This window comes from Lontra canadensis, unplaced genomic scaffold (assembly GCF_010015895.1).
Source record: "Lontra canadensis isolate GAN:19392208 unplaced genomic scaffold, GSC_riverotter_1.0 scaffold135, whole genome shotgun sequence".
Classification (NCBI taxonomy): domain Eukaryota; kingdom Metazoa; phylum Chordata; class Mammalia; order Carnivora; family Mustelidae; genus Lontra; species Lontra canadensis.
Genome location: NW_022631129.1, coordinates 31,307 through 175,485, shown reverse-complemented (window position 1 = coordinate 175,485; position 144,179 = coordinate 31,307). Strand labels below are relative to the sequence as shown.

Below are 144,179 nucleotides of genomic sequence, written 5' to 3'. Positions count from 1 at the left end.
TACAGATGGCCAAGAGACACACCACTCAACATTTGGGAAAATCAAACGCAAATCAAAACTACAATGAAATATCACCTCACACCTGTTAGAATGACTAAAATGAAAAACACAAGAAACAAATGTTGGTAAGAATGTGGAGAAAAAAGAACCCATGTGCACTGTTGCTGGGCATCAAACTGGTGCAGCCAATCTGGAAAACAATAAACACACTCCTCAAAAACAGAATTACCCTATGATCCAGTAATCCCACTACTGGGTATTCTTCACTGGTATTCTTCGCTGGGTATACTTCACTACAATGAAGAGCAAAACACTACTTTGAAAAGATGGATGCACCCCTATGTTTATTGCAGCATTATTTTCAATAGCTAAATTATGGAAGCAACTCAAGCGTTTGTCAATAGATAAATAGATAAAAAAGATGATATATATATATATATATAGAGAGAGAGAGAGAGCTATATATATGTGTGTGTGTGTGTATATATATATATATATATGATGCAATATTATTCAGCCATTAAAGAAAAGAATGAAATCTTGCCATTTACAACAACATGGATGGATCTATAATACTAACTGAAATATGTCAGTTAGAGAAAGACAAATACCATATGATTTCACCCATGTATCGAATTTAAGAAACAAAATAAATGAAAAAAGAAAAAACAAGACAAACCAAAAAAAAGACTCTTAACTACAAACAAACTGCTGGTTGCCAGAGGAGAAGTGGGTGGAGGGATGGGCGAAACAGATGAAGGAGATTAAGAGTACACTTAACTTGATGAGCAGTGAATAATGTACAGAATTGCTGAATCACTATATTATACACCTAAAACTAATATAACACTGTATGCTAACTACACTGAATGCCAACTATACCAGAATTAAAATAAAATTTAAAACAAGAAAGAAAAATATATTTAAGAATAGATTTAACCAAGAGGTGAAAGATTTGTACACTAAAAATACAAAACACTGCTGAAAGTAATTAAAGACACAAATGAATATATTTCACATCCCTGGACTGGAAGACCTAATATTGCTAAGATGACAACATAACTCAAAGCTGTCTACAGATCTGATGTGATGTCTTTCAAAATTCCAACAGTATTTTTTGCAAAGCTAGAAAATCACACCCCAAATTAATACGGAATTGCAAGGTACCCAGAATAGCCAAAAGAATCTTGAAAAAGAACAACAAAGTTATAGGTATCACACTTACTGAATTCAAAACTTACTATAAAGCAACAGTAAACAAAAAATGTGGTACTGGCATAAAGACTGACACACTGACTGATGACACAGAACAGAGAGCCCAGAAATAAACCCTTGTTTATAAGTCAGTGATTTTCAACAAGGGTGTCAAGATCATTGCATGGGAAAAGGACAGTCTTTTTAACAATTAGTGCTGGGAGGGGCGCCTGGGTGGCTCAGTGGGTTAAAGCCTCTGCTTTTAGCTCGGGTCATGATCTCGGGGTCCTGGGATCAAGCCCCACATCGGGCTCTCTGCTCAGCAGGGAGCCTGCTTCCCCCTCTCTCTCTGCCTGCTTCTCTGCCTACTTGTGATCTCTGTCTGTCAAATAAATAAACAAAATCTTAAAAAAAAAAATAGTGCTGGGAAAACTGGATATATGCATGCTAAGAATTAAACTGGGCCATTAGCTTACACTATCTATAAAAGTTAACTCAAATAAACAACAAGCTAAATTAAACATAAGAGGTAAAACTATAAAACTCTTGTAAGGAAATATATAGGAAAAGCTTCATGACACTGGATTTGGGAACAATTTCTTGAATACGTCACCAAAACACCGGCAACATAGAAAAACTAGACGTGAAAATTAAAAACGAGCACACCCACCCAAGGATGATGTCAATGAGTGAAAAGACAACTTGCAGAATGGGAGAAAATATCTGCAAATCATATATTTGATGAGAGATTGGTATCCAAAATACATAAAGAATTCCTCTAACTCAACAGCAAAAAGACAAACAACATGATTAAAAAGTGTACAATGGACTTCAAACAGAATATCTTTCTCCAAAGATATATGAATGGCAAATATGTACAGGAAAAGATGCTCAACATTACTAATCATTAGGAAAATGCAAATCAAACCCAGAATGAGATACCATTTCACACCCATCAGGATGGCTTTATCAAAACCAAAAAAACCAACAAACCAGAAAAAAGTGTTGGTAAGGATGTGAAGAAATTGGAACCCCTGTACATTGTTGGGAATGTTGGTGCAGCTGCTGTGGAAAACAGTATGTCAATTCCTAAAACAAAAACAAAAAACAAAAACTAAACACAGCATTACCATATGATCCAGCAATTCCACTTCTGGGTATCTACCCAAAAGAATTGAAAACAGCATCTGAAAGAGGTATTTGTACACCCATGTTCATAGTAGCATTCTACAGTAGCAAAAGGTGGGAACAACCCAAATGTCCATCAACAGATGACTGAACAAAGAAAATACAGTATATACATACAATGGAATATTATTTGACCTTAAAAAGGGATTAAATTCCGATACATGATACAAATGGATGACCATACCAAATGGTCATACCAAATGACATACCAAATGAAATAAGCCAGGAACAAAAGGACAAATAATGTACAACTGCATTTTTATATATGGCTTTAATAGTCAAGTTCATAGAAAGTAGAATGGTAGTTGCCAGGTGCTGGGGAAATACACGAATGGAGATTTTTTTTTAATGGGCCAGAATTTCAGTTTGGGATGATGAAAAAGTTCTGGAGATGAATAGTGGTGATGGTTGCACAACAATGTAAATGTACTTAATTCTCCTAAACTGTACACTTGCAATGGTTAATATGGTAAATGTTAACATTTTTCTTAGTAAAATAAAATCAGGTAGAGTGAGTCCTCTAATTTATTTTTGTTTTTAAACATTTTTAAAGCTATTCTAGTTTATTTCCCCCTTCATATAAAGTGTAAAACCAGCTTTTTTTTTTTTTTTAATTTACTTGACAGAGATTACAAGTGGGCAGAGAGGCAGGCAGAGAGAGAGGGGAGGAAGCAGGTTCCTCGCCGAGCAGAGAACCTGATGTGGGGCTTGATCCCAGGACCCTGGGACCATGACCTGAGCCGAAGGCAGAGGCTTTAATCCACTGAGCCACCCAGGTGCCCCAGCTTGTCTTTTATTTATAAAAACATCCTGTTGAGGTTTCTTTTAAAAAAATTAAACATAGGGGTACCTGGGTGGCTCAGTCAGTTGAGTGTTCAACTCTTGATTTCAGCTCAGGTCCTGATCTCATGGGTCACAAGATTAAGCCCAGCATAGGGCTCTGCATTCAGCAAAGGGTCTGCTTGAGACTCTCTCTCCCTCTGCCCTTCCCCGCCTCGTGTGTTCTCTCTTTCTCTCAAGTAAATAAGTAAATCTTTAAAAGAATTTTTTAAATTAAATTTTCTTATGACCCTGCAATAACACTACTAGGTTTCTACCTAAAAGAAAATAAAACATATATCCATAAAAAGACTTGCACATGGGTCTTTACAGCAGCATTGTTCCTAACAGGCAAAAAAGTGAAAACAACCAATAGTTCATCATCTGGCAAATGGATAAAGAAAAGGTGATATATCCATACAATGGAATATAATGTACCAAAAAGGAATGAATTACATGCTACAACAGAAATGAACTCCAAAAATGGTATTTTCAGTGAAAGAAGCCACACATAAAGACTACAAATTGTATACTTTCCTTTATGTTAAATGGTCAGAAAAGGCAGAAGACAGAAAATAAATTAGTGATTAGCTAGTAGGGTTAGAAATGGGGATTACCTTTTGGGTCATGTGGAATCTTACTGGGCTAAAAAGTACGTTCTAAAACTGGTTATGGTGATGGCTGTACAACCCTGTAAATCTACCGTAAATCCCTGCATGACTCAAATAGTTGAATTATGTACGTTATACCTCAAAAAGGAGTTTAAAAATATCTCTTTGCTGAGATATTGATTAGAATTATGTTAAATATAGAGATCAATTTGGAGAGAACTGACATCTTTACTATGATGAGTGTTCCAAACCCTGACTTCTCTATTTATTTATATCACCTTTGTTTTCATTCATCAGCGTTCTGTCGTTTTCAGAACATAGATCCTGTGGTTTTAGATTTATATCTAAGTATTTGATTTTTTTGAAGCTACTGAAAATGGTATTTTAAAGTTTCGCCTTCTAATCATACATTGCTAGTATGTAGAGTGACTGACGTGTTGACTTTGTTTTTGTGATCTTACTAATCTCACTTACTAGTCCTAATAGCATTTTCATAAATGCCTTGGATTTTTATGTAGATTATCACGTTGTCTGCAAATAAGAGTTTCATTTCCCCTGCCAACTTGCATGCCTTTTTTTTTCTCTGTCCTTATTGAAGTGGCTAAAATAAAATTCTTAAATTATGTAGGTGTTATTAATCCATACTATCCCATGACTGCTAAGAGACGGTTAAATTTTAGTAGCAAAAACAATAAAAATAGCTTCAACGGGTTACTTAATACTTCACCTTTATAAAATACATTTTTCTAGTATAGAAACTTCAGAAAACATAGCACTAATAATAACTGTTCCTTCTACAGTATTTTCCTATATTGTCTCATTTGATCTTCATGAGAATCTAAGAGGTACTTTTCCCATGTTACCAAAGAAGGAAAATGTTGTCAAGGTAGGCCAAGAAATGTGCCCATGTGACCTCAGATAATCACACTGGAGCAGACAGAATCAACAATCAAAGCAGAAGACTTGCCAGGACCCAATCTGATCTCACCTGCTCAAGTCTCTGTCTTCTAGGCATTGAGCTGATCTCTCTGTAAGGCAGTGCTAGCGCAACGCAAACCAAAAGCCAGAACACAGTCACAGAGTGAGAACAACAGGGGAGTGGAGAGGCAAATGCTTCTGGAGTGGTACCTGAGCAAGCACCGTGCCTTAAAAGAATCACAGGTGATTCAGTAAGTGTGTGAGGGTCAGATCGTAGATTATAACATTTGGGCCAAGGTATATTGGGCAGATTCTTTCTAATTTTTAAACTGAAGTATGTGAGTCAGGTGATTGGATTCAAAGTCTGGCTCTGCTACTTATCAGGCATATAATCTTGGACATATACTCCATTTCTCTTTGTCAATTTCCTCACCCAATAACTGCACCTACCTTTGATGGTTGTGAGAATAATTAGTATGTAAAGTACTTAGAACAAGAATTAGCAACAATGCCTGTTTCTGTAACTAAAGTTTTATTAAAACACAGCCACGCTCTCATCACATATTGTCTATGCTGCTTTGATGTTACAACAGTAGAATGAGGTAGTTGTAATAAAGACCATATGGCCCCAAAAGGCACAAATATTCTTCATCTGGACCTTTACAGGAAAAATAGCGCTGGCTTAGAACAATGCTGGAGCATAGGTGCTCAAGAAATGTTAGCTATTATTTTAACCCAAACTCACTTCCAGAATAGTAGGCTTGAGTATGTACACAAAGCTATAAACAAAAGCACTGACTATGGTGGTGACAAACATGAAAGAACAACGTCAAATAACAAGAGGCTGATTAAATAAATATACCCACACCATGGAACACTATACAACCGTTAAAAAGAATGAAGGAGGGGCGCCTGGGTGGCTCAGTGGATTGAGCATCTGCCTTCGGCTCAGACCATGATCTTGGGTCCTGGGATCCCTGCTCAGTAGGGAGTCTGCTTCTCCCTCTCCCTCTGCCCCTCCACCTGCTCATGCACATGTGAGCTCTCTTGCTCACTCTCTTTCAAATAAATAAAATCTTTAAAAAAAAAAAAAAAAGAGTGAAGAAAAATCTGTGTATACATACCGCATATGCCAACACGAAAGGATCTCCAAGATCTTAAAATGAGCCAAAATCATTAGGTGGAAAGGTATGATGATATATGCAATATAATCTCATTATGTTACTAAAGGACACACAAAAAACTAAAAACTACATGTATGCACAGAAAAGGCTATATAGTACCACAGAAGTACTGAAGGAATTTCACTTTTAATATACATGGTTCTGTGCTTTTCTATTTTTTAATAAATGGGCATTTTATAATTTTTCTCATGACCTAAAAATACTATTTGAGGGGCACCTGGATGGCTCAGTCAGTGGATCGACAGCCTCTTGGTTTCCCCTCTGGCGGTGATCTCCGGTAGTGGGATCCAGCCAACCAGGGGCTCTGGGTTGGTGGGAGTAGGCTTGAGATTTCCTCCCTCTTCTCCTACCCCCACTCACATAGGAAGGCCTGCTCTCTCTCTCTCTTTCTAAGAAATAGATAAATCTTTAAAGAAATATATTATTTCAATCTCTCAGGTTGTATCCTAAATGTATACTTATCAAAACTTTAAGTCTTTACCCTCAGGGACAAACTAGAAAATAGATTAATCTCAAATGCTTTACGGTAAACAAACTAAGCCACACTCAAAGGCCACATATTCTGGAAAAAGCAAAATGTAGGAGTGGAAAACAACTCAGATGTTGCCAAGAGTTGTGAAAGTGGAGAGGGGCTGCTTACAAAGAGACAGCTGAAGGAATTTTGGGGGTGACAGAACTGTTCTGTATCTTTTTTTTTTTTTTTCTGTTCTGTATCTTGATTGTGATGGGAGTCCTATGACCGTGTATTTGTCAAAACTCGTGATCATACACCGAAAAACAAACTTTACTACATGTAAATTTAAAAAGAAGTCCAAATAAACACACATACAAAAAAAACAACAGAAAATTTTTCTTTGAGCGACCTATCAGCATAGGAACATACATGTTAACACAGGAAATGTTTTCCACCATAATTCTGTTTGCCTCTGTCACGGAGATGATGCTGCAGGGGAAGAAGGCAGCAGGGAATCAAAATATTAGCACCAAATTCCTACTGAATTCTTACAAATGCATACTTGCTGTGGTCCAAGTTTAAATAATAGTGACTTCTTTTCAGCTTTGTGCCTGCACATTGACACTTCACATGGAAAACCACTATGACATTCAAGGGATAAGGAACAGCAAAGGTGGGACTCTCAGTGGTAGAGGCACCCCAGCGCACAGCAATCAGAAACTGCCGCCTCTGGCTGCTGAACCTGGAGAAGATTTTCTGGCACAATCTCTAAGCTACTCTGAGTTAGTGACGGAGTGTCAAGCACAGCAATCTGATATATGGCACCAGGTACCACTGCTGCTTCAATCACGAATCATTTAAGGAATAGTATTAGAAAAAGGCCAAGAAATTCCCCTGGGCTCAAGAAGCAGCAAAAACTGTCCAATGCAGCACACAGTACCCTCTACTACCAGAAAAGAAACACTCCAAAGTCTCAGTTACCCACAGAAGCGCAGATCATCCAGCCCTGGGTTTCATAAGCAATTGCTATCTGTACTGTTCAGACATAACACTAGTGGACATGGTCTGGACGCCACTCCCAGCTTAAAAAACACTCCTTAAACCCCATTTCCAAATTACTCTCACCATTTTTCTCACACCCACAACGTGCTGCAAACTAAACGCACGCATTTCAGGCTTAAAATACACAATTCAGTATGGCTGTGCGAACAGCGCTGCCCACGTTAACAATCCTGGCGCCTTAACAAAGCCCAAAACTCATCTCCAAGAATCTGTAAAATGGTTTCGCTTGGCCAGAGTCTCCCTCCTTTCCTCAGAGATGGGCACAAAGAAGCAAAAACTGGTTCGGGTCTAGTCGCACGGTATCAGTCCAAGCTGTCTGCGCCTTACTTTCCAACAATAACTACAAAACACCAAGATACATACCCTCCCCACTGGAGCTCTGCCACGTGCCAGGGGCTACGGATGCGGGAAGCCCGGAGCAGGGGCCGGGGGCGCGGGGTCAGGGGTCAAGGGTCGAAAGGCTTTGGGGCAGGGAATGTGAGGGTGTCCACCCGCGCACAGACCGGGATGCGCTGCAACTGGGGGTTCGGAGGCTCGGAAACTGGCGTGCCGGGGCCGGGGCGATTCCCGGGAGGCCGCGCCGGCTGGGAGGCCGCGCCGCGGAGAACCAAGTCCTGGCCGCCCGCGGGGCCGGAGTGCGGCCCCTTTGCCATAATGCCCGATTGGGTTCCAGGGTCCGCCCGTACCCCACAGGAGTTGCAGGGCTGGGCAGGGCCAGCAGCCTTCCTCACCTGGGTCGGGGCGGCGGTGGCTCCGGGGTCCCAGTCAGGCTCTGGGAGTTTCCTGGCTGAGTGAGTCACTCGGGCGGGCCGGGAATGCGCCAGGAAACACCCGGCCTCCTCCCCTTCCTCCCGGGGCGGGGGCTCTCCCGGCTCGGCCTCTTCCTCCTGGCGCTCCTCCCTCCGCGCTCCGGCCGCGGCCTGGCTGCGCCCTCCTTTGCCGGGTGCGCTCTCCACAGCCCCGCAGATCCTGACCGGCAGCGCACGCCTTATGCCTATCCGCTGTAAGCAGGCGACGGAGAAGCCCTGGCCGTGCTCTCCTCTGGCTGCCTAAGATGCTCTCTGGGGAGATCTCGGAGAGCCACCTGCCGGCTTAGACGACCTCAGCTCTGCGAAGGACTGCTGGGCAGCACTGCTGTGGGACTCCCCCCAGGGCAGCCGCTGGGCTCGTGGAGGAAAAGGGGCGGAGATCTGCACCCTGCACCGGGTCTCTACCGGATCAGGGCTGTGGGTGGATGGGCTGCTGAAGAGGCGTGGCGGGAGCCGGGGGCGGGGGTCGAGCACCCAGCGCGCTCCCACCCGGCGCCACTGCCAGGTAGGAGGTGCGCACACCTGCGCTTCGCAGGCCGTAGTGTGGTAGGTGATGAGGTACTGGGTGCGACAGGTACATACCGCCAGATCTCAGCCAACTAGGAGAATATGACTTCGACGGGCCCCTGCAGTGATCCCATCTGTACAACGCCATCTCTCTCTGAGCCAGGGGTAAACCCGCGTGCAGACCTGTGGGAATGGCTGACAGAAGAAAACTTGATTTGAACAAGTCCCCCAGAACAATCCTGAGACAGGTCAATTCAGTGACAAATTATATGAAAACAGTGAATGGAGTAAGCTTGTCACAAGCATGGTTACGAGAAAAATTACCCTAAACTCCGCACCGACCACCACCTATCCACTTCCCCTTCACCCACCCACTGGCATTCTGGTTCTAATGAAGAACAATAATGATGGGCATCAAGTATTCTAATCTGGCCACTAGACTATGAAAACCACAAGAGGTTTGCTTACTTCCGTCTGTCCTCTGGATAATGCAAAATGTCACAGCGAATGGATCCTGACTAGACCAGAATCTACCGGTTGTCTAAATATTCAGAGAACATTTTTTTTAAGAAGTTCCTGGAGGTCCCTGACACTCCTACAAAGCATGCGTTTTGAGTGACTTTCTGGTTCCCAGCCCACACATTTTCAGTCAGATGACTGTTTCTCTTTGCCCAGGGCTGAGCCTCAACGTTAGGTTCCAAAGGGTTTTGTTTTGTTTTATTTTGTTTTACACTGCAGGTGAAGTGATAGAATACAAATTCATGGTGTATTGTGATATTTTAAAAATATTGTAATTCCTAAAACAACTAATAAAAAAAATAAGAGGCACAGCTAAAAATCCAAGAGAAGAAATAAAATAGAATGCTGAAATATACTCAATCCAAAGAAGGCAGCAAAGAAGCAAAAAGCACATAGGATAAGCAGTAACAAATAGCAAGCTGTTAGGTTTAAATCCAACCATATTAGCAATTATATTAAATATACATAGACTAAACATTCCAATTAAAAATAAATTGTCACGTTGAATAAAACAAATCCCAATTATATGCTATTTAAAAGAGACATACTTTTGAGGTGCGGATGGGGTTGGGGAGATTCTGTAGGTTAAGCAGGTAAGGGTCTGCCTTCGGCTCAGGTGGTGATCCCCAGGTCCTGGGATCCAGCCTTAACTGGACTCCCGCTCAGCGGGGTCTGCTTCTCCTTCTCCATCTCCCTCTGCCCCTGGCCTCACTCATCGTGCTCTCTCTCAAAAAGTCAAATAAAATCTTAAAAAAAAAGAGAGAGATGCTTTATAAGGACACAAAGAAATTGACATTAAAAAGATGGAAAACAGGGGCACCTGGGTGGCTCATTGGGTTAAGCCTCTGCCTTCAGCTCAGGTCATGATCTCAGGGTCCTGGAATCGAGTACCCCATTGGGCTCTCTGCTCGGCAGGGAGCCTGCTTCCTCCTCCTTCTCTCTCTCTCTCTCTCTCTGCCTACTTATGATCTCTGTCTGTCAAATAAATAAATAAAATCTTTAAAAAAAAAAAGATGGAGGGGTGCCTGTGTGGCTCAGTGGGTTAGAGCCTCTGCCTTCGGCTCAGGTCATGATCCCAGGATCCTGGGATAGAGCCCTGCATCGGGCTGTCTGCTCAGCAGGAAGCCTGCTTCGTCCTCTCTCTCTGCCTCCCTCTTTGCCTACTTGTGATCTCTGTCTGTCAAATAAATAAATAAAATCTTAAAAAATAATAAAAAATAAAAATAAAAAAAGATGGAAAACAATATACCATTTACATAATAATCATAAGAAAGTTGGAGTGACTCTATTAATATCAAAGACTTCAAGACAAAGTGTCACCAGAAATAAAAAGGACAGGGGCTCCTGGGTGGTGCAGTAGGTTAAGTGTCACACTCTTGGTTTCAGCTCTGGTTCTGTTTTCACAGTTGTGAGATGGAGTTCCCTACCCAGGGCTCCCCCTCCAGCCCCCCACCTTGGCTTGGCAGGGACCCTGTATTGGGCTCTGCACTCAAGTGAGGAGTTTGTTTAAAGGACTCTCTCTCCCTCTCCCTCTGCACCTCCCTACCTGCACTCTCTCTCTCTCTCTCTAATAAATCAATCTTTAAAAAAAGAAATTAAAAGGGACATTTGATAAAGATAAACAGATCAACTAATTAAAAAACTTTTAAGTATGTGTACACAAAATAAGCTGCGGAATGCTTGGGAAAAAGAATCAAAAGAAGTGCATAGTCATAATTAGAGATCCTAATCCTCTTTTAGTAATTGATAGAACAGGCAGACACAAAAATAAGTAATGATACAGAAAAATTTAAGAAACAATTAACTGGAGTGCCTGGCTGGCTCAGTTGAAAGAGCTATGGCACTCTTGATCTTGGGGTTGTGAGTTTGAGCCCCACATTGGGGGCAGAGATTACTTAAATAAAAAAATATTTTTTTAAATAAATAAAATAAAAAACAATTGATCTATTTGACCCAAATAGTATCCTCACAAAACAGAATACAGAATACATTGTATTTAATAAAAGATGTTCAAAACCTTTATACTGAATCTTCAAGATATTAGTAAGAAGAATCAAAGTTTTCAAATATGTACATAACAGTCATAAAATGTACCATAAGCTAGGAAGTAAAACAAATCTCAACAGATTTCAAAGGGTTGAAATCATATAGTACCTTCTCTGACCACGATAGAATTAAACTAGAAAGCAATAATAAAAGCACAACTTTGCAAATGCTCCAATATTATAGAATAAAATAATGTACCTCTAAATAACCTTTTGATAAAAGGAGAAATCAAAATGGAAAATTTTAAATATGCTGAATTAATAACGAAAAAGCAACATCCACATTTGCAAGATGCATCTAAATGAATGCTCAGAGGGAAAGTTTATATGAAATGCGTATATTATAAAACAGGAAAGGGCTAAAATCAATTATCTAAACTTCCACCTCAAAAACATTAGGGAAAAAAAAGCAAATGAAATCCAAAGAAAAAAGAAGTGAAAGAAACAATAGAGTTAAGGACAAGTATCAGTGAACTAGAAAACAGATGATCGAACAAAAAAGCTGCCTTTTAAAAAAGTTATAGAGGGGCTCTTGGCTAGCTCAGGCAGTGGAGTATGCAACTCTTAATCTTGGGGTCATGGGTTCAAGCCCCACATTGGGCATAAAGCTTACTTTAAAAAAAATTAATAGAGTTGTTATATCCTAGTAAAACTGATTTTAGAAAAACATAAATTACCAACTGCAAAAATAAAAAGGGAGACACCAGTGATTTTTTATCAAATAAAAGGATGTTAAAAAGAATTGTACGAAAAACTTCATGGCAGTAAATTTAAAAATTCAAAAGAAACATAAATTTCTTAGAAACATGACTTTCCAAACCGATGAAAGAAAAAAAAAAAGGTAGAAAATCTGAATAGTTCCATATTGGTAGGAGAAAATAATTGAATGTGTAATATAAAACCTTCCTTCAAAGAAAATCTCTATTTAGATTCACTGGTGAATTCTATAAAATGTCCAATGAAGACACAATACCAGTTTTATAAAACCACAGTAATTAAAAGTGTGGTCTGGAATAAGGATGTACAAATAGATTAATGGAGAAGAATAGTGAGAAATAAATTGTGCTATAAACTGAATCTTTTGTCCCCCCAAATTCATATATTTTTTAAATTTGTAAGTAACTTCTACACCCAATGTTGGGTTTGGACTCAAAATGCTGAGATCAAGAGTTGCATGCTCTACCACCTGAGCCAGGCGGATGCCCCTCAAAATTCCTATCTTGAAATTTATGTTGGTTGCTTTGAAAGTTGATTAGGTCGTGATGGTCGAGCCTTCATGAATAGGATTTGTGTCCTTAGAAAAGAGATCCCAAAGAGTTCCTTCATCTCTTCCACTTATGTGAGGTTACAGGTCTATGAGCCAAGAAGTAGGCTCTTAACAGACACTGTATCTGCCAGCACCTTGATCTTGGGCTTACAAGCCTTCTGAACTTTGAGAAATAAAATTCTGTTGTTTATTAGCCACCCAGTCTACGATATTCTGTTATAGCAGCCCAAATGGACAAAGACAAGCCCTCCTGCATGGTCAGTTGATACTCTGTAAAGTTGCTAAAATAATTCGATGAAAGGAGAAATAGAAAGGGTCTTTTAAAAAAAAAAAGTGGTTCTAAATAATGCCATAAGCATGTGGAAAAAACCCAAAGCTTCTCCTTTCACACACCATCTATAGAAATTAGCTCAATACAGGGGCACCTGGGTGGCTCAGTGGGTTGAGCCTCTGCCTTCGGCTCAGGTGGTGATCTCAGGGTCTTGGGATTGAGCCCCACATTGGGCTCTGCATCCAGCTCTCTGTTCAGCGGGAAGCCTGCTTCCCCCCCCTCTCTCTGCCTGCCTCTCTGCCTACTTGTGATCTCTCTGTCAAATAAATAAATAAAATCTTAAAAAAAAAATTAACTCAATATGGACATAGACCTAAATGTGAAACCTCAAGATATAAAGCTTCCAGAAGAAAACATAACAGCATAATTTCATAATCTTAGAGTAGATGTAGCTAAAACTTCTTAAGACAAAAAAAGTACTAACCTTTTTAGTCAATATTTTTTAAAAAAATGATAAATTGATTCTATCAAAATTATAAAACCTCTTATCAAAAACAGTGTTATATATTTTTCCTAATTTATGTATATATGTGCATGTGTGTTTATGTATTTATATTTACATATAAAGGAAAGAATGATCCAAGTTTTATTTTATTTACACACACACACACACACACACACACATACACTATGGTATAGTAATTCTATTTTTATGTATTTACCCAAGAGAAATGAAAATTTACCTCTACACAAAGATTTGTACATGAACATTCTTATGATAGTGAACATTCATGATAGTGAAAACTAGATACAACTCAAAGTACATAACTGGGAAAAATGGATAAATAAATTGTGCTATATTCAGACAATGGAGTATTACTAATTAATTAAAAGGAGAAAATGACTGGTCCAAGTTTTATCACAAAATGGATGAATCTCAAAATTATTACATAATTTTACCACATAGAAAAGATAAATATTGGTTGGTGTGAGCAAGATGGCAGAATAGGAAACCCTAGGCCCTTGTTCTTCCACAGAAATACCGAGTAAACATCATACTGACCAAAGTAGCTTTGTGAGTATTCTATAAACCAGTTAAGAACCCACAGCAACATAGGGCACCTGGGTGTCTGACTCTTGATCTCAGCTCAGGTCTTGATCTCAGGGTCATGAGTGAATTCAAGCCCCCTGTTGGGGTCCACAATGAATAGAGAGCCTACTTAAAGAAAAAAAAAAGCGGGGGGTGGGGGTGGGGAGTGCACATGTCACCTGGGTGGCTTAGTCAGCTTAGCATCTGAATCTTAATTTCTGCTCAGGTCATGATCTCAGGGTTATGAGATCCAGCCCCACCTTGGGCTCTACACTGGGATCAGAGTCTGCTTAACATTCTCTCTCTCCCTCTCCTTCTGCCCTTCTCACCCCTCTCGCTGTCTCTCTCTAAAGAAGAAGAAGAAGAAGAGGAAGAAGGAGGAGGAGGAGGAGGAAGAGGAGGAGGAGGAGAAGAAGACGAAGAAGACGAAGAAGAAAAGAAGAAGAAGAAGAAGAAGAAGAAGAAGAAGAAGAAGGAGGAGGAGGAGGAGGAGAAGAATCTGTAGCAATGAACAAATACACAATCAAGAAAAAGTTGCACTCAAAATATTCTAAACAAAAATTTCATCGCATTTTTGATCACCCTTGCTGACTCCCTCCCTGGCATAGATTTAAGAGGAAGTTGCTTAATTTCTGGTCCCTCCCTAAGGGTGAAAGGAAAAAAGTGGGAGTTGTCTACAATGTTATGACTCGTCTGGGGGATGTTGGGGGAACTGGTTTTTGTCTCGCCTGTCTCAGAGTGGTGACAGAAATGGTGGATTAGTTTGGATATCAGGTTGGAGGCTGATGAAAGACAAGACTCCCTCCTTTCCTTTCTGAGTCTCCCAGACACTCTGTCTCTATCTGCACTCCCTCTATATTTTCAGTAAACTCCACTTTTACCTCCTGCTAGCTCACGTTTGATTTCCATATGTGTAGGCCTGATGACTGGTCCTGCAGGACTCTCTCTGGGACCCTGGAGCCAGCCTGCCAGCATCGCCACTACATCATATACATGTTTAAACAAAAATTACAAGCATACTAACAGGCAAAAAACACAGTTTAAAGTGGTAGAGCAAGCAAAAGAACCAGACTCACATATGGCAGGGATGTTGGAATTATCAGAGTATGATTTTTAAAAACTATTATTAAAACGCTAAGGACATATTGTCCAAGTATTCTATTTCCTTATTTGGTAAAAAATCATTTGACCACTTATCTGAGGGTTTCTTTGTGAGATTTCTATTCTATTTCATTGGTCTATATGTCTGTCTTTGTGCCAGTACCACATTGTTATGATTACTGTATGTTATGATCATTATAACTTTGTAGTAAGTTTTTTAAAAATCAATCTGACCTAAAAATCACATACAGAACACTACTCAACAACAGCAGAATACACATTTTTCTTAAGTGCATAAGGAACATTCACCATAATAGACCAGATGTTAGGCTACAAAATAAGTCTTCAGAAAATTTAAAAGACTGCAATCATACAAAACATCTTTTTTCATTATGATGAAACTAGAAATCAACACCAGAAGGAGCTCTCTGCTCTGTTCAATACATAGTGGCATCTTCGGGTGCAATGCCAGCCATGTCCCTGACACATGATAGTGAAGGTTGGAGTAAAAGAATTTGGCCATATTGGGCACCTGTTTACCAGGGCTGCATTTAAGTCTGGCAAAGTGGACCACTGATGATCCCTTCATTGACCTCAACTACATGGTCTTCATGTTCCAGTATGAGTCCACCCACTGCAAATTCAACAGCATGATTAAGACTGAGAATGGGAAACTTATTGTCAATGAAAACCCCATCTCCATCTTCCATGAATGAGATCCTGCCAACATCAAATAGGGTGATGCTGGTGCTGAGTATGTTGTGGAGTCTCTTCACCACCATGGAGAAGGCTGGGGCTCTCTTGATGGGTAGGGCCAAGAGGGTCATCATCTCTGCCCTTTCTGCTTAGGTCCCTATGTTTGTGATGGGCGTGAACCATAAGTATGACCACTTATTCAAGATTATCCACAATGTCTCCTGCACCATCAACTATTTGGCCTTTCTGGCCATGGTCATTCATGACAACTTTGGTCTCATGGAGGGACTGATGACCACAGTCCATGCCAACACTGCCACCCAGAAGACCATGGATGGCCCCTCTGGGAAGCTGTGGCATGATGGCTGAGGGCCTGTACAGAAAACCATCTCTGCTTCTACTGGCACTGCCAAAGTTATAGACAAGGTCATCCCTGAAATGAATGAGAAGCTTAATGTCATGGCCTTCAATGTCCCCATAACCAATGCATCAGTCATGGATCTGACCTGCTTCCTAGAGAAAGCTGCCAAATATGATGATATCAAGAAAGTGGTGAAGCAGGCATCAGAGGGTCCCTTCAAGGGCATTCTGGGCTACACTGAAGACCAAGGTGTCTCCTGCAACTTCAACAGTGACACCCACTCTTCCACTTTCAATGCCAGGGCTGGCATTGCTCTCAATGACCACTGTGACAATGAATTTGGCTACATCAAATGAATGGTAGACCTTACAGTCCACATGACCTCTAAAGAATAAGAGTGCCCTGGACCACTTGCTCCACCCAGAGCAAGAGGAAGAGAGAGGTCCTCAGCTGCTGGAGAGTCTTGTCCCCAATTCATCCCCCAACATCCTGAGAATCTCCCCAGCCCTACACAGTTTCCATCCTAGACCCTCTGAAGAAGGGGAGGGACTTGGGGAGCTCTACCTTGTCATGTACTATCAATACTATCAATATAAAGTATATTGTACCAAGCCCTCCCTCCAAAAAAAATAGCAGAAGGAAAATGGAAAAATCCACAAATATATGAAAATAAAAAATACACTCAAATACCAATGAAGAAATCAGAAGAGAAATTAGAGAGGCACCTGGGTGGTACAATTTGTTGGGCATCCAACTCTTGGTTTCAGCTCAGGTCATGAAATCAGGGTCCTAGGATTGAACCCTGGGTTGGGCTCTACACTCAGGGCAGAGTTTGCTTGAGATTCTCTCTCCCTCTCCCTCTCCCTCTGCCCTCCCACTCCTACTCTCTCTCTCTAAAATAAATAAATGAATCTTTAAAAAAAAAGAGAAATTATGGGGCACCTGGCTGGCTCAGTGGTTTAAAGCCTCTGCCTTCGGCTCAGGTCATGATCCCAGGGTCCTGGGATAGAGCCCCACATCAGGCTTTCTGCTCATCAGGGAGCCTGCTTCCTCCTCTCTCTCTGCCTGCCTCTCTGCCCGCTTGTGATCTCTGTCTGTCAAATAAATAAATAAAATCTTTTTAAAAAATAAAAAATTAAAAAAAGAGAAATTAGAAAATATCTTGAAACAAATGAAAATGAAAACACATCATACCAAAACTTGTAAGAAAGAGTTCCCATTTCAGGAATAGAATCTAGCGATTCATCACCCACATATAACACCCATTGCTCACCCCCAAAAGTGCCTTCCTTGAAACTCATAACCCATTTAGCTCATCGCCCCACCTGCCACCCCTCCAGCAACCCGCAGTTTGTCCTCTTAACCATAGTCTCCTTGATTTGCCTTCATCTCTGTTTTTATCTTATTTTACTTTTCCTTCTCTTCCCTTATGTTCATCTGTTTTGTTTCTTAAATTCCACATATGAGTGACATCATCTGACAACAGTCTTTCTCTGACTGACTTATTTCATTTAGCGTAATACCCTCTAGTTCCATCCACATTGTTTCAACTAGCAAGATTTAATTCTTTTGGTGACTAAGTAATATTCAGTTTATATATATATACATACCACATTTTCTTTATCTAGTTATCTGTCAATGGACATCTGGGCTTTCTATATTTTGGCTACTGTGGACTTTGCAGTTATAAATATTGGGGTGCATGTGCCCCTTTGAATCACTATATTTGTACCTTTTGGATAAATACCAAGTAGTGCAGTTGCTGGGTCATAGGGTAGTTCGATTTTTAATGTTATGAGGGAGCTCCAAACTGTTTTCCAGAGTGACTGAGCCAGTTTATATCCCGCCAACAGTATGAGTGTTCCCCTTTCTCCACCTTCTAGCTAATGTCTGCTGTTTCCTGAGTTGTTGATATTATCTATTCAGACTGGTGTGAGGTGATATCTCATTGTGGTTTTGATTTGTATTTCCCTGATGCTGAGTGATGTTGAGCAATCTTCATGTGTCTGTTAGTCATTTGTATGTCTTCTCTGGAGAAATGTGTTTTCATGTCTTCTGCCCATTTCTTGACTGGATTTTTTTCTTTGTTTTTTGGATGTTCAGGTTGATAAGTTCTATATATATATATATGTATGTGTATATACATTATATATATATATATACATATATATATATATATATATATATATATGTATATATATATATATAATACTAGCCCTTTATCTGACAAGACATTTGTGTGCTCGCTTCGGCAGTACATATACTAAAATTGGAACGATACAGAGATTAGCAAGACGTTTGCAAATATATTCTCATATTCTGTAGGTTGCCTTTTAGTTTTGTTGGCTGTTTCTTTGTTATGCAGAAGCTTTTTATCTTGATAAAGTCCCAATAGTTCATTTTTGCTGTTGTTTCTCTTGCCTTTGGAGATGTGTCTAGAAAGAAGTTGCTGTGGCCGAGGTCAAAGAGGTTATTGTCTGTGTTCTCTTCTAGGATTTTGATGGATTCCTGTCTCACAGGACAGGAAGGCCTTTCATCCATTTTGAGTCTTTTTTTGTTTATGGTGTAAAGACAGTGGTCCAGTTTCATTCTACCTGTGGCTGTCCAGTTTTCCCAATAATATTTGTTGAAGAGACTGTCTTTTTTGCATTGGATATTCATTCTTACTTTCTCAAAGAGTAGTTGACCATACAGTTGAGGGTCCATTTCTGGATTCTCTGTTCTGTTCCATTGATCTATGTGTCTGTTTTTATGCCAGTACCATACTGTCTTGATGACTACAGCTTTGAAATGTAGCTTAAAGTCCAGAATTGTGATGCCTCCAGCTTTGATTTTCTTTTTTGACTTTCCTTTGGCTATTTGGAGTCTTTCATGGTTCCATACAAATTTTAGCATCAGTTGTTCCAGCTCTGTGAAAAATGGTGATGATATTTTGGTAAGAATTGCATTAAATGTGTAGATTGCTTTGGGTAGTATAGACATTTTAACAATGTTTGTTCTTCCAATCCATGAACATGGAATGCTTTTCATATTTTTCTTTGTGTCCTCTTCAATTCCTTTCATAAGTGTTCTATAGTTGTCAGAGTATGGATCTTTACCTCTTTAGTTAGGATTATTCCTAGTTATCATTTTGTTTTTGGTGTAATTGCAAATAGGATCAATTCCTTGATTAGTCTTTCTGATGCTTCATTGTTGGCGTGTAGAAATGCAACAGACTTCTGTGTGTTGATTTTATATCCTGAAACTTTGCTGAATTCCTCTATCAGTTCTAGCAATTTTGGGGTGGAGTCTTTTGGGTTTTCTACAAAGAGTATCATGTCATCTGCAAAGAGTGGAAGTTTGACTTCTTTGCTGATTGGATGCCTTTTATTTATTTTTGTTGTCTGATTGCTGAGCCTAGGACTTCTAGTACTATGTTGAATAGCAGTGGTGAGAGTAGACATCCCTGTTGTGTTCCTTACCTTAGGGGAAAAGCTCTCATTTCCCCCCCTTGAGGATGATACTAGCTGTGGGCTTTTCATATATGGCTTTTATGGTATTGAGGTATGTTCCTTCTATCCCTACACAGCAGAGAGTTTTTATCAAGAATAGAGCTGTGTTTTATCCAATGCTTTTTCTGCATCTACTGAGAAGACCATATGTTTCTTGTCTTTTCTTTTATTAATGTGCTGTATCACATTGTTTGATTTGTGGATGTTGAACCAACCTTGCACCCCAGGAATAAATCTGACTTGGTCATGGTGAATAATCTTTTTAATGTACTGTTGGATCTTATATCTCCCGAGAGGGTTTCTCTAATATCTTCCATGCCTTTTTCGAGCCCGGCTAGAACCTTGAGAATCGTCATTCTGAACTCTAGATCTGACATATTACCAATGTCTGTATTGATTAGGTCCCTAGCCTTTGGTACTGCCTCTTGTTCTTTTTTTTGTGGTGAATTTTTCCGCCTTGTCATTTTATACAGATAAGGGTATATGAAGGAACAAGTAAAATACTAAAAGGGTGGCAACAACCCCAGGAAAATATGCTTTAGCCAAATCAGAAGAGATCCCAAATCGTGAGGGGTGGGGGGGAAGGGGATATAAAGAGGTTCAGAAAGAAAAAAAAAAAGAAAAAAAAAGAAAAAAGAAACAAATAAAAAAAGAAAACCAATAATGAAAAAATATAAAACGGAAAAAAAATATATATATTAGATAAACTAGTTAAAAAACGTTAAAAAAGAAAAGGGTAAAAGTTAAAAAAAATTAGGAGAAGAAGAGAAAAAAAATTGAAAAAGAAAAACAATTAAATTAACTGCAAGGCTAAAGAATCATGGGGAGAAAGCCACGAGATCCGTGCTTTGCTTTCTCCTCCTCTGGAATTCCGCTGTTCTCCTTGGTATTGAAACTGCACTCCTTGGTAGGTGAACTTGGTCCCGGGTGGGTTTCTTGTTGATCTTCTGGGGGAGGGGCCTGTTGTAGTGATTCTCAAGTGTCTTTGCCCCAGGCGGAGTTGCACCACTCTTACCAGGGGCCGGGCTGAGTAATCTGCTCGGGTTTGCTTTCGGGAGCTTTTGTTCCCTGAGCGCTTTCCGTAGAGTTCCGGAGGACGGGAATGAGGATGGCGGCCTCCCAGTCTCCGGCCTGGAAGAGCCGAGAGTCTGGGGCCCCACTCCTCAGTGCGCCCTCAGAGAACAGCGCCCAATTGCTCCTGTCACCCTGGCCTCTGGCCGCGCTCCGAGCTGACCGAGCCTGCGAGCGGTTCAAGGTAAACCCGAGCTTAGAGCTCACTCCTTGGCTTTGTCTCTGTAGCCAGCTTCCCCGTTCTAATACCTGTAAGCTCTGCAACACTCAGACACCCCCGATTCTTCTGTGACCCTGCGGGACCTGAGGCCACGCTGACCCCGCGTGCGCTTCACCCTGGTTAAGCCTCTGGAGCAATGTCCCTCAGCGGAACAGACTTTTAAATTATAAAAGTCCTGGTTTTCTGCTCCGTTGCTCCGCCGCTTGCCGGGAGCCGGCCCCTCCCCCCGCCATCTATCTTCCCGTTGCTTTGGATTCACGTCTCGGCCAGTCCTACCTTTCAGAAAGTGGTTGATTTTCTGTTTCTAGAATTGCTGTTCTTCTTCTCTTCGATCTCCCGTTGGATTTGTAGGTGTTTGAAATCTTTAGATAAGCTATCTAGCTGATCTCCCTTTACCTGAAGTAGTCTCAGCCTGCTACTTCTCCGCCATCTTGACTCCTCCACCCTGTACTGTTGGATCTTATTAGCTAGTATCTTCGTGAAAATTTTTCCATCCATCTTCATCAGAGATTTGGTCTGTAATTCTCCTTTTTGGTGAGGGTCTTTTTCTGGTTTGGGAATCAAGGTAATTCTGGCTTCATAGAATGAGTTTGGAGGTTTTCCTTCCATTTCTATTTTTTGAGACAGTTTCAGAAGATTAAGTATGAATTCTTCTTTAAATGTTTGATAGAATTCTATTAGCAGGTCGTCTGGCCCTGGATTCTTGTTTGTTGGGAGATTTTTGATTACTTATTCAATGTCTTTGCTGATTATGGGTCTGCTCAGGTTTTCTATTTCTTCCTGTGTCAGTTTTGGTAGTTTATGTTTCTAGGAATGCCTCCATTTCTTCCAAATTGCCTAATTTGTTGCCAATATAATTGCTCATAATATTCTCTTATAATTGTTTGTGTTTCTTTGGTATTGGCTCTGATCTCTCCTTTTTCATTCATGATTTTATTGTTTTGGGTGCTTTCTCTTTTCTTTTGGACAAATCTGGCTAGGGGTTTATCAATCTTACTAATTTTTTCAAAGAGCCAGATTCTAATTTCAGTGCTGTTCCATTTTTTTTTTATTTCTGTCATTGATTCATGTTCTAATCTTTATTATTTCCCTTCTTCTGCTGGATTTTGGCTTTATTTGCTATTCCTCTTCCACCTCCTTTAGATCTAAGGTTAGATTGTGTATTTGAGGTTTTTCTTGTTTCTTGAGAAAGGGCTATATTGTTATGTACTTCCCTCTTAGGACCACCATTGCTGCATCCAAAGGTTCTAAACTGTCGTGTTTTCACTTTCATGTATTTTTTTTAAGATTTTATTTATTTCTTTCACAGACACAGATCACAAGCAGGCAGAGAGGCAGGCAGAGAGAGAGGGGGAAGGAGGCTCCCCACTGAGCAGAGAGCCCAACGGGGGGCTCGATCCCAGGACCCTAAGACCACGACCCGAGCCCAAGGCAGAGGCCCAACCCACTGAGCTGCCCAGGCTCCCCTCATTTTCATGTATTTTTTAAATTATTCTTTAAGTTCCTGGTTGACCCATTCATTCCTTAGTAGGATGCTCTTTAACCTCCGTGTATTTGTGTTCCTTCCAAATTTTCTCCTGTAATTGAGTTCAAGTTTTAAAGTGTTGTAGTTTGAATACACATGGAATAATTTCAATCTTTTGGTACCAGCTGAGACCTGACTTGTAGCCCAGTATATTATCTCTTCTGAAAGATGTTCCATGTGCACTTGAGAAGAATGTATATTCTGTTGCTTTAGGAGGAAATGTTCTAAATATGACTGTAAAGTCCATCTGGTCCTTTGTGTCATTCAAAGATCTTGTTTCTTCATTGATCTGCTAGGATGATCTGTCGATTGTTGTGAGTGGTGTATTAAAGTGCCCTACTATTGTATTATTATCAATGTGTTTCTTTAATTTGGTTATTAATTGGTTTATATAATTAGCTGCTCCCTAGTTAGAAGCATAAATATTTATAACTTAGATTTTCTTGTTGGATAGAGCCCTTTATTGTGATATAATGTCCTTTTTATCTCTTATTACAGTCTTTGGTTTAAAAGCTAATTTATCTGAGATAAAGATTGCTATTCCAGATTCTTTTGATGTCCATTAGCATGATAAATAGTTCTCCATCCCCCCACTTTCAATCTGGAGGTGTCTTTGGGTATAAAATAAGTCTCTTATAGATAGCATATTTATGGGTCTTTTTAAAAAATCCATTCTGATATCTTATGTCTTTTGATTGGAGCATTTAGCCCATTTGCATTCAGAGTAATTATTGAAAGTTATGAATTTAGTGCTGTTGTATTGCCTATAAAGTCACTGTTCCTGTAGATTGTCTCTGTTCCTTTCTGGTCTATGTTACCTTTGGGCTCTCTCTTCATTCAAAGGATCCTCTTTAATATTTCTTGCAGGACTGGTTTGATGTTCACAAATTCCTTTAGTTTTTGTTTCTCTGAGAAACTCTTTATTTCTCCTTCTATTCTGAATGGCAGCCTTGCTGGATAAAGTGTTCTTGGCAACATATTTTTCCCATTTAGCACCTTCAATATATCATTCCAGTCCTTTATGGATTACCAGGTCTCTGTGGACAGGTCTGTCACCAGCCCTAGTGTCTACCCTTGTAGGTTAAAGACCTCTCATCCTCAGCTTCTTTCAGGATTTTCAGGATTTATTATATGTCAAGGGGTTGACCTATTTTTTATTGATTTTAAGGTGTAGGTGTTCCCTCTGCTTCATGGATTTGAATGCTGTTGTTTCCTTCCCAAGATTAGGGAAGTTCTCAGCTATAATTTGTTCAAATAAACCTCTGGCCCTCCCTCTCTTCATTTTCTGAGACTCTTATTATCTGGATATTATTTTGCTTTATGGAATCACTGACTTCTTGAAGCCTCCCTTTGTGATCCAGTAGTTGTTTTTCTCTCTTCTTTTCAGCTTTTTAAACTTCCATTACTTTATCTTCTTATCACTGATTCCTCTTCTACCTCATTTTACTTGCTGTTAAAGCCTCTATTATTGACTGCATCTCAGAAATAGTTTTTTTTAAATTAATTTATTTTATTTTCAGCATAACAGTGTTCCTTGTTTTTGCACCACACCCAGTGCTCCATGCAATCCGTGCCCTCTCTAATACCCACCACCTGGTTCCCCCAACCTCCCACCCCCCTCTGCTTCAAACCCCTCAGATTGTTTTTCAGAGTCCATAGTCTCTCATGGTTCACCTCCCCTTCCAATTTCCCCCAACTCCCTTCTCCTCTCTAACTCTCCTTGTTCTCCATGCCATTTGTTATGCTCCACAAATAAGTGAAACCATATGATACTTGACTCTCTCTGCTTGACTTATTTCACTCAGCATAATCTCTTCCAGTCCTATCCATGTTGCTACAAAAGTTGGGTATTCATCCTTTCTGATGGAGGCATAATACTCCATAGTGTATATGGACCACATATTCCTTATCCATTCAGAAATAGTTTTAATTTCAGCCTGATTATATTTTAGTTCTTTTGTTTCTACAGGAAGGGATTATCTAGTGTCTTCTATGCTTTTTTCAAGCCCAGCCAGTATCATCTTCATAATCATTGTTTTAAATTCCAGTTCAGACACGTTACTTATTTCCATATTGATTAAATCCCCGGCAGAGAATACTACCTCCTGTTCTTTCTTTTGCAGTGATCATATGTGGAATTTAGGAAACAAAATAGATGAACACAGGGAAAGGGAAGAAAAAATAAAATAAGATGAAATGGAGAGGGTAACAAACCATAAGAGATTCTTAACTATAGGAAACATACTGAGGGTTACTGTAGGGGAGGTGGGTGGGAGGAAGGTATAATCTGGTGGTGGGCATTAAAGAGGGCACTTGAAGTAATGAGGATGGCTTTTATGCACCTGATGAATCACTAAATTCTACCTCTGGAACTGATAATACAGTGCATGTTATTTCAAATTGAATTTAAATAAAAAAATTAAAAACCAGCTAAATTGAGGAACCAGCAAAGGACTTGAATAAATATTCTCCAAAGAAGATATGCAAATGCCTAATAAGCACAGGAAAAGATGTTCAACATCACTAATTATTAGAGAACTGCAAATCAAAACAACAATGAAATTATACCTCACCCACATTAAGATGGTTACTAGGAGCGAAATAACCACCCTCCCACACTGCCACCAAAAAACAGAAAATAGCCATTGTTGATGTGGATGTGGAAAAATTGGAACCCTTATGTGTCACAAGTGGGAATGTAAAATGGTGCAGATGCTATAAAAACAGTATGCTCTCTCCTCAAAAAAATGAAACATAGAATCACCATATGATCTAGCAATTTAATTTCTGGGTATATATGTAAAACAACTGAAAATAGGGTCTCAAAGGGCTATTTGTACAACCATATTTATATTAGCTTTTTTTCACTATGGTCAAAAAGTGGAAATAATCCAACTATCCACCAACAACTGAAGGGATAAACAAAATGTGATATATACATACCAGGAAATGATACTCAGTCTTAAAAAGAAATGAAATTCTGATACATGCTATGTGGATGAACCCTGATCATAATTTTTTAAAAGATTTTATTTGATAGAAAGAGTGAGAGCACAAGCAGGGGGAGTGAGAGGCAGAGGAAGAAGTGGCTCCCCACTGAGCAAGGATCCAAATGCAGTACTCAGTCCCAGGACCCTGGGATCATGACTCAAGCTGAAGGCAGATGCTCAACTGACTGAGCCACTGAGACATCCCCTTGATCATAATTTTTAAAAAATAACATAAAAATCCTCAATTAAATACTAGCAAATGGAATTCCACAAAATACAAAAAAAGTTTTACACCATAATGTGTACATATGTGTACATACGTACAATGGGATTTATCCTAGGAAATCAGTTATTTAAACATATAAAAATTAACCTCATTATCAATAGATTAATAACAAAAATCACACAATCAACTCAATGATACAGAAAAAGCATTTGATCAAACCCAGTAACCTTTCATGATAAAAACATTTAACAAACTATGAATGGAAGTGAACTTCTGCAACATGAGGAAAGGCATCTATAGACATCCCACACACAGACTGGATATTTTTCCTGTAAGATTACTTCCACTGAACATTGTACTTAAATTCTACCTAAGACAATTAGAAAAAAATGAAAAGTATCTGTACTGGAAAAGAAAAAGTAAAAACTATCTCTACTAGCAAACGACATAATTTTGTGTGTAGAAAATTTTAAGAGTCCTCTAAAAAACTACAAGAACCAATAAATGAGTTTAGCAAGGTTGCAAGATACAAGATCAGTATCTAAAAATTAATTGCATTTGTATGTACTTGCAATGAACAATCTGGGAAGGAAATAAAACAATTCCATTCACAATAATATCAAGATGAATAAAATTCTTAGGAGTAAATGTAACCAAGGAGGTTAAAGACTTGTATACTGAAAACTATAAAATGTTGAGGAAAGGAATTAAAAATAATGTAAGTAAATTCTATTAAGGCAGCTGCTCCAAGATGATGATAGAACCATTTAAATCCATGAGCATGGGCCCATTGGTGCATTTTTTTTCCTAAGTGAGTTCATTGATCAGAAAGAATGTTGTGTCTAAAACCATAAAGACAGATAAGTGTGTTTATTGTGGAAAACTTTGGAAACCAGAAAACATTTTCCTCATTGCAATGTTTCTATAACAACTTTCTCCATCCTCTCCTTCTATTTCTCTTGGCCAGACCTGTCTCAAACTGACTCTTGTATATTTCTGTCATGCAAGCACTCAACTCAAACATTCATAAAACTATTTTCACCTCTGCCTCCCAGCCTCCATATTTGCTAAGCCACATTTATCACCATCTCATGGAGGGGTACCACTCTTCATCCAGTTGCTTAAACCATAAAATGAAGACTCATTCTCCTTTTTCATTTAAATGAAGACTCATTCTTTACTCCTCCCCCTCATCCTCCATTTGTAATCAAATTCAGCTTGGATTTGAATCTAGTTTATTGGTTTAGATAAAAGAACAGTTGTGAGGTAAGTCCTGATGAAGATCATTGGTGCCTCTCAGGGCAACTATCTCAGTGAGGACTATTACAGTAAAGAAGCACTAACATCCTCAGGCAGTGGCTGAAAGGCTGTTTGTATTGTCAAAGAAGATTCAGCAGACTTTAAAAGTTTGATATCCCCAGCTTCATTTGGGATCATCCCATATGGCCCCACTCTAATTTTTAGGACCCCATCCTTCCCAATCAATTCCCTAACTTTAACATGAGACCCTGTGAAGTTAGGAGTTTGAATTATATTTTAATTCAGCTACTCATTAAAGATGGTAGGTTCGATTTTCAGAAATCTTGGGCTTGCGGGGTATAAGATTTCTTTCAGGGCAGGTATAGAAGCTTTTAGGTCCTTTATACAGACCTTTGGCTGGAAGTTTGAGGCTTTCAACTCTGTTTTTTTATTCCTGTTTACTTAACATACAGTGTTATATTAGTTTCAGGTGTACACTATAATGATTCAACAATTCCATACGTTACTCAGTGCTCATCATGGTAAGTGTACTCTTAAACCCCTTCACCTATTTCATCCATCTAGTAACCATCAGTTTGTTCTCTACAGTTAAGAGTCTGTTTTTTTTTTATTTGCCATTCTCTCTATTTTGTCCCCTTTGTAGTTTGTTTTGTTTCCTCCTCCTCCTCCTCCTCCTCCTTCTTCTTCTTCTTCTTCTTCTTCTTCTTCTTCTTCTTCTTTTTTTATAGAGGGAGAGAGCAAGCACAAACAGTGGTGGAGGGGAGGGGCAGAGGGAGAGGGAAAGAGAGAATCTTAAACACATTCCATGGCTCAGTAAAAAATGCTGAGATCATGACCTGGGGCAAAATCATGAGTCAGAGGCTTAACTGACTGAGCCATCTAGGTTTTCCTCAGTTGTTTTATTTCTTAAATCCCACATATGAGTGAAATCATATGGTGTTTGTCTTTTTCTGACTGACATATTACACTTAGCATTATACCCTCTAGATCCATCTATGTTGTTGTAAATGGTAAGATTTCATTCATTTTTATGGCTAATATATATAAATATATGTATATTATATCATTCATATATATATATATATATATATATATATATATATATATATGAAACGTGAGCTGAAGATAGACATTCAACTGCCTGAGCCACCCAGAGAATTTATTCATAAGATTCTATTTCTCTGGAGCCATGCTTAGTATCAAAATGTGTATCAATCAGAATTCAACCAAAGAGGAAGGAACACTAGGAGATATACATGTGCATATGTAACACTTACATTAAAAGATTTATTACAAGGAACTTGCCTACTTAATTGTGCAGACTGGAGCTAAGCAAGTCCAAAATGTGTAGGGCAGGCCTTTAAGAGGGGAAGTTTGTGGGCAGCCAGGAATTCTAAGGCATGGACCAATGCTGTTGTTCACATACTATCAGAAAAGGATGATCACAAGCAGTATGGAACCCTACAGACATGAGCTAAATTTGGCATTCACAAGTAATCAGGAAAGGAAGAACCAGCTAAGAGAGAACAACTATAGACCAAGCTGTTGTTCATAGTCTAGTTCAGACATAGGGGAAGGGAAGGAAAAATAAAATAAGATGAAATCAGAGAGGGAGACAAACCATAAAAGACTCTTAACTATAGGAAACAAACTGAGGGTTGCTTCCTTTATAAAGGAAGACATGATGCAATGACCACTGGGTGTTATATGCAACTGAAGAATCTGAAATTAACAATACACTATATGTTAATTAAATTTTACATAAAAATTTTTTTAAAAGAGTCTAATTCATAGAACTTCGAAGCCTTCTTTTACTGTGCTTCCACTGATTGATAATTAGTTGACTTATAGCCAACTAATTGGGAACTTAATCACATCTGGAAAATTATTTTCATGCATCAAAACTGATCATAGTAATATTAGCAGAATTGGGTCCCATGGATTCAGCAGCAGTAGATATGAGGCTGGACCCAAAACTGAAAAGCACAGGCAAGGCTTTATTGGGTCAACAACTACAGATAAGGGGAGACACAGTTACAACAAAGATGTCAGACTAACTCTTCCAAAAATAGGGAAAGTTTTCAAGGGACTGAGGTGGGGAAAGGAGTGATGTATAAGCATGTAAGGATATGGAATACAGGAAATTGGGGGTGGAGTTGCAATTGACACAACATTCTTCTTCATACATTATATGTTTCATTTGCATGTTAAGTCTCCACCTCTGGGTATGATTTTTAACATTAAAATGAGGAGAAAAGTCAATAAAAGGTCATATTCCCTGTAATTGCACTACTGGGTATTTACCCCAAAGATATAGACGTAGTGAACAGAAGAGCCACCTGTACCCCAATGTTCATAGCAGCAATGGCCACAGTTGCCAAAACTGTGGAAAGAGCCAAGATGCCCTTCAACAGACGAATGGATAAAGAAGATATGGTCCATGTATACAATGGAGTATTATGCCTCCATCAGAAAGGATGAATACCCAACTTTTCTATCAACATGGATGGGACTGGAGGAGATTATGCTGAGTGGAATAAGTGAAGCAGAGAGTCAATTATCATAGGGTTTCACTTATTTGTGGAGCATAAGGAATAACACAAAGGACATTGGGAGATGGAGAGGAGAAGTGAGTTGGGGAAAATCGGAGGGGGAGATGAAGCATGAGTGACTGTGGACTCTGAGAAACTAACAGGGTTTTGGAGAGGAGCGGGGCGGGGGGTTGGGAAGGCCTGGTGGTGGGTATTAAGGAGGGCATATGTTGCATGGAGCACTGGGTGTGGTACATAAACAATGAATCCTGGAACACTGAAAAAATAAAATAAAATTAAAACATAAAATAAAAGGTCATATTTTATGACAATCCTGTCTCAGGCTTGCTTCTTGGTTCCTGCTCTCTGCTCTGCAAGAAAAGCAGTAGCAGCCAACAGGGAGTGTCCTGGGTGTATAGGGGCTTGTTCTCAAGGTCCCTGACTATCTCACTACTGTTGTCAAAGTCTTTATTTCTTCATTCCAATCTCCATAACTGGAATAATCACCTACTTGAAGTTTCTGTCTCTCTTTTTCATTAATTCTGCGTACCACTCCCAGATTAAACTTTCAAATCTACAATTTTTTAAGTGAAATGAAATTCACACAACATAAAATTGACCATTTTAAAAGAAATGATTTGGGGGCATCTAGGTGGCTCAGTGGGTTGAAGCCTCTGCCTTTGGTTCAGGTCATGGCCCCAGGATCCTGGGATTGAGCCCCGCATCGGGCTCTCTGCTCGGCGGGGAGCCTGCTTCCTCCTCTCTCTCTGCCTGCCTTTCTGCCTACTTATGATCTCTGTCCGTCAAATAAACAAATAGAATCTTCAAAAAAAAAAAAAAAGGAATGATTTGTAGCATTTAGTACATACACAATGTTGTACAACCACCTCCTTTATCTAGTTCCAGAATCTTTCATGATCCTAAAAGGGACCCCCACTCCAATTAAGGATGCTACCTTTCCTCTAGTCTGGCATCCACCAATCATTTCTGAGCCTGCAACTTCCCTAGGTTTGCATGCTTACTTTCTAATTTTTCCTATATATGCAGTTGTTTTTGATTGTCCTAGTCTTTTTTTTAAAGAGAGGGAGGGAGATAAAGAGAGGAGGGGGAAGGCTAGAGGAAGAGGGAGAGAGAGAGAATCTCAAACAGGCTCCGTGCCTAGCATGGGGCCCAACTTGTGGCTGCATCTCACAACTCTGAGATCATGACCTGAGCCAATATCAAGAGATGGATGTTTAACTGACTGAGCCACCCAGGTCCCCCTGAGTGTCCTACCTACTCTTTAATGTCTGGCTCCTGAAAGGGGAAAAGGTGAAAAATGAAGGGTGGGGATAAAGAAAGGATTATATATCATGAAAATCATTTAAGACAGAAGGGAAAGGGCTTTCAACAAGCATTGGCTGCCCACGTCTTTGCATCTTGTGATCAGAAGCACAATACGCAATAAGAGCACAGATTCTGATATTTGGAGGACAGGGTCATTTTTTGCCCATCCTGGCTCCTGTAAATGCCATGCAAGCTGCTCTTGGAATACATGCACAGCTGCCTGCCATGTTGCTTGGGTGGAGAGTGGTAGGTACTATTGTGCTAAGAGCTAAAATGGACTTAAATTAACTGCAAGTTACTGTCCCAGTCTTTCCCCTGGATGTTGCAAGTAACAGACCCCAGAGTTCTAAAATAGTTTTATCAGATTCTGCCAGAGCAATTGCTAGGTGTGGAGACCGATTTCTGGTCCTTCCCACTCTGCCAACTTCCCTAATTCATAAACATTTGAAGTACACTTAAAGTAATTACTGAGAAGAAGTACTTATGACATTTTGTTATTTGCTATCTTGTATGTCTTATATCTTTTGTATTCCTCATTTCCTCCATTACTGCCTTATTTGGTGTTTAATTGGCTTTGTGTGTACTGTTTTAATTAACTTCTCATTTATTTTATGGGTGTTTTTAAAGATATTTTCTTTCTGATTACCATGGAGTTAAAATAACATTATAAGTTTATAACAATCTAGTTTGAATCAATACAAACTTAGCTTCAATAGCATACAAAAACTCTGCTCCTATAGAGTTTTGTTCCCTCCCATCATGTAATCACAAATTACATCTCTTTATATTTCTTGCCCATTCCCATAGATTTATAATTATTCTCTTATGGATTTGTTTTATTTTATGTAATTAATTAATTTCTAGCTTTTGAGATATAATTGACAAATAAAAATTTAAAATATATTGGAGGATATAATGTGATAAAATTTTTTAAGGATTTATTTGTCAGAGAGAGTGCACAAGCAGGGGAAGTAGCAGGCAGAAGGAGAAACAGCAAGGTATCCCATGTAGGACTCTCTCCCAGAACCTTGGGATCATGAACTGACCTGAAGGCGGATGCTTAACTGACTGAGACACCCAGGTGTCCCTACAATGTGATAGTTTGATACACACATACATTGTGAAATGACTACCACAATTAACCTGGTTAATATATACATCACTTAACATAGTTATCTTTTTTTCTAATAAGCACATTTAAGATTTACTGTTCTAAAGCATGCATTTTTTAAACAATCAAGTAGGAAGTAAAAGAAGGAGTTATAAACCAAAATACAATTATAGGGACACACACACACACACACACACACACATTTTTTATTTATTTGAATGTCTTTAATTTATTATCTAATGTCTTTTTTTTAAGTTTCAGAGATAGAGTTTAGTAGTCCATCAGTTGCATTTAATACCCAATGCTCATTACATCAAGTGCCCTTCTTAATGCCCATCACCCAGTTACGCCGTCCCTACACCCACCTTCCCTCCAAGAACTCTGTTTTGTTTCCTATAGTTAAAGAGTCTCTTATGATTTGTCTTACTCTCTGATTTTGTCTTATTTTATTTTTCCCTCCTTTTCTCTATGATCCTCTGTTTTGTTTCTTAAATTCCACATATGAGTGAAATTATCTGATATTTGTCTTTCTCTGACTGACTTATTTTGCTTAGCATAATACCCATGAGTTCCATCCAGATCATTTCATTTTTTTGATGGCTAAGTTTTATATATATAGATATATCTATATATATATATATCTCACATGTATATAGCACATAATATATATCTCACATCTTCTTTAACCATTTATCTGTCAATGGACACATCTGGGCTCTTTCCATAATTTGGCTATTGTGATCATCTAATGTCCTTTCATTACATCCTGATGAACTCCCTTTTAGCATTTCTTATAAAGCAGGTCTACTAATGGTAAAATTACTCAACTGCTGTTCATCTGAAAGTGTCTCCTTTTTTCCTTATTTTTCGAGAGTAATTTTTCCAGATACAGAATTTTTGGTGGACAGTTTCCTTCATTTCTTTTTTCTTTTCTTTTCTTTTCTTTTTTCTTTTCTTTTCTTTTCTTTTCTTTTCCTTTCTTTTCTTTCCTTCTTTTTTCTTTCTTTCCTTCTTTCTTCCTTCCTTTCTTTCTTTCTTTCTTTCCTTTCTTTTAGTTTCCTTCTTTAAGCATTTAAAAAATGCCATCCCATTACATTTTTGCCTCTATAGTTTCTGATGAGGAATCAGTTGATATTCTTTTTTTTTAATTTCTTTTCAGCGTAACAGTATTCATTGTTTTTGCACCACACCCAGTGCTCCATGCAATCCGTGCCCTCTCTAATACCCACTACCTGGTTCCCCCAACCTCCCACCCCCTACCCCTTCAAAACCCTCAGATTGTTTTTCAGAGTCCACAGTCTCTCATGGTTCACTTCCCCTTCCAATTTCCCTCAACTCCCTTCTCCTCTTTAATTTCCTTTGTCCTCCATGGTATTTGTTATGCTCCACAAATAAGTGAAACCATATAATTGACTCTCTCTGCTTGACTTATTTCACTCAGCATAGTCCTGTCCATGTTGCTACAAAAGTTGGGTATTCATCCTTTCTGATGGAGGCATAATACTCCATAGTGTATATGGACCACATCTTCCTTACCCATTCGTCCGTTGAAGGGCATCTTGGCTCTTTCCACAGTTTGGCGACCGTGGCCATTGCTGCTATACGCATTGGGGTACAGATGGCCCTTCTTTTCACTACATCTGTATCTTTGGGGTAAATACCCAGTAGTGAAATATAGGGTCATAGGGAAGCTCTATTTTTTAATTTCTTGAGGAATCTCCACACTGTTTTCCAAAGTGGCTGCACCAACTTGCATTCGTAACAACAGTGTAAGTAAGAGGGTTCCCCTTTCTCCACATCCTCTCCAACACATGTTGTTTCCTGTCTTGCTAATTTTGGCCATTCTAACTGGTGTAAGGTGGTATCTCAATGTGGTTTTAATTTTAATCTCCCTGATGGCTAGTGATGATGAATATTTTTTCATGTGTCTGATAGAGATTTGTACGTCTTCATTGGAGAAGTGTCTGTTCATATCTTCTGCCTATTTTTTTTATATCATTGTCTGTTTTGTGTGTGTTGAGTTTGAGGAGTTCTTTATAGATCCTGGATATCAACCCTTTGTCTGGCTGTCATTTGCAAATATCTTCTCCCATTCCGTGGGTTGCCTCTTTGTTTTCTTGACTGTTTCCTTTGCTGTGCAGAAGCTTTTGATCTTGATGAAGTCCCGCAAGTTCATCTTCGCTTTTGTTTCCTTTGCCTTTGGAGACATATCTTGAAAGAAGTTGCTGTGGCTGATATCGAAGAGGTTACTGCCTATGTTCTCCTCTAGGATTCTGATGGATTCCTGTCTCACATTGAGGTCTTTTATCCATTTTGAGTTTATCTTTGTGTACAGTGTAAGAGAATGGTCGGGTTTCATTCTTCTACATATAGCTGTCCAGTTTTCCCAGCACCATTTATTGAAGAGACTCTTTTTTCCATTGTATATTTTTTCCTGTTTTGTCGAAGATTATTTGCCCATAGAGTTGAGGGTCCATATCTGGGCTCTCTACTCTGTTCCAGTGGTCTCCTGTGTCTGTTTTTATGCCAGTACCATGCTGTCTTGGTGATCACAGCTTTGTAGTAAAGCTTGACATCAGGTAACGTGATGCCCCCAGTTTTATTTTTGTTTTTCAACATTTCCTTAGCAATTCAGGGTCTCTTCTGGTTCCATACAAATTTTTGGATTATTTGCTCCAGCTCTTTGAAATATACTGGTGGAATTTTGATCGGAATGGCATTAAAAGTATAGATTGCTCTAGGCAGTATAGACATTTTAACAATGTTTATTCTTCTGATCCAAGAGCATGGAATGGTCTTCCATCTTTTTGTGTCTTCTTCAATTTCTTTCATGAGTGTTCTGTAGTTCCTCGAGTACAGTTCCTTTACCTCTTTGGTTAGGTTTATTCCCAGGTATCTTATGGTTCTTGGTGCTAGAGTAAATGGAATCGATTCTCTAATTTCCCTTTCTGTATTTTCATTGTTAGTGTACAAGAAAGCCACTGATTTCTGTACATTGACTTTGTATCCTGCCATGTTGCTGAATTGCTGTAGAAGTTCTAGTAGTTTGGGGGTGGAGTCTTTTGGGTTTTCCATATAAAGATTCATGTCATCTGCGAAGAGAGAGAGTTTGACTTCTTCATTGCCAATTTGGATACCTTTTATTTCTCTGTGTTGTCTGATTGCTGTTGCTAGGACTCCTAATACTATGTTGAATAAGAGTGGTGAGAGTGGCCATCCTTGTCGTGTTCCTGATCTCAACGGGAAGGCTGCAGGCTTTTTCCCATTGTGGATGATATTTGCTGTGGGTCTTTCATAGATAGATTTTATGAAGTTCAGGAATATTCCCTCTATCCCTATACTTTGAAGCGTTTTAATCAGGAATGGATGCTGGATGTTGTCAAGTGCTTTTTCTGCATCAATTGAGAGGACCATGTGGTTCTTCTCTCTTCTCTTATTAATTTGTTCTATCACATTGATTGATTTGAGAATGTTGAACCATCCTTGTAGCCCAGGGATGAATCCCACCTGGTCATGGTGGATAGTCTTTTTAATGTGCTGTTGCATCCTGTTTGCTAGGATCTTGTTGAGAATCTTAGCATCCACATTAATCAGTGATATTGGTCTGAAATCCTCTTTTTTGGTAGGGTCTTTGCCTGGTTTGGGGATCAGGGTAATGCTGGCTTCATAGAAAGAGTCTGGAAGTTTTCCTTCTGCTCAATTTTTTTGAAAAAGCTTCAGGAGAATAGGTGTTATTTCTGTGTTTCTGCCTGAAGGTGTTTCCCTTAACGTAACCCATTTGGATGTCCGAACCAAGGGCCCTGTTCGCGATTACACACGGTATCAACCCAGTCATTTCCAACAGCTTCAACTTACCACAACCTCAACCCTGTCATGAGTCCATCCAAAACACACTTCTCTCATGATTTTTGAAGTGTTTTCAACTGAGTTAGACAGTGTGGATGAGCACAGGCTCTGCCACTATACATTTTGGACCCCAAACAGCAGTAGTCTGCACTTCACTCACAGTATCTAACCTGCACAGAGTCTGTCGTTATTCTGCCTTCTTTCCTCAACTGGGAAGACACTGTCAAGAATGTGTTTCTGCCTGAAGGAGTTTCCCTTAAAGCAGACCTTCCTGTGGTAACCGGTTTGGACGCCCGAGCCAAGGGCCCTTTTCGTGATTATACATGGTTTCAACCCAGTCAGTTCCAACAGCGTCCAACTTTTCACAGGCTCAACCCTGTCACGAGTCCAGTCTAAAGCACACTTCCCTCATGAAGCTTGAAGCGCTTTTGACCAACGTTGACAGTGTGGTTGAAGTTAGGTCGTGCCCCGCCACTATATGTTTTGGAACCCTAAGAGCCTTAGCTTGCACCTAACTCACAGTATGCAACGTGCCCAGAGTCCGACTTTGGAAGGCAGCTATGCTCACCACTATACCACCAACGCCTGCTTAGAGTCCGACTTTGTTCTATCTTCATTCTTCAACTGAGCAGACAGTGCCATGAATGGGTGTCCTCCTGTAGGAATTGCCCTGAAAAGAGACCTTCCTGTGGTAACCGGTAAGGACCTTGGAGGCAGCTCTTCATATTTTCCACCAAGATGTACAAAGGCGTCCAACTTTCCACAGCCTCAACAGTGTCACGAGTCCATCCAACACGCACTTCTCTGAAGATGTCTGAAATGTTTTCAACTGAGTTAGACAGTGTGGATGAGCACAGGGCGTGCTCTGCCACTATATGTTTTGGACCCCAAAGAACAATAGCATTCACTTCCCTCAAAGTATCTAACCTGGCCAGAGTCCATCATTGTTCTACCTTCTTTCCTCAATTGGGAAGACACTGCCAAGAATGTGTTTCTGCCTGAAGGAGTTTCCCTTAATGCAGACCTTCCTGTGGTAAGCGGTTTGGGCGTTTGAGACCAGGGCTCTGTTCACTATTATACATGTTTTCAACACAGTCAATTCCAACAGCTTCTAACTTTCCACAGCCTCATGCCTCTCTGAATTCAACCTAAAGGACACTTCCTTCACGAAGTTTTAAGTGGTTTTGACTGAGGTTGACGGTGTGGTTGACCACAGTTGGTGCCCTGCCACTATACGTTTTGGACCCCTAAGAGCCTTAGCCTGCACCTAACTCACAGTATGAAAACTGCCCATAGTCTGTCTTGTTCTATCTTCTTTCCTCACCTGAGCAGACACTGCCATGAATGGGTGTCCGCCTGAAGGAATTGCCCTGAACAGAGACCTTCCTATGGTAACCTGTAAGGGCCTTCTGGGAGACTCTTCATGTTTTCCCCCAAGAGGTCCACGAGCTTCCAACTTTCCACAACCACAACCCTGTCATGAATAAATCCAAAACACACTTCTCTCACGATTTTTGAAGTGTTTTCAACTGAGTTAGACTGTGTGGATGAGCACAGGGCATGCTCTGCCACTGTACATTTTGGACCCCAACCAGCAGTAGCCTGCACTTCACTCACAGTATCTAACCTGCACAGAGTCCGTCGTTGTTCTACCTTCTTTCCTCAACTGGGAAGACACTGCCAAGAATGTGTTTCCGCCTGAAGGAGTTTCCCTTAAAGCAGACCTTCCTGTGGTAACCAGTTTGGATGCCCGAGCCAAGGGCCCTTTTCACGATTATACATGGTTTCAACCCAGTCAGTTCCAACAGCATCCCACTTTTCACAGGCTCAACCCTGTCACGAGTCCAGTCTAAAGCACACTTCCCTCATGAATTTAGAGAATTTAGATTAGATTGGAACTCATTGAGAACATTGTGATCCTCATCCCTGGTAGCTTTCAGCTCTAAATTAACATTGTGAACATCATCCCTGGTCGCTTTCAGTTCTGCCCTAATCAATTCTGTTTGGTCATCCATGGCTTTCTCCAACTTAGCTATTGCCTGCATAATTGTTAGCCTGAATTCTCTTTCCAACGTATTGTCTATATTGAAAGCCTTTAGCTCTGTTGCATAAGGCCCATACTCTGTATTTTTCTTCTGTTGGGCATTCCTCCTCCTAGTCCTTTTGGTGAGAGATGACTGAACGGATGTAGCTGGATGTATCAACCGTGATGTAGTCAAAGTGCACCCTGGAATGCTTCTGAGCAATCAGGGTTCCCCACCCAAATGAGAGAAAAAAGAAAAGAAAAAGAAAAAGAAAAAAGAGAGAGAGAGAGACAGGAAAAAAAGGGAAGATAAAAGAGAAGGTTCAACCCAAATGGGCCCCAAGGTAAGATTGATGAAGTATACAAACAAAAACAGACAAAAAGACTGAAAAAGTATATGACAAGAGAAAAAAAAATACATATATAAGCAAATAAAGGAAGAACCTCGTCAAAAAGAACCCCAAGTATAAGATTTATATACTATCAGGACAAACACAAAAACATAGACACACTGGTGGAAGAAAAAGATGGGAGAGTGGTTATAAATTCTCAGTGTGGGCGAGGAAGGTTGTTTTGATTCTTCCCGGATGTATCTTGATATCCTTGTTAAAGGAGTCAACTTTTAAGATAAAGGGGGATTAAAAATTAGTTTACCTATAGGGGTAGCATTGATTGGGGAAAGGGGATTACCTTGAAGTTTAACTCTATATGAATATTAGAAAATAAAAATAAAAAAGGAATAAACTAGACTAAACTAAAATTTAGAAAAAAAATTTAGAAAATAGAAATGCAAAAGAAAAACACCGGTGTATGTGTCAAAAAGTTCAGGTTAGAAGATTATTATGGAATTTGATGTACTGGATATCTCACTGTGATGGTAAATAGGTTAAAAATTATCTATATATATAAAAGAAAATGAACCAGAATAGTGGGAATGAGTTAAAAATAAAAGTTGTCCTATGAAGTAGTGGTGGTGGTTCTCTTGTAGTCTTTTTTTTTTTCTTTTTCTTTCCTGGTTGGTTTTCTGGGGGAGGGGCCTGCCACGTGGGTTTTCAGTCAATGATGTTCCCTGAGTTAAGTCCTCCCGTCCCCCTCAAGGGGGTGGGCTCTGAGGAAACCATTTTTTTCAGGCTTTTGTTCTCTGGAGGTTTTTATGTTTGTTCACTTTTTTTTTTTCTCTCTCGCTTTGACGGCTTTTGATGGTTTTTGTAGCTTTAGAGGAAAGCAAACTGCACCCTGACCTCCCTCTCAGAGAGAAGCCTCAGCCTGGTCCCCTGTGGGTGCCACAGAGCCCATCTAAATTCCCCCTTGGCTGCTGGCAGAGCAGGTTCCGAGTCGCGGTCCCTGGGGATGCAGGATCTTCTGCTTGTACCCAAAACCATGGCAGTGGTGGTGGTCTGGGCAGCTCCAGACCGCCAGGGAGGTTCCAAGCAGTGATCGCTCACTGAGATTTTCCCGCTGGCCCGGGCTGGGAATGCCTGGTCTTTCTGGGTCTAAGAGAGCCGGGCTTGCGCGCACCTCCCTCCAGGGAGGGTGTGGGTCACATGAACGTCTCAGGTTCTGAGAGCAGGGGGCAGGTCTGAGAGCACCAGGCTGGGCCTTCGCACACTTCTCTCAGGGGAGGGTGAGGGGCGCGCACAGAAGACAGTCTCTTTAAGACAGTGGGAAAATTGTGCTGGGAAAATTGGACATCTATGAATAGAAGAATGAATCTTGACCATTCTCTTACATCATACACAAAGATAAACTTGAAATGGATAAAAGACCTCAACATGAGGCAGGAATCTATCAAAACCTAGAGGAGAACATAGGCAGTAACCTCCTTGACATCGACCACAGCAAATTCTTTCAAGACATGTCTCCAAAGGTAAAAGGAAACAAAAATGTAAATGAACTCTTGGGACTTCATCAAGATCAAAAGCTTCTTCACAGCAAAGGAAACAATCAACAAAACAGAGAGACAACCCACGGAATGGAAGAAGATACTCACAAATGACGCTACAGGCAAAGGGTTGATATCCAAGATCTATAAAGAACTCCTCAAACTCAACACCCAAAAAACAGATAACATGTCAAAAAATGGGCAGAAGACATGAACAGGCACTTCTCCAGAGAAGACATACAAATGGCTATCAGACACATGAAAAAATGTTCATCATCATTAGCCACCACAGAAATTAAAAATAAATACCACATTGAGATACCACCTTACACCAGTTAGAATGACCAAAATTAACAGGACAAGGAACAATAAGTGTTGGAGAGATTGTGGAGAAAGGGGGACCCTCTTACACTGTTAGTGGGAATGTACATTGGTGCAGCCACCTTGGAAAACAGGGTGGAGATTCCTGAAGAAATTAAAAATAGAGCTACTCTATGATCCTGCGATTGCACTATTGGGTATTTACCCCCAAAATACAGATGTAGTGAAAAGAAGGACCATATGTACCCCAATGTTCATAACAGTAATAGCCACAATACCAAACTATGAAAAGAGCCAAGATGCCCTTCAATGAACGAATGGATAAAGAAGATATGGTCCATATACACAATGGAATATTACACCTCCATCAGAAAGGATGAATACCCAACTTCTGTATCAACATGGATGGGACTGGAGGATATTTGTTGAGTGAAATAATTCAAGCAGAGATAGTCTATTATTATATGGTTTTACTCATGTGGAGCAAAAGGAATAACACGGAGGAGATTAGGAGAAGGAAAGGAAGTTGGGGGAAAGTGAATTGGGGGAAATTGGAGGAGGAGAAGAACCATGAGAGACTGTGGACTCAGAGACAAACTGAGGGTTTTGGAAGGGAGGGGATTGGAGAGATGCATGAGCATGGTGGTGGGTATAAAGGAGGGCACTTACTGCATGGAGCACTGTGTGTGGTGCATAAACAACGCATCTTGGAACACTGAAGAAATAAAATAAAATTAAAAAATGAAATAAAATTCAATTGCAAGCAGCCTGTGCTTGCAGAGGGGCACCAGCAGCTCCTGGATCCTCTCTGAGTACTTCCCTAGGGCCCTTTCCCTGCCACTACCACTCTGCGAGTTTTTGCCTGGTCCCTGATACAGGATGCTTTTGTGCTCTGGTGTTATCACTTTCCAGGCACCAGCTTATGGAGGCTTTCTCTCTATTCTGTTTATCTTCTGATATCTCCCCTTCTCTTTTTTTAAGAGAAAAGGAAATGAAAAAACAAACTAAAAAACAAACAATCTGATTGCAAAAGAAAAAATATAGAGCCAGATCCTATTTCCACCAGAACTGCCAGAGATGCTTTGAAGCAGTGTATGATCAATAGATTTGTTGCATTTGCTGCCTGTTCTGGTCTTCTGAGAAAGAGGCCTACTCGCTGGCTCATAGTCCTGCTCCACTATATATGCACTTTCCAGGCACTGGGGGATGGGGTTTGGTATAAGCAGCTCCCACCTCTACTGCAGGCTGTCGTGTTGTTCTCTGTATTTTGATCATGTTGGTCTTGAGGGACAATGGTGTCATCTCACTCTTGTCCCTGGACAGAGGCTCCAGCCACCCCCCTCAACTATTCAGAGAGCCCTCCCAGAAAAGCAAGGGCTGCCAGCACATCTGGCCCCACAGCTCTCTTGCGTCTTACCTTTGGCACATGGCTGGGATTCAAAACTCCAAATCTTAAAGGACCAGTTACCACGTGGATTCACTCACTTCTCTGGAGTAGAGGCCCCCCGACATGCTATGTCCAGTGTACTTTGTCCCAGAAAAACAATCCCATACCTGCACGGTGTACAGAATGTATGTTGTAGGACTGTAAAAAGCATTGACTTCGTTAGGCACCCTCTGTTCCCTGCCAATAGAAGGCCGTTTGCTGGTACCTATAGGGTCTTTTGTCCTTGGAGAGGCAATATATCCTCCTCCAAATGTATTCCAGGAGGGGGGATGTTTTCTCCCAGTGCAACCCGGGAGAACCCTACACCACTTTGTGCACAAGCAACAGCTCTGCTCCAGCAAAAGTCATGTACTTCCAAAACCAAAGTTTGAGATCCATACATACTGTTTGCAAAAAACCTGTGATACTTTCTCACCAGTTGGTGGTACTGAGAGGGCTCTCTTCTGGTGTGGACCCAAGGCCATACTCTCTCAACCATTCCTTCTCTCCCTTTATTCTCCCAGTGGAAGGACTCCCTCCTCTCTGCACCATGACAGTTTTTCTCCCCACCAATTCACGTCCACATATTTTGCTCCTGTCACATTGTCTCCCTCCAATAGTGGAAATCCTTCTTCCAATCCTCAGATGGATTTCCTGGGTATTCTGAGTGATCTAACCTCAATAGAGCTGTTTGATGGATAAGGAAAATCCAGGGTCCCCCTACTTCTCCACTGTTTTAACTCCTCTCTCCTACATAGAGTTTTACATGCTGTTGCCTATAAATATTGTCTTAGATTTGGCTGTCTGAAAAGTGTATTTTCATGTGCCTGGGAAGTTTCAAAATGGAAGATAACTTTGACCATTATCAATAAATGTAAAATCCAGCTTCACTTGGGCCAACTGTTGGTACATACTATTAGTTCTGAGGAATTTTTGTAAACTAGCTATTTAGATCTTAAATGAAATTAATCTTCCTCTTCAAATTCTCCATCTTCTTTGTAGACTTCTTGGTATATATATATATATTTTTTTAGTACTTAGGACTCAACAATATATGTGCCACTTATTTTTTAAAGCAACCACTAAAATCCAAGTAGCCTCAGAGCTGAGCACCTGGGATCCACCCTCACGCATGCGCCCAGTCCCCACCTAAGATACAATCTCAGTCATCTTGCAGTATCAGCATTTCCTGCATGTAGATGGCAAAGTCTGGGAACAACTCCACCTGGGAGCAGCAAAGATCTGGGGCTTTACTCTGAGGTTTTTGTAAGAAATTCAGTGAGGGGGCCTTCAGATGTCAGAGGATGAAGAACTACTTCCATGTCTCAAGAAAATACACCAGTATAACCTAACAAGTGTAAGATATGTGAAGTTTCTTGAGACCTGGTCCTGTTACGTCAACATCGTCCATAAAGCAGTCATGATGGACTTGAGTTTTAAACAATGATGGGTTGACTCTTTTGGTAAAGTTTTTTTTACAAGCATACCTTGTAGATAATCACAGGTTCAGTTCCAGTCCATAGCAACAAAGCAAATTTTGTAATAAAGTAAGTCAAATTAATTTTTTGATTTCCCAGTGGATATAATAGTCATGTTTACACTATACTGTATCTATTAAGTTTCCAATAGCAAGTGTAGGTACCTAAAAAAAGCAATATACACATGTCAATTATAAAAGACTTTATTGCTAAAACATGTTGACCATCATCTGAGCTTCATAATCTTTTGTCATATCTTTTGCTGGTGGAGGGTCCTGCCTTGATGTTGATGGCTACTGACTAATCACGGTGGTAGTCACTGAAGGTGTGGGGAGCAGTGGCAATTTCTTCAAATAAGATAAACTGATGGGCTAATTCTGCTGACTTATACCACAGGCTGGCTTTTCTCTTTGGCCAGTCTACCTTTCCCCTCTTTCCACTGGGCAGTCTGCATGTCTAACTCCATCTTGGAGGCTGCTTCTCAAAGAAACCAACTGGTGACAGTTATCGTTTATTCTTCTTCAAATTTATTTTATTTTTTAAAAAGATTTTATTTTAGAGCAAGAGAGAGAGAGTGAGCTTGCGCAGGAGTTGGGGGACAGAGGGAGAGGAAGAAGGACAAGCAGACTCCCTGGTGAGCTGGAAGCCCAATGCAGGCCTCCATCCCAATACCCTGAGATTAAGATTCAAGCCGGTCAGACACTTAACTGACTGACCCGCCCAGGCACACCTTTTTCTCCAATTAAAACTTGCTAATATTTCCTTGGTAACTCTTAAAATCATTAAAATAGGTCAAATATAGATATGGTGTAAAGTCAGAGAGTACAGATTTCTAAATTTTTACTTAGGAGACAAAATGTTGGGAAACCACTGAGTTAGAGCATAAGTTCACTTTTGTAACAGACCAAAGTACATTTCTGTGAAGAAAGTAGTATATTCTCTCTCCCATAATAGTGCAGAGATCAGAGGGTGATTCAGGGTGGATGAGTGGCTCCACACCATAAGGTTGTTCACAATGCAGGTTCCTTAAATTTACTCTGCCATTGCCTTTGGTGGTGCCCTTGTTTCCAAGGTCAAATGGAAATGGAGTTCTGGTTGGCAGAATTGTCCACCTTCCAGCCCATAGGAGGAAGGAAGAGAAACAGAGGGCAAGGAACTTTCTTACATGGTTATACCTAGTTGCAAGGAGGCTGAAAATTTAGTTAAGGTATTTAGAGTTCCAGGATTTTTGAAATACTGATGTATTTACATGTACTCACTGTCTTTCTTCTTTTTTTTTTTTTTAAATTATTTACTTATTTTCAGCGTAACAGTATTCCTTGTTTTTGCACCACACCCAGTGCTCCATGCAATCCGTGCCTTCTCTAATACCCACCACCTGGTTCCCCCAACCTCCCACCCCCCCCACCTCTTCAAACCCCTCAGATTGTTTTTCAGAGTCCATAGTCTCTCATGGTTCACCTCCCCTTCCAATTTCCCCCAACTCCCTTCTCCTAACTCTCCTTGTTCTCCATGCCATTTGTTATGCTCCACAAATAAGTGAAACCATAATGATAATTGACTCTCTCTGCTTGACTTATTTCACTCAGCATTATCTCTTCCAGTCCCGTCCATGTTGCTACAAAAGTTGGGTATTCATCCTTTCTGATGGAGGCATAATACTCCATAGTGTATATGGACCACATCTTCCTTATCCATTTGTCCGTTGAAGGGCATCTTGGCTCTTTCCACAGTTTGGCGACTGTGGCCACTGCTGCTATAAACATTGGGGTATAGATGGCCCTTCTTTTCACTACATCTGTATCTTTGGGGTAAATACCCAGTAATGCAATTGCAGGGTCATAGGGAGGCTCTATTTTTAATTTCTTGAGGAATCTCCACACTGTTCTCCAAAGAGGCTGCACCAACTTGCATTCCCACCAACAGTGTAAGAGGGTATCCCTTTCTCCACATCCCCTCCAACACATGTTGTTTCCTGTCTTGCTAATTTTGGCCATTCTAAGTGGTGTAAGGTGATATCTCAATGTGGTTTTAATTTGAATCTCCCTGATGGCTAGTGATGATGAACATTTTTTCATGTGTCTGATAGCCATTTGTATGTCTTCATTGGAGAAGTGTCTGTTCATATCTTCTGCCCATTTTTTGATATGATTACCTGTTTTGTGCGTGTTGAGTTTGAGGAGTTCTTTATAGATCCTGGATATCAACCTTTTGACTTAAGTACTCACTTTCTAAAAAAGATTTTATCTGAGAGAGTGAGCATGTGTGTGAGAAAGCAAGTGCATCAGCCAGCACAAGTGGGGTCACTGGGGTGTGGGGAAGGGCAAAGGGAGAGGGAGAAGCAGACTCCCTGTTGAGCAGGGGGCCTGATGCAGGCCCTGATCCCAGGATTCTGGGATCATGACCTGAGCTGAAGCGACTGAGCCACCCAGGAGCCCTACAAGTATTCACTTTTATCAGAGATTTGTCTGAGACTTGATTCAAATTCTATCTCAGAAAATGTTCTGTATACTTCTGCTTGGGGTTAGGATATAAAAGACACTAAAGACCTTCACTCCTGTGGTTAACAAGACAAAATAAAATTTATACTCTTCTATGGGATTAGTGCAGATGGTCTATACAGGAAACTTGAACTGAATTCCAGAGAGAGATAAGCCCTTTGTAAAAGAGTGAAGAGCTCTGCAACGTCCATATCCTGGGAGGGATGAATGGGGAAGATGTGAGTTGGCAGTAGGATCTAGTCTGCCATCAAGGAGGGAACATACAGGGATGAGAAGGATTAAATCAGTTGAGGCTTTAACACGCAGTGTGGTCTGCTAAGATGGATTAGAACACAAAAACTGCAAATACAAAATCAATCACTTGTTCTAACAATTTTCTCCCCCAATCCTGCCCTAATTTTGCTAAAGTGGCAGTAGATAGAAAGCTGGGAGTGTAGGCCTATGCATTTTCAGAGTGACTGGATTCTGAAGCCCTAACAAAGCTAAATCCAAAGGCAAACCAACAATATCTGAAAAGGCAGCTCAACCCCTCCTATTTCAAAAACTCATGAGATAAAAAGGTAGTGATATTGGAGAGTAGAGATTGGAAATTCAGCTGACTTCAATATAAAGCTGAAGTCCAGCTGCAATTCAACTCAAATCTAGAAGGAATCTGAGAAATTCTTTCCTGTCACAAAATATAGGACTCAGATTTTGCATTCCATTTCTGATGTGTATGTGTTTTTTTCCCCACACAAAGCAATTTTCCAACACCTGCTAGCTGTCTTACAATTCAACTCAATTCTGACACTATCTACCTGCAGATAGCTTCCTGTAAGTTAAGGGCATAGTCCTACAAGAATGCCTTCCACTCCCACTTCAGACACCAATTGGAAGTTCAGATTTGTCACTTCTGACTTACCAGATATAGATTAGAGGTTCCAACAATCCCCTCTTTCGGTTTGGTTAGTTTGCTAGAGCAGCTCACAGAACTCAGAGAAACATTTTACTTAGTAGATTACCAGTTTATTATGAAAGGATATAATTCTGCAACAGCCAGATGAAAGAGACGCATAGTGCAAGAGACATAGGGGAAGGGGCACATAGCTTCCATGCCCTCTCTGGGCACTCCACAATTCTAGAACCTCCATGTGTTCACCAACCCAAAAGCTCTCTCTGAACTCTATTGATTTTAGGTATTTAAGAAGGATTTGTTACATAAGCATGATTGATTAAATCTTGGCCATTTGTTATTGAAGTCAATATTTAGTTCTTCTAAAAAAAAAATAAAAAATTAGTCCTTCTGCCCTCCCCAAAGGCAAGAAGTGAGACTGAAAGTTCCAACCCCCTAATCACATAGTTGGTTCCTCTGGTGACTAACCTTCATCCTTAGGTTACCCAGAAAGTTTACAAAAGTCACCTCATTAACATAGCAAAAGATACATTTATTGTTTTCATCACAGGAAATCCTAAGGGTTTTAGGAGATCTGTGCCAGGAATAGGACAAAGACCAAATATATGTATTTCTTATTCTAAATCACAATACTGCCAAGGACAGACTTCTATTCTCTGGAATAAAGTAATATTATGTTATAACGTGCAATATTCTTTTTTTTTTTTAAATTTCTTTTCGGTGTTCTAGAATTCATTGTTTATGTACCACACCCAGTGCTCCATGCCCTCCATAATACCCACCATCAGGCTCACCCAGCCCCCGCCCACTCTCCTCCCCTCCAAAACGCTCAGTTTGTTTCTCAGAGTCCACAGTCTCTCAGGGTTTGTCTCCCCCTCCAATTTCCCCAACTCACTTCTCTCCATCTCTCCATGTCCTCGGTGTTACTCCTTATGCTCCACAAGTAAGCAAAACCATACGATAATTGACTCTCTCTGCTTGAATTATTTCACTCAGCATAATCTCTTCCAGTCCCATCCATGTTGATACAAAAGTTGGGTATTCATCCTTTCTGATGGAGGCATAATACTCCACTGTATATATGGACCATATCTTCTTTATCCATTTGTCTGTTGAAGGACATCTTGGCTCTTTCCACAGTTTGGCAACTGTGGCCATTGCTGGTATGAACACTGGGGTACAGAATGCCCTTCTTTTCACTACATCTGTATCTTTGGGGTAAGTACCCAATAGTTGTGCAATGTTCTTTTATAGACATCTAGAATAAACTCTCAAAACTTAAAGACATGTAACTAAGTGTGATACATAAAAAAAAAAAAGTCATAATTGAGGAAAAACAGTCAAGTACTTTGAAATAATTATAGGTGTATTGAGGAATTTGCAGGAATAGATGGCATACATGGCAAAGAAAATAGGTATTTCAGTAAAGAAATGGGAAATTAAAAAAAAACAACAACTTTAGAACTGTAAAATACAAATTCTGAAATTTAAAACATTCTGACAAAAGCTTAATAAACTTGACAGGTCACTAAAAATTAGAAAATGAACAAAAGGCAGCAAAAAATTAAGGGTACTTACCCTTGAAAAGGGAATGATACTGGGTGAGACCCACATCTATATGGCTTTCTCTAAGAGCACTTCCAGAATGCACAGCACAGAGCAGACCAATCTCAACCAGAAAGCTGAAGTCTCATTGACCTTGGACTTCAGGTATTAGATTTTTGGATCTTTGATTCCTAACCTATGCATGTGTATGGTAAGATATCAAAGATCCAAGGAGTAGCACAACAGCTGGTAGTCAAAAAAACTGAGCAAAGATTATGAAAGATACTCCTGAAGAGAAAGTGTTAAGTTGGAGGCTCATTTGGTTAGACTCAAGAAAAAAAAAAAAAAAGCAAATTAAACCAAAAGGAAGTTGAAGCTAAATAATGAGAACAATTAAGGCATAAGGCGATAAAAGGGATAAAACATTTTATGAGTACAACATAACCCTGATAACAAATTTATAGGGGACTGCAAGAAAAGAAAATTACAGAAAAAAATCCCTCATTAGATGGGCCCCAAATTCCCTAATGATATCAAGTATTTTAGTAAATCAAATTTACGAGAGGATTTATCTCATAAATGCAGGGTTGGTTTAACATTTGAAAATCAAACAATGTAATCACATATTAACAACAGAAGGACAAAAACCATCTAATCATCTTAATAGATGTGGAAGTATATTTGAAAAAAAGCCAACAACCATTCATGATTAAAAACTCTCAACAAACTAGGAATAGAAAAATACTTTCTCAACCTAATAAAAAAACACCTGTAAAAAAATGCCATACTTAATGGTAGATCAAATGCTTTTACTTCTAAGGTCAGGAACAAGGTAAACCTATTTGCTCCCAACACTTCTGCAATATTATACTGGAGGTTCTAGCCAGTGCAATAAAGAGGAAAAAGAAATAAAAGGCATAAAGATTGGAAAATAAGTAAAAACTGTCTTTATTCATAAGTGACATAATTGTGTATGTTGAAAATATAAAGGAATCTCAAACTACTAAAACAAATAAGTGAATTTAATAAGTTTGTAAGATTCAAGGTCAATATAAAAAGTATTTCTATATTAGAGCAACATCCTGAAATATTTTAAATAAGCAAATATAATAAAGTGGTATTTATAGGATAAAACTAGGTGATGGGTTCATTGTAAAATTCTTTCAACTTTCCTGTATGATTGAAATTTTTATAATAAAATATTAGAAGCCAAAGATCATAAAATATAACATTGAAAATATTAACTTATAGGGATGCATTTAATACAAGATATACAAGATCTTTACATTGACAACTATAAAGTTGCTCAGAGCAACTATAAAGGATTATTCAGAGAGATTAAATATCAAAATGAAAAGATATACCATATTTATGAATTAGAAGATTCCATGTGGATGTCAGTTCTTTCCAAATGACGTACAAAATCAGCAGAACCCAAATTAATTCCAGCAGGCATTTTGTCAATGACAGGCTGATTCTAAAATTTTTATGAATATGCAAAAGACCTGGAATAATCAGAGTAATCTCGAAGGACAATATTAGAGGACTTCATTACCTCATTTCAAGACTTTCTATAAAGTGACAGTAATCAAGATTAGTGTGGTACTGGCAAAAAGACAAACAGATTAATGAAACAGAGGAGTCCAGAAATAGACTTATAGATTGATTTTTTAAAACTAAAATGCCAAAAGAGTTAATGGAGAAAGAACGTTTTTTAAACAAATGGTGCTAGAACTGGATTATTTAAATTATATGACATTCTGGAAAAGGCAAAACCAGAGAAAGTAAAAAGGTCAAGGGGTGGAGGGATAGAAGAATGAATAGATGGAACACAGAGGATTTTTAGGGCAGTAGAACTACTCTGAAGGAAACTATAATGGTAGGTACAAGTCATTATACATTTGTCAAAAACCTCAAATGTGTAACACCAAAAGTTAATCCTAATGTAAAGAATGGACTTTGGGTGAGAATGTGTTAATGTAGGTTCACTGACTATAATAAATATATAAGTAAATGTATAGCTCTGGTACAAGATGATGATAGTATGGGAGGATGTGCAAGGAGAGCGGGTATATGGGAAATCTCTACCTTCCTCAGTGAATTTTGCTGCGAACCCAGAACTGTCCCCCAAAATAAAGTCCATTTCTAAAAAAGTAACACATTATTGACACATACAATAACCATTTCAAGATCTTTATGTTGATGAAAAAGAAACCAGACTTAAAAGGATTCATGGTATATGATTCCATTTATATAAAGTTAACAATAAGCAAAACTAATGTATATTGATGTAAACTGGAGCAGTGGTTGCCTCTGGGTAGGGCATCGTGCCAAAGGGGCAAGGGGCAGCTTTCTAGGGTAATGGAAATGTTCTATAGCTTTTTTGGTTACACAGTCATCCACATTTGTCAAAACTTATCAAACTACAGCTATAAGATCTGTACGTTTTACTATATATGTTATATCTCAATTCTAAAAAGTAAATTTTAATTTTTATTTATTTATAAGATTTTATTTATGTATTTGAAGAGAAAAAGAACAAGCACAAGCAGGGGGAGGGGCAGAGGGAGAAGCAGACACCTTGCTGAGTGGGGAGCCTAATGTGGCACTCGAACCTAGGACTCCGGGATCATGACCCGAGCCAAAGGCAGACACTTAACGGACGGAGCCACGTAAGTGCCCTAAAAAGTAAATTTTTAGAAAATTCAACATAATTAGGGGCACCTGCCTGGCTCAGTGAGAAGAGCATGCAACTCTTAATCTCAGCGTTGTGAGTTCAAGCCCCACAATGGGTGTAGAGATTACTAAAAAATAGATTAAAAAAATTCGGCACAATCACATACCATTTACACACCTATTAAAGTGGCAAAATAAAACAAGAAACTGACAATATGGAGACCTGATGTGAATGCAGAACAACTGGAATTTTCATACTTTGCTGGTGGGAATATAGAATGGTATAGAATGGTATATATATAACCACTTTGGAAAAAGGTTTTCTATAATATTAAACAAATACTTATCATGGCCTACCAATCCCAGTCCCAGGTATTTACCCAAGAGGAAGTAAAATTATGCTCACATGAAAACCTGACCCAAATGTTTACAGCAGCTCTATTCATGAGGGCCCAAACCAAGAGCCCATCCACATGTCCATGACTTGGTCTATGAATAAATAATACCAATTCATACAACACAATACTGTTTAGCAATGAGAAGACATAAATTAACAACCTGGATGAATCTCAAAAGCAGTGTTATGTTAACCCATCCTCAAATGGCTACACAGAAATATATGGTTTCTTTTATATGATATTCTGGAAAAAACACCACCACAGGACAGAGAACAGATTAAGTTGTTGCCAGGGGCTGGGGAAGACTGACACAAAAGGGCATGTGAGAACTTCTGAGATTATAAAACTTCTCTATTTTGACTGGAGTAATGGGTACATCAGGATTCACAGAGCTGCATATCTAAAAAGATTAACTTTAACCCAAGTTTTACCTCAATAAACTTGACTTTAAGGTAGAAAGCAGAGGAACCTGTCTGGCTCAGTTAGTAGAGCATGTGACTCTTGATCTTGGAGTTTTAAGTTTGAGCCCCATGTTGGGTGTAGAGATTATTAAAAATAAAAGTTTAAAAAATAGAAAAAATAAAAAGAGAAAGTCAATTTGCAAACCAGTAAATGGAAAACTTAATTCAAACAGAAGTTCTAACTAACTCAATGCAAAGAATCTGACCTGATTTGTAAAAGCGAACAAACAAAAACAAGAGCATTGTCACAAGAAAAACTCTTCCCCAAAACTACTGCCTGGGAAAAGGAAAGGGGCTTACTACCACAAACACTGATGAGCAGGGGAGCACAAAGTCTGAAGTTTTGGAGGTTTTGCCTGGTAGGTTTGGCAGTGCTCTGGTGGGAAAGGAGGGTGGAAGCCTGGGAGCAGGCCGTGTGGTCTCAGGATCCCCACAGTCCCACGGGGAGAAACAATTTTCCTGCTTACAGTGCATTTGGGAGAGGGGACAGAATCGCTCCGGGGACAAAAGACCTCATGGGCACTACTGAGCTGCCCTGTTCCCTTGCATAGGAACAAAGACACTGGGTGAGGGCAGCAAACCATGGTGCTGTCTTTTTGCCGATCTTTACCATAAACTCCAAACTGCTGTGCTATCACACAACTGACTTCTGGGACAAACTGGCAAATGGCAAAAGCGTGGGGAGACCCTCACCCAGAGAATCAGCATTGCGCCTCAGGGATCTCTAAAATTTGGAGTTTTGAAACTCAGCCCTGTGCCTGAGATAAAATACAGGAGTACTGTACCACCTAGCAGGCGGACAGCTCGGAGGCGGGCAGGGTGAGGGCAGGGATCAGAAGGAAGCTTGGTACACAAGAAAGGTGATTGTTTGATCTTTTGTGAGAGCTTCCTGAAGAGTGGTGGGTGTGAACTCACTGCTCAGGGGTCAAGAGAAGATGGCAACCCCAATCCCCCTACTGCCCTCCAACCCCCGCCCATCAGCACTGAATTAGTATCTTTAAATAGTCACTCTGAATGTAAAACGGACTAAATGCTCCAATCAAAAGACATAGAGTATCAGAAGGAATAAAAAACAAGACCGTCTATATGCTGCCTACAAGAGACTCATTTTAGACCTAAAGATACCTATAGATTTAAGGTGAAGGGGTGGAGAACCATTTATTGTTACTGGATATCAAAAGAAAGCCAGAGTAGCCATATTTATAACAGACTACATTTTTTTATTTTTTAAAGATTTTATTCATTTGACAGAGAGAGGGAACACAAGCAGGGGGAGTAGGAGAGGGAGAAGCAGGTCTCCTGCTGAGCAGGGAGCCCAATGTTGGGCTCAATCCCAGCACCCCGGGATCATGACCTGAGCCAAAGGCAGATGCTTAATGACTGAGCCACCCAGGTGCCCCCAGACTACATTTTAAACCAAAGACTGTAATAAGAGATGAAGAAGGGCACTATATTATAATTAAGGGGTCTATCAAACAAGTATATCTAATAATTGTAAATATTTATGCCCCCAACTTGGGAGCACCCAAACATATAAATCAATTAATAACAAACATAAAGAAACTCACTGATAATACAGTAATAACAGAGGATTTTAACATCCCACTCACAGCAATAGACAGATCATCTAGGCAGAAAATCAACAAGGACAATGGCTTTGAGTGATACTGAACGAGATAGGGCTAACAGATATATTCAGAACATTTCATCCTAAAGCAGAGGAAAACATTCTTTTCAAATGCACATGGAACATTCTCCAGAACAGATCACATACTGGGTCATAAATCAGGACTCCACAAGTATAAAAAGATCAAGATTATACCATGCATATTTTCAGATCACAACACTATGAAACTTGAAGTCAACCACAAGAAAAAATTTGAAAAGACTACAAATGCATGAAGATGAAAGAACATCATACTAATGAATGAATGGGTAAACCAGGAAATAAAAGAAATTAAAAAAATACATGGAAGCAAATCAGAATGAAAACACGACAGTCCAAAACCTTTGGGATGCAGCAAAGGTGGCCCTAAGAGGTAAGTATATTGTAATACAGGCCTTCCTCAAGAAGCAAGAAGAGTCTCAAACACTACATAACCTTATACCTTAAGGAGCTATAAAAAGAACAGCAAATAAAGCCTAAAGCCAGGAGAAGGAAAATAATATAGAACAGAAATAATGATATAGAAGGCTGCCTGGGTGGCACAGTCAGTTAAATGTTCGACACCTGGTTTAGGCAAAGATTGTGATCTTGGGATTTTGAAATTGAGCCCTGCATTGGGATTTGTGCTCAGTGTGCAGTCTGCTTAAGACTCTCTCTCCCTCACTCTCTGCCCCTGCCCACTGTGCTTTCTCTCTCAAATAAATAAATGAATAAATGTTAAAAAAAAAATAGAAGCAACAACAAACACCAATAAAACAGATCAATGAAACTATGAGCTGGTCAGGATGGGTAAAATCACAACTCAGGAAAGAACAGATGTTGGCAAGAATGCGGAAAAAGGTGAATCCTCTTACATTGTTGGTGAGAATGCAAATTGGTGCAGTCACTCTGGAAAACAGTATGGAGGTTCCTCAAAAAGTTAAAATAGATCTACCCTATGACTCAGCAATTGCACCACTACATATTTATCTAAAGGGTACAGACATGGTGATTCAAAGGGGGCACATGCACCCCAATGTTTACAGCAATATCCACAATAGCCAAACTATGGAAAGAGCACAAATGTCCATCAATAGATGAATGAATAAAGATGTGATATATATAGAGAGAGTGGTATATTACTCAGCCATCAAAAAGAATGAAATCTTGCCATTTTCAATGACATGTGGATGGAACTAGAGGGTATTACGCTAGGGGAAATAAGTCAGTCAGAGAAAGACAAATACCATATGATTTCATTCCTACGTGGAATTTAAGAAACAAAACAGATGAACATAGGGGAAGGGAAGGAAAAATAAAATAAAACAAAATCAGAGAGGGACCATAAGAGACTCTTAACTATAGGGAACAAATTGAGGGTTGCTGGAAGGGAGGTGGGTTTTAGGGATGGGTAACTGGGTGATAGGAATTGAAGTAGAGCTGTGGGGTGATGAATCACTAAATTCTACCCCTGAAATTAATAATAGACTACATGTTAACCTACTTGAATTTAAATAAGACCTAAAAAAAAAGTAAAAACAGAAACATAGAAAAACTATACAAAAGTTTCTGTGGCCAAACAAAAGGACAATAGAATCTAAAATGCTTTCTTTTTAGACTGCATTTCCAAATATGACATAATTCACACTTAAATACATACACATAAATGTATTTTACAGTAGGACATATAAGTATAAACAGCTTATATACATTTTCCTTTATTGATATAATTTTATACACATAAGCTTATATACTATCCGATAATCTCCAAAGAAAACACCTATAAATGTACTTGTCTAGACAGTATAGACAACTTTTTTAAAATGAACCAAAATAGAGATTCTGATTTCTCAACTGCATGTGGTGGAATTATTTATGTATAAAGATCAAATCTTACGTATTTACTACATTAAAGAGATTTAACTTTGTTCCATGCCAGCCATGAGTGACAGTGCGAGAGACTCCACTGTGGAAAGAATAAAAATAAGGTTAAAAAATATTTGAAAATAAGGCTTCAATAATTTCAGAACTGAAAGTATTTGACTTTCCAATTTTTAATTATTATTTTAAATGTAAATAAAGATGATAATTGGCTTATTAAATACAAATTGAAAAAGTAGCATTTATTTTATATTTCAAATTAATGTTGAAAACAAAACACCTGGCATTTCACTGAACAAATCACAGTTGTCCCCTATGTTATAGAATCTGGAGTCAGTTCATAATAAAATGCTATGTTCTAACCTATGAATGGATTCTATTTGCGTAACAATCACCCAGTGCAAAAATGGGCGAATAAGTCAGTGTTTCCTCTAACATGTTTCTAACAGAATTTTTTAAATGTTCAGCTATTCTTAACTAGTACATCATGATTAGAATATGCAGAAAAAGAAAAGAGAATAACGCTGCATGCTTAAAAAAAAAAAAAAAAAGCCGTGCAAAGAGAGATTACTTAGTCTTCTGTTTCTACAAAGGAAACAGCTCTCCTCCCTGTGACTCAATCCACAGACCTGTCTCCTCACATGGTATATTGAACTGTTACACCTGTACTTTCCTGGAGTTTTTGAAATCACCAAAACAAAACAAAACAAAAACCTCAATGCTTATTTTTTGAAAAGGAATGATTATAAAATCTACACATAATAGTAAAATATGACTGAGATCTAGTCTGCCATCTGCTTTACTTAATAGTAGTTCTAGAGGGACGCCTGGGTGGCTCAGTGCGTTAAAGCCTTTGCCTTCGGCTCAGGTCATGATCCCAGAGTCCTGGGATCCAGCCCCTGCATCGGGCTCTCTGCTCAGCGGTGAGCCTGCTTCCCTTCCTCTCTCTCTGCCTGCCTCTCTGCCTTCTTGTGATCTCTGTCAAATAAATAAATAAAATCTTTTAAAAAAAAATAGTTCTAGAAATCCACTAGTGTAACATATCATATACTAAAAAGCAGTATCTTTAGTCTCAGTGTTTTACATCCGATATTCACTCACCACGTTGTGATTCTGAAAAAACAAGTCAAAGCATGACACAACTGCTGAGGGATTTTCTATGTTGGAAATGGTGAAATTTTCTAATTCTTCATGAGATTAGTACCAAAATAGTAACATTAGCCTTAGGTACAAGAAAATATAAAAGTGGTTAATAATTTAACATGGTATACTCACGATGGGGAAAGGATCCTCTACAGACCGCTTTGTTTAAAATGGTTACAAGAAACATATGGCAGTTTTTAAAATCGGACTCCATTTTCTCTATAGATTCCATTCTAGGAAAGAAAGTAAATTTCAATTTAGTTAAGTATATAAAGGGTTAAGGGTAGGCTACAAAATGCCTTTGTATTAATTTTAAATGTACTTCAGTTTAATTTCCTAAGTCTAAAGATTATGAAATATAAAATTTCCTCCCCCACTTTAAAATATAAACTTTCCAAATATTTGAAGGAAAAAGTCATTATGACATAAAACTATGCTCTTTTTGGGCGGTACTGAGTTCCGAAGCTGGGATGACTGGTGATGTTCCGTTTTCCATTACACATTTCTGTGTTTTTCATTTGCATATCTTCTTTTTGAAACAACAAATACATTAAAGATATAAAACCCTACATTTTAAAGTTATTAAAAAATGGGAAGGAAAAATCAAGTAAGATGAAATCAGAGAAGGAGACAAACCATCAGAGACTCTTAACTATAGGGAACAAACAGAATTGCTGGGCGTGGTGGGTGGGAGGATAGGGTAATTGGGTGATGGGCATTAAGGAGGCTGCATGATGAAATGAGTATTGGGTGTTATATGCAACTAATGAATTACTGAACTCTAACTCTGAAACTAATGATACACTATATGTTAACAAATTGAATTTAAATAAAATGTTATAAAAAATAAAATCTTAAAAAAAAATAAAAACTTTATTATGGACAATATGGAACATACATAGGAGAGAGTGCAGAGGACACTCACATACCCACATCCAGCCTCAGCAGTCATCTACTGCAAACAGGCTCTGTGCACAGCCCAGATCCACATTTAGAAACAAATTTGAGACCTCATAGCCCTTTGGTCATAAATATTTCAGTGTGTATACATTAAAGATACAGAGTCCTTTTAAAACAGCCACAATACATACAATACGCTGAAAAGATATAAAAAAAAAACCCCAACAGCCACAATACCGTTTGCTTGAAAATATTTAACAATGATTTTTTAATATCACCAAATAACCAGTGTTCAAAATTCACATTGCTTTTGAAATTTTTCACTCTTCTGCTCTACGTCTGAATCAGGATCAATTAATTTCCATAAACTATAATGGCTCATAATGCTTCTAAAGTCCTCCTCACTCCGTGTTGTTTTTCTCACAATTTACTTTTTGAAGAAACTGAAACAATTCAATTTTAGCCAAGCAAATGCAGCAGTGTTATTATTTCCACCTCTACATCCCAGTGATATGGAAAGAAAAATGTGCTTTACATACTTTGAGACAGCCATAACAAAGCAAGTAAGAATTTTATTTTCATCCTGCAATTAAGAATTCTAAACTACACTTAGTTTTTTTATTCAGAGCATTCTGAAACAGCATAGATTAAGGTTTTTTTTTTTTTAAAGATTTTATTTATTTATTTGACAGACAGAGATCACAAGTAAGCAGAGAGGCCCTATTTGTGCCCCTCACAAGTAGGCAGAGAGGGGGAGGCAGGCTCCCTGCCAAGCAGAAAGCCTGATGTGGGGCTTGATCCCAGGACCCTGGGATCATGACCTGAGCTGAAGGCAGAGGCCTTAACCCACTGAGCCACCCAGGCACCCCTAGATTAAGGTTTTAATTTTGATTAGCACTATCATGAATTCTTACCTCCTTTCTGACATGTACAAGCTATTATTTCAACAATCTGGTCAACCAGATTTGCACTTTCATTTTAGGGAAGTAACAGAAGCATTATCATGAATTTTATGAACAAGACAGGGACAAACTACTGAACTGTACATGAACAGTAGAGGATGGTACTTTAGATATGAAAAGCAAGCTCCTGGGTCCACAACTGTCCTCTGACTTTATGGCATCTGTCTTTCTGTATGATTCTGGACAATACTCTATCGAGACATCCAGAATTTGCTTTAAAATAATTCAGCAAGTTATGAATGGATTTGGGCACCCAGAGTTTGTTAGACAGTTTGCTCTAATTGTGTATATCTTTCAAAGTATTCATAATTAACAAAACCTATACAAGTAAACATGAATGTAATCTAAGAATATCTACTTGTTCCAATTAAAATTTTCAGGTAATTGTTTTTCAACTCATAAAAAAACTGCACACTTTTGATGCTGCCTAGTCAAAATGAAAAAGTTCAACTCTTACTTTAGTATAAGTAATATGTAATATATGATATGTGATATGTGACATGGGATATGTGATATAAGTGATATGTAATATATTGCACCAAGATGTAAAAGATTCCCAGAATGTACTTTACAAAAAAGTTTTGAGAATAAAGCCAGTTTAAAAAATTTTTTTTTAATTTAAACTCAATTTAATTAACATATCCTGTATTATTAGTTTCTGTGGTAGAATCAGTGATTCCTCAATTGCATTCAACATCCACTGCTCTTAACTTCAAGTCCCTTCCTTAATGTCCATCACCTAGTTACCCCATCCCTAAACCCACCTCCCCACCAGCCACCCTCAGTTTGTTCCCTATAGTTGTTCATTATGGTTTGTCTCCCTCTTTTCCTCTTACTTTTATTTTGCTTAGCATGATACCCTCTAGTTCCATCCACATGTTGTTGCAAATGGCAAGATTTCATTCTTTTTGATGTTTGAGCAATATACCATTCTGTGTGTGTGTGTATGTGTGTGTGTGTGTGTGTGTGTGTGTATGTATGTGTATACAGCACATCTTCTTTGCTCATTTATCTGTCGATGGACAGCTGGGCTCTTTCCATATTATGGCTATTGTGGACATTACTAGTATAAACATGGGGGTGCACGTGTCCTTTCAAATCACTATGTCTGTACCCTTTGGATAAATATGTAGTGGTACAACTGCTGGGCTGTAGGGTAGCTCTATTTTAACTTTTTGAGGAACTCTCATACTGTTTTCCAGAGTGACTACACCAATTTGCATTCCCACCAACAATGTAAGAGGATTCCCCTTTCTCCACATCCTTGCCAACATCTGTTCCTTCCTGACTGGTTAATTTTTAGCCATTCTGCCTGGTATGAGGTGGTATCTCATTGTGGTTTTGATTTCTATTTCCCTGATACTGAGTGATGTTGAGCATTTTTTCCTGTGACTACCGGCCATTTGTATGTCTTCTTTGGAGAAATCTTTCATGTTTTCTGCACATTTCTTGACTGGTTGTTTTTTGGGTGTTGAGTTTGATAAGTTCTTCTTCTTTTTTTTAAATAATATTTTATTTGTCAGAGACAGACTGAGAGAGTGAGAGAGCACAAGCAGGGGGAGTGGCAGGCAGTGGAGAAGCAGGGTCCTGGGATCCTGACCTGAGCTGAAGCCAGACACTTAATGACCGAGGCACCCAGGTGTCCCTATAAGTTCTTTTAAGTTTGGATACTAGCCCTTTATCTGATGTCATTTGTGAATATCTTCTCCCATTCCATAGGCTGCCTTTAGTTTTGCTGAAGTTTTGCTGTGAAGAAGCTTTTTATCTTGATGAAGTCCCAATAGTTAACTTTTGCTTTTGTTTCCCCTGACTTTGGAGATGTGTCTAGCAAGAGGTTGCTGCCTGTGTTCTCTTTTAGGAATTTAATGGATTCCTGTTTCACATTTAGGTCTTTCATTCATTTTGAGTTTATTTTTGTGTATGGGGTAAGAAAGTGGTCCAGTTTCATTCTGCATGTGGCTGTCCTATTTTCCCAATACCATCTGTTGAAGAGACTGTCTTTTCTCCACTGGATATTCTTTCCTGCTTTGTTGATTAGTTGACCATACAGTTGAGGGTCCATTTCTGGGTTATCTACTCTGTTCCATTGATCTTTGTGTCTGTTCTTATGGCAGTACCATACTGTATTGATGATTACAGTTTGTAATACAGTGTGAAGTCTGGAACTGTGATGCCTCCAGCTCTGGCTTTCTTTTTCAACATTCCTTTGGCTACTCAGGGTCTTTTCTAGCTTCCACACAAATTTTAGGATTGTTTGCTACAGCTCTGTGAAAAATGCAAGTGGTGTTTCGGTAGGGATGATTGTTCTGGGTAGCAGACATTTTAACAGTATTTGTTCTTTTAATACATAAGCATGGATTATTTTTCCATTTTTTTTTTCTTAAGTGTTCTATAGTTTTCAGAGTACAGATCCTTTTCCTCTTTGATTAGGTTTATTCCTAGGTAAATTATGGTTTTTGGTGCAATTGTAAATGGGATCAATTCCTTGATTTCTCTTTCTTATGTCTCATTGTTGGTATACAGAAATGTGATCAACTTCTGTACAATTGATTTTATATCTGCCACTTTGCTGAAATCCTGTATGAGTCCTAACAGTTTCTGGGTGGAGTCTTTTAGGTTTTCAACATAGATTATCATGTCATCTGTGAGTGAAAGTTTGACTTCTTTGCCAATTTGGATACCTTTTATTTCTTTTTGTTTTCTGACTGTTGAGGCTAGAACTGCCAGTACAATGTTGAACAACAGTGGTGAGAATGGGCATCCCTGTCATGTTTCTGACCCTAGGGGACAAGCTCTGAGTTTTTCCCCCTTGAGGATGACATTTGCTGTGGGTCTTCTGAATGCTGAGGAATGTTCCCTCTATCCCTACTTTTTGAAGGTTTTAATATAGAAAGGATGCTCTATTTTGTCAAATGCTTTTTCTGCATCAATTGAGAGAATCATGTGGTTGTCTTTTCTTTTATTAATGTGGTGCATGATCTTGATTGATTTGTGGATGTTGAATGACATCCGCATACCAGGAATAAATCCCACTTGGTCCTGCTGAATAATCCTTTTGATGTATTGTTGGATTCTTTTTCTTACGATATTTTTTATTAACATAAAATATATTATTTGTATGGTTGGATTCTATTAGCTAGTATCTTGGTGAGAATTTTTGCATCCATCTTCATCAGAGATTTGGTCTGTAATTCTCTTTTGGTGGGGTCTTTAGTTTTTGGGATCAAGGTAATGCTGGCCTCATAGAGTGAGTGTGGAAGTTTTCCTTTCATTTCTGTTTTTTCAAACAGCTTCGGAAGAATAGGTATTAACTCTTTAAATGTTTGGTAGAATTCTGCTGGGAGGCCATCTGGCCCTGGACTCTTGCTTGCTGGGAGATTTTTGATTACTGCTTCAATTTCTTTGCTGGTTATGGGTCTATTCAGGTTTTCTATTTTTTCCTGTTTTAGTTTTGGTAGTTATAAGTTTCTAGGAATGCATCCATTTCTTCCAGATGGCCCAATTTGTTGCCATATAGTTGTTCACAATATTCTCTTATAATTGTTTGTGTTTTTTTCAGTGTTGGTTCTGATTTCTCCTCTTTCATCCATGATTTTATTGTTTTGGGTCCTTTCTCTTTTCTTTTTGATCATCTGGCTAGTGGGTTATCAATCTTATTAATTCTTTGAAGGAACCAGCTACTAGTTTCATTGATTTATTATTATTTTTTATTTCTATGTCATTGATTTCTGCTATAATCTTTATTATTTCTCATCTCCTGCTGGTTAGGCTTTGCTATTCTTTTCCCAGATCCTTTAGGTATAAGGCTAGGTTCTGAATTTGAAACTTTTCTTGCTACTTGAGGAAGGCTTGTATTTCTATATACTTCCCTCTTATAATCAGTTTTGCTTTATCTGAAGTGTTTTTGAACTGTCATGTTTTCATTTTCTTCCACATGTTTTTTAAATTCTTCTTAATTTCATGGTTGACCCATTCATTCCTTAGTAGGATGCCCTTTAACCTCCAAGTGTTTGTGTTCCTTCCAAATTTTCTCTGGTGATTAAATTCAAATTTTAAAGCACTATGGTCTGAAATAGGCATGGCATAATCTCAGTCTTCTAGTACCAGCTGAGACCTGATTTGTGACCCAGTATGTCATCTATTCTGGAGAATGTTCCATGTGTACTTGAGAAGAATGTGTATTCTGTTGTTTAGGATGAAATGCTCTGAATATATCTGTGAAGTCCATCTGGTCCATTATGTCTTTCAAAGCCCTTGTTTCCTTGCTGATTTTCTGCTTAGATGATCTGTCCATTGCTTTGAGTGGAGCGTTAATGTCCCCTACTATTATTATATTATTATCAATGTATTTCTTCAATTTTGTTATTAATTGGTTTATATATTTGGCTGTATCCATGTTAGGAGATAAATACTTACAACTGTTAGATCTTCTTATTGGATAGACCCTTTAATTATGATACAGTATCCTTCATCTCTTATTACAGTCTTAGACTGAAAATCTAGTTTATCTAAGGATGACTACTCTGGCTTTCTTTTGATGCCCATTAACATGATGAATGGTTCTCCACCCCCTCCCTTTCAATCTGGAGGTGTTGCTGGATCTAAAATGAGTCTCGTGTAATCAGCATATTTATGGGTTTTGTTCTTTTATATACTAATGCCCTCTGTCTTATGATTATTTTTAGTCCATTTACATTCAGAGTTATTATTAATTAATTTATTTTTTAAGATTTTATTTATTTATTTGAGAGAGAGGCAGTGAGAGAGAGCATGAGCGAGGAGAAGGTCAGAGGGAGAAGCGGACTCCCCATGGAGCTGGGAGCCCGATGCGGGACTCGATCCCGGGACTCCGGGATCATGACCTGAGCCGAAAGCAGTCTTCCAACCAACTGAGCCACCCAGGCGTCCCTCAGAGTTATTATTTAAAGATACGAATTTAGTGTCATTGTATTACTTGCAAAGTCACTGTACTTGTAGACTGCCTGTTACTTCTTGGTCTTTGTTAGTTTTGGGCTCTGTCTTTGCTCAAAGGATTCTCTTTAATATTTCTTGCAGGGCTGGTTTAGTGTTCACAAATTCCTTTGGTTTTTGTTTTCCTGGATACTCTTTATCTCTCCTCTTCTGAATGACAGCCTTGCTGGATATTCTTGGCTGCATATTTCTCCCATTTAGTACACTGATTATATAACATGCCAGTCCTTTTGGACTGCCAGTTCTCTGTGCCCAGGTCTGCCACCAGCCTTATATTTCTATCCTTGCAGATTCAGGACCTCTTTTCCCGAGTGGCTTTCAGGATTCTCTCTTTATTTCTGAAATCTGCAAGCTTCACTATTATATGTCAAAGGGTTGACCTATTTTTATTGATTTTTGAGGGTGGAGTTCTCTGTGGTTCCTGGATTTGAATGCTTGTTTTCTTCCCCAGGAAGTTCTCAGCTATAATTTGTTCAACCTTAATTCAACCTATAAACCTTCTGCCTCTCTCTCTCTTCATTTTTGGGGACCCCTATTATCTGCATATTATTTTGCTTTCAGGAATTGCTAATTTCTTGCAGTCTCCCTTTGTGATCCAGTAGTTATTTTTCCCTCTTCTTTTCAGCTTCCTTATTTTCCATCATTTTGTCTTCTATATCACTGACTTCTCCTCTGCCTCATTCATCCTTGGCATTAGAGACTCCATTTTTTTTTTTAAATTTTATTATTTTTTTATTTTCAGTATAACAGTATTCCTTGTTTTTGCACCACACTCAGTGCTCCACGCAATCCGTATCCTCTCTAATACCCACCACCTGGTTCCCCCAATCTCCCAACCCTGCCCTTCAAACCCCTCAGATTGTTTTTCAGAGTCCATAGTCTCTCATGTTTTACCTCCCCTTCCAATTTCCCCCAACTCCCTTCTCCTCTCTAACTCCCCTTGTCCTCCAAGGTAATTGTTATGCTCCACAAGTAAGTGAAACCATATGATAATTGACTCTCTCTGCTTGACTTACTTCACTCAGCGTAATCTCTTCCAGTCCCGTCCATGTTGCTACAAAAGAGACTCCATTTTTGACTGCATCCCAGTAATAGCATTTTTAGTTTTGGCCTGATTAAATTTTAGCTTTTATTTCTCCAGTAAGGGATTTTGTAGTGTCTCCTACGGTTTTTTCAAGCCCAGACAGTATCTTTATAATCACTTCAAATTCTAGTTCAGACATCTTACTTATATCCATATTTAAATTCCTGGCATTGAGTGCTATGCCCTGTTCTTTCTTTCATGCTGAATTTCTCCATCTGGTCATTATGTCCAGAAAAGAATAAAAGAAAGAGAAAAGACAACATACCAACAAGAAAACAGAAAAAAATAACAAAACAAACCAGAAGAAAATAAAAACAAGACAAAATAAGAAAAAAGCCAAACCACAAATGAACTGAATGAAACAAAATACTAGATCCTGGGTTTATTTTGGTCTGCTTATTAAAAAGAAACTAGATTCCTAAATAGGAAAGAAAGGAAAACATATATATATACATATATATATATATATGAAAATAAAGTAAAATAAAAAAGTAAAATAAAAGTAAAGTAAGATAAAATATACAATGTATAGAAAGTAAATATATGTATATAAAACATACATGTAAAAGTTAAAATAATTGAAAAAATAAGAAAACAGCAAAAAAAAAATAAAACTGAAAGACTAAAGAATAATAAACTGCAAATGTTATATACTGTTTTCCCCACAAGCTGAAGTTGTGCAGTTCTGTATGATCAGTGAATTTGGTGCTGGTTGGATGTTCCTGTTGGTCATCTTGGGGAGAGGCCTATTGTGCTGATTCTCAGTGCCCTTGTGGTGGTGAAATTGCACTTCCCTTGCTAGGGGGCCAAGCTCAGTGTTAGTGGCTCTGGATTCCACTTTGTGGTGCTGTTTTGCTCCTTGAAGGGTTTCAGCACCAATGGGGGCAGGCGATGAAATTGGCGGCGCCCCATTCTCTAGCCCCAGAGCTGGAAGTTTGTGCCGCCCACTCTTCAGTGAGCCGTCAAAGAAAAGCAGTCATTCATAAGCCAGTTTTAAAAGGGAAACTGAAATGGTCAAAATGTAGAGGTTCCACAAGCTATATACTTACTGCCATGCCCCCAGACCTGCTTGCCAACCATCTGCAAACATGAGAGCCAAATTCAATACCTTCATGATGGCTTCTTTCACAAAACTGACCTGGAGATTAAAGCCACAGACAGAATATAGGCTCTGTAACTATGTTTGGACACTGACACCAACACTTTTATTTAATCTACATGAGTCACAGAAAAAGTTCATCAATGCAATGACAGCCTTCAATATAATATGGAAGGGTGCTGGCTGTGAATAAGTGTACCTGGAATCAGGCCACATATCTAATGCACCTGTGATATAGGGAATATTAGCAGCAGAGTCTGACCAACAGAGCAAGTGACGATTTCCTAGGATGGCCATTTAAATGCACCAACAAAAGGAAGCAAGTAATCTATTGGCTATAAATGGACTTAATCCTGTATATTCTCACTAAGCTGGTTGCACTTCCTGACTAAAGCACTACTATTCCACAACTGCAGACACAATCTTCCAACTGAATCTAAGTGCAGAGCAAGGTGCAGATGATCGTAATACAGTTCATGTCTGTTTCTCTCAGATATAATTTCTCGTAAAATGTAAAATAATTTCTCGTAAATTTGTAACTTAATTTGGTCATTCCTGATAGACTATTCTGCTTAATAAGTATAAAATTCTGAAGTGGAGAGACAACCTCCCTTGGCCAGTTTCATTCCTGCTTCAGTGGCCAAATCTGCAGATACCCTCTCACATACCTTTTCTCTCAGCAAACAACGATCATGGATGGTTGATAAGTATCTATAGTGAATCTTAATCAACTGATCTAAATCCTTGGCTTCCTCGACTTGATGTTGAAACTCCAGCCCTGTACTGTGAAGAATCTTGAAGAGAAAGATGAAAAGTTTATTAATCATCAGACTTCTATGAAGATGTGTACGCTAGACACAAAAAACTTTATATCAATCTCTTCTACTCCTCTCAAATTCTTTCTTCAATAATTACATCTGTAAAATCTACAAAATGCCTTCTTTAAAGGCTGACATTCTTATCTTAGAATAATGATGGGGGGCCAGTTCTTTAGGAAATCCATTCACAGAGTAAACAAATGCCTTACTCTGGACTAACAGACTGTTCCTGGTGGGAAGGGGCAAGTATATCAAATCACATACAAAAAGCATTTTTTAAAAAATTATCGGGTAAATTAAACTTATATGTTTTCGGAAGTTCCAATGTTTTTATAATAATCTTCTTTAAAAGGAGCATAGATGTAATTTAACTAGAAAATAAGAAGCAAAAACTTAAACTCCTACCATATATACTCTCAATAAGAAGGGTTTAAGGCTGTCTCTGAAAGCCAATGCATGGTAAGCAGAAAGCACCTCTGCCATATGCATCACATCTAAAACACAGGCTTCAAAGGCTCACTTCTTCCAAATAAAACAAGTTTTAGAACTTGTATACAAATAAGTTTTCCTTTTTAAACCAATCATTTTAAATCCCAAATGAGTACTGTCTCCTTAGAATTCTGCTATTGTTCAATTATCTGAACTTCTCTTTCAGACCTCCTCTAGATCTGGTTTTAAGATGTATAAGAAAAGCAGTTTCATTTACTTTGTAATGAGTTATTTCTTGTTTGTAGGAAAAAAAATGTATTTATATAATCTGGCTGCATCTTCCTCCTTGCACACCACACTAGCCTGACAGTAACTGGCTGTTACTAAAATTTGAAGCCATTTTCTAGGGACAGATCTGTCACCACCGATAAAGTTTAAAAGACTATACTGCAAGTTCTGAAGGCAATTCCAGAAGAGGAGCTCTGGGTATGCCCATCCTAAGAGGCTGCTGGACAGGAGGGACAGGAATCTCCAGATGCATGCGCTCTGGCATGTTTAAAAAAACATTTTCCAGGGCACCTGGGTGGCTCAGTGGGTTAAAGCCTCTGCTTCGGCTCAGGTCAGGGTCCCAGGGTCCTGGGATCGAGCCCCACATCAGGCTCTCTGCTCAACGGGGATCCTGCTTCCTCCTCTTTCTCTGCCTATCTCCTCTGCCTACTTGTAATCTCTGTCAGTCAAATAAATAAATAAAAATCTTTAAAAAATATTAAAAAAAAAATTTTCCCCCACTGTCATGTTACTTTATGATCAAATATTTTATATGCGCTATTGTTACACTTACAGTCTACAAGTACTTTGTGGGCTCTTATAACTATATCACAAGTAATTCAGACACAAACCCTGGTCATGATGTAGTTGTGTAAGCTGTTCACAAAGTGCATGAGCTTTACTCTCAAGAGGAACATACGATGAATCTGCTGTCTTATTGGTTCCTTTTGTGATCCAAACTGAGCAGTTGTGCCTTGTTCACATAAAAATCCTTCTCTGAGTTGTGGTTTTCCAGCAGTACTAGCTAGTTCTGTAGAAGATTGAAAGAGCAGAGTAAGTGAGAAGAACATCTACTCAAACTGCACCCGTGCCACTGCACAGGGGTGGGACTTCTGATGTGGTCATCACCTGCAAAGGGCACTCTACAGAAAGCACATTAAGGACCCTACCTTCAGTGTCTCTGGAAGGTAAAGTAGTGAAAAGTTCCCCTTATCACTGTCATTAAAACCTAAATGTCAACTTGAGGAAATAAAGAAAACAAAAAACAACTAAATGCCAAGTCCCAATACTCTGTCATTAAATTTTTTTTTCATAATTTAAGAATATTTATTCTGGCTAAATTCCTCATCAAGCTGTTATATTTCAGACTGACTGCAGTACAATTCCCTGGTATTTCATTCAGGGAAGTTAATTTTGACAACTGCAAAACTGTTCCTATAAATACTTGTCATCTGGGCACTTGTGTATACATAAAAAATGACCAAAGATTACCCATTTCTTTATTTCAGGGCTAAAATGCAACTATAATTTATCTGTTGAAAATAAATCTTACCACCAAACAGTAAAACATCCAGACTATATTTTGCCCATTTTATTTGCAATAAGAGAAGGAACACCTGATTATAAATTTTTTGACATTCCAAACTTATAACAATATCCACAGGCCATGGGATCTATGAAAACAAAAACAGAAAATTAGAGTAGAAAGTAACCTACCTATTACTTGCATGGTGTAATTTAATAGAAAACAATATTCTTACAAAATATATCAGCACGTACCTTATAGCTCAGGGTCAGACCATCTAAGATATGAACAGGGAGTTTCTTCTTGGTTGTGTCAATATTTTCATAAGATATAGACAGCCTAGACAAAGAAATTTCAGTTTTAGTTTGTGAAAGTACTAAGCTCAAATAAAAATACTCTTTAAAAAACCATCAGCATTTTAACATTTATATCATATTTCAAATAAGACATATTTCATAAAAGGAATGCAAATATTTCAATAAAGGTTTTCTATCATGTATTCCAGGATAGAAATTTGGTTTTAGAAGTAAGAGGAGCAAAGTTTTTTAATAATGGGTTTAGCTGTGAAAGAGAAGAGATACTTATATGTAGTAAGTTAGGAAAAAAGATGACCTCAAGGAAGAAGATATAATGGTAACAGGCTGGGTGCTTAATACAGATAAAATTCAGGCAACAGGGCGGTGGAGGGAGACTGCTCGTTGCCCTGGACAGTGTGTTCAAGTCCGTCGACAGCAGTGGGGCCTAAAGCAAAGGTGTATACACACTGCTTTACCTACTCTTTTCTAACACTGGTTTGAATGTGACTCTCAAAAGAAAGAAGCAACAAATGTGCATGGAAACATCTTTGCACCAGGTGCCACATGGGCAATTAACTGCCCTTACTCATTTAATTCTCACAGTAGTCCTGTAAGTGGACTGGGAAATGATGTAACTTTCCCACAATAACACGGGCATCAAGTGATGAAACCAGGATGCAGACCACGGAAACAACCAGAGATGGAAAGCACAGTGTGTTACTTATAAATTAGTCAGTTCATTCCATGTCACAGGCACTAGTTAGTATTTTTTTTTTTTTTAGCTTGTAAGTTATGTGCCTCCACTGCATACTTAGTAGGCACTTACAGAATACCTTATTTGTCAGTCACCATGCCAAGCAGGTGAAAGAAAGTCAATCCCCAGAGAAAATCCCAAAGCAGACACACAGTGCTGCACCAATCCAGGCCAAGCAGGACTTTGTAGGAGAACAGACCATTGCCAGGCCATGCAAATAGAAGAGCATAAAACTGGAGGAAGCTATAAAGCAGGGAAAGTATAGCTCTTCAGCAAACCAGAAATATTCCAAATTCCTGAAATGAAAAGTTTGGTAGGAAAATATGATGTGTCTGTATGTGTACACATACTAGAATTGAGGCTGGGAAATGAACCAGATAGTAAAACTTGCCCTCTCATGAGAAAGAGCTCAGCCCATCTGTTACAAGGAGCCAATGAGCCTGAATACAACTGGTGGAGGGAGTTGCTGTAACACTGTAGTCACTCTGGTGGCCCTGTCTGGGTCAAATGGAAGGGAGTGAAGCTGAGACACAGAGACAGGAGGTGTCAGGGAGGAGCTCTTGAGTAAGCACTGAGCAGTAAGGGGAAATGTTACCTAGGAGGCAGAACTGAACAACCAGGGAGGTGTGGGAGCTAGGACAGAGGAAGGAATCTAGGGTGAGCCACACTGCTTTTGGGTATTGGGATGAACAATAGTGCTTGATAGTGATGAGCTCAGTTTTGGAAACATGACATCTGAGTGTAGCCACAAGCTGCTGCCTGTGCAGGCACCTAGGCTAAAGGTACTGATGGTGCATAAGGGGTCACTAAAGCCATTAATAGGGACTGGAAGTCCCAGGCAGGAGTACTGAGGCTGTGCCAAAGGCAGGTGGGAAGCACGAGGCCCAGAGAGAGATTACAGAAAGAGCAAGAGGGATGTGGAAGGGTTGTAAGGCAGGGATTCTAGGCAGGGCAGGGGAGCAGCATTGGCACTGATGCTGGAATTGAGAGGGAGACTGGAGGGCCAGACAGCAAGCCTGAGGATGCAGAGTGCTGCTTATAACATATCGAAGCCACAGCGGAAGGGGTGGCTCACTTCTCCTGAATTAATCTAGGAATAGAATGCAATCTCAATAAAAATACCATCAGAGTTTTTGTTTTGGTGGAGCCAGACAAGTTGACAATAAAGTACATTTGGAAAAATAAACAAGGATAGCCAAGAAAGCCCTATTATTAAAACAGGATATTATCAGCACATCAATAAATAGAACAGGGAAATAGAATGGAAAATCTAGAAAGATATTCAAGTACATATGAAAATTTAATGATAAAGGGGCATGTCAAATAAATGCAGGAAAGATGGATTTTTTTTTAAAGAAATAAGTGATGGGAAAAGAAAAGAAATAAGTGATGGGAACCAATCAGTCATTTAGAAAAAGATAAAACTAGATCTATTTCTCATGTTTTTAGCTGGATAAATTCCAAATGGATCAATATCAAATGTAAAAACAATCTATTCAAGTATTAGAAGAAAAGATGGGTGAATTTCTTTGTAACCTGGGAAAAAGTAAAACTTTTTAAAAAAAGATTTTATTTATTTATTTGAGAGAGAGAGAGAGAATGAGAGAGAGACCAGGAGACAGGAGAGGTGAGAGGGAGAAGGAGACTCCCTGCTGAGCAGGGAACCTGATGTGGGACTTGATCCTGGACCTCCAGGATCATGACCTGAGCTGAAGGCAGGTCATGCTGCCTAACCAACTGAGCCACCAGGTGCCGCAGGTAAAACTTTCTTAACTCAAACCCTAAAAGTAGTAAGAGAAAAGACTGGTAAATTATAGAACTAAAAAAATCTGTATCACAAAACAACAACAAATTATTATACCATAAGCAGAATGAAAGGACAAATGTCTAACTGGGAAACATATATAATATAAACAGCTTCTAAAAATGGAGAGAATAAGAGACCAGTAACCTGATACTAACAGAAATGGTGGCAAAAGATATGGATAGTTTACATTAAAAAATTCAAAAATAAACATATGGAAAGATGATAAAGCTCACTCTTATTAGAACAATTAAAATGGAAACTATACTTAGATACCGTTTCTCATCAGACTGGTAAAATTCCAAAAGTCTGACAACCTATTCTATTGGTAAGGCTGTGGAGAAAGTCACTCTACACATTGTTGGTGGGAATCAGAAATAAGACAGTCCATATGAAGAGAAATTTGGGAATAGCTAGCAGAATTATATACACATTTACCCTTTTACCCAGCAATCCCATTCTAGGAATATATTCCAAAGTTACACTGGCAAAAATATGAAATGAGATGTACAAGACTACTCAGTCATTGCAGATATGCACAGCAGAAAAACAGAAACCCAAATGCCCACCAAAAGAACAACTGATTGAAAGAATACAGTGGAAAGCCAGTCAGCTGTAAAGGAGTAAGGACAAGCTCTCTAGCTTACAAATGGAGTGGGTGTAAGATACATTAGTAACATAATGAAAAATAAAGATGCCAGAGTGGGCAATGCATGTTACCTTTTGTATTACATGCAACAGTTGCCTAAAGGAAAGGGAGGAAAAGGGCAGAAACAGAAACAGAAGACAGATCTTCCTAGAAGTATCACTGTACCAATGATTTTAACTTGGGAAATACACAGCTGCTTACATAATTAAGAAACAAAATTGAATCAAGAAATAAAACAAAGCAGTTCCTAAAAGTAGAAAATAAACTAAAACAAATGAACTTGACCCTATGTTAAATTGGTGGCATAATCACATGGAGAATTATTCCAAGTAACCTTGAAATAGAATATTCTGATAATTTGACAGTGTAGGAAGAGAAAACAATCACAAACAGTAATTTAAACTCTCAGTGGGCTTCTTGCTATTATGGTTATTTTGGAACTATTAAATATTATAGAATTTAAAAAACCATTAGTTATGTCAGTGTGTTAATAAGCACTCAAGAGAAGAAATACAAAGAGGGCACCTGGGCGGCTCAGTGGGTTAAGCCTCTGCCTTCAGCTCAGGTCATGATCTCAGGGTCCTGGGACCGAGCCCCGCATAGGGCTCTCTGCTCAGCGGGAAGCCTGCTTCCCTCCCTCTCTCTGCCTTTCTGCCTACTTGTAATCTCTCTCTCTGTCAAATAAATAAATAAAATCTTAAAAAAAAAGGATATACAAAGAAAGAAGTGAAAACTAATCTTTAATATAAACTAGAAATATCAATATGAAATTATGATTAATTTACTTTTCCTACACATTTCATTTCTCTCTCCACCGAGAAAACCTAGTAGTACTGACAATCCAATACTGATGAATACTCTGGCACCCGATAAAGGGCTTTTTAAGCCACCAAATAGATGGGCCCAGTGCTCCTGGGAGAGGTGTACAGGCCTAAGGCAGAAGGTGCACAGGACAAGCCTGTACACAGTCTGTCTAGTCCTGAAAGTAAGGACTCTCTGAAATTATTAGGGTCATATGAAGGGGTTCCCTCTGGCTAAAAATTCGAGTCTGAGCAACAAAAAAACAAAAACTATAATAGACTGTGGTATTAAACATAACAAATCCATGAGTTTCTGCTGGTAGTGAAAAACAACTTTTCCTGGGGGGTTGCTGGGCACAAATTCCTTCAGCTGTTAGTCTGCTTTTACTAACCACATAACTGATAAAAATTCTGCTTTTATGGATGAATTAAAGGTAATAAATAAGGAATGAATCCACTAAGTAGTAGCTTGGTAACCTGGCATGTCTGTGAGGAAAGGAATGCTTTGTCTGGCATGTCACGTTAATTATTATGACTACTATTTTTGAAGGACCAGTGAGGGAGCCGAGAAAGGAAGCCAAGTAAGAGAGCTGAGCAGGGACATGGAGAAGGAAAAAGGATCGCCAGGAAGTGTAGAAGATGAGTCTGCTTCACAAAGATCTGGTGGTACCAGCCCATAGACCTGGGTGAGTTGAATGTTCAGCAGGCAGACTGATAGGGAGACAGGGCTGATTAGCTCCACAGCAGGGCATAAGCTGACATAAGAGCTTGAGAAAGCCACTAGACCACTAGGGATGATGTAACAGTCTGAAAACATGCAACTCTGTCCAGTAAGTGGTGGAATTTATTTTCCACTCCTAAACCTGGGCTTTATTTTCCACTCCTAAACCTGGAATTTATTTTCCACTCCTAAACCTGGGCTGACCTGTGATTTGGTTTGACCAACAGCATGTGGTGGAAGTGAAGGTCTATAAAGCCTGGAGCTCAGGCCTCAGCAAGCCCTTAGGGTTTTGTTCTCATTGTCTCAGAACATCGCTTAAGACTCCTATGTAAGGAGGTCAGCACAGCTGGCTGGAGGGCAAGGCCAGTGGAACAGAGAGGTGCCACACCCAATGGCTAGCACTGACTCCAGTCTTGTGAGGGAGGCCATGAAACCCTGACAGCCTACATGGCCTCATATTATCATCTTTTATTTAGTGGGCAAATCATTTAGCTATCTTCTGCTTTGGTTTTATAATATGAAAAATAATACTGCAAAATTCATAGGGTTAATGTGAAGATTAAATAATATTATGTAAAAATTCATAGAACAAAAATTCATAGAAGAACATATATGTAAAAATTCATATGTAAAAAAACCCAGAATCTGTTGTTCATGGATAATTTTATATTACTTAAAATAAAAAGGTGCCTCCTATATTTTACCGTGAACTATCTTCAGGATACCGTTGTCCTACTGCTTCTTGAAGCTGGACATTAAGAAAAGACACATTCTGCCAGGTTTCCTTTTCTCTTATTTTATCAAAAATTGATGTATAGAAGTCATACATGGTATCTCCACCTTCCATTAAGAAAAAATTCCTCATGGCCTGTAAGTACTCAACCAACCTAAATGGAGAGAAAATAAGTGACAGAAAGATCTTATACTCATGAGACAGAACTCTGGACAAGTACCAGTTTTTGTAAACTATTTTTGTAAACTAATTTTGAAATAGGTTTACATTCTACATTTAGTAAAAACAGAAACATTAACAACTTTTAAAGAGTTATAAAATAACAAAAACAGTATATGGCTGCCTTTAATAGTCAGAAATAAATTACTTTTCTATAACATTGTAGAAGGATAGGAAATGTCAAAAAAGTAAAACAAACTAAAGTTAGTCCAAAGCCTGCTATTCATAGTGAATTTCTATTGTTAATATTGGGGTATTTCTTTCCAGTCTTTTTTTCTATGCATTAAAAAAATAGTTCCCACCATATTATATATTCTGCTTCTTAAGCTTTAAGAACATTTTACATTATTTAAAACTCTGGATAAACATAATTTATAACATGAACTTTATAAAGTTCATACATGACATGGATATGCTTTTATTTAAAGAACTAGTCATCCATTACTAAGTAATTTCATGTTCTTCCCTCTGACAGAAAACTTTCTGATGGGTATTTTTGTGCAACAAGTTTTTTCTGCATTACTTTCAGGACAGAGTCTCAGATACAAAGGATTAAATTTTGCAATATAATGGTGTGAAACACTGACGATTAGTTGATTCTCTCAAAAGAAAACCATTTACTAAATACCCATTTCCTACTCAATTAAAATTAATGATTAACTTGAAATACAGGTTTTAAAATAATTTCAACTGTTTTTTTTTTTTTTAAAGATTTTATTTATTTATTTGATAGAGAGATCACAAGCAGACAGAGAGGCAGGCAGAGAGAGAGGAGGAAGCAGGCTCCCCGCTGAGCAGAGAGCCCGATGCGGGGCTCGATCCCAGGACTCCGAGATCATGACCTGAGCCGAAGGCAGCGGCTTAACCCACTGAGCCACCCAGGCGCCCCAATTTCAACTGTTCTTAAAGTACAATAAGCTATCTAGTTTAAACTACTCCCTTATACCTGTAATCTTTTTTTAGAGTTCGCATGAGGTTTCCACAGCACTCTAGGTATTGCTTATCAATATGAGGATAGAGGCAAGATCTCAGTGTTAACTCAAAAGTCTGGCACGTCACAGATTCTGATGATCTATCCACACATATATCTCCACCAGCAAACTTCTCATGAAAGTCACTCTGTTCCAAATACAACCTTTAGGAAAAAAAATGTCTCTTTTTATGAGCTGCTGTCAACAGAATTCCCTTAATCAAAACTTCAGAGTCCCATTTTTATATTTAGTGTTAAAAGTACCAACTATTACAGAAAGAAACTTTTCCCCCCAAAATATCCTTCAATGAAAGTTTTTCAGCCACTTCTGCCTTAAGGGTCAAGTACTGGGTAGGTTTTTTTTAGCTACTGGCTTCAGGCAGTGAAATGGCCATTAGATAATAGGGTGCTGTGTGGGTATTAATGATTACTTCATTAGGCTATGCACCTAAAAACACCTAAGGGCCAAGATGCATTTTAAGCAGGGTGTGTGTGTGTGTGTGTGTGTGTGTGTATGTGTTTATCTGATGCCTGCACACGACCCAGACTTTCAGAAATATCTTCTGTTTGAGCAACAGCAACTCCCAACGGATATAGGGCACATGAAAGTCTGTGGACTTTAACAAACAAGGAGACCAAATTGAATGCAATGTCTTCTTGCATTCCATTCATTAGAAAAGATAAGCTACAAAGATTTTTATTTTTAGTTGAAAAGCCCTACCTGGCAGAAATAAATGGTTACTAAATAGTAACTGCACAGATTCTATTTCAATCCTCCAAAATCTTACAGGTATGCATCACCTTGCAAAGTTAATTGCCAGGAGTGGATCGTGAACATCATCCAGTTCAAGATGTCTTTCAGCAATGGACTGCATCTTAATTAGGTTCTCTTTGGTTGCCTGCTGCTCACTGAGGACCTGTGTAGTAGAATCTTCTCCATGTCGAAGACGTGACTGTACAGATTCCAGAAACAGGGTATATAAGCTTTTTCTTTCTGCATCTGAAACATAAAAAAATATGTACAGTGAACTGCGTTCTGGTATATAACAGTAAGTAATGTTAAGAAATATTAAGTAGTTTTATCTTAATATAGTATTTTTGGTATAATTTGGTATTTGGTATGTGGAACTTATTATCACTGCTATCACTGCCTTTGAAACACAGTGCTAAAAGTTTCCAGTGAGGACAATCTTTTTAATCAGGAGCACTAATTTGATCAAGGGCATAATTTCCACAAAAATAAAAGGCTTTAATAATTTTCAAACTACAAAATAATTACTATCTATCTCAGGATGACAAGAGTAAAGAGAGAACAGATGCCTGAATGCTGAGTGATATAGGAAGAAGGAAACTGCTACCTCTGGCTGTGTCCTGGGATGTGGTGCTCTCCACACACTGCAGATTCTTCAGCAGCTGCATTGACTTGCCAGCCATAATTATCTGCTTAAGGACAGGTTTGAGGAAGGACACCATGGTATGCTGCCTGCTGGAGGGCCCCTGGTCACTGCCAGAACTTGCACTAGCATTATCACTCATTTTTTCTTCATTTTCTGTCTTTTCCGATACGCTGTATAGTGTATAAGTTGCATACCAAAAGTCTCTGTGATTTACTGGAACATTTTTGTTTCTATAGAGATTCAAAAGAATTATAAAAGTCAACTTTTCTGCCATAAAAACAACATGTCTGTTCTAGCTGAGAACGTTGCCCAGACATTCCAAAACACAGTAATATCTATTATTAGTAAAATGAAGCAATCTTCAGGCAAATGGTGCAGAGGTTTCATTTGACTTCAGTTCAACACAGAGAAGTGGATAAATACTCTGAATGGCGCAGGTAAAATTTAACTAAGTAGAAAGTTTCCTGAATTGGAATTAAACAAAATATGATTACTTTGATTCTCTTTACAGGTGGAATAAAAATTTACCTATTTTGTCATTTCTTACAAAAATAATCTCTAGACTGCTCTTTTTTTTTACATAGGTTTTTTTTTTTTTTTTTTTTTTTTTATGTAGGCTCCACACCCAGCATGGAGTCCAACATGGGGCTTGATCTCAAGATCCTGAGATTAAGACCTGAGCTGAAATCAAGAGTTGGACACTTGACTGACGGAACCACCTAGGTGGCCCTCAACATAGATTTTTTTTTTTTTTTAAGAAAATGATTTTATTCATTTGTCAGAGAGACAGCGAGGGGACAAGCAGGGGGAGCAGAAGTCAGAGAGAGAAGCAGACTCCCAGCTGTGCAGGAAGCATGATGCAGGACTCCATCCCAGGACCCTGAGATCATGACCTGAGCCAAAGGCAGATGTTTAACCAACTGAGCCACCCAGACGTCCCTCCACATAGATTCTTAACTGAACTGCTTTTAACAATGAAACAGTGCTCACTCATCACCCTTTAAGAACAACCAGAATCCCATTTTCACAAAAATTATCATGTAAAATCAATGAAAAACAATATAATGACACACATGACTCAGAGAAGGCCTGCTAGTTTATATGAGCACTGCATAAAAGGGTTACCTTTTCAGAGCTGTAAGGACTTAATGTTCTCCTTCCTGATTAAATGGATAGCTATCCATAAAAACCATATATCTAAACAGACTGCATAATTTAAAACTGAGTTAAGAGAGTTCTACACATTGTAGTTTGTATGATTCTGTTCAGAAAAATCAATTAACTGAAGGGAAAATCATAATAAATGAATTATGATTTTTCATAATTGTTTTATTTAATATTATACTAAGAAGGTTAACAAAAAAACATAGCCAATTTGGAGAAATATTTTTTTTGTAATATTTTCATATCTTTTATCCTATCGATAATTATAATGGGAATTAGTTGAAGTCATTTGATATCACCTAAATTCATTCTATGGGAAGCAATGTGCCTTTTATAGTACCAGCGAACTATAAACACATTACCATTTAAAAAAAAAGAATTTGCTAAGAAAAGCTGTAAACGGACATTAAAATTTGGAAACTTTTTTTGGTACCTGACATCTCCTATAAAAATGTAAAAGAACTTGTTTATGGTAAAAACACAGCTCTGTCACTCACACTGGTCTCCCCCAGTATTACCTGAACTAACAAAATTGCATGATTTTCCTGTGAGAGAAAAGAGGTACAAGCAGCACCCCACACTTCCCAAGATGTGCATGGGACCTGACCTCTGGATGATGAACTCCCTTGCGCAGTCACATAGGTGCCCATGCACGATCCACTCATCCACAATCTGCAGGTAGGGTCGCACCGTTTCCACCCAGAGAGAGAAGAGTAGTGAAACCTGAGGACAAAGTCAATTCTCAGAACTCCCTTGCCTCTGGATAAAATGAAGTTTAAACATTTCTGATATACTTTTTTTTTTTTTTTTTAAAGAGAGGGAGAGAAAGAGAGAGAGCATGTGCATGAGGGGGCAGATACCGAGAGGTAGAGAGAATCTTGAGGAGGCTCCATGCAGAGCATGAAGCTTGACGGGGGTGAGAGGGGGGTTGATCTTAACAAATCTGAGATCACGACCTGAGCCAAAATCAAGTCAGATGCTTAACCAACTGAGCCATATAGGCACCCCTCTGAAACACCTTTTAAAAAGGTGATCGGATTTCTGTTTTTTGACACAAAGAAAGTAAAAATCCAAAACATATCCTATAAAATCCTTATGAAAACTCACCTAATATGAGATGACGACATTGTCTGTAGTCCATACCAGGATTCTCTTGAGAGTGAAAGTTAAAGAGGGAAAACAGCTCTAAGCTGGATAATCCAAAATCAGGTACAGCTACCCTACCTAATGTACGCTATTAGCAAAATGTCCATCAAGAATGAGGAAATGAGAGATGCCTGGGTGGCTCAGTCAGTTAAGCGGCTGCCTTTAGCTCAGGTCAGGATCCCAGGGTCCTGGGATCGAGTCCCATATAAGGCTCCTTGCTCAGCTAGGGAGTCTGCGTCTCCCCCTGCCTCCCTCTCCCTCTGCCTGCCTTCTCCCTCTGCTTCTGCTCTCTCTCTGACAAATAAATAAAATCTTAAAAAGAATAAGGAAATGGTTTCATTTTACTATTTACATTTTTCATTTTTCCAGTAGGAAAAAAACTGCATAGCTGAAAGAAATCAACTGGTTTTATACTGAAGTAAAGTACTAAAATGGTGAGAAAACAGTTATATCAATAAACTAGGAAAGACCTAAAATGTGTATTCAAACAAACATGCAGCTTTCTAGATTATATTCTCTTGAACTTTTTAAAAATTGTGATCAAAAAAAGTAACACAAAAATACACTATCTTAAGCATTTTTAAGTGTACAATTCAGTAGTGTTAAGTATATTTATATTGTTGTGAAAACAGATCTCTGGCAATATGCTGAGAAACCCAAACTCTGTACCTATTAAATATCTTCCCTTTTCTCCTCTCCCCAGTCTGTGGCAGAACCATTCTTCCTGTTTCTATGAAATTTGACTACTCTAGATACCTTATATAATAGATTTGTATTTTTATTGAAAAAAGAGCTGTTGCAAATATCTATATAAGTCAGCTAGCTATTTTTCAAATCTAGCTTTTATGTTTTGCTTTGTCCTTGTTGCACCCTCCCATGACCTCTGTGATTAAAGCCAAGAAGCTGGTTTCTTGTAGCCTTGAATTTAGAGGCTAATTTTTAAACTAATTTTTTATTTTTTCAGTGTTTAAAAACTCTGAACAGCTGTCTGACACAGCGTGATTTAAGCCCTATTTTTACAAAGAGCTATAATAGGCTGTCTACCACTCCTTCGGCTGAACAGAATGGAGTCATACAACTTAGGATGAAGGTCTTACGTACTGTTTGCTCAGAGGCTTCTCCAACATTGTCATATTCGAGAATGGCCTTGTACAGTGTGTTGAGTAGGTGAGATGCCCGAACAACATTTCGAGTGTCAGGTGGAACTTCTGCTACTCCAGTACTAAATACTTTATGCAGAACCTTGAGCTGAGCCAGTCGAGGTGACAACTTGTCCACCACTATTGCAAGAGTTATTGTAGTGTCTGCAAAATATTAAGAAATCAAACTCATTAGCAAGGAAGAGTATCTGCATTGAGAATGTGATATAAATGCTAAGTCACTTATGGAAAGACATGGCAAACTGGTGGGTTTTAATCTCATATCATAAGGAGCTAATTTCCCTAAAGAAAGAAAAAACAGCTCAGAAGAAAAATAATGTGTAAAGGAACTAACAGTTAAGGGGAGAGGAAATAAAAGTGATTCTTAAACATATAGAGATATTTGGGGCGCCTGGGTGGCTCAGTGGGTTAAGCCGCTGCCTTCGGCTCAGGTCATGATCTCAGGGTCCTGGGATCGAGCCCCGCATCGGGCTCTCTGCTCAGCAGGGAGCCTGCTTCCTCCTCTCTGCCTGCCTCTCTGCCTGCTTGTGATCTCTCTCTGTCAAATAAATAAATAAAATCTTTAAAAAAAAAACATATAGAGATATTTAACCTCAATTATAATAAAAGAAAACAAAGCTATATTGGGCAAATAAAAAACAGACTTCAGTGGGCTACTTTATTAGTGAGGGGGTGGTTACTACAAAGGGGAACAAGAATAAGTTTTTTCATGGGGATGGCAGAACTCTGTATCCTGAAGATGGAAGAGGATATACAAATATATACATGTGATAAAGTGTCACAGAACTATACATGAAGATATTACTCCCATCCCCACAAAACAGCAAATACCTATAAAACTGGTGAAATTCATGTCAGGTCTGCAGACCAATTAATGTATTGTGCCAATGTCAATTTCCTAGTTTGGATAACCTAATACGATTATGTTAGGGTGGGAATTATTGGGAGAAGTTAGGTGATGGGAACCCAGGACTTTTGGGTACTATTTTTTGTAGTAGTTGAAAATGAAAGTAGAGGGCAAGGGAAAGCTGACACTGGTTAACATTTTATACCTGTTTGATAATACACTGTTGAAAACACACTGTTCATTGGCAAGAGGGTGAGGAAACAGATATTCATATCCATTGCTGGCAACTAGTCTCTATGGAGAACCATGGGCGATATGTATCAAAATCACACATGCCATTACACACACACATCACATGCCATCACATAACATAGGAATTCCATTAAGAATTTATGCTATAGGGATGGGAAAAGATGGAGGAGGACTAGGGGATCTGATTTTAATTGGTCCCCTGAATTTAGTTGGATATCTACCAAATGATTCTGAATACCCACAAAATCAGCCTGACATCTAAGAACATATATCTAGATCTCTACAAACAGAATATATCCCACGGTCTTGAGGTATGATGCAGGGAGCCAAAATTCTGCTTGTAGATATCGGAAGATAAATAGAAGGGGGAGGGATATAACACTGGAGAACAAAGGCTTCTGGGCTGGGGCCTGGGCACAGACTTGCAGACCAGTAGTGGTGGGGAAAGGACTTTAGTGCAGCCCCCAGACAGGATCCAGGAGCCGTGGGTGTGCGTGTGTGAACCTGGGTGGCCTGTGGTTTTAGAAACACAAAGGGCAGAGATGGGCCCAGGCCTGGTTGCTGTGGGATGCACAACTGGAGAGGCTGTGGTTTTTAGCAGCGCAGACAGAAAGGGAGATAGTGTGGCCTGGTGAACTCAGTGAAGAGCACACTGTGATTTCTCTATTCTGAGAGGTTTGGAATCAGTCACTTGTGCTCTGGCTCTGGGAAGAGATGCCATCAGAGAACAAAAGCCCCTCAAAAAATGGTTTTCACTGAGGGCCTCCTTCCCCCACTCCCCCACTAGGGGGCAAGGTAAGTCTGCGCAAGCAAGGTTGCCTGAGTAACAGTGTGGCAGGCCCCTCCCGCAGAAGACAGGCTGGAAGAATAAAACGATGACAGCCCTAAGGTTCCTTTAAACCAGGTGCATCTTGCTTGCGTCATGGTTAATACTTTGGACTCTACATTCCCACAACCACCCTCCAACTGAATGACTAAGAAGAGGAACCCCCAAGAAAGAGAAGAATCAGAAACTGTGGCCTCTGTCACAGACCGAATGGATATGAATATAAGCAAGATGTCAGAAATAGACTTCAGAGTCACAATTATGAAGTCTGTATCTAGCCTTGAGAAAAATATTAGTGACAATATAGAATCTTTAAGGACAGAAATGAGATCTAATCAGGCCGAACTTAAAATGCTGTGAGTGAGATGCTCTCTAAACTGGATATTCTGACAGCCAGGATAAATGAGGCAGAAGAACGAATTAGTGAGCTAGCAGATAAGATGATAAAAAAGAAGGAACCCAAGGAGGCATGGGAAAAAACAGATTAAAGCCCAAGAAATCAGACTGATAGGATAAATAATGCAATGAATCATTTTAATGTCAGAACTATTGGAATCCCTGAGGGCTGGGGAGAGAGAGAGAGGTCTAGAAAATATATCTGAGCAAATCATAGCTGAGAACTTCCATAATCTGGAGAAGGAAATGAGCATTCTTATCGATGAAGCAGAGAGGACCCCTCCCAAGATCAATGAGAACAGACTGACTCCCTGACATATGATTGTACAATTTGGAAATCTTAGGTCCAAGGAAAGAATCTTGAAAACGGCTAGGTTCCCCTAGAGACTTCTTATGTACAGAGGGAGGAACATCAGGATAATGTCAGACCTGTCCACAGAGACCTCACAGGCCAGAAAGGGGTGGCAAGACATATTCCGGGTACTAAATGAGAAGAACATGCAGCCAAGAATACTTTATCCACCAAGGCTACCGTTCAGAATGGATGGAGCGACAAGGAGCTTCCAAGACTGGCAGAAACTGAAAGAATATGTGACCACCAAGCTGGCCCTGTAAGAAATATTAAGGGGAGGGCTCTATAAAAGAAGAAAAATGCCCCCAGAATAACACAGACGATTTACAGAGACAATCTATAGAAACAAGGACTTCACAGGCAACATGATGGCAATCTATAGAAACAATCTACAGAAACAAGGACTTCACAGTCAATATGATAAAAAATCGTATCTTGTCAATAATCACTCTCAATGTGAATGGTCTCAATGCTCCAATGAAATGGCACACGGTTGCAGACTGGATAAAAAGACAGGACCCATCCATATGTTCTATACAAGAAACTCATTTTGAACCTAAAGATACATCCAGACTGAAGGAATGGAGAACCATCTTTCATGCCAAATTACCACAAAAGATAGCTGGGTAGCAATTCTCAGATCAGACAAATTAGATTTTAAGCTAAAGACTGTAGTAAGAGATACAGAAGGAGGTTGAAGACAAGATGGCGGGGAAGTAGGAGAAGGCACCATTTCAACCTGTACCCTAAAGTGAGCTGATTAACTACCAAAGAACTCTGATCACCCATGAAATCAGCCTGAGATCAGAATTATACACGTCAGGATCTCTACAGGGACAGAAGACGCCAGTGGGCAGGTAAAGCGGAGTGGGAACGTCCAACTGATATCGGAATATAAACAAAAGGGGGAGGGAGCCACCAGAGGCGACCGATTAGAAAGTAATACCCCTAATATGAGAGTGCCCTACATCTGGGGACCAGCATTAACTTGGAGACTGGTTGAAAGCACTCAGAAAGAGCAAAGGATCGCGGGGGGGGGGGGGGGAATTGTGGGAATCGGGGCGGCTAGGGACAGAGGCTTAAGTCCCCGGACCCAGGACAGCCTCCCCTGGGGCTGAGCCAGAGAGAGTGTGGCGGAGAAACCAGGTCTTGGTCCCTGAGCCGCCAGCGCGCCCGAGAATGCATGGGGTCTGGCTCCTGTGAGGGGCTGGGAGCCTCGCCAGACGGCAGAACGCCGAGCCGTGCTACAGAGCCTGAGATGCGCACGTCCCTCACCCTCCCCTGAGAGAGGTGCGCGAAAGCCCAGTCTGGGGCTCTTAGACCTGCGCCATTATTTCAGAGACTGAGACGCGCGTGCGCCCCAAACCCTCCCGAGAGAGGTGCGCGAAGGCCCAGCCTGGTGCTCTCGGACCTGCACCCTGCTACCAGAGCCTAAGAGGCGCGCACGACCCACAGCCTTCCCTGACAGAGGTGTATGCAAGCCTGGTGCTCTCAGACCCAGAAAGACCAGGCACTCCCAGCCCGGGTCAGCGGGAAAATCTCAGTGAGCGATCGCTGCTTGGAACCTCTCTGGTGGTCTGGAACTGCCCAGAGAGCTGCCACTGCCATGGTTTTGGGTACAAGCAGAAGATCCTGCGTCCCCAGGGACCGCGACTCGGAACCTGCTCTGCCAGAAGCCAAGGGGAAATTTAGATGGGCTCTGCGGCACCCACAGGGGACCAGGCTGAGGCTTCTGAGAGGGAGGTCAGGGTGCAGTTTGCTTTCCTCTAAAGCTACAAAAACCATCAAAAGTGGTCAAAGCGAGAGAGAGAAAAAAAAAAGTGAACAAACATAAAAACCTCCAGAGAAGAGAAGCCTGAAAAAACCGGTTTCCTCAGAGCCCACCCCCTTGAGGGGGACGGGAGGACTTAACTCAGGGAACATCATTGACTGAAAACCCACGTGGCAGGCCCCTCCCCCAGAAAACCAACCAGGAAAGAAAAAGAAAAAAAAAAAAAAAAAAGACTACAAGAGAACCACCACCACTACTTCATAGGACAACTTTTATTTTTAACTCGTTCCCACTATTCTGGCTCATTTTTTTTTTTTATATATAGATAATTTTTTAACCTATTTACCATCACAGTGAGCTGTCCAGTACATCAAATTCCATAATAACTTTCTAACATGAACTTTTTGATACATACACCTGTGTTTCTATTTTTTAAATTTTTTTTTAAATTTTAGTTTAGTTTAGTCCAGTTTATTCCTTTTTTATTTTTATATTCTAATATTCATATAGAGTTAAACTTCAAGGTAATCCCCTTTCCCCACTCAATACTATCCCTATAGGTAAACCAATTTTTAATCCCCCTTTATCTTAGGAAAGTTGAGTCCTTTAACAAAGCTATCAAGATACATCCAGGAAGAATCAAAACAACCTTCCTCGCCCACACTGAGAATTTATAACCACTCTCCCATCTTTTTCTTCCACCAGTGTGTCTGTGTTTTTGTGTTTGTACTGACAGTATATAAATCTTACACTTGGGGTTCTTTTTGACGAGGTTCTTCCTTTATTTGCATATATATATATATATTATATATATACATTTATTATATATATATATATTTTTTTCCCTCTTGTCATATACTTTTATCAGTCTTTTTGTCTGTTTTTGTTTGTATACTTCATCAATCTTACCTTGGGGCCCATTTGGGCTGAACCTTCTCTTTTATCTTCCCTTTTTTTCCTGTCTCTCCCTTTTTTTTTTTCTTTTTCTTTTCTTTTTTTTCTCGTTTGGGTGGGGAACCCTGATTGCTCAGAAGCGTTCCAGGGTGCACCTTGACTGCACCACGGTCGATACATCCAGCTACATCCGTGCAGTCATCTCTTACCAAAATGACTAGGAGGAGGAATGCCCAACAGAAGAAAAATACAGAGGATGGGCCTTCTGCAACAGAGCTAATGGCTATCAACATAGACAATATGTCGGAAAGAGAATTCAGGCTAACAATTATCCAGGCAATAGCTAGGTTGGGGAAAGCCATGGATGACCAAACGGAATTGATTAGGGCAGAGCTGAAAGCTACCAGGGATGAGGTTCACAATACTCTCAATGAGTTCCAATCTAATCTAAATTCTCTAAAAGCTAGGGTAACTGAGACAGAAGATAGAATTAGTGATCTGGAGGACAAACAGATAGAGAGAAAGGATCAGGAGAAAGCCTGGAACAAACAGCTTAGAAGCCACGAAAACAAAATCAGGGAAATAAATGATGCCATGAAATGTTCCAACGTCAGAATTATTGGAATCCCTGAAGGTGAGGAAAAAGAAAGAAGTCTAGAAGATACAGTGGAACAAGTTCTTCATGAAAATTTTCCCAATCTCACGAATAGAACCAGTGTTCATGTACTAGAGGCCGAACGGTCTCCACCCAAGATTATAGATTCCAAAAATCATCAAGGCACCTGATAGTCAAACTGAGGAATCATAATTGTAGATACAATCTCTTGAAAGCCGCTAGGACAAAGAGGCTCTTTACTTACATAGGAAAGCCCATCAGAATATCGTCAGACGTGTCCACAGAGACCTGGCAAGCCAGAAAGGGCTGGCAAGATATATTCAGGGCACTAAATGAGAAGAACATACAGCCAAGAATACTTTATCCAGCAAGACTGACATTCAAAATGGATGGAGAGATAAAGAGTTTCCAAGACTGGCAAGGCTTAAAAGACTATGCAACCACCAAGCCGACATTGCAGGAAATATTAAGGGGGGTTCTATAAAAGAGGAAAAGTCCTAAGAATAGCATTGAACAGATATATAGAGACAATCTACAGAAAGAAAGACTTCAAAGGTAACACGATGTCAATAAAAACGTATCTATCAATAATCACTCTCAATATGAATGGCCTAAATGCGCCCATAAAATGACACAGGGTTGCAGACTGGATAAAACGACAAGACCCATCCATGTATTGTCTACAAGAGACCCATTTTGAACCTAAAGATACACCCAGACTGAGAGTGAAGGGATGGAGAAGCATCTTTCATGCCAATGGGCCTCAAAAGAAGGCTGGGGTAGCGATTCTCATATCAGATAAATTAGATTTTAAACTAAAGACTGTAGTCAGAGATACAGAAGGACACTACATCATTCTTAAAGGGACTATCCACCAAGATGATCTAACAGATGTAAATATCTATGCCCCCAATATGGGAGCAGCCAATTACATAAGAAAAATGTTAATCAAGATAAAGAGTCAGATTGATATGAATACATAAATAGTAGGAGATCTTAACACACCTCTCTCAGAAATAGATCATCAAAGCAGAAAATCAATAAAGAAACAAGAGCATTGAACGACACATTGGACCAGAAGGACCTCATAGTTATATACAGAACATTCCACCCTAAAACAACAGAATACTCATTCTTCTCAAGTGCTCATGGAACCTTCTCAAGAACAGACCACATACTGGGTCACAAATCAGGATTCAACCGATTCCAAAAGACTGAGATTATTCCCTGCATATTCTCAGATCACAATGCTTTGAAACTGGAGCTCAATCACAAGGAAAAGTTCAGAAGGAACTCAAACACCTGGAAGCTAAAGACCACCTTGCTTAAGAATGCTTGGATCAACCAGGAGATCAAAGAAGAACTGAAACAATTCATGGAAACCAATAAGAATGAAGACACTTCGGTCCAAAACCTATGGGATACAGCAAAGGCAGTCCTAAGGGGGAAATATACAGCCATCCAAGCCTCCCTCAAAAAATTTGAAAAATCCAGAATACACCAGCTGTCTCTACACCTTAAAGAACTGGAGAATCAACAACAAATCAAACCAGCTCCACACATAAGAAGGGAAATAATCAAGATTAGAGCAGAGATCAATGAGGTAGAAACCAGAGATACAGTAGAACGTATCAATGAAACTAGAAGCTGGTTTTTTGAAAGAATCAATAAGATCAATAAACCATTGGCCACACTAATCCAAAAGAAAAGAGAGAAAGCCCAAATTCATAAAATTATGAATGAAAAGGGAGAGATCACAACTAACACCAACGAAGTAGAAACAATCATCAGAAGTTATTATCAACAGATATATGCCAATAAGCTAAGCAACCTAGATGAAATGGATGCATTCCTGCAAAACTATAAACTCCCAAAATTGAACCAGGAAGAAACTGACAACCTGAATAGACCGATATCTAGTAACGAGATTGAAGCAGTGATCAAAAACCTCCCAAAAAACAAGAGCCCAGGACCTGATGGATTCCCTGGGGAATTCTACCAAACTTTCAAAGAAGAAATAACACCTATTCTCCTGAAGCTGTTTCAAAAAATTGAGCAGAAGGAAAACTTCCAGACTCTTTCTATGAAGCCAGCATTACCCTGATCCCCATACCAGGCAAAGACCCTACCAAAAAAGAGGATTTCAGACCATATCACTGATGAATGTGGATGCTAAGATTCTCAACAAGATCCTAGCAAACAGGATGCAACAGCACATTAAAAAGACTATCCACCATGACCAGGTGGGATTCATCCTGGGCTACAAGGATGGTTCAACATTCGCAAATCAATCAATGTGATAGAACAAATTAATAAGAGAAGAGAGAAGAACCACATGGTCCTCTCAATTGATGCAGAAAAAGCACTTGACAACATCCAGCATCCGTTCCTGATTAAAACGCTTCAAAGTATAGGGATAGAGGGAATATTCCTGAACTTCATAAAATCTATCTATGAAAGACCCACAGCAAATATCATCCACAATGGGAAAAAGCCTGCAGCCCAATGAGAACAAAAACACATCAGTCCAAAACCTCTGGGATATGGCAAAGGCGGTCCTAAGGGGGAAATAGATAAGCCCAATTCAAAAAAATAGAAAAATCCCAAATATACAAAGTAACTTGCACCTTAAAGAACCAGAAGAAGAACAACAAATAGACCCTAAGCCACCCATAAAAAAGAGATATAATTAAGATCAGAGTAGAGATCAATGAATTAGAAACCAGAAATACAATAGAACACATCAATGAAACTAGAAGCTGATTCTTTGAAAGAATCAGTAAGATTGATAAACCACTGCCCAGACTTATACAAAAGAAAAGAGAAAGGACCCAAATCAATAAAATTATGAATGAAAGGGGAGAAATCACAATTAACACCTAGGAAACAGAAACAATGTTTGGAAATTACTATCAACAACTATATGCCAATACATTAAGCAACCTAGAAGAAATGGATGCCTTTTCTGAAACCTATAGACTACCTAGACTGAAACAGGAAAAAAACTGACAACCTGAATAGACCAATAACCAGTAATGAAATTGAAGCAGTGATCAAAAACCTCCCCCAAAACAAGAGTCCAGTACCTGATGGATTCCCTGGGGAATTCTACCAAATGTTTAAACAAGAAATAATCCTACTCTACTGAACCTGTTTTAAAAAATAGAAACAGAAGGAAAACCTCTAAACTTGTTCTCTGAGGCCCCCATTACCTTGGTCCCAAAATCAGGCAAAGAACCATCAAAAAGGAGACTTACAGACTAATATTCCTGATGAACATGGATGCCAAAATACTCAACAAGATCCTAGCCAATAGGATCCAACAGTACATTAAAAAGATTATTCACTATGACCAAGTGGGATTTATTCTTAGGATGCAAGGGTGGTTCAACATTCACAAATCAATCATTAATACTGAACAAATCAATAAGAGAAGAGAGAAGAATCACATGGTCCTTTCAATTGATGCAGAAAAAGCATTTGACAAAATACAGTATCCTTTCCTAATTAAAACTCTTCAGAGTGTAGGAAAAGAGGGAATTATTTCTCAATATCATAAAAGCCATCCATGAAAAGCCCACGGTGAGCATTATTCTCAAGTGGGGAAAAGTTGAGAGCCTTTCTGTTAAGATCAGGAGTATGACAAGGAAGCCTACTCTCGCCACTGTTGTTCAGCACAGTACTAGGATGTCTAGTAAGAGGTATTCATATTGGTAAAGAAGTCAAACTCTCTCTCTTCATAGATGACATGATACTTTATGTGGAAAACCCAAAGACTCTGCCCCCAGTTTACTAGATATCATACAGCAATTCAGTAATGTGGCAGGATACAAAACCAATCCACAGAAATCAGTTGCTCTTCTATACACTAACAATGTAACTGTACAAAGAGAAATTAGAGAATGAATTTCATTTATAATAGCACCAAAACTCACGAGATACCTACGAATAAACCTAACCAAAGAGGTAAAGGATCTATACTCTAGAAACTTCAGAAAAACTATGAAAGAAATTGAAGAAGACACAAGATGGACTAGGGGACTCTGTTTCAACCATTGCCTGATTTCAAGCTGTATTACAAAGCTGTGATCACTGTAACAGCACAGTATTGGCACAAAAACAGACATACAGATCAATGGAAGAGAATACAGAGACCAGATATGGACCCTCAACTCTATGGTCAAATAACCTTTGACAAAGCCGGAAAAAATATCCAATGGAAAAAACACCGTCTCTTTAACAAATGTGCTGGGAAAATTTGACAGCTATGTACAAAAGAATGAAACTCGATCACTCTCTTACACCATACAGAGATAAACTAAATGGATTAAAAACGTCCATGTGAACCAGGAATCCATCAAAATCCTAGAGTAGAACAGAGCAGTAACCTCTCTGACACTGGCCACAGCAACTTCTTTCAAGACACATCTCCAATGGCAAGGGGAACAAAACCAGAAATGAACTTCTGGGACTTCATCAAGATAAAAATCTTTTGCACAGCAAAGGAAACAGTCAACAAAACAAAGAGGCAACATATGGAATGGGAGAAGATCTTTGCAATTGACCCTACAGATAACAGGCTAGTATTCAAGATATATAAAGAACATCTCAAACTCAATACCCCAAAAAACAAATAATCCAGTCAAAAAATGGGTAGAAGACATGAATAGACCCTTCTCCAGAGAAGACATACGAATGGCTAACAGACACATGAAAAAATGTTCGACATCATTAGCCATCAGGGAAATTAAAATCAAAACCACATTGAGATACCACTTTACACCAGTCAGAATGTCAAAAACTAACAAGGGAGGAAACAACAAATGTTTGAGAGGATGTGGAGAAAGGGGAACCCTCTTACACTGTTGGTGGGATTGCAAGCTGGTACAGCCACTCTGGAAAACACTATGGAGTTTCCTCAAAAAGCTAAAAATAGAGCTACCCTATGACCCAGCAATGGCACTACTAGGTATGTACCCCAAGATATAGGCATTGTGAAAAGAAGGGGCACATGCACCCCAATGTTCATAGCAGCAATTACCACAATAGCCAAACTACGGAAGGAGCTGAGATGCCCTTCAAGGGTGAATGGATAAAGAAGATGTGGTATACAATGGAATATTACTTAGCCATCAGAAAGGATGAATACACATCATGTGCATTGACACGGATGGAACTGGAAGGGATTATGCTAAGTGAAATAAGTCAAGCAGAGAAAAACAGTATGGTTTCACTTATATGTGGAAGATAAAGAATAGCATGGAGGACATTAGGAGAAGGAAAGGACAAAGAAGGTGGGGAATCAGAGGGGGAGATAAAACCATGAGAGACTATGGACTCTGGGAAACAATATGAGGGTTTCAGAGGGGAGGGGGGCTGGGAGGATGGGGTAGCCCAGTGATGGGTATTAAGGAGGGCATGTACTGCAATGAGCACTTGGTTTTATATGCAAACAATGACTCATGGAACACTACATCAAAAGCGAAGTACTGTGTATAGTGACTAACACAACAATAAAAAAAAAAAAGTAAAAAAATATCTTAAAAAGAAGAATTATGCTGTAACTTGCTGCACATGTATATAATTACTTACATGTAAGTGGTTATCACTATAGCAGTGTTGGCAATTGAAGTTTAGAAACAACTTAAATGTTCATCAAAAGAGGACTGGTCTATGACATATTCACAGAATTAAATACTCAATTTGTAAAAAAGAACGAGGAGGCTCTTTACATTTTTGTATGGTATAATCCTCACAATTTAAATTAGACAATAATTTGAAAGGAGAAGTTAATGGACTACTAGGTATGTATATATGAATATGCATTGCTTGCATATATTTACGTTATTTCTGGAAGGATGCAAAAGAAACTTAGGACTTGGTTGCCTCAGGGGAGAGGAACTGAGTACTTGGCTGGAGAACTAACATAGGAAGAATAATTTTCACTGTAAACTTTCTGTACTATTTGCATTTTTAGAGAATGAATGGCTTAAAATACAAATTTAAAATGATCCTTAGTATTACTTACTTGTCATGTTATTTACAAACACTGTATAAGTTAATACCATAGATGGCATTCAAAATATGACTTATGTGTCCTATGAGAAAAAGGGAAGGAAATTTAAATACCATTATTAATGATGTATTTCTCAATGTCCGTAAGTTCCTTTTTGAAACTAATGAAGTATTTGTATAGGGCCCACATGAAAGCCTGGTATGTCCTAAAGGGAGCTTCAGTCAACTTCTTAGGAAGAGAACCATTTCCAGGTAAGATGCCTTCAGAGCTGTGCCCCATAACTTCATCGATGAACTCCTGGAGTCGAAACACAACCTGGCCATATGCTGCCATTTGTTCTAGCACTGATCGTAAACAGCTCTGTAATAGAAGCAAACCACAAACATTTGAAGCCTTCTATAAACATTCATATACATACTCTTTCACTGAAGTATTTATTTTGTGACTGTTTTAAATAGTATGCTTAGTATAAGAAAATAAAACAAATAGTTTCAAACTCAAAGGAAATAATGTAAGCATTAATTTCTACAGAATATAGAATTCTGGCTCATTCTGGCTTAAAAAACACATATAAAGTAAATAAATGTACTACAATCAAAAAAATTTATAGTATAGAGCTTCCCAATACAGAACTGACAGAATTAAAAAAGAGAAAACACAAAATGAAACTAAATGTAACTATAACAAAAATATTCAGAATTCGCTTAACACTGTAAAGATGCACAATTTAATTCTGCCTTTTGGATCTTCAGTGTATTTCATAATTAATTTTAATATTGCAAAATGTTTTAAAGCTTTGGAACAGTTTACATAAATCCTATTATTTAATATTATTTGCAATAAATACAAATAACTTACATGTGTCAAATGAGTTACTACAATACTGTTTCTCACAGTTACCTTCCCATCTGTCAACTGAAATATAAAGAGCTTTTTTACCCCCGAAAGTAACCTGAAATGAAATAAAAAAGATGAATGTACTTTAAATTTACAAAAATATTACAGTAATGCCTAAGAAATTCTTTTCTTATACATTTTTATTTAAATTCTAGTTAGTTAACATATAGTGTAATATTGGCTTCAGGAGTAGAATTTAGTGATTCATTACTTACATCTAATACATAGCACTCATCATAACAACTGACTTCCTTATCAGCCCATCCCCCACCCATCTCCCTCAATAACCTTGTTTGTTCTCTATTGTTATGAGGCACTTATGGTTTCCCTCCCCACCTCTCCTCTTTTTTTCACCCTTCCCACACATTCATCTGTTGTTTCCCAAATTCCACATATGAATGAAATCATACGATACTTGTCTTTCTCTGATTTTATTCACTTAGCATAACACACTCTTAGCTCTATCCTTGTGATTGCAAACAATGCTTAAGAAATTTTAATGAAAGATTGAGAATTGGGGGTTGGACAGATCTTCCCATTTTCAAAAATGTCAGTACTCAGAGAGGAATGATGATGGAAGATTAAGGGACCTCATTTCATCTGGTTCCCTGAATTAAGCTAGATAAATATCAAATCATTCTAAGCACCTATTAATTCAACCTGAGATATAAGAAAATAATTGCTGGAATTCTGCAAATAGAAAAGTGAACACTTTTTGCAAGGTAGGGGTGTGGAGAAATGAAACTGATGGGATATACTGGAAGACAAATGGCAGGGTAGGGAGCCTCAGAAAGTCAGCTACTGGAAAGTGATACAGTAGACCCCAAGCACAAAAAAGCAGAACCTTTAGAAATCTGCGTCAGTGACAGCCATCCCTGCCTGAAAGGTGCTGCGATGAAAAGGGGCAGAATCCTAGGTGGGACACGATGGGCTCAATATCTCTGGGGTGACAGGAAGAATGGGGGTGCCTGAGCTGGCAGAGTTCCCAAGCACTGGAGCTGTGAAACCAGTTATGGTCAGCGAGCCCAGGAGGGGCTCTCAGCTCAGTTCACCATAAACTGCAAACCAATGCCTGATCTGGTGACTGCTCTCCGTATGGGGGCCCTGCAAAGGACAATGACCCAGCAACCCTCTGCCTTTCCCCAGAAGGATCAGTGTGGGCACGCACAGCAGAAGCCTGCAGAATTTGGCACATAGTGAAATTTTTCAGCTCTAGGGCTGCAGATGGGGGTGTGGCCATTTTTATTTTCATGCTCTAAAGAGGTGAATGGAAAGCCTTCTGGGAAGAAAAGCCACACAGAGAACCAGCTTACACTGAGACCAGCCCACTGGTAAGGGGGCAGTGCAATTCCACCCAGGCAAAGACACCTATCAGCACAGCAGGGCCCTCCCCCAGAGGAGCAGCTGGAAGAACAGGTGAAGAGTAAGTTTATGGATGAAACAGGATTGTAGAACTCCAGTGGTAGGGGAAAACAGTATACAGAATTTAAGGTTTTTTTCTCATGATGCATTTATCTTTCAGTTTAAAATTTTCAATTTTTTTCCTCTTTTTCCCTTTTCAACTAGTTTCTTATTTTACAAACTCTTTGTTTTTAAGCCTTAACTTTCATTTTTTTGCATTTGCTTTTTTGAGATATATTCTTCAACTTTGGGTTCTGCTCACTGTATTCATTTCTATTTTTCATGTATATAAGTTCTCTCTGTAAGACAATTCTCTTTACAATTTTGGGATATAGTGTCTTCTAACACACAGACCAAAATACATTCAGGACCAAGTGGATCACCCTGTCTTGTCCACCCTGAGATTATATTCTCTCTTCCTCTGCCCCTTCTCTTTCCTTCTTTTTCTTTTTTGTTTTGGTTTCTGACCTCCTGGGATTTGTCTAGTGTGTATTGTACTGGGTTGTGGTTGATATTTTTTATTTTGTTCATTCATTCATCCATTCTTCTCTGGGCAAAATGACTAGAAGGAGGAATTAACAACAAAAGAAAGAACAAGAGGTAATAATACTCTCTGCTACAGATCTAATGAATAAGGCTATAAGTAAGACAGCAGAGATGGAATTCAGGATAACAATTATGAAGTTACTAGCAAGGCTTGAAAATCGCATAAAAGAAACAAGAGAATCTTAGTGCAGAAATGCAATCTAATCAGGCCAAAATAAAAAATGCTCTAACTGTGATGCAGTCTAAATTGGATGCTCTAACAGCTAGGGTAAATGAAGCAGAAGAAAGAGTAACACAGAAGACAAGCTGACAGAAAGGAAGGAAGCCAAGGAAAAGAGAGGAAAAACAACTAATGGACCATGAGGAGAGGCATCAAGAAATTAGCAATGCCGTAAAATGAAATAATATTAGAATTACTGGAGTCCCCATATGTGGCACATAAGGAATAGCATGGAGGACATTAAGAGAAGGTAGGGAAAAACGAAGGGGGGAATCAGAGGGGGAGATAAACCATGAGAGACTATGGACTCTGGGAAACAATCTGAGGGTTTCAGAGGAGAGGGGGGTGGAGGGATGGGGTAGCCCAGTGATGGGTATTAAGGAAGGCACATGTTGTAATGAGTACTGGGTGCTATACACAAATAATGATTCATGGACCACTACATCAAAAACGAATGAAGTACTGTATAGTGATTAACAAACAAAAAAATAAATGTTTTACTTGATCTTATTAGTTTCTAAGACATTTACAGAGCATGTAAAGAGCTCTTATTATACTCTGTAAGCAATTTGTACTCAATAAATGCTATTTTAGGGGAAAAAAGCAAACAACACCAAAAAAGAATTATTGGAGTCCGTGAGGGAAAAGAAAGAAAAAGGAGGACATTAGGAGAATGAAAGGAAAAGTAAACTGGGGTAAATTGGAGGGGTAGATGAACCATGAGACTATGGACTCTGAGAAACAAATTGAGGGTTTTGGAGTCAGTGGGTGGGGGGGGGATAGGTGAGCCTGGTGGTGGGTATTGAGGAGGAAATGTATTGCATAGAGCACTGGATGTGGTGCATAAACAATGAATCTTGAAACACTGAAAAAAATGAAATAAAATTAAAAAGAGGGACAGAAGGTATATTTGAAGAAATCATAGCTGAGAACTTCCCTACTTTGGGGAAGGAAACAGGCATTCAAGTCCAAGAGGTAGTGAGGGCCCCTTCCCAAATCAATAAAAACAGATTAACACCCCAACATGTAATAGGGAAGCTTGCAAATTTCAGAGATAAAAAGAAAATCCTGAAAGCAGTTCAAGACAAGAGGTTTTTAACATACACTGGTAGAAACATTAGGCTGGCAACAGACCTATCCACAAAGACCTGGCAGGCCAAAAGGGACTGGCATGATATACTCAGGGTGCTAAATGAGAAAAATATGCAGCCAAAAATACTTTATCCAGGAAGGCTGTCATTCAGAATGGAAAGAGATAAAGAGCTTCCAGGATAGAGAGAAACTGAAAGAACATGTAACCACTAAACCAGCTGTTCAAGAAATATTAAGGGGGATCCTGTAAGCAAAGAGAGAGCCCAAAAGTAAAAAGACCAGAAAGAAATGGAGATAATCTAAAGAAACAGGGACTTTACCGGTAATACAATGGCACTAAGTTTATATCTTTCAACAATTACTCTGAGTGTAAATGGGCTAAATGCTACAATCAAAAGACACAGGGTATCAGATTGGGCAAAAAACCAAAAACTCATCCATATGCTTTCAACAAGAGACTAATTTTAGACTTAAAGATACCTTCAGATTGAAAATGAGGGGGTGCAGAAACATTTATCATGCTAATGGGCATCAAAAGAAAGCTGGGGTAGCAATCCTCATATCAGACAAATTAGACTTTAAACCAAAGACTGTAGTATGGGATAAAGAGGTATACTATATCATACTTAAAGGGTCTTTTCAACCCTTAAGATCTAACAATTATAAATATTCATGCTCCTAACTTGGGAGCAGCTAATAATATAAACGAATTAATAACAAAATTAAAGAAACACATTGATAATAATACAACAATGGAAGGGGACTTTAACACCCCACTCACAGTAATGGACAGATATCTAAGCAGAGATCAACAAGGAAACAAGGGCTTTGAAAGACATAATGGACCAGATAGACTTCACAGATATATTCAGATAATTCCATCCTAAGGTAACAGAAAATGCATTCTTCTCGAGTGCACATGAAACATTCTCCAGAATAGATCATATACAGGATCATAAATCAGGTGTCAACCAATACCAAAAGTTTGGGATTATTCCCTTAATATTTTCAGACCACAATTCCTTAACCTTAAACTCAATCACAAGCAGAAATTTGGAAGGAATGCACACAACTGGAGGTTAAGGAGCATCCTACTAAGGAATGAATGGGTCAACCAGGAAATTAAAGAACAATGTAAAAAATTCATAAAAACATACGAAAATGAATATAACAGTTCAAAACTTCTGGGATATAGCAAATGTGGTCCTAAGAGAACACTGCAATATAAACCTTTCTCACAAAATTAGAAAAATCTCAAATACACAAGCTAACCCTGAACCTAAAGAAGCTGGAAAAAGAACAGCAAATAAAGCCCCAAACAAGCAGGAGAAGAGAAATAATAAAGATTAGAGAAGAAAGTAATGAAATAGAAACCAGAAGAAGAGTAGAACAGATTAGAAAGAATCTGGTTTTTTGAAAAAATTAATAAGATTGATAAGCCCCTAGCTTCTTATCAAAAAGAAAAGAGAAAGGACCCAAATTAATAAAATCATGAATGAGAGAGGTGAGATCATGACCAACACCAAGGATACAGAAACAATGTTAGGAACATATTACGAGTAACTATATGCCAATAAATTAAGCAATCTGGAAGAAATGAAAGCATTCCTGGAAACTTATAAACTACCAAGACTGAAACAGAAGAAAAATCTGAACAGACCAATAACCAGCAAGGAAACTGAAGCAGTAATATAAAACATCCAAAAAAAACCAAGTGTCCAGGGCCAGATGGCTTCCCAGGGGAATTCTACCAAACATTTACAGAAGAAATTAATACCTATGCGTCTGAAGCTGTCTCAAAAAAACAGAAATGGAAGGAAAACTCCCAAACTTGTTCTATGAGGCCGGCATTACTGTGATTCCAAAACCAGGCAAATACTCCATCAAAAAGGAGAATTACAGACCAATGTCCCTGATGAACATGGATGCCAACATACTCACCAAGATACTAGCTTAATTTGTTCGCATACACTTGCTGATGAAAATTTTCTAACAATTTTTTCTGTATCCTTGGTGTTGGTCGTGATCTCTCCCCTCTCATCCATGATTTTATTAATTTGGGTCCTTTCTCTTTTCTTTTGGATAAGACTGGCCAGAGGCTTATCAATCTTATTAACACTCTCAACAAATACCAACAGTACATTAAAAGGATTATTCCCCACAACCAAGTGGAATTTATTCCTTGGCTATACGGGTGGTTCGACATTCGGGTATTAATCAATGTGATACATTAATAAAAGAAAGGACAAGAGCCATATGATTCAACTGATCAGAGAAAACATTGCATCAGAGAAAGCATTTGACAAAATACAGCATGCTTTCTTGAATAAAACTCTCCACAATGTAGGGACAGAAGGAACATACCTCAATATTTTAAATGCCATCTACGAAAAGCCTACAGAGAGTATCATTCTCAATGGGGAAAAACTGAGACCTTTTCCTCTAAGGTCAGGAGCATGACAGGGATGTCCATTCTCACCACTGTTATTTAACAAAGTACTGTAAATTCTAGCCTCAGCAGTCAGACAACAAAAAGTAATAAAAGGCATTCAAACTGGCAAAGAAGTCAAACTCTCTCTCCACAGATGACATGATACTTTATCTCCTCAGGATGTAAAAAATAGAGCTACCCTACAACCCTGCAACTGCACTACTGGGTATTTACCCCAAAGTTACAGACGGAGTAAAAAGAAGGGGCACCTACACCCCAATGTTCTAGTAGCAATAGCCAAAACTGTGGAAAGAGCCAAGATGTCTCCCGACAGTTGAATGGATAATGGATAAAGGAGATGTGGTATGTTTATACAATGGAATATTACTTGGCCATAAGAAAGGATGAACACACTATTCACATCAACATGAATGAACTGGAGGATATTATGCTAGCGAAATGAGTCCAAGAAAGACAATTATCATGTGGTTTCACTCATATGTGGAGTACAGGAAACATCATAGAGGATCATGGGGTAGGGGAGCGAAAACTGAATGGGAAGTCATCAGAGAGGGAGAATCATGAGAGACTCTTGACTATAAGAAGCAAACTGAGGGTTGCTGGAAGGAAGGTGGGTAGGAGGATGGGGTGATTTGGTGACGGGCATTAATGAGGGCATGTGATATGATGATCACTGGGTGTTACATGCAGCTGATGAACTGTTGAACAATACATCTGAAACTAAGTATGTACTATATGTTGCCTAACTGAATTAAAAAAATAAAGCTGCAGAAGTTGCAGAAGTATCGGGGAAAAAAAAAAAGAAAAAAAGAATGTCAATATTATCCTTTGTGGCTGAGAGCACTAGAATCTGGAAATCTTAGTAGTACTAGCACTACATGTTGCATTTCTCATTTTCATTTTTATGTGAACACAATTTAAATTTTCTTTTTTTTTTCTCCACAACGTAAATTCATAGATTCCTGGTTTCCAGGTATAGGACACAGGCTCGCATTGATATACTCTGCCTAGCAAACTAGGAGTCTTTTGTTTACTCAGTCGGACTGAGTAATTAAAAAAAATAATAATGGTGTAACCTAATTAAATGGCATACTACATGTTTTAAAACAGAAAAGAAGTAAATATCAAATTCTCACAATCTCTACAATTGACTTTGAAGTTTAGGTTTTCTCAGTCCCGCAATTTATGCTTTAGGTGCCCATTAGAGACAGTTTTGGGTTAAACCCAATGGCCTATTTCTAGTATGTATGTGAAGAAACAATGAATACTTTCCCTTAAAAAACCAAAATTCTGCCTCTTAGTAAGAAAGTCTTCTATACTAGTAATTAGCTTAACAGGTCTTACCATAAGGTTTCTCGAATAATCTGTGTCTCAGTAACAAAAACTCTGTCATCTGGAACATATAACAGGTCACTGCTATACAAGTGTTGGTCCCTATTAGACAGCAAACATCAAATGTCAATAAAAAGGTTTCTCATGAAGTAAAATTACATGCGTTAAGGAATACATGCATTTAGTGGTAATTTAACCAGTAATCAATAAGCAAATAAACATAATAATATGTTTTAAATGCCCTCGCATACTCATTTCTACATGTCAACCGTAATATTCTCAGAGAAGTACTTTCAGAACAATTCCAATTTTTTAAAAAAGATAATATTTATTTATTTCAGAGAGAGAGAAATAGGTAAAGAAAGCATAAGCTGGGGGTGGGGGGGTGAGGTGGGGAGAGAGGGAGAAGAAGGCTTTCTGCTGAGCAGAGAGCTTGATGTGGGGCTCAATCCCAGGACGCTGGAACCATGAGTGGAAGTAAAGGCAGATGCTTAACCAACTGAGCCACCCAGGCAACACAGAATAATTCCAATTATTATATTCTTTGCTGATTTAGCCAAGTGTTTAAAACTATATATTGTTTTAGAAAAAGAGTAACTGTATTTTTACAGTAGGTGCGTTAGATTTTAAAAAAGATATCAAATAGATGACCTAATTCATTAGCTACCAATCCATTTGCTTTGAAAGTAACAAATCAAAAAACACACTATAATTAAATAATAATCTCATTTTAAAAATAAATAGCTGAAAATGTGTTAAATTAGAATTGCTAAAAAATTTTTAAATTTCAGGGAAGTTTTTTATTTAAATCATAAATCAAAAGCAAATATTAAAATATAAAAGCTTCTTAACACATTAAATGAAAAACTTAGCTTCTTACCAGACAGCAGCTAAATTGGAGTGTAAATGTAAACTATGAGGAAACCTTGAGGATCTGGCTGTCCAGTACGGATGAACCACATGCTGTTCCAGCCAGCTTCGGCCATCTGTCTCATCTACTGGAAGGATATTTAAAAAGTTTAAATTATAATAATTAACAAAAAAACACTTGAGCAACTAAGCCACAATTCTGGATTTATGACTCCATTCAAATAGTCAATTGAGAAAGACTCTTTTTCTTATCAAACTCAACACCTATGGAACAAATAATACGTTACTAAATGGGCAGAAGACATGAATAGACATGTTTCCAAATAAGACACCCAGATGGCTAATAGTCACATGAAAAGATACTCAACATCACCATCATCAGGGAAATACAAATCAAAACCACAATGGAATACCACATTATACCTGTCAGAAAGGGGTAAAATTAACAACACAAGAAGAAACAACAGGTGTTGGCAAGGATACATACAAAGGGAATCCTCTTGCACTGTTGGTAGGAATGCAAACTGGTATAGTCACTCTGGAGAACAGTTTGGAGGTTCCTCAAAGAGTTAAGAATAGAACCACCCTATGATCTGGCAATTGCACTACTAGGTATTTACCAGTATATAAAAATATAGATCCAAAGGGGTATATAACACACCCCGACATTTATAGCAGCATTATCAACAACAGCCAAACTATGGAGAGAACCCAAATGTTGATCAACTGATGGATAAAGAAGACATGGTATCTATACACAATCGAATATTATTCAGCCACAAAAAGGATGAAATCTTGCCATTAGCAGCAGGTGGATGGAACTAGTGTGTATTATGCTAAGTGAAATAAGTCAGAGAAAGACAAATACCATATGATCTCACTCATATGTGGGATTTAAAAAAGAACAGAGATAAACATATAGGAAGGGGAAACAGAAAAAAAAGGAGGAAAACAAGCCATAAGAGACTCTTAACAACAGAGAACAAACTGAGGGTTGAGGGAAATGGGTGGGGGATGGGTTAGATGAGTATTAAAGAGGGCACTTGTGATGAGCACTGGGTGTTGTATAAAAGTGACGAATCACTGAATTCTACCCCAGAAATCAATATTGCACTATATGCTAACTAACAAAATTTAAATTAAAAAAAAAGGCTCTTTATATATACATTTATAGAAATGCACATACAAAAATGTAATTAAGTATCATTGGCTATAAAGAAAAAAATTACTCAATTTTAAATGACCCCATGAATAAGAAGACATGAACAGTATATTCAAGTAGTTCAATAATCATGAAAGAAATTGAAATGGTAACCAAAGATATTCTCGAGAACTCCTAACCCTCAGGACTGGTAGTAAGCTTTAAAGAATTATAATCTCTTATTAATATTATAAGGCTACTATAACCTTGCTTCTAAAACCAGATAAAGACAGAAAAAAAAGTTCATAGAATAAAAATGGAAAATCCTAAATTAAAGAATAGCTAACCCAGGGGCACCAGAGTGGTTCAGTTGGTGAATCATGTGACTCTTGATCTCAGGGTCTTGAGTTTGATTGAGCCCCAAATTGGGCATAGAGCTTATTTTTTTTTAAAATGTAGTAAAAAGTAACAGAATCATTATGGGAATTCAGCTCAGGAATTTAAGGATGATTTACTATCAAAATCTATCTATGTAGCAATAGAACAAAAGAGAAAGATTATATATAGAATTATCTCACAGACAAAAAACATTTGATAAAGTTCAATATTTATGATTAAAGACTCCTAGAAAAACAGGAATAGAAGGAAATTATCTTAATTTGATAAAGACCACATACCCAGAACCTATACCAAAACCCAACACACTTAACAGAGGAATTTCAGGTGCAACTTTCTTAGACTGAGACCCATTCCAGGAAAATTGCTCTGACTGCTGATGCTTCCTCTGCAGACTAAAGGCCTGGCCAGAACAGACACCATTAATGTGACACAAAGAAAATACAAGATATAAGAATTTACATGAGACAAAACTGTAGCTGAGAATCATCATTTATATTAAAAAACTAATGGGAGAGAAGTCCAAGATGGCAGTGTAGGAAGACTCTGAACTCCCCTCCTCCCACAAACACACCAAATGTATACCTCTATATGGAGCAATTCCTCTTGAAGAACAGGGCTGACTGAACAGCTTCTGTACAACAAAAGATAGAAGGACCACGGAGAGAGGGGTAGGAGAGACAGAAACACAGTAATGATAGGAATCTGACCTCTGATGCTATGAAATGCAGTGGGGGTGAGAGTACAGAGGGACCAGTTGAAGAGATGCCCACCCTAGGTCAGAGAAAAAAGCTGCAGATTAAAGGGCAACTACATTAGAAGTGATGGAAACCCTTTTACTACCCCAGAGTGTCCACCAGACAGCAGAGGAATAGCTAGAACTCTCTCTAGATCAGAGGTGCTGGTGAACACCATTGTTTATGCTCCTTCTCCACCTTGATATTCAGACGGGAGCAGAGTCTGGGTGCTTCAGGTAGCCTGTTGCCTTGGTGAGTCTTGGGCACCCAGTCTACACCAACTCCAGCTGCACACCCAAGGTGGTACCCCTGCCTGTACCATCCCAGCTCTAGTCTCCTAGTAAGGCTATCCCAGTGTGGTAGGTAATGGAACAACCCTAGCCCGCACTGACTATAGTTCCAGCCCTCTTGCCAAAATGGCCCTGATGTGGAGCACCTCGGGGACTCCCTGGCCTGTGCCTGGTCCAGAAGCAGCTTTTCTGAAATGACACCCCCTACGTGGCGCAACCAGGTTTGTAGCTGTTCACCTGTCCATCAGGGTGTCCCTGATGCAGAGTGCCCTCACGCCCCTGGCCTGTACCTGCTACAGCTCCAGCCAGCCAGCCTAAGTTGCCAGGCATACACAGTCCATACAGGGGATATTCCTACACTTGGCTATACCTCCCAGAGTGGGAGATGTAGCTGTTCCATCTAATTCATAGAATCAAACACAGAAAGTAAAACAGAATGAGGAGACAAAGAAATATGCTCCAAATGAAAGAACAAGGGCCCCCGGGGCGGCCCAGTCAGTTAAGTGTCCAACTCTTGATTTTGGCTCAGGTCATGATTTCAGGATCATAAGACTGAGCCTTGCATCAGCCTCCATGCTCAGTGGGGAGTCTGCTTCTTTCCTTCTGCCTCTACCCCTCCTCCTCCCATGCTCTCTCTCTCTAAAATAAATAAGTCTTTAAAAAAAGTAAATGAGAGAACAAGACTAAAGAACCAAATGAAATAGAGATACGCAATCTAGCTGATAGAGTTGAAAGTAATAATCATAAAGAGCCTCACTGGACTTGAGAGAGGACTGGAGGAACTCAGAACTTCAACAAAGAGGCAGAAAATATAAAAAAGAGCCAATCAGAGCTGAAGAATACAGTAACTTAAATGAAATATATATTAGAAGGAATCAGCAGCAGATTAGAGGACATATAACAATGGAGCAGCTACCTAGAATACAGAATACTGGAAAGTATCTAAGCTGAACAGCAGAAAGAAAAAAAGAATTAAGAAAAAGCCCACCAAGGATAGGTTAAAATACCGCCGAAACAATAAGCATACTAACATTAATATTATAGTAATCTCAGAAAGAGAAGAGAGAGGGAAAGGAGCAAAAAAAAAAAAACCTTGAAAAAATAATAGTTGAAAACTTTCCTAACCTGGGAAAGGAAATGGACATCCAAGTCCAAGAAGCACAGAGAACCCCAAAAAAGATGAACCCAAGGAGGATCACACCAAGTCACATAACAAGGAAAAGGTCAAAAATTAAAGATTAAGAGAGGCTCTTAAAAGCATTAAGAGAAAAACAACTAGTTTTGTACAAGTGGAACCCCATAAGACTATCAGCTAACTTTTCAGCAGAAACCTTACAGATAAGAAGAGTGGCATTCTATATATATATATATTTTCCAAGTGCTGAAAGAAAAAACACATACAACTAAGAATACTCTACCTAACAAGATTATCATTCAGAATTGATGGAGATATATTATCTAAAACAAAAGTTAAAGTAGTTCATCATGACTAAACTGGCCTATGAGTAGAAGAAAATTATGAAAGGAAAACAATTTCACTGGTAAACAATAAAGTTGGTAGATCAATCACTTATAAAGCTAGTATGAAAGTTGAAAAGACAAAAGTAGTAAACTACATAAAAATTAGTTAAGGACTCATAAAATAAAAATATGTAAAATATGACATATATAAAACATTAAGGAGTAAAAATGTGCCTTTCAAATGTGTTCACACTTAAGCAACCACCAATTTAAGTACAGAATGTTATATACCTAGGATGTTATATATGAACCTCATGGTAACCAAAAACCAAAAAAATATAAAAAAGATATACACACAAAAAAAGAGAAAAGAATCCAACTTTCATAAAACTAAAGAAAGACATCAGTCATGAGGGAAGACAGCAAGAGAGGAAAGGAACAGGAAAGAACCACAAGAACAAACAAAACAACTGACAAAATGGCAATATCATTTTGTATATAACTATATACATGTCAGTAATTACTTCAAATGAAAATGGAGTCAATACTCCAATCAAAAAACACAGGATAATTGAGTGTATAAAAAAACAAGACCAATCTATATGCTGCCTACAAGTGATTCACTTCAGATCCTAAGACACATTCAGACTACCAAAAATGAGAGGATGAAAAAGATATTCCATGTAAATGTAAGACAAAGGACAAAAGACAAAAAAAAAAAAAAAAAGAGAGAAAGAAAAGAAAAGAAAAAAAAGCTGGGGCAGCAATACGTACACAAAGGAAAACACTTTTTAAACAGATTCTGTAATAAGAGACAAAGGGCATGATGTAATGATAAAGGGATCAATTGCTAACAAAAGGACTTAACAATTACACATATTTATGCACCTAATATAATGCAAATATTAACATACATAAAGGGAGAAACTGACAATAATACAATAACAGTAGGAGACTTTAACACCATATTTACATCAATGGATAGATCATTCAGACAGAAAATCAATATGGAAACAGCAGCTTTGAACCACACAACAGATCAGATGAACTTAATAGATGCATGCAGAACATTTCAACCCAAATCAGCAAAATATACTTTCTTCTTGAGGGTACATGGAACATTCTCCAGGACAGATCACATGTCAGGCCACAAAAAAAGTCTCAATAAATTTAAGATGGAAATCATATCAAGTATCTTTTCTGAGCACAATGGTATGAAACCAGAAATTAATTATAAGAAAACTGGAAAAAAACCCGTACACATATGCAGGCTAAACAACATACAACCAATGGGTCAATGAAGAGATCAAGGAGAAAATTAAAAAATACATGCAGACAAAGAAAATGGAAACATAAGAGTTCAAAATCTGTGGGATGTCATAAAAGTAGTTCTCTGAGAGAAGTTTATAATGGTACAGGCTTTCCTAAAGAAAAAAGGGAAATCTCAAATAAGCAGTTGAACCTTATATTTAAAGAACTAAAAACAAAACAAAACAAAAACCCAAGAACAAATATAACCCAGTCAGTAGAACCAATAAAATTCCCAACAGAAATAAGTGAAATAGAGACTAAAAAAACAACAGAAAAGATTAATGAAATTAGAAGCTGGTTTTTGAAAAGATAAAAAAACTGATAAACCTTCAGCCAGAATCCTCAAAAAAAAAAAAAAGTGAAGAAACAATTTAAATGAATAAAATCAGAAATGAAAGAGAAGTTACAATCAAAACACATAACTACAAAGGATTATAAGAGACTATTAAGAAAAATTATATGCCAGGCACCTGGGTGGCTCAGATGGTTAAGTGTCTGCCTACGGCTCAGGTCATGATCCTGGGGTCCTAGGATCAAGTCCTGCATCAGGTTCCCTGCTCAGTGGAGAGCCTGCTTCTCCCTCTGCCTCTCTCTTTCTCTCATGAATAAATAAATAAAATTCTTAAAAAAACCCCAACTATATGCCAACCAACTGGACAACCTAGAAGAAATGAATAAATTCCTAGAAACATACAATTTTCCAACAGTGAATAAGGAAGAAACAGAAAATCTGGATGGACTAATTACTAGTAACAAAATTGAACCAGTAATACAAAAACTCCCAATAAACAGAAGTCTAGTACCAGATAACTTCTAGATAACTAGAAAACTAATTACCAGGTAATTTTACCAACATTTAAAGAATAGTGAATAATTATTCTTCTCAAATTATTTCAAAATAGAAAAAAAATGATACCAAATACATTCCATGAGGCCAGTATTACCCTGATACCAAAACCAGATAAAGACACTACAAAGTAAAATTACAGGCCAACATCCCTGATGAACACAAATGCAAAAATCCTCAACAAAATACTAACAAGGTAAATTCAGCATACATTAAGAGGATCACCCACTACCATCAAGTAGATTTTTTCCCAGAAATGCAAGGATGGATACATATTTGCAAATCAATCCACATGATACACATTAACAAAATGAAGGATAAAACTCATATGATCATCTCAGTGGAAGCAGAAAAAGCATGTGACAAAATTCAACATCCATTTATAATAAAAATTCTCAATAAAGTAGTTTAGAGGGAACATACCTCAACATAATAAAGGCTGGATATAAAAAACTCTACAAGTAACATCAGCTGAAAGCTGAAAGGGTTTCCTCTGAAATAAGGAACAAGACTTGCCCCTTTTATTCAACATAATATGGGAGTCCTAGCCATAGCAACCAGAAGAGAGAGAGCTAAAAGTCATCCAAATTGGTGAGGAAGAAGTAAAATTGGCACTATTTGCAGATATGACACCATATATTGAAAACCCTGAAGGCTCCACCAAAAGAAAAGTATTAGAACTAATAAATGAAGAGGCAAGATGATGAAAGAGTAGGGGACCTTGTTTCATCTAATCCCTCAAATTTAGCTGGGTATCTATCAAACCATTCTGAACACATATAAATTCAACCTGAGATATAAGAAAATTTATCTGAATCTCTACAAGCAGAGAAACCACTTTTTGCATGGTAGGAGGTATAGAACCTTGAATCTTTGGGAGGAAATGAAAGATAAATAGCGGGGAGGGAGCCTCCATAAACTGGTCACCAGAAAATGATAAAACACGAGAGCACAAAATCAGGACATTTAGAAATCTGCTCCAGTGATATCCCTTTCTGAAAAGGGCACAGGGGATGAAGAATAGGGCAGAATTCTAAGTGGATCACTGTGGTCTCAGGATCCCAGGAGACTCAGAAAGAATGGGGTGCCTGAACTGATGAGTGTCCAAGCAGTGGAGCAGGGAAACTGGTTACAGTCAGTGAGCCCAGAAGGGACTCTTAGCTCTGGTCACCATAAACTGTGAGCCGGGCTGGTAGGGAGACCACTCTCTACCTGAGCACCCCGAACAGGACTAGAAGGTTCAGGCTGTTTAATATCCTAAGGGAGATATGAAATGGCTTGCACCCACAACAGGGCAACAGGGTGGTGCGGCCCCAAAAGGACACTGGGGCAGCACCAAACCATGACCTGGGAGCTGCGGAAGAGAGCTACATGCACAAGCCCATAGTTGCTTGCAACTGCAAAGGTACAAAGCACACAGACACTCATGGTTCCCTGGAACTCCCCCGGGGAGAGTTGCAGTGGTGTGAATAGCGCGAGTCTATGGAGACAGTTACACACAGATCTGGAAACTGTTTGACCTGGAGGTTTTATCAGAAGAAAGGAGACCGAAACCCTGCAGCTATGGCCCAGACACTCCTGCATGGCCATATTTTCTGACTCTCTAAAGAGGAGTGGAAAGCTGCCAGGGAACAGAAGCCACACAGACAGCCCATCCCCTTGACAAGGGGTGGGGCAACTCCACCCAGGCAAAGACACAGAGCAGCTGAGCAGCAGGCCCCTCCCCCAAAAGATAGACTGGAAGAACAGATGAATGACAACTTATTTCCCACAGAACTGTAAAATTCCAGCGCCAGGAGAAAATAATATATTGAGCTTCAAGTATTCCCTCATGACTCATTTGTACTTGAGGCTAGATTTTACATTTCTTTTTAGTTCCCTCCTCCCCCCCTTTTTTTTTTTTACCCTCTTCTGGTTTCATATAGATTATTTGCCAACTTATGTTTTTAACTCCCCCCACCACATCTATGTTTTATAGATTTATTCCCCATACAAGTCCACTCTATTCAATTTTATCTTGATATATATATAAATTCTGATTTCTTTGCAATTTTGGGATATAGTGTCTTGTAACAGAGATCAAAAATTAATCAAGAACAGGCAGATCACTCTGCTTTGTCCCCCCAAGAGATTATAGTTTCCTCCCTCCTTTTTTGTTTTGTTTTGTTTTGTTTTGAATCATCATGGCTATGCAGCTCTGTGATAGTTTCTGACCACTTTGAATTTTTTTCTAGGGTGCATTTTGTTTGGGTCATGGTTGATATTTTGGACCCTGTTCATTCACTCAACCATCCCCTCAACAGAATGACTGGGAGGAGGAACTCTTAACAAAGAAAAGAACCAGAGACAATGTCCTCTGCCACAGAGCTAATGGATATGGATATAAGCAAGATGTCAGAGACAGAATTCAGGATAGTAATTATAAAGCTAATAGCTAGGCTTGAAAAAAGCATATATGACAATACAGACTCTCTAAGGGCAGAAATGAGATTTAATCAAAGCAAACTTAAAAATGCTATGAATGAGATGTAGTCTAAGCCAGATGCTCTAATGGATACGGTAAGTAGGGCAGAAAAGAGAATAAGGGATCTAGAAGACAGACTGATGGAAAGGAAGGAAATTGAAGAAAAGAGAGAAAAACAACTCATAGCACCTGAAGAAAAATTAAGAGAATTTAATGATACATTGAAAAGAACCAATATCAAGGTCATCGGATCCAAGAGGGGGTGGAGAGGGCTAGGTCTATTTGAGCTAATTACATCTGAGAATGTCCCTACTCTGGGGAAGGAAACAAGGGTTCACATCCAAGAGGCAGAAAGGACTCCTGCCAAAATCAATAAAAATAGACAACACCCTGATATATGTTAGTGAAGCTTGCAAATCTTAGAGCCAGGGAAACTATCCTGAGAGCAGCTAGGGGGAAGAGATTTCTCACATATGGAGGGAGGACATCAGAATAACATCAGACATATCCACAAAAACCTGGCAGGCCATAAAGGACTGGCAACATATATGCACGGTATTAAATGAGAAGAAATAGCAGCCAACAAGGGTATCATTTAGAATGGAAGGAAAGATAAAGAGTTTCCCCAACAGAAAGAAACTGGAAGAATATAGGACCATCACGACAGCCCCACAAGATATATTAAGGGCAATACTATAAGCAAAGAGAGACAACAAAAGTAATATAGACCAGAAAGTGTCAGAGACAATTTACAAAACAGGTACTTTACAGGCAATACAATAATAGCACTAAATAAATATCCAATAGTTAGTCTAAATGAAAATGGACTGAATGCTCCAATAATAATAATAATAAAAAAACCCCAGATATCAGATTGGATAAAAAGCAGGACCCATCAATATGTGTCTATAAGAGACACATTTTGAACCTAAAGACACCTCTAGATTGAAAGTGAGAGGATGCAGAACCACTTACCATGCTAATGGACCTCAAAAGAAAGCTGGGATAATAATCCTATCAGACAAATAAGATTTCAAACCAAGACTGTAGTAAGAGAGTAGAGGGCCACTGTATCCTACTTAAAGGGTCTATCCAACAAGAAGATCTAATTATTGTAAATACCTATGCCCCCAACGTGGGAGCAGCCAATTATATAAACCAATTAATAACCACAGAAAAGAAACATATTGATAATAATACATTAATACTAAGGGACTTCAACACCCCACTCACAGCAAAGGACAGATCAGAGCAGAAGATCAATAAAGAAACAAGAACTTTGAATGAGACATTGGACAAGATGGGACTTCACACACATATACAGAACATTCCATCCTAAAACAACAGAATATACATTCTTTTAAAGTGCACAGGGAAATTTCTCCAGAAAAGACCACATACTGGGTCACAAATCAGGTCTCAACTGATACCAAAAGGCAAAAGACTGAGATTATTCCCTGCATATTTTCAAACCACAGTGCTTTGAGACTGGAACTCAATCACAAGAAGAAATTTAGAAGGAACACAAACACCTGGAGCCTAAAGACCATCCTACCAAAGAACAAATAGGTCAACCAGAACTTAAAGAAGAACTTAAACAATTCATTGAAACTAATGAGAATGAAAACTCATTGGTTCAAAACCTGTGGGATACTGCAAAAGTGATCCTAAGAGGGAAGTACATAGCTGTCCAAGTCTCTTTCAAAAAGTTAGAAAAATCCCAAGTGCACAGCTAATCTTATACCTAAAGGACCTAGAGAAAGAACAGCAAATAAAGCCTAAATCAAGGAGGAGAAGAGAAATAATAATGATTAAAGCAGAAATAATAATGATTAAAGCAGAAATCAATATAACAGAAGCCAGAAAAACAGAAAAGATCAACAAAACGAGAAGCTGGTTCTTTGAAAGTGTTAACAAGATTGATAAACCTCTAGCCAGACTTATCCAAAAGAAAAGAGAAAGGACCCAAATTAATAAAATCATGAATGAGAGTGGAGAGATCACGACCAACACCAGGGATACAGAAACAATGTTAGGAACATATTATGAGTAACTATATGCCAACAAATTAAGCAATCTGGAAGAAATGGATGCATTCCTGGAAACTTATAAACTACCAAGACTGAAACAGGAAGAAAAATCTGAACAGACCAATAACCAGCAAGGAAACTGAAGCAGTAATATAAAATGTCCAAAAAAACCAAGTGTCCAGGGCCAGATGGCTTCCCAGGGGAATTCTACCAAACATTTACAGAAGATATTAATACCTATTCATCTGAAGCTGTCTCAAAAAACAGAAATGGAAGGAAAACTCCTAAACTTGTTCTATGAGGCCGGCATTACCGTGATTCCAAAACCAGGAAAAGACCCTATCAAAAAGGATAATTACAGACCAATGTCCCTGATGAACATGGATGCCAACATACTCACCTAGATACTAGCTTAATTTGTTCGCATACACTTGCTGATAAAAAATTTCTAACAATTGTTTCTGTATTCTTGGTGTTGGTTGTGATCTCTCCCCTCTCATCCATGATTTTATTAATTTGGGTCCTTTCTCTTTTCTTTTGGGTAAGTCTGGCCAGAGGCTTATCAATCTTATTAACACTCTCAACAAATACCAAAAGTACATTAAAAGGATTATTCCCCACAGCTAAGTGGAATTTATTCCTTGGCTGTAAAGGTGGTTCGACATTCGGGTATCAATCAATGTGATACATCAAATTAGTAAAAGAAAGGACAAGAGCCATATGATTCAACTGATCAGAGAAAGCACTTGACAAAATACAGCATGCTTTCTTGAATAAAACTCTCCACAGTGTAGGGATAGAAGGAACTTACCTCAATATTTTAAATGCCATCTACGAAAAGCCTACAGAGAGTATCAATCTCAATGGGGAAAAACTGAGACCTTTTCCTCTAAGGTCAGGAACATGACAGGGATGTCTCACATGAGACATCACATGAACAGACACTTCTCCAAAGAAGACATACAAAGGCCAACAGACACATGAAAAAATGCTCCACATCACTCGGCATCAGGGAAATACAAATCAAAACCACAATGAGATACCACTTTACACCACTCAGAATGGCAAAAATTAACAAGGCAGGAAACAACAAATGTTGTGAGGATATGGAGAAAGGGGAACCCTCTTACACTGTTGGCGGGAATGCAAGCTGGTACAGCTACTCTGGAAAACACTATGCATTTTCCTCAAAAAGTAAAAAAAAAGAGCTACCCTTGGGGCACCTGGGTGGCTCAGTGGGTTAAATGCCTCTGTCTTTAACTCAGATCATCATATCAGGGTCCTGGGATTGAGCCCTGCATCGGACTCTCTGCTCAGCAGGGAGCCTGATTCCTCCTCTCTCTCTGCCTGCCTCTATGCCTACTTGTGATCTGTCAAATAAATAAATAAAATCTTAAAAAAAAAAATAGAGCTACCCTCGACCCAGCAATTGCACTATTAGGTATTTACCCCAAAGATACAGATGTAGTGAAAAGGAGGAGCATGTGTACCCCAATGTTCATAGCAGCAATGTCCACAACAGCCCAACTGTGGAAGGAGCCAAGATGTTCTTCAATGAATGAATAGATAAAGAAGATATGGCTCATATACAAAATGTAATATTACTCAGCCATCAAAAGGATGAACAGCTAGCATTTACATTGACATGGCTGGAACTAGAGGGTATAATGCTAAATGAAATTAGTCAGAGAATGACAATTATCATTTAGTTTCACTCATATGGGGAACATAAAGACTAATGCAGAGGACAATAGGGGCTGGGGGGAAACTAAATGGGAAGAAATAAGAATAAAATACCATTTGAGACTCTAGACACTAGGAAACAAACTCAGGGTTGCAGAAAGGAAGGTCAGTGGGGGGATTTGGTAACTTGGTGATGGGCAGTAAGGAGGCCACGTGAAGTGATCAGCACTGGGTGTTACACTGAACCGATGAGTCATAGAACAATGACATGCTATACCTTGGCTATTTGAATTTAAACCAAAAAAACGATTAAAGAAAAAGAATTAATAAATGAATTCAGTAACATTTCAGAAGACAGAATTAATGTAAAGAAAACTATTGTGTTTTATAGAGAAAAAATTTAAGAAAACAATCCCATTTAAAATTGCACCAAAAATAATAAAATGCTTAGGAATAAAACTAACCAATGAGGTAAAAGACCTGTATTCTAAAAACTATAAAATACTGATGAAAAGACCTGAAGATGACACAAAGAAATAGAAACATACCCTGCTCATGTACTGGAAGAACACTATGTTGTTGTTTCTTTAAAATTTCATTTATTTATTTTTTAGAGAGAGAGAGAACACAAGCAGGGGGGATGGCAGGCAGAAGGAGAAGCAGGCTCACTGAGAAGGAGCCCGATGTAGGACTCGATCCCATGACCCTGCTATCATGACGTGAGCCAAAGGCAGACGCTTAGCTGACTGAGCCACCAGGCATTCCTGGAAGAATATTGCTAAAATGCCCATATCACCCAAAGCAGTCTACTGAGTCAATGCAATCCCTATCAAAATACCAAGAGTGTTTTTCATAGAACTCGAAGAATACTAAACTTTGTACAGAACCACACAATTCCCCCAATAGCCAAAGTAACCTTGAGGGAACAGCAAAACTGGAGGTATCACAATCTCAGATTTCAAACTATAGTACAAAGTTAACAGTAATCAAAACAGTATGATACTGACACAAAGATCAACAGAATAGAACTGAGAGACTAGAAATAAATCAACACTCACATACTCAATCTATGACAAAGGAGGCAAGAATATACAATGGGGAAAAGACATGAAATTAGAAAACCTGGGTAGCTACATGCAAAATAATGAAACTGGACCACTATCACAAAGATAAACCAAAAAATGGATTAAAGATCTAATGGAAGACCTGAAACTACAAAACTCCTAAAAACAACACAACAGAAACAAAAACAAAACATAGGCAGTATCTCCTAGACATCAGCCCTAGCAATATTTCTCTAGATATGTCTCCTAAGGCAAAGGAAACAAAATAAAAAATAAACTATTAGGATTATGTCAAAATAAAAAACTTTTGCACAGAGAAGGAAACCACCAACAAAATAAAAGGGAAACCCACAGGATAGAATAAGATACATGCAAATGATATATCCAATCAATAAGGGATTAATATCCAAAACATATAAAGAGTTATACAACCTAATACAAAAAAACCCCCAAAGAATCGGATAAAAAAATGGGCAGTGGTCCCAAATAGACAATTCTCCAAAGAAGAAATGCAGATGCCAGACACATGAAAAGATGCTGAGCATTACTAACTTTCAAAGAAGTTAATCAAAGGAAATGTAGGAAGGCAATGTAATCAAGGAAATGTAAATTAAAACCACAATGAGCTATAATCTTACTATGCAGAATAGCTATGTGGAGGGGCTAGTATCAAAAAGATAGGAAGTAACTGAGCAGAATACCTAGTATCAAAAAGACAAATAATAAGAGGTTTTGATGAGGATATAGAATAAAGGGAACCCTTCTGCACAGCTGGTGGGAGTGTAAATTGGTGTGAGAAAACAGTATGGAATATTACCTCAGAAAATTAAAGTAGAAATACCAATGACACAGTAATTTCAGTTCTGGGTATTTACCTGAAGAAAATGAGAACATTAATTTGAGAAAATATACGCCCCTCTATTTTTGTTGCAGCATTATTTACAATAGCCAAGATGTGGAAGTAATCTAAGTCACCTAAGTGACTGTCAATAGATAAATGGATAAAAAAGATGTGGTATATATAGACAGAATGAACTATTATTCTGTAATAAAGGATAATGAAGTCTTACTATTCATGACAACAATGATGGACCTAGAGGGTCTTATGCTAAATGAAATAAGTCAAGAGAGAAAGACAAATATCATATGATTTCACTTATATGTGGAATCTAAAAAATGAAACAAACAAAAAACAGAAATAGACTCATAAATACAGAGAACTAACCAGTGGTTGCCGAGGGGAGAGGGATGGGGGGAGATAGGTGAAACAGGTGGAAGGGATTTAGAGGTACAAACTTCCAGTGATAAAATAAGTTATAGGGATAAAGACTACAGCACATATAGTCAAAATATTGATATAGTATATAGTCAAAAATATTGTAAAAACTTTGTATGGTGACAGATGGTAACTACATTTATTGGTGGTGAGCATTCTCTAATGAATACAATATCATGTCACAGCTGTACGCCTGAAACTAATATAATACTTTATCAACTATACTTCATTTAAAAAAAAATCAAAAGAAAGTAAAAAAGACTAAATGAAGAACCAGGTAACCCGTAATTTGTGGTTTGCCTGCTTCAAAAAACTTGGGATTCAAATTTACATTTTTGTTTACATTTATTTGCTTACTGACATTTTCTCATGTTGGTAAACACGTTTAAAAACTTTTGTTAATGGTTTTCATTAGCTCCTATGAGGCAAATAATTACCTATCCAAACTCATTCTTTAAAATATCACTTTGCATATTGTTGGCTTTCTGTGAAACTGAATTTTGGTGCAAGTAATATTTAAATATTACCAAACAACAGTGACTTTATTTTTCTAACTTAAAATGAATTAAATAACATATAGTGTGTTCTTAGTTTCAGAGGTAGAATTTAGTGATTCAAGTTGCATATAACACCCAATGCTTATTACATCAAGTGCCCTCCCTAATGCCCATCAATCAGTTATATCATCCCTCCAATCACCTCCCCTCCAGTAACCCTATTTGTTTTCTACAGTCGAAGAGCCTCTTATGGTTTGTTTCTCTCTATGATTTCCTCTTATTTTATTTTTCAATCCCTTAAGCTCACCTGAAAAACTGGTTAACTTTTAAGGTACTTCTACAAACAGTAAATTCTATATGAGTCCAAAATTTAAAATACAGGCATTAAATATGAATCCGTATTAAGCAGAGTTCAGCCAAAAATAGTAAAAAGCTATTAACATATCAAAGTACTCTTTTGAGAACCACACTACTTTCAAATATAACTAAAATCATTTAGTTAAATGATCTAATAGTTCTGGGATCTCAAATAGGATTCTAATTCATAAACATCTATCTCAGTGTTTTCTAAAGTGTGATCTATGACAGATTTCAGAATCACCTAGAATGTTAGTTTAACATACAGATACCTCAAACTGAACCTACTAAACATCAGACCCCCTGAGTAAGGTGCCCCAGAAACAGTGTTTTATAAGTTTCTACAGGTGGCTTCTTATGCATAATAAAATTTTAGAAATAATTACTTTTAAGACCACAAATATAAATTCTCCTAAGTTGTCTCGACTCTAGTCAACTTTTCCTGCCTCTCAGATAAAGGTGTTCCATCCTTTAGGTTCTCTAAATCATTACACTTTATTTATAGCACTTACCACACTGAATCACAATTTACCTGTTAACAATATAGTTTTCCACACTAGACTGTGAGTTCTTCATAGGAAGTAATCATGCTTTTTGTTTTTGTATCTTTAGCCCAACAACATCTAATGAACACCAAGAGCTCAATGAATCTGGTTAAATGAATAGATGAATACATGAAAATTCACAGTTCTAAAAAGAACATGTGACTTTCACTTGTCCTTAGGATGAAAAAACTTACCCATTTCAAACCCCAAATGGTATAAAATTAGCATAATATTAATCTGCCCAATAATCAGTTAAAATTTGGGAGGGGGCAGTGAGGAAAACAGAATGTTTAAAAATTCTAGATACACCTTTAAAACTTCAGCTTTCTTAAGTTCTTCAGTCTCAAAAAAGAAAAGAAAAAAAGAGAGAAAAGCCCCATGGAACCAACAAACTATAATTAGTAAGTTTAGTAAGAATGCTGGATATAAGAGCACTTTATGAAACCCAACAGTGGTCTTGTACACCAGCAATAAAACAAAAAAGGTATCATTCACAGCAAAAACTATGAGCAGATATCAAAATTAACAAATACTTACGATTTTTATAAAAAGAATTTCCAAATCTATTAAAATGAAAAATTAGAATTAATGTAGATATTCTCATAGTAAAAATATCAAATCTCCCCAAGCTAAATATGTAAATTTAATGCAATCCCAATAAATTCCAGCTGGATTAAGAAGAATTTACTGCCTCTAAAAAGTCATGGAAGAATAAGAGTTCAGGGGCCTGGGTGGCTCAGTGGGTTAAGCCGCTGCCTTTGGCTCAGGTCATGATCTCAGGGTCCTGGGATCGAGCCCCACATTGGGCTCTTTGCTCAGCGGGGAGCCTGCTTCTCTCTCTCTCTCTCTCTGCCTGCCTCTTGGCCTACTTGTGATTTTTCTCTGTCAAATAAATAAATAAAATCTTTAAAAAAAAAAGAGTTCACAAATAAAGTCAACTTTTTTGTTCTAATACATTGAAATTACTTAAATACATGCGTAGATTATATTATATATGACATATATGATATATAAATACTGTATATAAATTTTTCCCTTTTTTTAACTTAAATTTTCATAGTTAACATATAGTGCAATATTAGTTTCTGGATTAGAATTCAGTGATTCATTACCTAAAAGAAACACCCAGTGCTCATCATAAGAAGTTCCCTCCTTAATACCCATCATCCATCTAGCTCAGTCCCACTTGTCTCCCTCCATCAAACTTCATTGTTCTCTGTCATTAAGAGTCTCTTAAAGGTGTTATATGCAACTAATGAGTTCTCGAACACTGCATCAAAAAGTAATGATGTACTGTATGCTGGCTAACTGAACATAAAAAAAAAAAGTCTTTAATGGCTTGATTTCCTCTCTCCTTTTTTTTTTCTTTTCCCCCTTCCGATTCGCTCATCTATTTTCTTTCTTAAGTTCCACATATGAATGAGATCATATGGCACTTGTCTTTCTCTGATTTATTTCACTTAGCATAATACACTCTAGCTCTATGCATGTTATTGCAAATGGTAGACTGCTTTCCTTTCGATGGTTAAATAATATCCCATTGTGTGTACGTGTGTGTGTGTATGCGTGCCACATTGTTTCAAATTTTTAAATATTCAATTAACATTCAGTGCATTATTAGTTTCAGAGGTAGAATTTAGTGATTCATCAGTTGTGTATAATACCCAGGTTCATTACATTACACGCCCTCCTTAATGCTCGTCACCACATCCCTCCATTCACTTCACCTCCAGCACCCTGCAATTTACTTCCTATAGTTAAGAGTCTATTATGGTTTGTTTCCTCCTATGATTTTGTCTTATTTTATTTTTAACTCCCTTTCTCTATGATACTTTGTTTTGTATCATAAATCCCACATTTATGAGTGAAATCATATAATTGTCTTTATCTGATTGACTTATTTCCCTTAGCATAACACTCTCCAATTCCAGCCATGTCACTGTGAAGGACAAGATTTCAATTTTTGATGGCTAGGTAGTATTCCTGTGTGTGTGTGTGCGCGCGCGCGCGCGTGTGTGTGTGTGTGTGTGTGTTTGCTATAAACACTGGAGTGCAGGTGCCTCTTCAGATTACTAAGTTTGTACCCTTTGGGTAAATACTCAGTGGTGGAGTTGCTGGGTCCTAGGGTGGCTCTATTTTTACCTTTTTGAGTAACGTCCATACTGTTTTCCAGCATGGCTGTACCGGCTTGCATTCCCACAGGCAGTGTAAGAGGGTTCCCTGTTCTCTGCATCCTCGCTAACATTTGCTGTTTTCTGACTTGTTCATTTTAGCCATTCTGACTATGTGAGTTGGTATCTCACTGTGGTTTTGATTTGTATTTCCCTGATGCCAAATGATGTGGAGCACTTTTTCATGCGGCTGTTTGCCATTGTATGTCTTCCTTGGAGAATGTCTGTTCATGCCTTCTTCTCATTTCTTGACTGGATTGTTTTTTGGGTGATGAGTTTGAAAAGTTCTTTACAGATATTAGATACCAGCCCGTTATCTGACAGAACATTTGTAAATGTCTTCTCCCATTTTGTAGATTGTCTTTGGTTTGGTCAACTTGTCCTTTGCTATGCAAAGCTTTTCTCTTGATGAAGTCCCAAAAGTTCATTTTTGCTTTTGTTTCTCTTGCCTTTGAAGATGTGTCTAGCAAAAAGTTGCTGTGGTCAAGGTCAAGAGCTGCCTGTGTTCTCCTCTAGGATTTTGATAGATTCCTATCTCACATATAGGTCTTTCATTCATTTTGAGTTAATTTTTGTGAAGGTGTAAGACAGTGGTTCACTTTCATTCTTCTACACATGGCTCTCCAGTTTTCCCAGTACCATTTGTTGAAGAGACTGTCCTTTTCTCATCAGATATTCTTTCCTGCTTTGTGGAAGATTAGCTGGCCACACAGTGGAGGGTCCATTTCTGGGTTACCTATTCTGTTCCACTGATCTATGTCTGTTTTTGTGCCAGTACTATTCTGTCTTGATGATTACATCTTTGTAATTTTGCTCAAGGTCCAGAATTGTGATGCCACCAGCTTTGGTTTGCTTTTACAACTTTCCTCTGGCTATTCGGGGTGTTTTCTCAGTCCATACAAATTTTAGGGTTGTCTGTTTCACTTCTGTGAAAAATATTGATGATATTTCCATAAGGATTGCATTGAATGTGCAGATCACTCTGGGTAGCACAGACATTTCAACAATGTTTGTTGTTCCAATACATGAAAACAGAAAGTTTTTCCATTTCTTTTGTGTTTTCCTCTATTTCTTTCATAAGTGTACTATAGTTTTCAGAGTACAGATCCTTTACCCCTTTGGTTAAGTTTATTCCTATGTATCTTACAGTTTTTGGTGCAAGTGTAAATAGGAACAATTCCTTGATTTCATTTTCTGTTGCTTCATTGTTGGTATACAGAAATGCAACTGATTTCTGTGTATTGATTTTACTTCCTGCCACATGACTGAAATCCTGTATGAGAGCTAGCAATTTTGGGGTGGAGCCTTTGGATTTTCAACATAGAGTGTCATGTCATCTGTGAAGTGTGAGACTTTGACATCTATTTTGCTGATTTGGATGCCTCTTATTTCTTTTTGTTGTCTGATGCTGAGGCTAGGACTTCTAGTACTATATTGAGTAACAGTGGTGAGAGTGGACATCCCTGTCATGTTCCTGACCTTGGGGGGAAAGCTCTCAGTTTTTCCCCCTTGAGGATATTCACTCTGGGCTATTTGTAGATGGCTTTTATGATACTGAGGTGTATTCTCTCTATCCCTACACTGCACAGTTTTTATCAAGAATAGATGTTATATTGTCAAATGCTTTTTCTGCATCAAGAGGATCATATGGTTTTTGTCCTTTCTTTTATTAGTGTGATGTATGCACATTGCTTGATTTGTAGATGTTGAACTGGCACAGGAATAAATCCCACTTGGTCCTAGTGAAAATTCCTTTTAATGTATTGTTGGATCCTAATAGCTCGTATCTTGATGAGAATTTTTGTATCCATCTTCATCAGAGATTTGGTCTGTAATTCTTTTTGGTGGGGTCTTTGGTTTTGGGACCAAGATAATGCTGGAGCACCTGGATGGCTCAGTTGGTTAAGCGTCTGTCTTTGGCTGAGGGTATGATCCCAAAGTCCCGGGACTGAGTCCCGAAATCAAGCCCCACATCAGGCTCCCTGCTCAGTGGGGAGTCTGCTTCTCCCTCTCCCTCTGCTCCACCCCCTACTCATACTTTCTCTCACTCACTCTCTCAAATAAATAAATAAAATCTTTAAAAAAACAAAAAAGGTAATGCTGGCCTTACAGACTGAGTCTGGAAGTTTTCCTTCCATTTCTACTTTTTCAAACAGCTTCAGAAGAATAGGTTTTAATCCTTCTTTAAATGATGGGTAGAATTCCGCTGGGAGGCCCCCTGGACCTGGACTCCTTTGTTGGGAGATATTTTATTACTGCTTCAATTTCCTTGCTGGTTATGCATCTGTTCAGGTTTTCTATTTCTTCCTGTTTCAGTTTTGGTAGTTTATGTTTCTAGGAATGCATCCATTTCTTCCAGATTACCTAATTTGTTGCAATACAGTTGCTTACAATATTCTCTTATACTTTTTTGTTGTTGTTGTTGTTTTTGTTTGTATTATCAGTGTTGGTTCTGATCTCTTTATGATTTATTTGGGTCCTTTCTCTTTCTTTTTGATAAGTATGGTTAGGGGTTTATCAATTTTGTTAATTCCTTCAAAGAACCAGCTCCTTGTTTTGTTGATTTATTGGGTTTTTGTTTGTTTGTTTGTCTCTCATTGATTTCTGCTCTAATCTATATTATTTCTCTTCTCCTGCTGGATTTAGGTTTCATTTGCTGGTCTTTCTCTAGTTCCTTCCGGTATAAAATTAGTTTTGTATTTGAGACTTTTCTTCTTTCTTGAGAAAGGCTTGCATTGCTATATACTTCCCTCTTAGGACAACCTTTGCTTCCTCCCAGAGGTTCTGAACTGTTGCGTTTTCATTTTCATTTGCTTCCATGAATTTTTAAATTCTTCTTTAATTTCCAGGTTGACCTGTTCATTCCTTAGTAGGATACTCTTTATCCTCCATGTATTTGTGTTTCTTCCAAATTTTTCCTTGTGATTCAGTTCAAGTTTCAAAGCACACTGGTTTGAAAATATGCAGGCAATAATCCCAATATTTTGGTACCAGCTGAGACTGATTTGTGATCCTATATGTTAATTATTCTGGAGAATGTCCCATATGCACACAAGAAAAATGTGTATTCTGTTGCTTTAGGATGAAATGGTCTGAATAGATCTGTGAAGTCCACCTGGTCCAGTGTATCATTCAAAGCCCTTTTTTTCTTATTGATCTCTGCTTAGATGATCTGTCCTTTGCTATGAGTGGAGTGTTAACGTCCCCTACTATTACTGTATTATTTTCAATGAGTTTATTTGGTTTGTATAATTGGCTACTCCCAATTTAGCAGTATAAATATTTGTAACTGTTAGATTTTCTTATTAGATAAACCCTTTAATTATGATACAGTATCCCTCTTCATCTCTTATTACAGTCTTTGGTTTAAAATCTAACTTGATATAAGGGCTACACTCCAACTTTCCTTTGATGCACATTAGTATGCTAAATGGTTCTCTATCCCCTCACTTTTTTTTTTAAGATTTTATTTATTTGGGGCGCCTGGGTGGCTCAGTGGGTTAAAGCCTCTGCCTTTGGCTCAGGTCGTGATCTCAGGGCCGTGGGATCAAGCCCCGCATCGGACTCTCTGCTCGCAGGAGCCTGCTTCTCCCTCTCTCTCTCCCTGCCTGCCTCTCTGCCCACTTCTGGTCTCTGTCTGTCAAATAAATAAATAAAAAATCTTAAAAAAAAAAAAAGATTTTATTTATTTGACAGAGAGAGAGAGAGAGAAAGAGGGAACACAAGCAGGGGGAGGGAGGAGGGAGAAGCAGGCTTCCTGCAGAGCAGGGAGCCCAATGTGGGGCTTGATCCTAGGACCCTGGGATCATGACCTTAGCTAAAGGCAGACACTTAACGACTGAGCCACTCAGGTGCCTCCCTCCCCCTTCAATCTGGGGGTGTCACTGGGTCTAAAATGAATCTCTTGTAGACAGCATATCAGGGTTCTTTTTTTTTTTTTTTAAGATTTTATTTATTTATTTGACAGAGAGAGATCACAAGTAGACGGAGAGGCAGGCAGAGAGAGAGAGAGAGGGAAGCAGGCTCCCTGCTGAGCAGAGAGCCCGATGCGGGACTCGATCCCAGGAACCTGAGATCATGACCTGAGCCGAAGGCAGCGGCCTAACCCACTGAGCCACCCAGGCGCCCTCAGGGTTCTTTTTTAATCTACTCTGTTACCCTGTGTCTTTTGATTGGAGCATTTAGCCTATTTACATTCAGAGTAATTAATGAAAGATAGGAATTTAGTGCCATTGTTATTACCTGTAATGTCACTGTTTCGATGTAATGCCTTTGTTCCTTTCTGGTCTTTGTTACTTTTGGGCTCTCTTTATGCTTATAGTACCCCTTTTAATATTTCTTGCAGGGCTGGTTTAGTGATCACAAATTCTTTTTGTTTCTGTTTGTTTTGACAGCTTTTTATCTCTCCTATTCTGAATGACAGCCTTGCTGGGTCAAGTATTTTTGGCTGCATTATTTTTCTCATTTAGTATGTTGAATATATCATGCCTGTCCTTTCTGGCCTGTCAGGTCTCAATAGCCAGGTCTGCTGCCAACCTTATGTTTCTACCCTTTGAGGTTAAGAACCTCTTGTCCCGAGTTGCTTTCAAGATTTTCTCTTTATTTCTGAAATTTCTAAGTTTCACTATTTTATTTCAAGGTTATTGATTTTAAGGGTGATTTTCTGTGCTTCCTGGACTTGAAAGCCTATTTCCTTCCCTGGATTAGGGGATTTCTCTGCTTTAATTTGTTCAAATAAACCTTCTGCCTCCCTGCCTTCCTTTGGGACCCCAATAATTCTAATATTATTTTGCTTTATAGTATTGCTGATCTCTTGAATCCTCCCCTTGTGATTCAGTAGTTATCTCTCTCAGTTTCCTTATTCTCCATCATTTTGTCTTCTATATCACTGATTCCCTCTTCTGCCTGATTTATCCTAGCAGTTAGAGCCTCAATTTTTTAATTGCATCTCAGTAATACCCTTTTTTATTTTGACCTTATTATATTTTAGTTCTTTTATTTCTCCAGTAAGGGATTCTTTACTGTCTTCTATGCTTTTTTCAAACCAGGCAGTAGCTTTATATTCATTGTTTTGAATTCTAGTTCTGACATCTTACTTATCTCCATATTGATTAAATAACTGGAGTGAGTATTGCCTTTTGTCCTCTTTTTTGGAATGAGTTCTTCCACCTTGTCATTATGTCCAGAGAACTAAAGATGAAAGAGAGGGAAGATACAAAAACAGCAACAACGAAACCAGAAAAATACACACTATACAAATCAGTAGAGAACAGAAACCAAAGGAAAGGAAAGAAAGAAAAATAAGAATAAATCAAGCAGAAAGTTGAACAGAAAAATAAACTATATCGTGGGTGTATTTTGTTTGTTAGAAGAAACTAGATCCCAAAATGGGAAAGAAAAACTTATATACACACAAAAATGTGGTTGAATACAATGAAAGGAAGCCAAAAATGAAAAAAATATTTATAAACCTTAATATTTTATAAACCTAAAAAAATGAAAATTAATAAAGACACAAGTCAAGAATTGATATTTTAAGAAAACAGCTGAAAAGGATAATAAAATATAAAACTGAAGGACTAAGAATGAGAGCAGAAAAACATACATTAATCAGAAGAGAACAGAAACCAAAAAGAAAAGAAAAGGAAAAAAAATGGGAATAAAATCAGATATGAAGTTGAACAGAATATTAAACTAGATCCTGGGTGTATTTTGGTCTGTTTATTAGAAGAAACTAGATCCTAAAATAGGTAAGATAAACTTATGTATATACATAAAAATTTAGTTGAATACAATGAAAGGAAGCAAAAAATAAAAAAATACATATATAAACCATAAGTGTAAAAATAAAAATTAAAAATGACTTAAGGAAAGCATTGATAAGAAAATAGCTGAAAAGGCAAATAAAATATAAAACTCAAAGACTAAGGAATAATAAGAATAAACCACAAATGCTACATAAACTGGAGTTTTACAGTTCTGTATTATCAGTAAACTTACTATTTACCAGAAGTTGCTGACAGACTTCTGGGCGAGGGGCCTGTTGAAGATTCCCTGGTGTCTTTGCCTGGGTGGAATTGTACCGCCCTTGCCAGGGGGCCAGGCTCAGTGTATACAGATCCAGACTGCACTATGTAGTGCTATTTTGCACCTTGAAGGCATTTTGCACTGATGTGGGGGATGAAAACGGTAATGCCCCAATCTCTAGACCCAGAGCTGAAAGTTCATGCCTCCTACTTGTCAGTGAGCCCTCATAGAAGAAGAGGAGGAGTCAATCACTCATGTCTCCCTGGCTTCTGTCCAAACTATGTGTTCACCCAGCCTGTGATGAACATTTTTATCTCAAGCAAATGACCCTGATTCGAGTTTCCAAACTTATGGACTCTTGTGGCACGCACCCACACCACACCTTCTGGGGGATGGAGGAGGGTCTCCTTGTAGTTCTGCCTCTTGCTGGACCCCTGCTCAGAAAGTGGTGGCACGACCATGCAGCGGTTTGCAGTTTATGCCAACACCAAGCAGAAAGCCAGCACCTGAACTCACTGTTTGTAACCGGTTTCTTTGCTCAAAAGCTTGGGATCTCTGCTGCACTTAGGCACTCCCTTTCTTTTTGTGACCCTAGGGATCCTGAGACCATGCTGTCTCACCTGGGATTCCACCCTGCTCTGCCTCCTGAGCACCTTTCAGGCAAACTTCTAAAAGTTCCAATTTTGTACTCAGCTGCTTATAAGACATTTTGGTACCTGGCTTATGGAGGGTCTCTCCCGCAGTGGTTTATCTTGGGATATATCACCTCAGATTCATTTCTCCACACCTCCTACCTTACAAAAAGTGGTTGTTTTTCTATTTGTAGAATTGTGGCATTTGTTTTCTCAGATCTCTGGTTGCAGGTTTTTAGAATGATCTGGCAATCATCTAGATGCTTTTAAGGGACCAAGAGGCCCTGAGGGAAACTAAGATCTCCTATTCCCTTGCCATCTTACCTCTGTTGCTTACCACATCTTATTTATTGGACATTTGGGCTCTCTCCATAGTTTGACTATTGTTGATAATGCTGCTAAGCCAATTTTGAGAAAGTATAAAGGAAGTGATGGGGAAACTTGCCTTCTTGTGTTGCAATACATTATTATAAAGCCATATAAACAAAAACATTCTGTTCCTCAGCAACTCAGACTGAAGGGAGAGAACAGAGTGTTCAGAAATACATATATATATGAAAATTTGATGTATAATAACAGAATCACAGAACAGTGTGGATAGAATGGGTTATTTACTAGATGTTTCTGGGAAAACTGGCTCATGATATTGAAGAAAGGTAAGTTAGACCCTTTAATCTCAGTTCATACGTAAAAGTGGACCTGCTGGTCACTAAAGACCTAAACATAAGCTATAAAAAAGCAAACAGAAGAAAAATACAAGAGAATGTTTTTGTAGAAAAAAATATCAAGACCTAAATGTTTACCGTATCATGAAAAAATTTACAGGTCTGAGTACAACAAAATAGCGAAAAATATCACAGATTTTGTTTGAAGTATCTCATGAAAAATGTTAATAGTAAGGTGACCAGATAACTGCAATGTCTACACCTAGGAATTAATATCTAGACATACAACGAACTCTGATGGATGGGGCTGGGAAGGAAATCATGAAACCCAAAAGAAAACAGGCAGAGGGTATCAATGGGAACTTCACAGAAGGGGCAAGACTAAAGGACCTAGGAGCCACAAGTACTTATCCTGAACACTCAGACAAATGCAAATTAAAACAAAAACAGCCCAAATCAGAGAGGTGGATCTTACCAAGTAGGGAGTAGACTGTAGGCCAAGTCCATAATGGGCATGGCACTAGGTAGAGGGGGCAAAAGCAGCTCAGCGACTGTCCACAGGGAAGTGATAATTTAAATGTGGTACTACAAACTGCAGAAACCTATACAGCAGTTAGGGGTAACAGAAGAGATGTTCACAGAGTTGACAGAGGCAGATTTAAAACAGAGATAAATAATAGAACAAAGTCTGCACACGGAGTAATACCAGTACGTAATTTTAAAACAGAAAGCACTGACCAATAGAGTGTATTTTATAAGAATGTGACTTGTGTGAGAACACAGGTATCAAATGCATTACAACAGGCACCTAGAACTGGGCTAGCCAAGAAAGGGAATGGGGAGCAAGAATCAGAAATAGCAGAACAGATGACATAAACCAAACTAAAAGTTCCTGCATAGACTAATAACGGCCACACTCTGCCATAAAGGCCTGATATAAAAATTAAAAAGGAAAGGATAGAAAAAATAAGCCAGAAAATCATTAGGATGCTAAATCAGCTTTAAATACTCTTTATATTTAGCAAGGTTCGAGTTCAGTGATCAGTCCGGTTACATATCCCAGCTTCTGGGGTTAGTTTCACAGCTACATGATCACAGAAATACCAATGTCACTAGGACTTTGTTTCCTTACCTACAAAAGGAGGAGTAGGATTAGATAATCTAATCTCTGAGGTTGCTTCCAATTCTTTCTAGAGTCTACCCATTCATAGTTCTTCACTAAAACTCAAACATTGCAATTTAAAATTCAATTGTACCAATCTTTTTTCTTTTTATTTGGTTACTAACTTTAGCAAAGTCAACCCTCCTCCAATAAAAAACAAACTAAAATATTTAGGATTAGTAAAGTTCTCTGAACTATAAAAAAAAAGAACAGAATTTCACTCTAAATCACTTCAACATTAATTTTGTAGTGCCACTTCTTAGACACTACAGATCTACTAATGGTTTAAAAAGATTTATGAAGATGGCAGAGCTTTTCATATCTTAAATCACACAGAACTGATTCTCAAAGCATGCTTGTACTACCGTAAGAAAATGATGCATCTGAGATACACAGTACCTTTCCAGCTGACACAAGGCCCCAGTTTTCTGTTTTGATCTTGATCTTCTAACGGTGTCCTGTCCACCTGAATCCCAGAATCTTCTCTACTTAAGGGATGTTGACCATCTTCATCTTCGCTGTCTTCAGACCAATTCTGATTAAAAAGGGAATACATCTTACTCTTAAGAATGTATGGTGACTGGAGCTATTTAGATGAAAAGATTAATAAAATTTCAGAAAAAAAGCAAAAACTACACCTAATGACACTTCTTTCTAAATGTGTTGAAAATTACTATGATAGCCTGGAATTATTTTTGGTGGCAAAACCTCCAAGGTTAAAAGATACTCCTTCAAGGATACTTACTTTCATTCCATTCAGCTTCCTAGTACTATTGATTAAGTGCAAAATCTTAATAAATCTTTGATAATAAACTACTCTAATTTAGTGAAGAGTGTTTTTGCTTTAGTTAAGTTGCTCTAGGGTGGAAGGAGCCACAAAAATAATGTATCCTTTGGCATATATTTATATTTTCAATAACAAAACTATTGCCACTTACTGGTGTGTCTACATTTGGACCAAGATCAATTTCTTCACCTTCCATCAAGTATTTTCCCCAGTCAAAATCATCTTTCTTTTCTAAAATGTAACAGAAAAATTTTATCAGCATTATCACAAATATGTGGGGGAAAAGACCTCCAAACTATAGGAAAAAAGTCTAACAAAACTCAAAATAAAATGCACCCAGGAGATGACAAAGTTCAAAAATACTGAAACACTCAATAAACTGATATTCTAATACATTTTAAAATTTAACTTTATCTTCAAAGTGATTTTTCTCTTTATATAATCAAAACTAAAGTCAGAACTTAAAATTTTAAATTATTTGTAATATGCAATTTGTGATACAATTTGCAATATAAATTGTGTTTGCAATACAAATTTATACAATTTGCTATACAAATTTGTAATACAATTTGCAAATGTATCCAAAGCAAGAGAAATTTTTACAAAATGTCTGATAAGTATTAAAAACAATTTCACTTTTGTTATATATTAAACATTTGGCAACATACCCACTTCTTTATCTCTTGGTGTTTCCACATAATTGCTGTTTGAAGGAGAATCAGATAGACACAGAAGAAGTGACAGTATGGAATAATGTGCATCTGTCTTTAAAACAAAAAATGAAGATATGAATCACTGAGGTTGGTGAGAGCTTTCAAAAGTAGTTTAAGAAAAGATAACCCCTTGTCAATTATGTCCCCAATATTTTTTCTAGTTTGAGAAAATGTGAATTGTATCTAAATAAATCCTAATCTCTAAACCTTTTTTAGAGTTCAAATGTGTACACATAAAAAACATGTCAAAAATGCTTTACCTGGGCTAGGCAAGATGGCAGAGGAGTGGGGGACTCTGTTTCAACCAGTCCCCTGAATTTAGCTAGATTATCTACCAAGCCACTCTGAACATCCATGAAATTAGCCTGAAACGTAAGATTATGTGTCTGGATCTCTACGAGGGCAGAGGATCATCAGTCAAGACGTATGAAGGACATAATTTTGACTGCATGGGTAGATGTCAGAGGATAAACAGAAAGGGGAGGGAGCTACCAGAAGCTAGCCACTGGAAAGCAATACCCCGGTATAAAAGTGTCCTGTGCCTGGGGACCAGTGACAGCTTCCAGAGCAGTGGTGGTGGCATGGGAAGGACTTGATAACAGCACCTAAACAGAATCTAGGAGCTTAAGGGGAAAATGTCAGACCTGGGTAGCTGCAGGTGTGGACCTGTGTCCGCAGACCCAAGGGGCCCACCACCACCACCGGTTCTGTGACTGCCCATGCCCAAGAGGACCCAGCACAGACCTGGGGGCTAGCTGCTGCCACCTGCCCAGACTGGGATCGCTCATGGTTTTGGAGGCACAAGGGGCAGAAGCAACTGGGGGCCTGGGTCAACCACTGAGAGGATCGCTGGGGACGTGTACCACCTATGGGAGCCTGCAGTTTTCAGTGGCGCTTACAGAGGGGGAAACTGTGTGTTCCAGAGGATTCAGAAAGGATCAGACTGTGGCTTCTCTCTTCTGGGGCAGAGGTCTGGATGCAGACATTTTCCTTTGCTCTGACCCCTTGAAAAGGTACGAAAGCCAGAGAACAAAAGCCATCAGAGAACAAAAGCCCAAAACACCAGTTTCCACAGAGCCCAAACCCTTGATAGGGGGCAGGGCAACTACTCCCAAGCAGGATTGCCTGAAAAATAATGTGGCAGGCCCCTTCCCCAGAAGACAAGCTGGAAGAACAAGAGGAAGACAACCTGAGGGTCCTCTAAAACTGTAAAACCATGGACGGGACTGGAGGAGATTATGCTGAGTGAAATAAGTCAAGCAGAGAGAGTCAATTATCATATGGTTTCACTTATTTGTGGAACATAACAAATCGCATGGAGGATATAGGGAGATGGAGAGGAGAAGGGAGTTGAGGGAAATTGGAAGGGGAGGTGACCCATGAGAGACTATGGACTCTGAAAAACAACCTGAGGGTTTTGAAGGGGTGGGAGGTTGGGGGAGCCAGGTGGTGGGTATTAAGGAGGGCACGTATTGCATGGAGCACTGGGTGTGGTGCAAAAACAATGAATTCTGTTACGCTGAAAAGAAATTAAAAAAAAAAAAAAAAAGAAAGAACGAAAACAAAACAAACTGTAAAACCCCAACACCAGGGGAAAATAGTATATTGAGCACTGGTCTTGCCTCATAGCCTGTGTATTTCTTAGATACAATTTTTTAAAAAATTCTTTCTCATGATTATTCTGTTTTTTTTTTCTTTTTACCTACTTATCATTCCAACTAGATGTTTAATACAACATATTTCATAGTAATTTTTAACTTGTACTTTTTCACAACAATACTTTTTTCTTTTTTTATATATAGGGATATAAGCTTCCATGTAGTCCTTTTTCCCCTATTCAGTACTACCTTTTTTAATCTCCCTGTAACTCTGGGAAGTAGTGCTCTCTAACAAAGGGAACAAAAATACACCCAGGAAGAACTGAAACACCCTACCTTGACTGAGAGATTATAGCCTCCTTCACCTCACCATCCCCTGCTTTTTTTGAACTTTATAAAATCTTATTCTTGGGTTTCATTTGGCTGGGTTTTTTTGATAGGCTTCTGATTGCTCCACATTTTCCCAGAGTGCACCTTGCCTGGGTTGTAGTTGATATTTTCAACTCCATATATCCCCTCAACCACCACTCAACAGAATGACAAACAAAAAAAAGAAAAGAAAGGAAAAAAAAAGAAACAGACACAATGGCCTTTCCTGCAGACCTAATGGATATGGATATAAGCAAGATGTTTGAAATAGCCTTCATGGTAACAATTATGAAGACGATAGACAGCATTGAGAAAACCACTGATGGCAACACAGAATCTCTAAGGGCAGAAATGACAGCTAATCAGGCTAAACTTAAAAATGCTATGAATGAGAAAGAGTCTATAATAGATACTCTAATTGCTAGGGTAAATGAGGCAGAAGAACAAATTAGTGATCTAGAAGATAAACTGATAGGAAGGAACAGGAGGAGGTCTGGAACCAACAGCTTAAAATCCATGAGAACAGACTTAGAGAAATCAATGACGCCATTAAACGTTCCAATGTCACGATTTTGGGGATCCCTGGGGCAGGGATGAAGAGAGAGAGAGGACTAGAAGATATATTGGAGCAAATCGTAGCTGAGAAGTTCCCTAATCTGGGGAAGGAAAGAAGCATTTGTGTCCTAGAAGCAGAGAGGATGCCTCCTAAGATTGGGAAGAACAGACCAATGCCCCCGCATGTAATACCAAAACTCACAAATCTTGGAACCAAGGAAGCCACCCTAAGCACTGTTAGGGGGAAGAGATTCCTTATGTACAGAGGAAGGAATGTCAGAATAATGTCAGACCTGTCCACAGACACATGGCATGCCAGAAAGGGTTCTGTATATGGGCCAGTACTCTAGAAATACAGAACAATGATGAAAGAAATTGAGGAAGACACAAAATGATGGAAAAATATTCCATGCTCATGGATTGGAAGAATAAACTTTGTGAAAATATCTATCCTCCCCACAGCAATTTACACTTCCAATGCCATCCCTATTAAAATACCATTGGCATTTTTCAAAGAGCTGGAACAAACAAACCTAATGTTTGTATGAAATCAAAAAAGATGCCGAATCACCAAGTGAAGGATGAAAACGAAAACCACACCCGGGGGCATCACATTGCCTGACTTCAAACTATATTACAAAGCTGTGATCACAAAGACAGCATGGTATTGGCACAGAAACAGACACATAGACCAAGGGAACAGAACAGAGGCTCCAGATATGGACCCTCAACTCTATGGTCAACTAATCTTTGATAAATCAGGATAAAATATCCAATGGAAAAAAGACAGTCTCTTCAATAAATGGTACTGGGAAAATTCGACAGTTAGACATAGAAGAATAAAATTGGACCATTGCCTCAGACCATATCAAAGATAAACTCTAAATAGATGAAAGACTTCAATATGAGACAGGAATCCATCAAAATCCTAGAGAACACTGGCAGTTACCTCTTTGACATTGGCCACAGTAACTTCTTCCAAGACATGTCTCCAAAGGCAAGGGAAACAAAAGCAAAAATGAACTGTTGGGACTTCATCAAGATAAAAAGCTTCTGCCCAGCAAAGGAAACACTCAACAAAACTAAGAGGCAGCCCATGGAATGGGAGAAGATATTTGCAAATCACATTACACGTAAAGGGCTCATATCCAAGATCTATAATGAACTTTTCAAACTCACACTCAAAAATAAATAACCCAGGGGGCGCCTGGGTGGCTCAGTGGGTTAAAGCCTCTGCCTTCGGCTCAGGTCATGATCCCAGGGTCCTGGGATCGAGCCCCACATCGGGCTCTCTCCTCGGTGGGAAGCCTGCTTTCCCCTCTCTCTCTGTCTGCCTCTCTGCCTACTTGTAATCTCTGTCTGTCAAATAAATAAATAAAAATCTTAAAAAAAAAAAATAAATAAATAAATAACCCAGTCAAAAAAGGGCAGAAGACATGAACAGACACTTCTCCAATAAAAGACATATGAATGGCTACACAGACACATGAAGAAATGTTCAACATCACTAGCCATCAGGCAAATACAAATCAAAACCACAATGAGATAGCACCTTACACCAGTTAGAATGGCAAAAATTAACAAAACAGGACACAAATTGTTGGTGAGGATGTGGAGAAAGGAGAACCCTTTTACATTGCTGGTGGGAATGCAAGCTGGTACAGCCACTCTGGAAAACAGTATGGAGGTTCCCCAAAATGTTACAAATAGAGTGACCCTATGACCCACTAGTTGAACTAATAGGTACTTACCCTAAAGATACAGATGTAGTGAAAAGAAGGGGCACCTGCACCCCAATGTTCATAGCAGCAATGTCCACAATAGCCAAACTGTGGAAGGAGCTGAGATGCCCTTCAACAGATGAATGGATGAAGAAGATGTGGTACATATAACAATAGAATACTACTTAGCCATCAGAAACAATGAATATCTATCATTTGCATCAACATGGATGGAACTGGAGAGGATTATGTTAAGTGAAGTAAGTAAGCTGAGAAAGACAATTACCATATGGTTTCATTCTTACATGGAACATAAGCAATAGCACAGAGGGCCATAGAGGAAGGGAGGAAAATCCAAAAGGGGAGAAATCAGAGAGGGAGATGAAACATGAGAGACTATGACCCCAAGAAACAATCCACAGTTTTCAGAGGGGAGCAGGGTTGCAGGAAGGGATACCAGGGTGATGGGTATTAAGGAGGGCATGTGCTGTGATGAGCACTGTGTGTTATACTTAAACTAATGAATCAATGAACACTACATCAAAACTAATTATGTACTACACAGTGGTCAACTGAACATTAAAAAAAAAAAAAAGTTGGTTGCCTAATCAACTGAGCCACCCAGGTGACCTGCCATTTTTTAAAAATTAATATTATGGTGTCATAGGGTTTAAATTAGTAAATCCTAAAGTCTAAAGTCTACCCAAGGAGCTATGTAAAATAAATCAAGAAAAGATCTAAAAAAGATTTACCTTCTCTTTAAAAGTGGTCCTTTCAGGAATAATACACAGAAGTGTATTTCTAATCTTTAGGGCATAGAGTCAGAGCTCTATGCAACTCTCTTTTCCCGAAGTATTTTTATAGCCTTTCCCTAAATTGATAGACAGTTTCAAAAATTATCTAAAGCTCCTTCCTTATGAAGAAGGAAGCTCTCTTCTTTACCACTTCCTACAGTACAAAGGGAAACCCTAATGATTATAGAATACCTCACAGTATTTATTGTGAGGATGAGTTAACAGATGTGCACAATAAAGGGTTTACTCAGGATGCCTGAGTTGCCCAAACTCTGAACATCTCAAAGGTCATTAGGACTGGCCCTTGACTAGCTCCTGAGAGATAACCTCTAAGCTCTTGAAATATCCTCCTGAGAAGAATGTTTCTGTATGCCAGAGGCTTTGGGCCATGCAGTATCAATTTGACTAGTTAGCTTACGCTAACAATGTGACTTACATGAACACATTTTCTTATGCCTGAGGTCCTTGGTTTGACCTCTGGGGGGCTGGAGACTGAAAAGCTATGGTCAGCCACATGTGCACTGCACATCCATGTGAATGACCCCCAACCAAGATGCTAGACACCAAGGCTCAGATGAACTTCCTTGGTTTGCACACTTTGCACATGTTGTCATATGTTATCACTGGGAGAATTAAGTGCATCCTCATGCAACTCTATGGGGAAGGCACACCTGGAAGCTTATACCTGGTTTCTTCTGAACTTTATTCTATGTATCTTGTACCTTTGATTATTTTTAAGTCCATATCCTTTTACTATAAAAAACCTAACAGTGATGATAGCAGCATTTTTAAAGTTCTGTGAATCCTTCTACTGAATCATCACGTCTAAGGGTGATCTTAGAGACCCAAAACTGAACATGAATGTGCTTAGGATAGTACATGGCATTTGGTTAGCATTACATAAGTAGTTATTATTACCAAGTGCTGAAAAGCCATTTAAAGGTTTTAAGACAGCCAGATGGTACTATTATTTGTGCTGATCTCTGATCTCAATTTCCAGAGAAGGTTCATCTAAGGAGAGAATTAAACAAAGACATGCTTTTTCAACACTGAGTTTGATGACAATGCTTAAGTCAATTTCCAGAAGGTTCTGCTCCAATTAGCATATAATTATAAAGCAGAATGAATGTTTAAATAGTTAACAGAAAAAAGGTGATGATAATAGATTTGAAACAGTATAATACATAGATGTCACAATATAATGCATACCTTTGTTTCCTTTATGCTCAGAAGTGATGCATTTAGAAATTCTTCAGTTAATCTCTTCCAACTAGCAGCTTTGCTGAGATCAGAATGAATGATGAATTTTTCATAAATTCTAAAATATATTAAAAAATAAACCAATAGTTAAAAACTTACATTAATAAAAAGATCTACAAGTAAATACATATATTCCTGAATATACATATGAATATACATATGAAACTAACTTACCCTTCTATTGTCTTTTCCACTTTGTGGCTGTTAACATCCAAGAAACGATGAAATCTAGAAGATAAAATGCAATTCTTATATGAATCTTGTCATATACTTAAGTGGACTAGTCACAGAGCCCTACATATCCCTACAGATATACTGTATTCAGCAATATTACTTCCAGGAGTGCCCCTCTCCTCCTATTACCTCTACCATCCAGGCAAACAGCCACTCAGTGGTCTTAGAGACTGCTCAAGCACATGTCATCTTTAGCCTCCTTTGTCCTCTGATTTCCTTATCTTCCCATAATGCCCTGTATATAAGACCATCACAGCACATTCTATAGCAGGGGTTCCTAAACTTTTTATGCCATAGTGAAGCCCACAGAAGTTTAGGGATCCCTTCTCAGAATAACGTTTTTAAATCATAAAATGAGATACAAAGAAAACCAAGTATACTGAAATATAGTTGTGAAATATTTTTTAAAAAGTTTGCTGATATAGTAAGATACATATTTATTAAAGCATTAAATAACAAGATCTAGCAGTAGATCCATAACTATCATTAAAGTAGTAGTAAAAAATATTTAGAAATATCTGCCACAACTTTGTGATGTGAACTATGTGATTTTTACATTTGACACAGTCATAGGTAAACCAGTATCGCTTGTTGCTTTCATTCATAATTTAAGAAGATGCTACTTTTTAGTTAGAGGTTAGTGTTAATTTTTTTTCTTGTCCAAATTCATAACACCCGAATTCTATCTTCAGGCTCTCAGGTTAAAAACTCCTATTCTACATCATATGTAATTAACTTTTGTCTCAGTTTTCCTTTAGGATAGAAGCTGGATCTCACTTATCTGAATTTCTAGGGCCTAGAACATGGCCACAATTAAAAAAAATAAAACCAAACATGAATAGTTCATTTTTCTGATGGATTAAAGCATTATAAAATTGTAATATAGCTCAACCAACTATTCTTTTCCATTTTTTAGTATCAAATACAACAATCTGTATTTAAAAGAATTTGCTTACTAAATAATATACTTAATTCTTTCACAGTAAATGGCTGAGTAGAACACTACTTCAACCTATTATTATTTACTTTTTTTTAATCTTTAGTTTCTCAATGTGTAAAAGGAGATAGTAAATTCTAATGTCTCTCCCAAGTCTGAAATCATGTCCATCTACTTAATGCCATTGAGAAATTAATTAAAAGAGAAATTATTTGGGATATAGCACTTAAATTTCCATCTTATATGATCTATTCAGACAGTTATAGGTTACACTTAAGAATTGAGCTTATTATTTTAGAAACTTGGTGAGCTTTTAGACTAATTGTTCTCATTATAAACCAAGTAGGTGCTGTATGTATGATTGTTAAGGCTGATATTCAAGATTACAGATACTGAAAAACTGTTTATTATTCAAGATTTCTACTGTTAAGTGACGCCTAGATGGCTCACTCAGTAGAGCACCTGCCTTCAGCTCAGGTCATGAGCTCAGGGTTCTGGGATGAAATTCCTCCTCATTGTGCTCCATGCTCAGGGGGAGCCTGCTTCTCCCTCTGCCTGCTGCTCCCCCTACTTGTGCTCTCTCTCTGACAAATAAATAAATAAAATCTTCATTAAAAAAGAAAAAGAGTTCTACTGAAATTAAACAGGCAGAATATTAACACTGAACATTCTTTTAGAAATATTTCCATTACAGATAATGATGACAGTAGACAACTTCCATAAATAAAAATAAGAGCTCTGACTTCACCTAAATATCTAAACCAGATAAATCTTGAAAAATTACATGAGAAACTATATTAGAAGTTGTATTATTGGGTGGCTTAGGACTATGTGCCAGGAACTGTTCTACGTGTTGGGATAAGAAATGAACAAAACAGACCAAGATCCCTAACCTCGTGGAACTTAGATTCTAGCTGGAGGTAGCGGTGAAGGAGACAAACAGTAAACAACATACAAGTTATCCAGTGAATTATGCTGTGTTTTTGAAAAAGAAAAAAAGAAGAAGGTAAGAGAAATCTGGAGTGGCCCAAGAAGAGATAGGGTATCAGTAAGAATACAGTGTTAAGTAGAGTGTAACCATTATTCTGCTCTAAAATTTCACTTACCAATCCATCCAAAAACTGATCTGCAGCGCATCATGCTAAGCGCGTTGGTGGAGCAAGGAACAAACACAGACCCGTTCTCCAGAAGCGCGCTTCTAAGGATAAGGACCTCGACAACCCACAACCTACTCTTTCAGTATGCTTGTGTCACAGAGACAGGGATCCAGGAGGCATTAGGGCACCAGGTGCTGCGGGAGCAGCAGGGCCCGCGAGAGCTTTGCTGGGGGTGGGGAAACCCGGCCGCGCGCCCAGGATACTGCTTGATCCCTTCCTGTCCCTAGCCTCGGCCCAGGAGCCGCGCCCCCACCTGAAGTTGGACCAAGCAAAGTGCAGGGCGAGCTGGAAGTTAGGGTCCGCCTCATCCTGAAGGCCCGCCACATGGCGAACGAGCTCGCGAACGTCGCGCTCCTGCTGCGGGTCCAGTTGGCCCCAAGGCAGTGTCGGCCGAGACATATTGCCGGAACTCCCACCGCAAAGCAGCTCGGCAGTGTTGTGCACGTTCTCGCGAGCGTTCACGCTCCCGGTGCTTTGCGACTCCGAGAAGCTCAGGACGCTGTCGCGAGAGTTGGTCCTTGCTGGCGGTTCCCGTTTGCGTTTTCCAGCTTCATCTCGGTATGTTTAGGAGCATGTTGAAAGAGTTAGCCGTTAGATTAATAATAGTAATGATGATGATAATAATAATAGCGTGCTTAAAGAATTAGCCGTTAGGTTAATAATAATAATAACAACAATAGTAAAATAATTGATCATCTCTGGCAAACCTTGGTTGTGGTTTAACTTGCGATATGTCGAGAGCAGCCAGTTAGTTTTCATTTAGTGCACTTATTTTCATCTGCATTTCAGATCTCGTGACCAGTTAGTTGTCCATTCTTATCCCAGCTTTAGTTTCTCCTTCTAGTGGTAATCTCTAATGATCTCTCAGTTTCACTCTGTCTCCTCATGTCACACGACCTGGTCCACACTACAGCAGATGTCAGCAAAAAGTCTTGTCTGGCAGAGGCAGACAGTGAGCGCTACTCCACTATGATTGGGAGCAGCCAAAGGCGATTTTATAATCTCTCTTGATCAAAGATGGAGTATTGTCTTTGTTCATAATTAAAACCTTTGAACTGACTTTGTTAAATATTGTATATAACCATTCCAGAAACCTGTTACATACACCTCTATTTTTTCTTTTAGTGATCTGTTGGGTGTTCATGTGGTTTATCATATTGCATTACTGTAGTAATGGATAGCTGATACACCACTGTCAATTCTTTGGGGGTCTTGAAACAAAATACCACAAACTGGGTGGCTCATAGTTCTCACAGCTTTGGAGGCTGGAATGCAAGATGAGTGTGTCAGCATGGAGTTGGTGAGGGCCTTCTTCCTGGAGCAGATTTCTAGATGTATCCTCAATGTGGTAAAAGGGGTAAGAGAGCTAACTGGGGCCTCTTTTATAAGGGCACTAATTCCATTCATGAGGGCTCCATCCTTATGACCTGATCACCTCCCAAAGGCCCAATCTGCTAATACATTGGTCATAAAGATTTCAATATATAAATTTTGGGGGTACCATTCAAGACACCATAGCAACTACCTAAAACGTGGACTGCAGGCGATTGCACAAATCTCACGAGGAGAGAATCTTAGTGTTAGAAATGGTTCTGTGGAAGGGGATTTTTACTCTTTTCCTGGGGAATCTTTTCTACTCCAGTTTCACCTATCATCTCTATGTTTATAACTCGCACATCTGTGTAAGAAGTTTGCATTTTTCTTAGCTCCTCAAATCTATAATCTAGTCGCTTACCACACATCTCTAAAAATCAAAGTATGTACACACGCTTGCATGTGTCTCCATTTCCTTGTCCAGATAGTTGGTCCTGGCTTTTGGAGGGAGTCGTAGAAAACTTTCCACAGGTTACTCCCAGTAATTTGGACCTCTTAAAGACTGAGCTCCTCTCCTGAACTTCTCTGATTGGCCTGAGTCAGTGTCTTCTTTCTGAAGAGGGAGTTGGAAAAGTTTTCAGAGGTGCCCTGGATGACTAAGCCCCACTCAAAATACCACAGGGCTCTAGATACCTTCTGTAGACCTCTAAGGCTGGCCCTTGCTGGTCATCCCTTCTATAGTGGACATGGAAATTTTGGGAAGTACAGATGAAGATAGGGCAGCAAACAAGTCAAGCACACTGTCACCTTTTCCTTGCTGACCTGGATCTGTGCTGTCCTCTGGAATGGCACTTAGATAAATTTTCTGGAAGTGCACGCAAAGTCTGGGCTCCATGTATGACTGCAGCCTGGCCAAAAGAGCCATCCTCGCCCTACTTGTCCATCTTGTCCCAACACTCCCCACCACACGCTTGCTTAAAGGGTCTTGGAAATATTTAAAAGGGTGTTTCTGTCAAATATGCTGCATTTGCGACTATGCCAGTCTGGGGATACCTATCACAGACCTGCGTGCCCACCCAAGTCTGTATTGGCATCTGAAGGGGACTTACAAAATTTGGGGGAGATATAATCCCCTTCTCTTCATCCATGACCAACTTGAGGCAGTGCCTCCCTCTGGAAGGGAAATTGGAAATGTTTTGGGGAGACAGAGTCAATGACCTGGACTTATATGGGAATTGTGGCTGACAGAGTGCACTCCCCAGGCCTCACTGTACTAAGTGAGCTGGTCCTGGTCTTTGGAGGGGGAATTAGAAACTTTTTGGGTGGAGTTCCTAATACCAGGACCCATCAAAACTCCTTTTCAAGAACTTGGTGGCCTGCCCAGTCTTTTCCATACCAGAGAGAAACTTAGAAATGTTTTCAGGGTGCCTCCAAAGAGCAGTACTGAGGCAGGGCCACAGCCAGGCACATGGTACTCTTCTAAGAACCCCCAGGCCTACCCTAGTGATTGCACCCTTTGGAGGGAGGCATAAGTTTTTCAGAACGTGCATTCAGCTTCCAGTCTCCCAAATGGGATCACACTAGAACTGGACTGACCTCTTGGGCCTCCCTGTTAACCTGTTAACCTGTAAAAAGCTGCTTGAGCTTATTCCTATAAAGTAATAGATGCCTCCCAAGAATGTTTCTCATCCCACCTCCAGTGGCTGAGATGGAAACAACCTACCAAGAAGGTCTGAGAAGGCACTGAGGATCATGCCCTGGTCCTGTGTGGTCATTGGATGGCATCTGGATATCCCTCATGGGAGGATATGAGTACTGGCTGGGCCAGTAAGGGCTGCCCAGGGAGGGTACCTCATATGAAGTCTAGGTTGTGCCCCCAGAAATATTTTCTGTGTCCTCTCTTGAGGTGGACATCAGCCTGTGACTGACATGGGGGCTACAGCAGGGCATTTTGGTCCTGGTGCCCCTTGGAAACAGAGATTGATCCAAGCTGGCCAGAGAGGATTTAAGTGGGTGCCTATGGCCCAGCTGTGGCCCTGCATGGGACCCAGTCATATAAGGCACTCCCAAAACATTCCTAAGTGCCACTTGAAAGATGGGGAGCCAGTGAGAACCAAAAAGGGGATCCCAGGCCTGGCAGTTTCCCATGTGGGACTGCTTGCCACATGTAGCCCCCCACATATTTTCATGTCTCTCACCAGAGAAGGGAGCACTACAGACAGGTCAGATACACTCTGAGATGGCCCTTCAGGCTTATTGAGATCTTGTGTAGGGCCAGTCCTTGGAAGTACCACACAACACATTTCTTAAGCTCTCTTTGGAGACCCAGCCTGGCTTCGGTGGATAGAGAGCCTTGTGAAAGTGTCCTGACCATGGTCAAGTGTGGGTACTCATTGTACCTGTGGAAAACATTTCTGAGTCCTGTAGGTTGCACTGGGTAGGGATGCCATGGGATGGTGCCGGAACCAAAACAGTCCTCTGAGAGGCCTGGCTACCAGATAGGTCTCTTGGTTTTTTTTTTTTTTTTTTTTTTTTTTTTTTTTTTTTTTTTTTTTAGTCCCATTTTGAAGAAGAGATCAGCGTGGGATTGACAAGGAGGCCCAGTGATAGCATGGTCTTGGTCATAGTCCTGGGTGTGTTTAGGTGGTCTGATGTGCCTTCTAAATATTTTTCAAAATGTTCCTCATCACTAGCCATCAGGGAGATTCAAATCAGAACCACATTGAGATACCACCTAACACCAGTTAGAACAGCCAGAATTAACAACACAGGAAACAATGTGTGTCGGAGAGGATGTGGAGAAAGGGGAACCCTCTTACACTGCTGGTGGAAATGCAAGTTGGTACGGCCACTTTGGAAAACAGTGTGGAGATTCCTCAAGAAATTAAAAATAGAACTTCCCTATGACCCTGCAATTGCACTACTGGGTATTTACCCCAAAGATACAGATGTAGTGAAAACAAAGGCCAATGTTTATACCTGTGGAACTATGGAAAGAACCAAGATGCCCTTCAATGGATGAATGGATAAGGAAGATAAGGTCCATATATACAGTGGAGTATTATGCCTCCATCAGAAAGGATGAATACCCAACTTTTGTATCAACATGGACGGGACTGGAAGAGATTATGCTGAGTGAAATAAGTCAAGCAGAGAGAATTAATTATCTTATGGTTTCCCTTATTTATGGTGCATAAGAAATAACACGGAGGACATGGGGAGATGGAGAGGAGAAGGGAGTTGGGGGAAATTGGAGGGGGAGATGAACCATGAGAGACTGTGGACCCTGAAAAACAATCTGAAGGTTTTGGAGGGTTGGGGGTGTGGGAGGTTGGGTGAGCCTGGTGGTGGGTATTATGGAGGGCATGGAACACTGGGTGTGATGCATAAACAATGAATTCTGGAATAATGAAAAGAAATCTTAAAATAAATAAAAATTTAAAAAATAAATATTTTTCAGATCTCTGGAGTGTCCAGCCAGAGACATCTGTGGAGTGGTCAGTGGTCTGGCCATAGTCCTGCATGAACTCCTGTCATCACATGCCCATCCAGAAAATGTTTCCAGGTCCATTTCTGGACCAGGCAGGGAGGCCTGGAAGGGGTGTCTGGGTACCGGCTTCCCACTGCCAGGTTTGGCCGTACCTCAAAAAACATTTCCTAGAGCGCTGGAATGATCTGGCTAGAGAGGGGTGAGCATGGAATTTGTCATGGAATTTCCAAGCCCACTCATACTCCTGCATGAGGCCCACTCACCTCTGTGTTGGTAAAAACAGAGTATTCTGGGAGGCCCTGGGGGGTGAAGACTGCAGAACTCTCAGCACATAACAATTCCCTCTAAACCCCTGAACTAAGGGGCCAAACTCTAGCATGGCTTTTAGCAGCATAAGGCTATACCCTAGGATGACTCCCCAAACCCTCCACCCCAAAACCCACCTGCTGGAGCCCCTCTGTAGAATTCACCTTGCACCTGTTACACAGCCAGGCTGTTTTCTCCATTTCCATACTTTTCCTACACACTGTGCCTTTCAATTATAATTTATGGAGAAATAACTCCTTGCTCACCCATTCTACATCATCCTAACCTGACTCCTTGCACATATAGATGTTCCATGCACCTAATAATTTGCTCATGAATTGTGTTATCCAGTTTATATGCCTTATGCCCATTATGAGCCATCACATTTCCAGCCATTGCACACTGTCTTTTAGCTGTTTGAAGATCCACTTCCGCTTCTTGGACATCAGCTTTCACTTTCAGTACCTGTGCTATGTTGACTCAAAACCACTGTCTGAATACCAATTGACAATGACCAATGTCTGCATTTTTTTGAAGATTTTATTTATTTATTTGACAGAGAAAGACATAGCGAGAGAGGAAACACAAGCAGGGGGAGTGGGAGAGGGAGAACTAGGCTTCCCGCCAAGCAGAGAGCCCGATGCAGGACTCAATCTTAGGACCCTGGGATCATGACCTGAGCTGAAGGCTGACACTTAAGGACAGAACCACCCAGGAACCCCCCAATGTCTGCATCTTGCACACCTGCTGCCATTCATTCAGATATCAGTCTTGCATTCCTACTGTGTGTGATTCAGTAGTCCCCTCTTTTTCATTCATCTGCACTATCCAACATACACTTCATGCACACCCTTGTTGGTGCCATTCAACCCTCTTTTCCTTGCCCACCCATTGTACTCACTGCAATTTCCCTTTGATGCCCACCTCTGTGCTATTCAACTTATACCCAGGTAGACTGTACCATTGACTTCCAATTACTGTTCATCAACAATTTCCCAACTAAATACCATGCCCCTCAAACTTGCTTGTGATTCAACCACTCTATTCAGAACCATTCTGTATCATTTAGCTATCACTCCTTGCACACCCAACATGTACTATTCAACTTGACTCCTTGCACATCTAGTGGATTCCATTTTCTCTAATGCTATTCAACTTCTATGTATTCCCCAGCAAAACTATACTATAAAATTATGCCAATAGCACATACAGTTGACCCTTGAACAATCTGGAGGCTAGGGTTCCTGGCTCCCAAACAATTGAAAATCCCAATATAACTTTTGATTCCCCAACAACTACTAATAGCTGACTATTGATCAGAAGCCTTACCAAATAACACAAATAGCTGATTAAGCATATTTCATATGTTATATGTATTGTATACTGTATTCTACAATAAGGTAAATTGGAGAAAAGAAAATGTTACTAAAATCATAAGAGCTTCCAGGCTCATGCCTCAACTGCACCATGGTTTCCAAAGGTGGTTCCAAGCAACAATCCAAGGAGGACCTGCTCCTGCAGGATTTGGCCATGTCCTCAGTGCTCTTTTTTGGGAATACATTCATCATGTCTACCATCCCTGGCCAGTTATCTTAGTGAATATGGCATATGGATTCTAGTCAGTCTGCTGTTCTCTATAGTGTGATGATCCTAGTAAGCACTTATTTGGTAGCCTTTGCAGACAAAAATGTGAAATTTGTTCTCAAACACAAAGTAGCACAAAAGAGGAAGGATGCTGTTTCCAAAGAAGTGACTCAAAAACTTTCTGAAGATGATTAAAGAAAGATGTCTCAA

General features: G+C 38.8%; 2 protein-coding genes and 2 pseudogenes across 7 annotated transcripts in view; 2 read left to right on the top strand and 2 right to left on the bottom strand.

The window, feature by feature from the left end:
• Positions 1–8,292, bottom strand: part of CYFIP1 (cytoplasmic FMR1 interacting protein 1) — a 122,853-nt gene extending 114,561 nt beyond the window's left edge. Inside the window, exons 1-2 of one of the 3 annotated variants that reach the window (XM_032843112.1) lie at positions 8,162–8,291; positions 6,798–6,857 (exon numbers count right to left, since the gene is read on the bottom strand). The gene's annotated coding sequence lies outside the window, so the exon portion shown is untranslated. Of the gene's footprint in view, positions 1–6,797; positions 6,858–8,161 lie in introns of all 3 variants that reach the window. The other 2 variants (XM_032843113.1, XM_032843111.1) reach the window with 2 other exon arrangements.
• Positions 8,293–15,526: 7,234 nt separating this feature from the next.
• LOC116858353 lies at positions 15,527–16,491 on the top strand (annotated as a pseudogene).
• Positions 16,492–54,499: 38,008 nt separating this feature from the next.
• Positions 54,500–137,701, bottom strand: TUBGCP5 (tubulin gamma complex associated protein 5). 4 transcript variants are annotated; one of them, XM_032843085.1, is made up of 23 exons: positions 137,529–137,701; positions 135,122–135,175; positions 134,897–135,005; positions 128,606–128,702; positions 128,089–128,168; positions 127,550–127,685; positions 100,405–100,522; positions 99,537–99,626; positions 92,443–92,536; positions 91,698–91,944; positions 79,556–79,758; positions 77,916–78,031; positions 76,106–76,374; positions 75,549–75,747; positions 74,724–74,912; positions 73,530–73,712; positions 68,056–68,140; positions 67,829–67,949; positions 67,128–67,306; positions 65,650–65,775; positions 64,932–65,020; positions 56,098–56,198; positions 54,500–54,907 (listed from the first exon to the last, which is right to left on the bottom strand). In XM_032843085.1, the coding sequence occupies exons 1-23, from the start codon at positions 137,672–137,674 to the stop codon at positions 54,861–54,863; spliced, it is 3,078 nt and encodes a 1,025-aa protein (XP_032698976.1). In that variant the 5' UTR covers positions 137,675–137,701; the 3' UTR covers positions 54,500–54,860. The 4 variants fall into 4 exon arrangements, with proteins under 4 accessions (XP_032698976.1, XP_032698977.1, XP_032698978.1 ...); XM_032843086.1 differs by having other exon boundaries at positions 100,405–100,519; XM_032843087.1 differs by lacking the exon at positions 99,537–99,626.
• A 6,151-nt stretch (positions 137,702–143,852) lies between these two features.
• LOC116858355 overlaps positions 143,853–144,179 on the top strand; it is a 605-nt pseudogene continuing 278 nt past the window's right edge.

Bases quoted from the DNA above. Each gene is read 5' to 3' on its own strand.
- TUBGCP5 (XM_032843085.1), bottom strand. From the start codon at position 137,674: ATGTCTCGGCCGACACTGCCTTGGGGCCAACTGGACCCGCAGCAGGAG. The intron at 135,176-137,528 runs GTGGGGGCGCGG...TTTATCTTCTAG, and splicing joins TTTGCTTGGTCCAACTTCAG to ATTTCATCGTTTCTTGGATG. The intron at 92,537-99,536 runs GTAAGACCTGTT...ATTTCATTTCAG, and splicing joins ATTATTCGAGAAACCTTATG to GTTACTTTCGGGGGTAAAAA.